Source organism: Notechis scutatus, chromosome 5, assembly GCF_049901735.1.
Source record: "Notechis scutatus isolate UNSWTSFEM ecotype Mainland chromosome 5, rNotScu1.2, whole genome shotgun sequence".
Taxonomy (NCBI): domain Eukaryota; kingdom Metazoa; phylum Chordata; class Lepidosauria; order Squamata; family Elapidae; genus Notechis; species Notechis scutatus.
In genome coordinates, this window is record NC_142013.1 from 35,125,272 (window position 1) to 35,269,450 (window position 144,179).

The window sequence follows — 144,179 nt, forward strand, 5'->3', positions numbered from 1 at the left end:
GCTAAACCATTAATTCATAAGCTAATGATTCATTATCATTGGATTGTCTAATCTATGAGCCATAAATTTACAAAGAAATGTTTTCACTGCAGCTGACCAATAGTTAAGGCTCATAAACTAACCTAGATATTTGAGGTCTAAAAGCCACATAGAGAAAGTAATTGGTAATTTCAGAGAGTAGGATTATGGCAAAGAAAATGAAATAGAGAGAAAAATATGCCGTAATAGATGGAACAATTGAAACAGAATAAAACAGTCTGTTACAAGTGATTATTTCAGGCTCCTAGAAAGAAAGCAGGGGAAAAAAAACCCTATAGATGGATACTTGAAATGATTGGAAGGAAGAAGAGAAATATCCTGTAAGTTATACTTCAACTCTATTATCAACTCAAGGAAGAAACAGCAGGGATGAATAGAGCAACTGGAAATCTTTGTGCCATTAAAGCTCTGATTAGCTAATTCTCTTCTGGTAACCCTGAGCTCTTTGTCATCTTTGCCTCAGTATAATATATACGCTATAGCATTTTCTTCACCAAAAATATGATATATATACTTTGCAATTCCAAAACACCATTGTGGTAAAGCTAGTGTAAAAGTAGAGAGATTGGGTGAAGCATTCAATAGGTCTTATGCTAAAGATTTGTTTCCTTTAAGATAATTTTAAGATGTGGTCTTCATTACACCCTAAATATGCATTTATTATTGGGGAAAGCTTTTAAATAATTGTCATGGATTAAATGTTTCCCTTAATAAGTACATGTCAATTATTTCAGTCAACAACACTAGTCAATCAAGCTTTAAATTAGCTTTACTTATGAGATGTAGTAAATTTTAATAACGTGTCATAACAAACTTTAATTTTCATGCAAAACAGTTATATAATGTCCATGAAGTTATTTCAAAACAATAAAAGTACACAAAATTATTTTAATAATTTCTACAATAATTCCAACAGAATATTCAAAAGACTATAGACTACAGATTACAAATCATTTAATAAATATTTTCTTGCTAAACTACACCCATACACTTTAAAGTAAATGGTCTTCATAGATTGGTTCCAATAATTTCAAAATACAACAGGTAAATCATAAAACACAACTTAGAACTTTAATTAACACTATAACACGGAAGACTTCTGCAGAATAACAGTAGATTATTTTATTTACCACCTGTTACCTGCATCTATATCTGCATCTTATTATACACTATAAAGTGTTATGTACTCTCCCATTTTCTTTATCCAGCAATGTAGATTCACTTATGTCAGAAGTTAGTAGTTACAGGAACCAAAGGATGAGTGATTTCTTGGTTTAAACATTCTTCCAAGATGGTATCGACATGTTCCAGATTATTTATAACAAGATGCTGAAACAACAGACGGCAAACATGCATTGCTATTATAGTAACAGCTCCAGAGAGAATTATCCTAAATAGCCCCTTTGGCTAAAACTGTGTATCATAGGCAACTGTCATATGCAATGGTTTTCTTAGAATGGGAAATTTAAAAAGAAAAAGTCACTGGAAAAAATAACTTCTATTCAAACATTTGGTTATGCATAATGTATGCTTGCTCTATCCCCAACCTGTGATAACTTCTGGGTTCTATCCCAATCTTGTAATGCTAGATATGAACATTCATCTGGGTCTGAATTTTCATTAATAGGGGAAAGGGGATAGCTTCATCAGTTGTTCCAACTATGTAGACAGACCCAACAGAGCGGGACAGCACATTCATTGTTATAATTGATTGCATATTTTATTCACCCTTAAATAAGGCTAATCTCCATCAGAATAATAGCAGCCAGGGGGATTATTTTCATCTTCAACCGCCCTCCTGTTTTGCAAATCATTATTTTCTTTTCTGAATGGCTTTTTAGTCTATTTTAGTCTATATTTTTAGTCTATATTTGGAGACTTGTATATTAAGACCTGTATGTATAGATGTGTTGTATATTATTTATATTGGAAATTATATAATTTTATACCTTATTACTATTATTTTATTTTAAAAAATAATATATTAAAACAATAATTTATTGAACAATATCTGTTATTTCTGTGAAACAACGATGATGCTTTAAAGCAAACGTATCTAAGACTGAATCACCTGTATTAAAAATTCTAATAGAATCAATAGTAATATTCAAATTAAAAGAATTGAATAATCTAGGATTCCATTTTATTTTGTTACGTTGTTATATACAAATTATTTAAGTAAGAATTTTAAGGATCAGGTTGTCTAGTGTTTTAAAAATCACGCTATGTATCAACTAATGCATAAAGATAGACATTAGAAGTATCTGCCAATAATGTAATTTTGGTTAATCATTTAAGTTTTAATTTATATCTCATAAATTAAATTAACGTATCTGGCTGATCAGGGAAAAGACATTCCTTCTTACTTTAATATTTCAATGGAAACAGAATTTGCCAAATAAATGGCATCTTTAATATTTTCTTTTTCCATTGCTTATAATTCTAAAAACATAAATAGCCCATAAATCTTTTAAAAAAACATTTCCTTAGCTTCCTACAAACCTCATTTGGATTGCAGCTCTATTGGAAATATTGAAACAAACCATATTTTCTGTGATGTAGAATGATAATATAACTAACATATAAAGAAATATAACTTTTGCAGAAATAAATGTAGTTTAATTGCATATAATATTGCAATTGAATAATAGCACTTACGGGATTCATTCTTGATAGCAATAGGGCTATTTTTCTCCGAAGATGGTCAAGCTTTTTTTGCGTTGCTTTTATTTGCTCTTTGCGTAGATAAATTTGTCTTTCAATGGCATAGACTTTCTGAAAGCAATGTTCTTCTTGACGCTTGAGTTTTTGGGAAAGTTGTCTTTCATACTGTGAGAAATACTGAAATATATGCTTATATGTTTGCAATTTACTACAAATTTTAAGGAAAATTTTTCATTTTACTGTGCAATGTTCTGCCATCTATTAAGGAAACCATCCTCCTCCTTTTAAACAGTTGCTCAACTTGTCCATAGCATAATACCCAAGAAAGACATTGTAATCCCCCAAAAACAACCGTATACATATTTCAACTATGAAACTGGCCATTGGAAGGAACCACAGATTGCTCATACAGCTAAGAATTCTCAAATAGGAGGATTAGGAAATAAGCCTAAAACTTTGAATAGTGCAGTGAAAATGCTGATTGCAGTTCTACTTTTAAATGAGTATAGGTGTTCATAAACTCTAAGGCTAATGCCCTTACATCAAAAAATCCCCAAATGTCTTGTATGGTTCTTATTAAATTAGTTTTTCATAAAGTGAAGAGGAAAAATTATTAAACATTCTAATTTTCTGAGATTGTGGATTTGGGGTTTTCATGAGCTGTAAGCCATAACCATCACAATTATGACAAATCACGGCTTGAACTATCTTGCTTTACATGTAATGAGTCTATCTCATATATTAGTTTCACCTTTTAAGTTGCATTACTGAAATAAATGAACTTTTGCATGCTATTCTAATTTTTCAAGTTTCACCTGTATAATGAGGGCTATTCTTTTTGTATTAATTAAGCATACTATGAAGCAACGCAATCTCATGAATTGTATTTCACTGTTATTTTTTTCAAGAATATATCTATTACCAATGATGAAAATCAGTTCAGAAAATATTTGTCATATTTTATGTTTTACCTGATCAATGGATAAAATGACAGTCTTATTCTGATCCCAATGTCTTTTTAACTATTTTTATAAAAAACGAACAAAAAGAAAAATGTATATAAGAAATGTTATCACATAGCTTAATCAGACAAAAAAATCAAACTACAGTGACTTTAATCATATATTTTTGTCTTTCAAAAGTAGAAATATTTCAGAAAGAATCAAATTCATATTAGAACCTAATATAGAATGGTTGGTCTAGTGAGTAAGGTATAAGACTAGGAGCTGGGAGACCCAAGTTCTTATCTTGCAATATCCACAAAAGCCAGCTGATTGTTTGGCATACTTAGAGATAATGGTAAATCACTTCTAAAAATATTTTAATCACCAGGAATCAAAACTTACTCGAAGTCACCAAAACAAATACAAACAAAGGAAAGATCTAAAAATGCCTTAAAGGCTCCTTAAGCAAACACGGAATGGAAATAATAAAAATAATAAATGAAACAAAAGTGGGCTTCAAATACTAAAGTTATATACATCTTGGTCCCAATCTGAGATCATATCTCCAACCCTGCAATTTGCATTGTCAAGAAGATCCTAGGTATGGTGGGGTGCTTAAGATAAGCAGAAAGACAGCTGGAGAATGATATTGGATTGGCTATTAAAGTAATACAAAATAAAAGTTAGTATGATAATCTGAATTTAGTTAAGAAGCCTTGTCCATTTTTTTAAATATAAAATCAACATTTGCTTATTGTATCAAAAAGAGAAAGCAGTATTTCTGCAAAAAGCAAGCAACATGGATTTTCAATGGCCATGCAACTAAGATTTACATTTATTTACTGATTTAAATGTAATAAATTGTAATAAATACACAAGGAGACTTAGAAAAATTTGAAAATTTCAATAAAATCAATTATCTTGTTTTACTTACTTGTATTAGATCTTTATACTTTTTAATAGTTTTATATTGTAACCCATACTGAGTATAGTGAATTTGTGACATACACATTTTTACAAACAAAACAGTTTAGCATGGTTAATCGCTCAATTTGAAGAAACAAATACATTATGGAAAATAAATTCTGTATGCAACTATTTATGCTCACTAAGCTACCAGATGCCAATGGAAATTTTCAAGGCAGACTAAGGAAGAATCCATATTTCCCTTCTAAGGTAAGAGTCCATTTTGGAGGGCCTAAGAAGGGAAGAACTATAAGCCTTCCTTATGTTGGTGCCTTTAGAAACAAAAATGAAGACGAAGAAATCTGCAGTTGTGACATGCAATACCTGTAGCAGGTTTGTTTTTCTGCCTAAGAACCTGGCATACATTTGCAGAATCTACAAACTTTGTAGCAGTCCTTGAAGAATATGTGACAGGATGGAGTAGAGGGACTATGCTTTGAGTGTAACCAACCTAATGAGAGAATGATTAGTTCAAAGGAGATATTACAGCATAAACTCATAGTGAAAAAAAGCTGAATAAATAAGGAAGCCCAGAGGATAACAGTAACAATTGGAAGCAAGAGATACAGATGATATTCTGCAGTACTTAGTATTCAGAAACAATTTTCAGATTCTCTTAGGCTCTCAGAAGGAGAAATAGAAGCAAAACAGGACAGCGAATATCTCAGTAAAGGAATTGTGATAGTGAATTTGAAACTGAAACAAGCATGTCTGAAGTATAGTCAATTTGATTAGGGTTAGCAGGACTTTAAGTGAATGACTAGTTACAGAAATGGTAGGCCATAACAGACTTTGAGAGTCTGTTTCTGAGATAAATGTTTGAGTTTCCTGGTAACTTCATGGACTGGAGATGAAAACCCTGAAGTAAGAATTTTAGATAAAGGCTTAAGTGCTAGAGAAAAAAAGTGGAATTGGAAATAGTGACTATTTAAACATTCAATTAAAAATAAGAAAGAAAATTGCGTCATAATGATTAGGGCATTTGTTGGCTATGCATTAACTCTCAGAATACAGAACAAGATTAGTTTGAACTCTTAAGACAAGAAAGTGAATATGATTTTCTAGGTATAATAGAAACTTGGTGCCATATCAGTGAAATACAGCATCTGAAGGACATTTGCTTGAAAGAGGTAGAAGCAATAGGAGAGGAGGTTTTGAACTATATACCGTATTTGCCGGCGTATAAGACGACTTTTTTGCCCTGAAAAACATGCCTCAGAAGTGGGGGTCGTCTTATACGCCGGGAGGACTCCGACTCCACTTGAGCTTGAGTTGCAGCGCGGGAGGGGAGGCTGCTGGGGGAAGCGGTGTGTGTGTGTGTGTGTGTGTGTGTGTGTGTGTGTGTGGCGGGTGTCACTGCGCCACGCGCTGCGCAACCTTTCCCCCTCTTCCTTCCTTAGCGGTGTGGGGAGGGAGGATTGAAGATCTCCGTGCGGCGTACTTTTCTTTTTCTTTTTCTTTTTGCACGCAGGTTTTGCATGCGGGCGGCTGTAGGTTAAGGATGGGGAGCCCCGGGTGGGTTATCAGGTTTTACGGTGCTTCCAACATGTACGAACGGTGGGAGAGCGGAGAAGAGAGCGAGCAAGCGCCCGCTGTGTGAAATCCTGCCGTCAAAGCAACACTGGGGAGGCAGGGTATAAATTTACCAGGTTAATGTAGCAATGGTGATTAATGCCCAGAACATTGTTTGCGGGTATTGGGGTGTGTGTGTGTGTGTGGTGGTGGTGAGGAGAGGTTGTCCTTTAAATGCGGAAAAGTAGGTGTGACCTTGTGTAGGAAAATAAAGAGATCCTTTTTAGCGTGTTTGGCTTCTTTGCCTCCCCTCGTTCGTTTGACGTGGAATAATGGCACCGGGCGGGAGGGAAGAAAAGCATTGGCCCTGGATCATTTCAGAATTTCACTTACTCTCCTGCCTCACTTCAATATGTCTAAGCGCTCCAGATACTGGAAGACTTTTTAGATAAGTGTTACCTCCATTTTTTTTTTTTAAAAGGGCCACTTGGGGAAAAAAAAAGATTCTAAGGAAATTCCTTGTTTTCTTGATTAAGAGAGGCATTGAATATACTGTTCCTTGGCAGCCTTTTCAGTGTCCGGGTTTTGGTGTGTGTGTGTGTGTGTGTGTGTGTGAGAGAGAGAGAGAGAGAGAGAGATCAGCTGTTTGAGCTGGAGTAAGAGCGTTTCCTGTGCTTTATGTATTTTATTCTACCAACATATTTTACGCTTAATGGTAAGCAATGAAAAATATTTTTTAAAACTCATTCTAAACTCCATAGCTATTTGCATATTCTTGGTTCAAAAGTGGTTAGCTCATTTCAAAATTGTCCAAAGCAGAAAAGTGTCAAAAAAAAAAAAGGTGAAAAGAAGGAAGGTGTGTGGAAGAGGGGGAGTGATCTTATACGGCAGAAGTATATAACAAACTCTATATTCTGGTGGAAATGTTGGGGGTCGTCTTATACGCCCAGTCGTCTTATACGCCGGCAAATACGGTATGCTAAAAGTATTTATTGTTAATTCAGAATGAATGAATGAGGCAGTGCTGTAAACAACATTTGGATAAAAATGAGGACAAATAAAACTGTTGCTGATGTCTACTTTTAGCTGCCTAATGAAAGTAAAGGTACATATGATGTGTCTTCCAATAGCAAATTATAAATTTTCAAAGAAAAAAAAGGGAAGTTATAGCTACAATCCAGTCTGCATCAGGTCCCCGAACATTCAGTCTGCACTGTCCAAAACAGTCTTATCCATTACAGCACTGAACTATAACTAATTACATTCAAAACTGAAGTATACTGGTGTTTCCCTCACTGGTCTTGCTGACAAACTTTCTCTTTTGGAAGGTTGAGGAAGGCACAAAATATCAAGTATCTTTCACACGATGCTCATTAGAATGGAAGACTTAACTGAAGAAGTGGAGTAGCAGGAACACCAGTGGAAATGGCCATTTAATGCTAGCAAAAGCAAGTACGAAAATAAAGTCGATAGGTGGAAATGCTTAAAAAAGGAGAAATTAAAAGCATAATTCCAATGAGAAAAAATGAAGGCTAGAAAAAGTCTATATAAAAAGCTCATTGAATATATAAAAATTATGGGTCATGGCTAGAGTTCTTCACTGGCATCTCATCAAACTAGACAGAATATTAAATAGAGTCCAATACTTGGTGACATGTTCTTCAATATTTCTATTAAGGACTTGGATGAAAAGATAGCACATGCCTTACCCAATGAGTAATTGGTTCCAAACTTGTTGGGATATCTTAATACAGATTGTCCTTGCGTTACAATGGCAATTGGGACCAGCATTGTTATCAGTAAGCAATGTTGTTATAAAGCGTGGCATCATATGACCACATGACTTAGTGAAGACAATACTGGCAGTCCCAGTTTTCACTGCAACCCTATGATGTGTGGATCATTAAGCCAAAGTTCTGGGAATGTCAGTTGCTGCCATTGAGTGAATCCCATGTTGTCATCAGGTAAGAACAAACCCAGATCCAAACCATTCTTGTAAAAATGTAAGGGACTGTCTCTACTTCAACTATAACCATCTATTTCCACATCTCTGTCCTTTTGGCCTACTTTTGCATACTGACCAGGTCCTTCTGCTTTCATGCAATATGTGCTTCTAGATGGGGGTTTTCTTTTGTGCCAATAGTCAGGTCTTCTATTTTATATCAGCCAGGTCCTCCTTTCACACATGGAGGCCCTAGCCAACATATAGAGATCCTGGCCAGCTCATCACCGACTGTGCAACTGCAAAAGGCAGTGTGAATGAAGGCCCCGGTTGATACAGTAGTGGGAAGAGCAGCCAGTGGCAGCAAATAGGCGGATGGCAAAAATTGTTTATCAATGCCTGAATTTTGTTCATATGTCTACAGTGATGCTGCAATAGAACTTCAAGGTTGTAAGTCCCTTCATTCAGCACCATCATAACTTTGAATGGTTGCTGAATAAATGACATTGAGTGAGGCTGCCAGTAACTATATGATATTGGTACATATGTGTTGACACATTTATTTTAATGTAATTTAAATGTTCACTCACGTTGAACATAGATAAAACATCTTCCGGGCACATGGATGTAATATGGTCTCTTGATTTATCACATTCAGGTAAAAAATAGAGCAGTATTTCTCTGGAAAAAAAAATAAAGCATTGCAATAAAATAAACAGCCATACATACCAGTCAGTACATGGTTCTAGAAACTCCATGAAGGAGAAAACCTTTTCATGCACTTTTTTAAAGGGAAAATATATACCGTGTTTCTCACAAAATAAAACGGCTAGGCCATCTTTTCGGGGGTGACTTAATTCCCCCCCCCCCCGCATCCTCGGGCAGGCGGGCGGCAACGGCTTAGATGTTGACCTCAGCGTTGGTGGGGAACTTCGTATTGGGAAACCTTCCGCCCGAGGGCAGCCCAACCCCACATGGGGAGGCGAATCTCCCGGGGCCGCAGCACAGGATCAGCCCACCCCTGGAGAAGCGCCCAGCTGCCATCCCTGCCTGGCGCCGGGCAGAGCGTGAAGAGCCTCCCCATGTGGGGTTGGGCTGCCCTCTTGGGCAGGGGAGTCTTGTCTTACCGGTAGTAGGGCGTCGTTTTTAAAAGAATTGACTTTGCCTTCGAAGGCAAAGGGAAGGCAGCGACAGGAGCGCCTGAAGCCAAGTGTCTCCGCCGGGCTCCGGTTGCAGGGCAGAGCCCTGGCTGGCCGCGCATGGCTGCGCCAAATGCTGCGGCATTGCTTTAAACACCGCGGCAGCACGGGGAGAAGGGAAAGCAACAGCGGAAGGCCTCCCGATACGAAGTGCCCCACCAACGCCGAGGTCAATGCAGACAGCACCATATCCAGGTATGCAACAAAAGTACTTCCTAACGGCCAGGCCCCCCCACCATTCCCTCCCATTTCGCATGTTTAATATAAGCCTTAATTTGGGGGAGGGGCTTAATTTGATTTTATGCCTATAAAGCATGTTGGGACTTCCTATTGGGGAGGCCATATTGTTGGAGAAACACGGTAACTACATACTTTCTTCTTTCTAGTGGTAAGAATGGTATTTTGAGGAACTCAGAATCCAGAATTAATACCATTTATTCTAACTTACGAGAGTCTATTTTATGCAACTGATAAAATAAAAACATTCACAAATGATGATACTGTATGTATACTGTAAATGGGGACTGACAACCAATCAGAATACAAGCTCAAATTCAAATCTCAACAGAGGGTATAAAACCAGGCACTCTCAGCATCTCAGCCCTTCCTTCTTCTTGACCTTCTGTCTTTGGAGCTCCAAGTCATGTGGTCCTGTCCACCATTAAACCATCTTTCCAAACAGCCTCCATGTTTCCAGTGTCTTTTTCCCACTTGGAAGTGAACCCAGAGGGATAATTCTTCCAACAATACCATGCAAATCTGTTAGCCTTAAAGAGCCACGGGGTCCTTTATTGAAACCTGGATGATATACAGCCACTATATATTTTACCAGAGTTTAGACATTCCTGTATTTAACTGAAATTATTGCCATTTTTACAACATTCCAATCCTTAAAACTACACTTCCGTGAACTAACACATTAAAGCAACAATGAATTGCTTTTAAAAATCCATTTAACCAAATTGTATTCTTACTGAAAGAGTAAAAAGAAAAAAGGAATTTCTGAGTTTCGATTCCTATCCCAAAGGAGTTCTGTGTGGTAATTAGCACCTCTGGGAGCAATTAGAAGCTCAGGAGTATTTTTCTCCTAGGAGGAAAATGAATAAGCTCTTAATACTTCATTGTGACTGGCTGTATCATAACACAGTGATTCTCCATTTGTATGATAGGTCCAAAATAGAGTGGCTAATGCAACAGAGTTTAACAAAAAAGTACACTTGTAATTGTTTAAAAATGTGTTCAAATTATGTCTGTCTGAAAATGTAATTCTTTTGATTACTTACTCAGTAAAATATAAAGGTACAATACCTCCTCCCACTCCCATTTTAATTGTGGCTCTTACTGAAATAGTCCTTGGAGAATTTTATATAGGGTATTCTTCAATACTGATTCCACAGAATGCAACTATACTTTAAATGGCCATTTCAAGTGGTGTGAAATTCAGCCTGCACGATTTACAAGGACACACACTGAGTAAAGTAAATACACATAAAACATTCATTTTATAAACTTGCGTTTTTATGACCACTCACTTGATACGAGATGTTAATGTTTGAATCATTTTGGCTTTAGTGATGCTCTGGGAATTTTTAGTTAGATGTGAAACTTCAACTGACTTCTCTTCCACAATAAAGACTTGATCTTTGTCTTCTTTTATAGCTTCTGTGGATCTACTAAATAGAAACACCTTAGGCATTCATTACAAATATTACATTATTACATTACATCCAATGTAAGCAGATAACCAGCATATTGAAAACCCAATATTAAATTCTAATTAAAAGGATCAGATGTGCACTTTTAAACCATCTCGATTTAATATTCTAGACAGCTCTTCTTATTCAATGAACACTAAACCAAATTAACAAATAATCTGATTGGGCTTAAGTTGCTATATTTATCTCAGTAGGATACTAGGCCTTAGAACAAGCCCTGCAATATTATTTAAATTTCTGAGAACTCTGTGAAGATTGTTAGGTCACTTGGATTGGCATTGTGTCGCCTGTTCAAGATTTCTCAGTGAGCTTTACAACTGCAATTTACAAATCCAGATCATTTTCTCAATCTGTTTACATTTTAATGATCAATATTTCTTGTCTATTGGATGCCAGGTAAATCACAAAAAAAATTAGCTCTCTATAAAATCAAGTGGGCATAATAGAAGTTTTCAATCTTTTAGGTACTACTATTACTAAAAAAAACAAAGAAAAATCTATATTTTATTGGACCTCTTATATCCAGGATTGAATTTTTCATTACTTTCAGGCAAGCAATAATGAAGATCAGGGGGTCTCAACCTAAAACCTTCAGAGCTTTTCAAAACCGGCTGAAAAATTGTAAGGTAGTGGAAGATAATTTTAAAAATGCCTATATATTAACTATATCCAATAACATGCTATAATTAAAATTCAACTTAAAATAAAACGAAAAGTAGGTTTTTGTTCTGTTTCATCCACTCTTTCTTTTCTTGATCTGACCCATTTTGGGGGGAGTATGGCGTCCAAGCATATAAAAGCTATACTCTATGACTTTTTAAATAAAAAACCCCAAAAATATATCATAAGAGAGGCTAAATCAAATCAAATCAAAATTGGAATTAAAATTATTGGGAGAAAAAAATGACTTCATTTATGGTGATGAAATTACTTTTTTGGCTGGAAGTGAGGAAGACTTAAGGAATCTTTTATTGAAAATACAAGAACATATGCTCCCACATGCAAAACTGGTTCTCAATAATAATAGTAAAAAACAAACAAACCAAAATCCAAGATCACATTTAATGTCAGCCCAGAGCAAGTAAGTAGAGAAGTTTTTATTATTTTATTATATATTTTAATCGCACATTTATTCCTTTTATAAATAACTTGTGATGGCAAATATACCTAGTACCCTTTCTTCCTTCTACTTCCCCCCACATCTATAACCCTGTGATTTGGGCTGAGAAAGAGTGACTAGCCCAAAGTAACTAATTTTATCTTCCTAGACTCAAAAATTCATAGATATTTTGACTGTAGCCATGAAGAGAGATATTTACTGCTTGGGAGAAAGTAAAACTAGACTTCACCAGAAGTATTAATAATGAAGTATTAATAGTGAAGCATTAATTAATGAAGCATTAATTAATGAAGCATTAATTAATGAAGCATTAATATAGCTTAGATGTTTCTGATACATCTTCAGAAAAGATTCTCTCAATTCACATTTATCTTTTTGGAGTTATATATATCTTCTTAAGTTTTCTATAATAAGACTTACTGGAGAAGACAAAGATGCTTGGCCAAAACAAATGCAATAAAAAAAGAAGGTGGATAAATATACTAATGAGAGAACTCCTAAGAATTCAAAGAAATTATTACGATGAATCACTCTAGCAAAATGATATCCACTGGGTAACAAAGATTTGGAAATAATTGAATAACAATGAGTAACTTGTTGCCATAGGTCTCCTGGAAAAGTGGGAGTGCTTATCCTTTCTATTCTATTATCCCTTTTTGTTTTTTTAGGAGGAAGAGATGATCATATGTATATAGCAAATTTATTCTTAGGACGTGGGAGCAGCCATAACATTCATGCATGACTTCCAAAGAAATTGCTTATGAACACGCATGGTTAGTGATGCTTTCAACAAATAAAACTGAAATCTGGCTTTAACTGTACTGAGAATTAACATGCATCAAGACAAAACTTTAACAGTTTTTAAGATAATTTAATATGAATACTAGTTTATTATATGTTTATATCTAATTTTTAAAATTAATCACAATTCTAATTGATAATTATGACTTTTCTTTGCAATAGCATTTGCTTTGTACAAACAGAAATAACAATGGAAAAATCTGCTTGAATCCTTATATTTCAAAGTATGTTTACCTCTGTTCTAGCAGAATATTAATTTGATCGATGCTTTTCTAATATACATATATATGATACTGTATGTATTTACCAATGTTAAGCAAATTAATTATTTTAGCCATGCTTATTATATGCAACTAAAACAATACCTTCACTTTGTTGTCATTAAAAATATTGCAATGTTATATAAAGTATGTATTTCACTTATTCATTACTTTCATATCCTGCCTTTCCTCTAGCATTTTGAAATTACATACATTGCACTACATTCTCCCTTCCCCCCCAAAAAAAACCAATTCCCTCTATTCACTAGATTGGGCTGAGTAACCCAATCAAAGCCATGTAGCGCAGTTCTGTGGCCAAATTGGACTTGATTGATTCTCCTGAATCCTAGGCTAACATTAAACACTGCTAATAGCAGAAATCCAGAATTTGTCTACCAAATGTTCCAGTACACTTACCTTTTTGAGTTTGCTGATAGCTTAAACCTTTTTTTAGATTTTCCATGCTTGTTTAAACCAAGGAAACTGTCAGGTGTTTCTTCACACTGTTCCTGTTTTTCTTCATGTGGTTTAAACATTTAAGACAATAATAAACAAAAGTTATTAATCAATGGATTTAACCAGATGGGTAGGATAAGAAAACTGGAGAACTTCCTGGAAGCTGGGGGTTTGAAAAAAATGAGTGGAAAATATAGTTAATGTGTTAATTGGTTATATTAGCTGATAAATGGTCCAAGAATTTGAACTTGGTCATGGCTTGACTAATATGAGCTCATTATGATTTCCAATTATTTAGAACATGAAAAGACTCATGTGGAAGTTCACATTTTGAAAGAGGTTCCATAATACAATTACAGAATGTGCAAAAAAAAAATTCCATTAAATATTACACTATGAGAATAGTATCTAACTGCCCTTGTCTAACTGCTGCAGGGCAGAGATTAGAGATGTCTTTCATTCCTGATCACTCAGCATTATTGGATAGCAAGAAAAACTTTTCCTTCCTCCTTTAATACCATATAGCAGTACTATTTTAAACAAATGCACATCATATAAGAATATGCCTATAATATCATATATATTATAACTGTGGTTGCCACCCACAATACAGGCATAAAGAGTTCTTTGCAGTTCATTTAGTAAACACATTCTAATGGCCATTTTGATGATTTGATTATACAGTATCCTAGTACATCAATTCTTTTTACCTTTTACTCAGAGAGGATATATTAGCAATTGAACAAAAAAGTGAAAATTCCCAAGTTATGCAATGTTTCATCCAATAATCTCTCTCCCCCCTTTAGTGTATTTGAAATGTAAAACAACATCTGGAGGTAAAGATTGTTAGCTTTAATCCACATGCAAGAAATTCAGAATTCAACATCAACATTACCTTTTTTCATTAAAACACACCCTGCAAACAATTCATCCTTTGGCAGATCTTCAGTTTCACTATCAGATGATGTAATCTGCAGTAAAACACTTTGCTTGAAAGAAAGAAGTAGCATGCAACTCCTAAATAATTAACTTTAACTTAAAATGTATTATTCACACACCTTGATTTTTCTTTTTATTATTTACACACTTTAATTTTTGCATTGGAGGAATAACTATATATTTCCTTATTTATTCTCTTGGAAACTATAGGTTAGAAATAACCATTTGCTCCATTTATAAAAGCAAGTAAGAGGTGAGATATTTGCTATCCTATGTGCTCCCCCTTCCCCCACACAAGGAACTTTTTTGCTTGTAGGCCATCAGTTATTAAGAAGTATTTTAAAAAAATGAATTTTCCTCCTAATTTGATACTAGGCAATAAAGAATTGTAACTCTTTCTTCAAGGTTCCCTGGGTGTACTATATGTAGTACACCCAGGAAAACAACAAAGATTTACTATCACATTTACATTTCAAATGGACTCTGAGAATGCAAACAACATTTATTTTAATCTCTGGCTATTATGCATTTTATGATGCAAATGATTCTTAAGTTATTCTAAAATGTTTGTTTTGCATTATTTTCTGGAAGCCATTAGTTTTCTTTTCCATAATGCTACTTAACATCAGTCTCCAAAGTGACTGTAAAATTGTAGCTTCAAATGCTAATATTCTTTTCCCCCCCAGTTAGACTAGTTAGCGTAAGTGCAGTAATATAATTAACTGACAATGGTTAATTCTTTTAAGCATGTGCTAATTACACCAGTGTAATTGTTTAGGGACTGTCTTTTTCTTCATTAGAGACAGAATATACAGTATTTCTGATAAACATTCAAGATGAGTCATAAGTAATAAAAATAAAGATTTCAAAACAGAATTTTAGTAAGTTGGATGTACCCAACTGAGTAACATTATGCTATATTATCTGTAATGAAAACTTCTTTTGTTGCAAGGATATAATAAAGAAAGACTAGTGAATGAGATGTTTACTTCCCAGTATGTTAAATAAATATTTTAGTAGTAACAATCACAAGAAGAATGTTATAACAATTGGAAGTATCTAGCCAGTTACGGATGATCTCTTGTCTCCTTCCCTAGAAGTGGGGTGGGACCTTGTTGGACCTTGTCAGTTCTCTAGTGAGGAAAGAGGAAATTCAAGGGTTCACTCTCTCAAAACTATATGGGTGAGTCCATAGTTACCAAAATCAGGCTTAATTTGAGTCTTCATTTATTTGTCAGTGTGTCAAAGTTTAATGTGGCTAAATACCAGTATAGAATAAGGTAATCAACAACTATTTAAAAACAAAAGAGGAGGACAAAATATAGAACACAGGCTAAAGGAAAAATACACAATAATATAACACCTGATTAATCATCTCAAATCCAAAAAATGACCTTTTAACTGCTCAAATTATTCACAACAACACAAAGTGGTATATTCCAGTCTTAGCTTTTCTGTTCTCTTTGCTATTTAGTTTTTTGCAACTATTCCACTGCATTCTGGTCTCATGTTATTCAAGCCAGTGGTCTGTCAGAACACTTCTGTTTTTTTTCCAGCACAGCTAGCACACAGACATATATCCCAGTGCTACTTTATATGGATGATAGTCATTCTGTCTGAGACTGGTCTAGGCAAAATTACTCACCACCCAGTGTAATTGTATGGGGTCAGACTGAGGAAAAGCAAAGCAAAACAAACAGGCTCTTACATAAATGATTTCTGGCTTGTTCTCTGTTTCAATTTTCAATTCAGGCTCTTCATAACACCAACTTTCAAAACGTACTGAAGGTAGTATCTGTACGAGAATTATTTAATAATAATTAATGAAAACTGAAAGGCTAAGTATTGGATAACTGCCAATACTGCCTTGTTCAAATTATTCACCAATTTAAATCAATTATAAACACTAAATAAGCAACTTCAACATTTATGAAATCTTCATATGCTAATCTTTTAGGGCATAAATTCCCTAAATTGTAGTCAATTTCTTCCACATTCTTCCTCTGTTTAACTACCTGTCTTGCTTGATTTAAAATTAGTAATTTTGTGATTTATTATGCAAATAATAAGATAATCCAATAAAAGTATTTATTGGATTATGATGAGCTTTGAATTTACCAACACCATTCCTCATCCTAGGCCTCTTATGTCATTACAGCTGTTTACCCATTTTTAAAACTGTAAACAGTACAATGTGGTAGCACAAAAACTATTTGGACATATGATGTTGTCTAATGCAACCTGCCCAACCTAATAATTCCCACATAGGTGGGACAGAATCACGATGGCACAAGATTAGGATCAGCAGGCTACCTATTACCAAAGCTAAGTAGATGCATGTTTGCAACTGTTCAATGCACAGTATGAACAGGCATTCTTTTAATAATTATAATTATTATTTAAATTATATTATAATTATAATTAACTATGAGACCCAGCAAAGGTAGTCTGAGAGTGAGATGGAAAGCAAGGGAGAAGGAAGGAGATATGGAGAGAGAAAGGAAGGAGGAACGTGGAAAGGAAAAACAAGAATAGGATCAACTCAACTCACAGTCTTTGAATCCTGAGAGGAAGGCAAGATGTGCAACATCTGAAATGCCTATACCTCTCCATCTCTCACTTCCCATAAGACACCAGTCTGAAGACTTTACCAGTCTGAAGTTTTAAAAGGTTATTTGAAAATACTGTTTATTGAAATAAGATCAGATAGGTTTATGTTCCATACGAACACCTATTAGACTGGATATAGAATGTGAATTAATTGCACTGAAAAAAGCATTAGATGCATTATTATGTATGTGATTTGTAGCTAACTTGCAAGTAAGTGTATAAAGAAAAAATGTATCTATACATCTGTGCAAGCATCTCAAGATGTGACTTCATTCTAACATTCTCTCTCCCTATTAAATGTCTTATGCCTTGCCCTTCTCTGTGGATAAGTCTGTTTCCCATCTGAAACCTTTGAAATAGTAATTTTATTTAAAAATTACAATGAAAAAAAGATAAAAGTTAGTACAAATTGAACAAATAAAGGAACAAAATGAAAAAAATAGAACATGCAGAAAAGAATAGAAATAAAAATAACACAGGACCATATTGCAGCTTGCCCATTATGGTCATAAAATACGTTGGTCATATGTTTTATGTCTGTAGTCTTTTTTGTGACAGTTGTTAAGCAATGCCAAGGTTGTAAGGCAAATGCTGCAGTCCATAAAAGAATACTATGGTCATTAAACAAACCATTGGTTCCCCATGAGCATGTTTTTTGTAAGCAAAACCACCATAAAATGTGGTCATGTGATTGTGGGATGATGCAACTGTCATAAATGTGGCCATGTTGCCATGTTCCCAAAGAATCTGGGTGTCATCAGTTCCTTTTTTGGGTTAGTTGTAACTTTGAATGACTGGGTATAAATCAAGGACTACCTATGCAGTTAAAAAAAAGGTTACTTTCTCAAATCATTTGATATTACACAAGCAATCTATTTGACAGAATCCCATAATGAAAACAAAACTCACATTGTATTACAACAGAAATGATTAAGCACGTTAACTATTGTCAGGCTTTTCTTTTCAGCATTCTGAAATATATTATACCTTTGGAGTACTGTGATTCTTTCTATCTGCCACGGAGAATTTTTTTTCATCCTGATAAAACTGATGCCTCCTTTGTGAACAAGTTGCTTGCCTTGCCAATGCTTGCTTTTGATAATTTGACTGTTGCATATGTCCTTTACTTGTATTTTCCGTAGACAGGTGTTTGTAAGCTTGAGATGAATCTTTATAAAAAGTCTTCTGGCAGACATTCTTCCAGACATTTTTTTTTGAAAACAAGAAAACAACAATCCAATATCACTTTTAAGCCTGGATATGGTTATTCTCCTCCAAACTCTCAATTCTGTCAGTTTCTTAGCTTGCTTCTTGGGGAAAAAAATATGATCCTAAAATTGTATGGTAGTTCTAGAAATCATCCTAAACACCATATCTTGCTGGGTTACTTAAAGCAGGGGTTCCAGCAATCTACCACTGGGCCTTGAGCCATACGGAACCGGGCAGAGGAATTGGCAGGTGAGCGCACACATGCATACATCCCCCACTTGCTTGAGTAGCGGGCAAGCACATGCAATGTCCCTCTCTCCCCCTAATGGTCCGTAAAGCAGGAAAGGCTGGGGAACTCTGATTTAATGTACTGAATAGTCTGAGATTCTATGTTTCTACTGGTTATATTTGCATAAGATGAATGTAATCATTTCTTTTCTATTAATTGCTTGTCTAAGTAGAAATTAGAATATGGGTGTTCTATTTTTATTTTTTTTGCTTGATTTACAAATTAGAACTGCAAATGGGGTCTACTCTTGGTTTCTAAATCCCAATTTAACTTTGTAGTCCTGAAAAAAATAAGTTTTCTAACATGATTCCCCTTATGTACTTGTGGCTGATGCAGTTTTAGTTAATTAAGGAAATACATTTTCCCATTAAGACAAAGTACAGGACGTCATTATAACATACCTTAAATATGTAGAAGAGGTCTTGCGCTTTCATATATACAGTATATTTGCATACATAAGTGAAGATATCAGTTTTGTTGACTATAGAATATTTGTTGTTCAGGATTGAACTGTGGAATTCTTAGTGTTCTCTGAGCTTAGTTGCTGATAGTTGACAATATTTTTGAATCCCAGTTGATTTTTTTCCATAGCATGTTTTGTAATTATTTCTACTTTTATCAACCATATATTTGACTAAGAAATACTGAAATAGATTTATCAAATGGACTAATATTTTGTACATACTTTTATTTTTGTTTGAATTTTTTTCCTTCTGAGATTAATCTAAATAATGTTTAGATTTTCATTCTCAGCTACAGCTGTTCTGATAATTTTTTTTAAAAAAGCATACAGATGTATTTCCATACAAGATTAAACTATGCATTAGATTCAGTTCTGAAGCTCATCTCTCATTTTCATTGATATTAATGACATATGCCATATCCCAAGAAAGTTATATATAGAATTGCAGTCCAAATTACTCACATCCTTAGCAGGAGTTTTGCTGCCATCTGTATGCTTAGAAAATTTATGTGGTTGAATCAAACGAAATTGCTGTAAAAATGACACAAAAGATATCTATTTTTACTTTTTATTCTTTCAAATAACAACTTTATTATGAATGGGGAAACTCGGGGGGAAAAGTCCTATTATTTGCTACCTTAAACACTTACTATGTACAAACGCAGAATACAAATCAGTCAATCAAACAATGACATCCCTAGATAATATACAAAAACTTTCCATTCCTAATCTCAATGTAGATAGAACTAGAATTTTAATAATATTACAGTCAGAATATTAGTGATTTTCTGACTGCCACTTTCAAGTATCTTTCAAGGTTTATAGAAAGTGTCTGGAAGTTTGGAATATAGGTTTTCTAACCCTACTATATATTTAGAAAGTCATTTATCAGCTGGAGTAGGAATTACTAAGACTTTTGGACCAATATCCTGACTGTAGCATAATATCTCCTATGTGCCCCTTTGGGGCAAATATTGGGGACTGCAGTTCAAGGAAATTTTTGCTTCCTTCCCTTTATTCAAAATTTCAACTTTCTATTTGCCACAGATCTTCCATTCTATAATTGGCTTTCTGAGACATTTTGAAATGTATTGAAAAAAAGTTATAGGTATTTTTTAATAAAACCAGAATTTATATGAGCAAATCCTTCTACTGAACTTATTTCTACCAAATTTATTATATTTAGTTATACAACAGTCCACACAACTTCTTTCCCATTGAAATAAAAGCTACAAAAACAATGGACATTTACAAAAGCATCCACATTACAAGTATACAGTTCAACACTTTCTGCCAACTTTCTCCTCCTTTCATTTTAATGCAAATTGATCCATTTCATCTACCTATATAGTTTTCACTTTATGGAAATTTGAGCAAGGCAGTTCTTAATCTATGAGAGACATACATATATGTATTTACATTTGGTCATGCTGGATCATAGGAAGAGGATATGTAGTCTAGTTTTTCTGATTTATTTTTGGGCCAAAAACATCAGGCTGTGAAGTGGGTTAGATCAGCAATCCCCAACCTTTTCGACTTTCTAGACCAGGTGGCGAGGAGAGGGAATGGGTATGTGACAATGGTGAGCAAGCACAAATGGGACTGCACATGCATGCTCACATGCTCATGCAAGTGGAGCTACGCGCATACATGCGCTCATCTGCCACTTCTGCAGCCCGGTTACGAACTTGCTAAGGCCTAGTAGGAGAGTGCAGTCCAGGAGTTACGGATCCCTGGGTCAGATAATTCTTAGATTATCCTGACAAATAATCCTTTCTAGCAATTTGGTGCATTTGGGATGCCACTTCAATTTTGTGTTCAAAATCATCTACCTCCAAAAATACCAACATTTTAATTATTCAAAGCATGTGTAGGATTCTATATGATTTAATAAAAATGGAATTACTTAATTCTAGCCAGATAAATTCTTGGAACAAAACATATTCATCTCTATGATAATTTATATAATAACTAACCAGGTTTTCCACTTTCCTTTTATTTCTCTGAATGGAATCAATTAATAGCTTTTCTTTGTCATTCACATAATGAGTTGGGTTGAATGTGCCCAAAGGGATTCTGGGCAAATTCTCTGGTATACTGCACCTATCAAATTGCAAGAAAAATACATTATTTATAGAAATAATTATAGTCTCCTCTTTATGTTTCGTCTTGGACCTCCTGGTTTTGCAAATGACTTGGACACTGATAGTCAAAATGGATTTGCACATGGTTTCATGCTACCCATAATAAAAGACTAAACCCTCAGTCACTGAACATGTGCATTCGTGTTTAGTTTTTTTAAATGTGTGTGTGTATATATAGTACTTCATAACAAATAAATGAAATTACAAGGCAAATATATACTTTATACAGTATTGCATGTAAAATATTTGGTATTAATATTTTGTTGTTCTGACCTAGTGCTCCATGAGCTATGTACAATATGGTGCACTTAATATCTTAATGTTGTCCTTCCATGATTTCTAAATGCTCTAGTGTTATTATTGTTTAAGCAAATATTGCTCTATTTTGCTCTTACCTTTTCTATTTAAATATTCAATCAAGAATATTTACTCAATAAAGGTAAATAATATCCTAATTACAAAGAATAGAAGCTTCTCTGAACACTTGCTCTTCAACAATTTCTATAGTCGATGTTTATAATAGTAATATTCTTTTATCAAAATAACTTGAGGACATATTTTAAGTGGTTTGCTCATTAAGCACTGCTGTTGACTTCAGGAACATGTCTATTATAGACTTAAATAGCAGTGTATTATAAACTATTTATAATTACAACAATCTTGAGAGACATAAAATATAGCTGGAACAAATATAAAAATAATTACCAGTCTGAAGTCTGATGTCAAGCACACTTAACGGAACAGTGCAGAGAAAAGGAACTCTGTTGGTAGTGAAAGAGAGCAGACTTACTGTAATATTACTACTTACTTATTTTCTAGAGAGTTGGGACTTCTTCCACAGTTCCAGATGTCATGAACTTCATTATTTATATCACTATTAAGTGACAAGAGTCTCCATTTGAGGCAAACATCTAATGAATTAACAGAATTAATCCAAAATTAATTATTAAGTTGATTTTACATGGAACGTTAAACCTCTACAATTTGTTTTATTAGGAACTTAATACCTATATCACAAATCAGAAAATATTACTTAAAATATGGACTTTTCCTTCAGAATAGTACTATTATTATCTGAAATTAGCTTAGAAACATTTGAGTGTATAAAATAGTTTCCTTCAAGTTGAAATCAACACCTGGTAATCACATCTGTGTAGTTTCCCTGAAGTCAATATGGAAGGAGTTTGCCATTGCCCCTTTTTTATCTAGCTTCAGCCTGGGATTTCCATCCAAATATTAATCAAAACCTAAGCTGACTAAATACTATCTAATATGCAATACTACTCAGAACTGAAATACATATTTAAAGAGCATACTTTCCCAGATCTCTGGATTTCACTTAGTCTTTGAATTACATGCCATTGAATGAGTTACCCTCTAATAAAAGTCAGTGGAGAAAAGATCAAAAGAAGTTAGGGCAACCAGAACAAAAACTGCATTCAATTTAAATTTAGATTTTATTAAAAGAAGATTAAAGGTAGATTAAAGGTAGATTAACTAAATACATTTAATATAATTAAGTACTTCCTCACTTAGTAGTGCAATATTTTCCCAGATCTATGGAATAAGCTTAGAAACAAACTAGTAACCCTAAAGAGAGATACTGTATAACATGTGTTATTCTTGAGACACACATAACTACTTATGCAATTTGTATTTGGCATCATCTGAACTTTCCAAAGTTCAAAACAGCTCCATGTAGAGAACATTAGAATAGTCTAATTGGGAGGTGGCTAGTTAACTTTGAGCCTTCCAATCGAGGAATGGATGCAACTGGTACACAATGTGAGATTGTGTAAAGGCTGTTCTAATCACAACTGCCACTTGCTCTTTGAAAAGGAGACAAGAGTACAGGAGGATCCAGGTTGTGTATAGTGTCCATTTGGAACTGCACAACCCCCATCTATCACCAACAATGACATATTCCTAGAACTGACAAGTCCCCAAATCTAAAGACAATCAGTCTTGCCAGGATTTATTTGAATCCCATTGTTCTTTATCCAGACCCTCATGGCCTCCAGGCTCTGGGATGATGTCTACGATATTTTGCCAATGGAACAAATATGTAATTGGATACCATCAGCAAACTGATGATACCTTATCCCATAATGATGGAAGAGGTCACCCAGTGGCCTAATGTAAACGTGAAATAGGACCAGAGAGAATATCTAACACTATTACACTCTATATACCAATTATCACTGACTGGAATTGACTCCAGAGAAAAGCAGCAAACTAGGACAATATTATGTGCTCACTCCCAACCCCTTGAGTCAATCCAGAAGGATACCATTGTTGATGGTATCAAAAACTGAAGAGAGGTCAAGTAGGGCAACAATGGATTTAAAACCCACATCCCACTGTCTTCAGAGATCATCCTTAAGTATGCCAATGTTGCTTTGTCCCATATCTAGGTATGATTGTCAACTGAAAGAAATTCAGATAATCCACTTCATTCAAGGTTCTCAACCACTTTCTCACTGGCAGCAGCTGACAGGGTCACATCCCATCATTGTTGTGCAATTGGGTTCCTTCAACCCAGAACTGAATCCACCACTGCCATTGGTTACTAGCCAAGCCTAGTAGCCAATAAAGATCACTCCTCTATCTCTCCAACACAAGCCATTGACAAATCCCACCAAACAAAAATCCATAGTGAAAAAATGCCATACAATACATAGAAGGGCTGTCTCCCCAAAGGCTGCAGGTCCACAGAGTGGTGTGCACATTACATTGGCACATGGCCCATCGTATAGCCTGCTCTACCTGGAACATAAGAACAGAGCCCAAACAACCCTAAGAGGTCCAAATCCAGGTCGAAACCAAACCCAGCCTTAGTCCAGACCTAAAAAGCCAGGTCTTTGCTTCCAATTCTGGATGGTTACTTTGTCAGTGCTTTGTAACTTTGAATAGTTGCTAAATGGGATAGTTGTTAAAGAAAAGTCTAGGTGTAATGTTTTGCCTTTCTACAGCCTTAAATATTGTAATCTAGAATTTTTGTTGTAATACTCTGGGAGTTATACCTAAGATATTCAAAAGGGATACATGTAATTCTCAATCACAGTCACATAAATCTCTGTGATACATAGATCATGTTAGGCAACTTCAGATTTCTTTACTCTAGTTTAATGACACAGTGGCCACATCTGTATAGTACCCACCACATGCAAAACAGGGAGGATAATCATCTACAACACAATTTATTGGACTAATTCACAATCCCAGCCAATTAAAATTGCGCTTGTGCCCCCCCACCTTTCCCACACATATAGTCTAGGGATGTTTTTTCCCACAAGGTAAGATGGGATCTAGAGATCAAGATTGCTAAAATATAGGCATATGGTTGCCTAAATAAAAACCAGAAGTTGGGCAGCAAAACAAAAACCTCATGAATTACATAGACTTCAGGTAGGAAAATGGATATTACAAAATCTTAAACTGCACTTTGAAAAAATAGAAGGCTGAACAAGATCCTGTTAAAATAGATCAAACAATTAAAAAAAATCTTTGTGACTTCAGTTTGTTTGTGTATCTCTCTTCCATCTCAACATCCCCAGGAAGGCCACCACATGAAGAGATTAAAAGAAAAAAAATAAATAAGGTTTTTTTTTAATCTGAACAGTTCTCAACCAACAGTATACTTGCCTATAATCCTTTTTATTCTACTGTGAGGCCAACAAAGACATTTGTTCTATGCTGCTAACTTTATAATAAAACATGAAGGAAATATTTTACACCTGCTGCCTGACAGTTTGATTTTAAAGGCAGCAAAAATGAAACAAAAGGAAGTGTTTACAAGAGGATCTTTTCAGTGAAGAAGAAAGTGAAAAACACAGTTGTATGCAGCACCCGTGAAGAGGAGAGCTCAAACTCTCTTCTTTGAAGTAAAAGGAAAAAAGAGGCTTTTTAGAATCATTCACTGAATTCTATTTTTACTCCTTTATTCCTTTCAAACTGCCTAGCTATAGAAACTCACCACACTGCACAATGTAAGGAATTTCTGCTGCTCGTCTTCTTTTATATTGAACTGTCTCAGAAGGTCTTTCACACCATTTATCACTTAGATATCCAAAATCATTCCAGAACTTTTCTCCTTTTTGACCTTAGAAAATAAATAGTTTCAATATTACATTATACATTGCAGTGAAAGAACAATCATAACCTCCATCAGATCAATTTGGGTTGGAAAACTATGAAGATTGCTGGGTTATAGTCCGGAACAAGGACAAGAACAGGTCAAAAAGCAGTTTCTCCAAAAGACAGTAGTGTAATGGCAACCTGGGCACTTAAATAGAGTTCAAGTTCATAATTTTTGTGTTTCTTGAGAACAATGTCATATTTAAACTGAAAAAAAACAACCTTGGAATTGTTTGGTTTAACAATGTTAAAGGGAATCAATATAACTTAATTTTCAAGCATATTTATTCTACAATTTCCAACTTGATCTTACTAATTGTAAACTCTCTTACACAACATACAAAACGACCATAATCCACCTGCATTTTATTTATAAATTTCATAGGTATACCAATTTTCCTCTAGAGGCTTAAGATGAAATAAGTTGAGGTCTTCTATAATTGTGCATTCACAACAATAATCTTGTCACTAAAGTGAGACCTTGTTCAGTAAAAACCTGAATCTATCCAGCTGAATTTACAATACAAGACATAACAAAAAAATGGTAGGGGAGGAGTTTGCCTTCAAGTCAGTTTCGTTTCCTGGAGATGGACAAGATAAGTCTGCACAGTTTTCTTAGCAGCATTTTTGGAAGTGGTTTTCCAGTGCCTTTTTCTAGGGATGAGAGAAAATGACTAGCCCAAGCTCAGCTAGCTGGCTTTATGCCTAAGGCAAAAGTAGTAGTCACCATACTACTGGGGATTCAAATCCTGGCAGAGTTACGTCTCACCTGTCTCACCAGGAAAGAAACAATGTTGCTTGCTTAGCATTATAAGAGCCTCAGTGGCGCGGTGGATAGTGTGTAGTACTGCAGGCCACTTCTGCTGACTATCGACTGCCTGCAATTTGGCAGTTCAAATCCCACCAGGCTCAAGGTTGACTCAACCTTCCATCCTTCTGAGATCAGTAAAATGAGAATCCAGATTGTTGGGGGCAATATGCTGACTCTGTAAACCACTTAGAAAGGGCTGTAAAGCACTATAAAGCAGTATATAAGTCTAAATGCTATTGCTATTATAGGGCCCAGTGCATTGGGTAAGGACCGGAAATGAGGTGGGGAATGTTAAATAAGGCAAGGTGAAGACTCTATCAGTGTCATCCAATAGGGGGATAAACACCAGATCCTTTATTTATGACCCTTCTATCTCAATACTATCTAGCAATCACCAAAAGCAGTTCCTATTTTTATCATAAGCAGTTGTCATATTAACAGTTTAGCTTTATAGAAATAGAGCCACAGCTTACTGGCTATAAAGGAGCCAAAATAAGTGATCTTTTGGAAGAAACAACATTTCTTCTACCCCTGCCCATTTCTCATAACTGAGTAATGTAAGTTCTGAATAATACTAACAAAATAGATATTCCATATAGTAATTTCTTATATTACATTACTGGTATACTATATATCCACATTCAAGGAAACATTATATATGCATATTACTTGAATATGGACATATCATTTCTGCCTTTTCCATTTTCCCACACTGAAGGAGCAAAATCAGAAATGGTTTCTCTTTTCTGCCTTATCATTTTCACCATCCTGTGAAGGCTCCTACTTGCCTTCAAGTGAATTACAAGTAAAAGTGTTATTTGATAAATGTGGAAAAGGAATGTCAAGATGGCATCAGGGCTGGTGTGCATGACTGTGAGTCTCATTCAAGCCCTCAAGTGTCTCACTGAAGCAGAGTGTCTTAACAGAACTAACATGAGGCTATGGTTGTGCAAATCATCTTGAACTGTGACTACTTACTTATCCCCATGTCTTTACAGTATTGAATAAGGTAATTTTCCATTGATTTCAGCAAGTGCCTGTATTCCTTAATGTTGGCAAAAGCCTGCTTGTTGTGTGTCGGTTCCATAATATCTAATGGTACATCTATAATCCCCACAGCTCCAGCACCAAAGCTGCGGAATGAAAATAGGTGTTAAATATGAAATAATGGATCATGACTTTAGTCCTAAATTTAGTCCTATTTATATCGAATTTCAGAAATTCTCTGCTTAGTATTTTTAAAAAGTAACACTTTATAATTTTTATTTATAATCAGAAAATTTGTGTATAAACAATCCAATTAAATCAAATAAAAGTAAATAAAATATTTTTAGCAATACAGAAAAGTGATTCTTACAGGTTAAAGAAGAAAACTTACTATGGTCCTGTGTTTTTCTGTGATCCCAATTTCTCGAACATTCTGATCAAGCGATTATTGCTATAGATAAGCATTCCATCTTGACTTCTGTTTTGAATGTTTATTCCAAATATTATGAATAACCTTTTTGGTCTTTTCAGGTTTCTAAAAAGAAACAAAATAAAGAGGGGGAAAATTCTCTCCTTCTCCTCTTTTTAATATACACCCATACACCTGTACCCACATACATACATACATACATACATACATACATACTATATATATAGTGAAACATCAATGGCAGAGAATCTAGCTTGGCCCAGGAGTCTCTTGCTAAGGTTAGCAGGACTGGAAGTACTGGAATTAAGAGGTATGAAGTCATAGCTTTTTAGATTAACTGGAATACTAATTCTGTACCATTTGGAAAGAATACTCTACCAATGTGTTCACTGTAGGAATTGAGGAAAACTGAGCATGAGGTAATGACATTTAAGGAGCTGAGGATTCTAGTCCACTTTAGGCATGAAAGCCGGCTGCTCATGAAAGTAACTTTGTTCCACTAATCTCAAAGAATTGTAGAAAAAAAAAGGAGGGAAAAGGAGTATTACGTAGGTTCAATGATGAGTTAATTAGTTATATAAATAATAAAGGTTTAATTAAAAAATAATCTGAAAAAAATGCTGAATGGACCAAAAAATATCAAGTTCAGCAAGACTCAAATCTAGACGGTGTTGAACATGTAATGATTGTGCTCCCATCAAACAATTGTGTAAGTTGAAAGATTCTAAACAGGTGTTACAAAGATGCATTATCCATGTGTGAATTGCAAAAACTAAAAGAAATTGAGGTTATTTTTAACACTTAATTTGAATAATGACTGGTCTTAGATGTACGTGATATCTGCAGAATTATGAAAATACGACAAAGCTATGATAACTAGTTTGGCTCTAGAACTAATTTTTATAACTATTTGTGATATAAGGTAAACTATTTTGGTTTTCTTCAGTTGCAATACCTTTTCAAAAAAGTAAATTATTATGTCTTAACTTGCCTTTTTTTCTCTTCATTTTTTTCTCTTACTCTCTTTTCTTCCTCCAGAGCTTCTTGAAACACAACTTGCAAATACTTTTCCCCCACAATATCAGAAAGGAAAAAGAAGTTATTTTATTGTTTATGAATGAATGCATTTATTTTGAAGAACATTTTGAGGAGAAAGAATGGATAGGAAAGCTAAAGCCGTCAGTTGTATATTGATAACAGTTTCTGCCTTTTATGGTTGGGGTATATATGAAAACTAAAATCCAAAACATAAAGTAGACATATTTAGTCCATCAGATTCTATCAGAAAACCACTGTTGCCCCTTTAGTTTCTTGGCTTCAAAAAGGTTATCTGCTTTAGGTTAAACTAAAGACACATAGATAGCATTTCATTTTACTTTAGCTTGTAAATTAAGGAACAAATTGGAGAAGGACAATGTAATATTACATTTCATTCTTAGATGTTACTTTAAATTTGTAGAATGCAACTTATAAATTAAATTAGAACCTCAATCAATTTTGGAAGAAGCAGGCACAATATATAGTCTATGACAGGGGTGTTAAACTCAATTTCATTGAGGGACACATCAGGGTTGTGTTTGACCTCATGGGGCTGGGATGGGCATGGCCAACTCAACATCACTTATGTCAGGGCGCCTGTAGTGGTCCAAATGCTCTGACAATGAAAATGAGCTCCTGAGCTCTGTTTTTGGCTGCGACAGCTTCCCGCAACCTTCTGCCAGCAAAAATGGAGCTTTGGAAGACTGCCCACGGCCATTGTGAATTCTGTTTTCGGCTACAACGGCCTCCTGAAACCTTCTTACATTCTCAGAAGCAGCCACCTCACAAGGAACAGGTTATCCTTTGAGAACCACCCTTTCATCTTTTTCTATTTTCCACAGGTCTTTGGAAGACTGTATTTGGGAGACCACAGAAGACTTTTGAAAATGCTAGGATGCAATGTTTTAAGGCATTATCACTATTATTTTAAGGCTTAGAGTTGCTTGAGCAGGTTATGCACACATAATTGCTACGAATACATAAATACAATATCAACCCATGCTGCACATGTATGGATGTATGTTGTTAGCACTAATAATCAGGCTGAATAATTCTTTTATAAATTCCTTTTAATTGAAGTTGAAAGGGATTGTATTTGGGATTCCCTCATGTAAAACTACCAAAGAGCAATGGAACTTCCACTAGATTAAAATCATATTTTTAGTAAACTGGCCATCAGAAAGGTTCATCAGACTTTTAGTTAATTAACACAAGTATTTCTTTTTCTTGACTTGGAGTATGTAAAGCTATCTATGTATAGCACCAGCATATGGTGGACACTACATATATTTAGCTGGAAGCTTTGAATTATTAGAAGAAGCCATAGCTCTTTAAGCATAAAAATTCAGCACAGGAGGGATTAATAACAGGATTATTCCCCAAGAATATAAATAATGATTTAGAGAGGTATAATTAGGCTTCAATTACCATGATAAAATCCAAAATGAAAACTGCTTTCTAAACATTGTTTAAAAATAAATGAACCGAAAGCTAAGATAGCTTAGTGAAAACTTGGCAGTAGTAAATGGGCAATTAACAAGATGTGAAAAAAATTCCTACTGTTTAAAGCTCATGCCAGGCAAACTTTCAATAATCTGGAATTATCCATGTTAATAGTCTTTATTTTTCAGCAAATAATCTAACTATCTTAACTAACCCAATCAGGAAGCAATAATAAATGTAGTTTATGTTGATGTTTTAGTGTTTTAAAGTTTGGCCACATTTTCTCTTAGAATTTGTTTTACCTAATGTTTTTAATGCAAATAGAAATTGTGTTAGATACTGGGCATCAAACTCGTGACATCATGAGACATATTGCAAATTTCCCCCCTTCATTAAACCAGTGCATGATGCATCCAGCCTGCGGACTGCAAATTTGACACCTCTGTTGTAGGGCATAGATTAAAAACTAATCTAACTCCAGCCATATTTTGAAAGGTAATTGCAACAATAATGATCCAGAGTATCAAGCCCTTTAATTAGATGCATATCATTTTAAAAATAATGCTGTCCCCTCCCCCCACTGTTCCTCCAGCTTTCTATTAAAATTGATGGCCTCAGAGATTGTGTAACAAGCATATTGGAGAAACTAGTTATGTATTACTTCTAAAGAGAAATCTGCTCCAGTGATACACATATAATTCTCCCAAAGTTGAATTACTGCTACATGGTATTTGCGCGCAGACCTTGCACTTGACCTAAACATAGCAGACCTCATGGTGAATAAAACTGCTCAGATATGTCACATCTCACATGTAGAGTACTACTACATTGAATTGATTATTTCCCAAGCCAAATCAAAGTATTTACTTTGACTTCCTTACATGATTTAATTACCTAGAGCCATATAGTCTCTCCATGCCGCAAGTCTTCAAAAGAACACCTCTTATATACCTCATGCACCTAATGTTGATAGTAAATTCTTTTTTATATTTCAGGTTATAGTCTTCTCTAGTAAATATAAAATCTCCTTATCGCTTTACTTTACCTAGGCCTTTTTGAGTTTATAGAAGGTTAGAGTTTATGCATCTTTTTTATTTATTTATTTATTTATGTATTTATGTATTTATGTATTTATTTATTTATTTATGTATGTATGTATGTCATCACCACCCAAAGCCATTTGGGAATTAGCAACATATTGGTAAATAAAAGGTAAATATAAAATAAAAATAGATGGAATCATTTAATTATATACACCTTTGACTGAAACTCAATTAAACCTTTAAATTCACAGTTCTATGAAGTTTGCAATACAGTTTTTCAAATAAACATTGTATGCATTATATATAGCATATATGTATCCAAAGACAAATCAGAATCTTGGTTGCAAAAAATGCAGGTTCCACAGAATAGTATAAATGTGCATTAAAAGAAGCAATATGTACAGGGGAGGGCTTCAAAAATATCAGCAACCAGCTCTCTGCCCAGTCGCTGGGAGGGCGTGGCCATGGTAGGCATGGCCTAGTTGGCCTCCTACATCATGGTGGGGAAGAGGGCATTTTTGCCCTCCCCAGGCTCTGGAGGCTTTCCTTGAGCCTCCGGGAGGGTGAAAATGGCCTTCCCTGGGCTCCAGAGGCCCTCTGGTGGGATTTACCAGTTCGGCAAACCGGCCATAAAACTAGTTACGGGTTCGCCTGAACCGGGATGAACCAGTATCAGCCCACCCTGAATACATACAAGTGCGCTGAAATTTTTTGGCATAGAAAATATTTTTGGGGATATGGCTATCTACAAGCCAATATAATGCTGAGAAGTGTTCATCTCGCTTCTCCAATTCCATATTTATCACTCCAATTCATTTCAGTGAGCCTTATATTGGGGATACCAAAAAGGATACTGATCTCTGAAAGGAAAACTTCAGATAAATATAATATAAATGTTATTCCTGGTTCAATACCTCACTATCTTCAGACAAGGAAGATTGTTCTAGTCTGCTTTTTACTTCTGCCACAGCATTTTCGGCTACAAGCATAAGCAAAAGAATTTGTTAAACTGTTTGGGAGAAATGCTTCTTCAATCTATGTGACATACAAAGCAAAACTATTAAAGTTGACTCCTAAAAGTTGACTCCTTAAAGTTGGCACCTGATTTATGATCATTTCATGAATGGGAATAGCACAAAAACAACCTCCCTATATTGGGATTGATCTCTGAACATGCCTGGATTCAATTCAAAGTTAGCTTTTTAGGGGTGAAGTAAAACAGATGAAACTTTTCCATTTTGCATATTTTGTGACATTTACTTTTCACATGCTATTCTTCCTTATTTGCAACTTATATTTTAAAAGTAACATTTTTGTATTCTATTATTGCAGTGGTATTAGCTACTGATTCCCCAAAAGATGCAGTGATTTCTCTTTAGCCCATACTATTTTTTTCCTAAGGGTGAAAATTAGATAAGTTTCAAACAACTAAGGGATTAAAGAAGTTCCTAAGTTTTTAAGTGCTTAAAAGGTTATCCCAGTAACTGTAAAGGTTCTCCTCAGAATGGGAAAATGTCTGTCAACTATTTTTCTTTATTGCCACAGAAAAAACAATGCTGTGGGGGAAAAAACGTAAACATTAAAAAAAATGTGAATACACGGTCATCCCCATCTTCAAAAAGAGAGACCCCAGCCTAGTTGAAAATTACAGACCAATCTCCTTATGCTGCGTCACCTATAAAGTCATGGAATCAATTATTAACCAATCCATTCTCCTCCACTTAGAGACAAACAACCTACTCTCCAATAAACAATTTGGTTTCAGGAAAAAACTATCCTGTAATCTGCAACTCTTACACTGCAAAAAGATATGGACTACACAACTCGATCAGGGCAAAGCAATAGACGCAATCTACATAGACTTCTGTAAAGCCTTTGATTCAGTGGTACACGACAAACTACTCCTAAAACTAAAATCTTATGGTATCTCTGGACAACTGCATAACTGGATAGAAGCATTTCTGTCAAACAGACAACAAATGGTCAAAATTGGGAGTGTCCTATCAAATGCTGTACCTGTCAATAGTGGTGTTCCCCAAGGCCGTGTTCTAGGACCAACTCTCTTCATACTCTACATAAATGACCTCTGTGATCATATTAAGAGCAACTGCGTTCTTTTCGCTGATGATATAAAGCTGTTCAATACCACAGACAATACTCTACCCTTCAAAAAGATCTTGACTATGTATCAGAATGGTCAAACAAATGGCAACTTCAAATCTCAAGAAATAAATGCTCTGTCTTACATATTGGCAAAAAAAAATCAGAAAATAAAATACAAGCTGAATAGTCAAGATCTTGTTGATGATCCAAGCTCTGTAAAGGACCTTGGAATACTCATCTCTAATGATCTAAGTGCTAGAGCCCACTGTAACCACATAGCCAAAAAGGCATTAAGAGTTGTTAACCTAATCCTACGTAGCTTTTTCTCTGGTAATATCACACTACCGACTAGAGCATACAAAACATTTGCTAGACCAATACTCGAGTACAGCTCATCAGTCTGGAACCCACATTACATATCTGATATTAGCACAATTGAGAAAGTCCAGAAATATTTCACAAGAAGAGTTCTCCATTCCTCTACTCATTGCAGAATACCTTATGCCACCAGACTCGTAATTCTAGACCTAGAAAACCTAGAACTACACCGCCTTCGGTCCGATCTAAGTATAGTATATAAAATCATACATTGCAATGTCCTGCCTGTCAATGAATACTTCAGCTTCAACCATAACAACACAAGAGCACACAATAGATACTCAAGGTTAATCGCACCAAACTTGATTGCAGGAAATACGACTTCAGCAACAGAGTAGTCAATGTCTGGAATACTCTACCTGACTCTGTGGTTTCTTCCCCAAACCCTAAAAATTTTAACCTTAGGCTGTCTACTATTGACCTCACCCCTTTCCTAAGATGTGTGCATAAGCATACCAATGTGCCTACCGTCCCTGTCCTATTGTTTCTTTAATTTTTCTTATATGTACCCATTTCATGTATTCATAACTATGTATATACTTATACCTATTATCTTGTAAGCAATTGACAAATCAAATAAATAAATAAATAAATAAATAATGGAAAGAACTAAAGTATATATCTAGCATATATATATATATATATAAATATGAATATTGGATACTGCATACCAGCCTTTAGTTCCATTTGTGCCTTCTGTAATTCACAAGTAGCAATTTGTTTGAATGAAGATGATGTATATGGATACATCCTATCAATACATAAAACATGAATTTCACAGAATTAGTATGCATACAAGGGCTGGCCTGGTATAATGGCTAAGGCACCTGGCTAGAAACCAGGACTGTGACTGCTTTTCCTACTTTAGGCACAGAGCCAGCTGGATAACTTTGAGTCAATCCCTCTCAGCCCTAGGAGGCAGGAATGTCAACTATTTCCAAAATCTTGTCAAAAAAATTGTAGTGGCAGTTTACAATGTCATCATATTGCCTCCAACAATCTGGATCCTCATTTTACCGACTTTGGAAGGTTGGAAGACTCAGTCAATTTGAGGCCCATCAGGATCGAAAACCAGGCTATGGGCAGAGTTTGCCTGCAATACTGCACTCTAACTACTGCACCACCAGGGCTCCAAATACATGATAATATAAAATTCCCTTTATGCACAAATGAAGATATCTGCAGAACTCTTGTCCATGGATGTGTCATTTACACTATATAATTATTTAGAGGAGAATAAAGACAACTTTCGTACAGTAAGCCCAATTTCCCAGGAGTTTCTAGAGGCCTTCAAAAGCCACCTTCATAATCCGTAACTGAAGCAGAATTTGAAACTAACAAATACTGTGAAGTGGGTTTTAGTTCTTTCTCTCTCTAAAATGGTTATATCTGCAAAACATAGAACTCAACCTGGCCAGGTATCATGGAATTGGTTAAAATATTTAATTTGTTGTTCTCACGTAAGATTAAATGATTATTTTTCAAACAGGCAGATCTGAGAGATCAATGGATAGTTTATCTTCTAGCCTCCAGAACTGTTTTTAGCCTCACCATAACCAGTTCCAGGATATTAATTACTAAACTTCCAAATCCATGCTGCATTTGTAATGGTTAAGTGAGAAAGACTTTGAGAAAGAAGGGGAAGAAAGGCTGCTTAGGGAATAGATAGGGTCACAGCTACTTAATGGGCAGACAAGGAGACTCAGAAAGGAGACACCCTAACTTCTCAGATTTGTAAAGGAGGCAGCCCGAGATTTGTACTTTGAAACTTTCAAGATTCTGTTAATGTAGCCTTAAGTAAAATAAAATTAGTTAATCTGTTCGTGTTTCCTATCTGGTCTACCTAAGCAAGTGACAGTATTAAAATATTACAGGTTCATTAGAAAATAAAACAAAACATGAAATTTGCATTATTTGCATTATTCAGCAGTAATCTTTCAGAAACAACATTTCTAAACCACATTCAATAAAATAGAATTCAAAGCAGTAAGAGTAAACCAAATAAAGCCTATTCCTGTTGCTAAAGTGATTATCTGATTTAAAGTGTTCCAAATTCTAGGTCCCAATTGATTTACTGTTAGAGTGATTTTAGTTTGTCTTAGGTCATAAATTCTTCTAAATCAAAATCAATTTGTCACTGGGACCAAAGAAGTTAATCAACCAATCAGAATAGACTGGGAGGGACCTTAGAGGACCCTATACCATTTCAGATAGGTGGCTGTCCAGGTTCTTCTTAAAAACCTCCAGTAATGAAGCACCCACAATTTCTGAAACCAAGCTGTTCCATTGGTTAATTGTCCTAACTGTTAGGAAGTTTCTCCTAAATTCCAGGTTGCTTTTCTCCTAGATTAGTTTCCATCCATTGTTTCTTGTCTTGCCTTCTGATGCTTTAGACAATAAACTGACCCCTCTTCTTTATGGCAGCCACTCAAATACTGGAATACTGCTATCATGTCAACCCAATTCCTACAACTGTTCTTCATATGTTTTTGTCTCTTTAATCATCTTAGTTGCTCTTCTTTGTACTTTTTCCAAAGTCTCAACACCTTTTTTGTAATGTGGTGACCTAGTGCTTTCACGCACATTGCTTTGAACATTTAAATGTGTGCCTTTATAACTGTAAGCAAAGCTGACTCACCTGGGCCTGTAAAAACAGAAAAGCAAATGCTTGGTTCTGACTTTCTCAGCTTGAATGAATATCCTCATTCGTGGGTTGAGATACAATATAGCTGTATAAGCTCTTAGTGATTTTTCTTCTGGATAGCTGGTGTAGAAAATATTTCAGGCGAAATAAATTTCAATTAGAGAATTGTACTGGATAGAGACAATATAGTATATTACTGATGTGAAAGAAATCATACAAAGCAGTCAAAAAAACTGAGGTGCTGGACAATTCCTTCCCAAAAAGGCATATAGAACATTTTTTTGGATTTTGGAAAGAACATACTGAAGGCAACTAAGAACAAAAATATTCTTCATATGCTTGTCTAAACAGCAAGGTACAACACGGCCAATAATTTGAGATAACGTTTATTTCTCCAAGATAATAACATCCTACTTTCTTTTTCATAATAACTTACTTCTCTGGCATCCTATCAGTCAATATATCCTTCTCATTTGTTAGAATATCAAGTTCTGGCTCCCCATTCAATGCAAGTTTCAGATTGTATATCACCAGCAGGGTTCCTAGGTTTGAATATGTAAATAACAAGTTGTATTGTTTCTCCCCACAAAAAGATCTTATAATGTCAGTGAAGATTCACTATAATGGAATAGAATATCTTTTTCTGAACTATCAATGTATGGATACTTGTGTACTCTACATTAAGATCCCGCTCTTTGGGTGAAAATCAATTTTTAGCAATATATAATAGAAGACACTATTTTTGTTATCACCAGAAAAACAGAATCCTGTTACTCCAGTAATATGTGAAAGAAGAACGCTTAGAGTCCAAAGTGGCTTCTGACAGTAAAAGCAATATCAGCATGATCTTTTTATACAGTCCTTCTTCTATCATCATAAAATAGGATTTATACGTCTTTCTCATAAAATTTGTTCAGCTAGATCTTACATTACTGACTCAAAAGCATGTATATAAATTTATGAATAAACCACTTTGTGCACATTTATAGGGAAAGCACAAAAAGAAGTCATCACATTTAAATATAAAATACATTATACAGAAAATACATTTTCTATTTTAGCTGTAGTAGAAAGCCACATAAATTTCTATTTTACAGAAATTGTATTCAGAATTTTCTTTAAAGGGTAACTGAAACATGGCTTTCCAAGTCAACTATTTAATCTACATAATCTTCAAGACCATTTTTAGTTTTTCTTTAATTTTTCTGTAGGCTGGAAGTTTTCTTTACATTTGTATGTTAGTCAACAACAAATGAGGGCCTTCATACATGCACACAGCAACTGAAAATTGGTTTGCTGTAAAGAGCATTCAGGCTGACTAACGATTCCAATTTCTCAAGATACTGATGGACTCAGGATATGCAGAATGCCTTCTTTTTGATTCTGAAGTCTATATTCTATTCTAAGGAAGTGCAGGCTCTGTTGGATTTCAGGTTCAAGAACAGAAAGCGTAACTTATGGGTAAGAATTCCAGAGAGGCCATGAAGTTCTGAATTCAAGATGCTTAAGGATCAACTTAAAATTCTTTACTGCACTTGCTAATCTTGGAAAAATATCTATCCACTAGTTGCAGCCATTGTCTGTTTCAGTGTTGAAACAATAGTGCCTCAATCTTTAGTCTATTGTTTTTTTTTGGTTTTTTTGCTAATTGCTACAATCTCAATTGACCCATATTAATTATGCTGCTGCATTCCTTGGTTCAGCTCACAGTACTCATGCTACTGCTTAAGGCAAAGATCTGAAAAAGACAGAGCAATATTGGTATATGTGGACTTAATATTTAAATTTAAGTGGTAAACGTACCTGTTTTTCCATAAATGGCATTAAACTGGTTCATCAATTCATCTTCATTATTAAAAGGAGAATATTTGCAAATTATGGACAATTGTGTAGAAAATTTCTCAGGATCATCTATTACTGGAGTCCTTGTGTCACTTGACCATGAAAGGATTGGCACTATGACCTGTAACCAAGAACATTAGAGTACAGGTTGTCCTTGACTTACAACAGTTCATTTAGTGACTATTCAAAGTTAAACGGCACTGGAAAAAATGACTTATAGCCGTTTTTGACAGCTACAACCTTTGCAGCATCCCCATGATTACGTACTGTATCAAAATTCAGATGCTTGACAAGTGTTTCATACTTATATGAGCGTTGCAGTGTTCCGGGGGTCATGTGATCACCTTTTGCAACCTTATGACAAGCAAAGTCAATAGGGAAGCCAGATTCACTTAACAACCAGGTTACTAACTTATCAACTGTAGTGATTCACTTTACAACTGTAGCAAGCAAGGTCATAAAAAGAGGCAAAAGTAAAATAAAAAACTGGGGATCTTATTATTGGTAATGATACATTTATGATTTCTTTGACCTTAAAAGTCTTTTAACTTGTTATAAATGCCTTAAAGGTTTTTATTCAATTAAAACATTATTTTCTCAGAGAAGAACTTCTGTCCGGGTAACCTTGGAAATTCATTTTTAATTAACTTTTAATTATCCAATTAAATAGTTTAGCAAATTTATATGACTATATTTAGAGGCTAAAACTATACAGTATATTAGTCACCTGTAGATGAGATGGGTGGCATACAAGTCAAACAAATAAATAAGTAAACATTAACAATTTTAAAGTTAACATACATACATACATACATACATACAAACAAAATAAATAAATAAATATGTGGTTTATCTATTTAAGTTAAGATTTAAACATGTTAAAATGTAACGACAGATTCTCTTTCAAAGTTACAAAGGACAAAAGAAGTCACTCATGACCTATCCTCAAAGTTAGACTGCCACCTGCACTCCCGCCCACCTTTCCCCAGTCATGAGATTGCATTCTGGTTGTATGGCAACTGGCTTATATTTATAACCAACTGCATTGTCCCATAGTCAAGTGACCCCTATTTGTGACTTTCTGGCAGAACATGGCAAAAAAGCACTCACTGGAGATGTTGAATTAATGACCACACAATTTGCTTAATGATCACACAATTCACTTAACAAACATGGTGAGTTGGTTTACAACCATCCTCAAAACAGTTGTAAAAATTAAGTCAGGTCTTGTGGTGACCTGAGTCGAAATGACCAAATGGTAACAACTGCAATGACATGTAATCAAAATTTCAGGCCCAGTTGTGATCATTAAGTGAGGACTTAAGACTCTGGAAATAAAGAGAGCTTCACTTCAAATAACCAATCACACATGTGGATACTACAGATATTTCCCGTTTTTCTCAAGAGTTTGTTTCAAACCTTTTGCGGCTTACTGTACAGTTTTTGTTTGTAATGCCTCAAAATGTTGATCCACCATGTTATCCACATGCAATAATTAAACTGTCCAAACACAGTAGTAATAAGAGGGGCATGAAAAATATGGTTTAGGAACTGTTTGCAACCTGGGCCATAGATGGCTACTTTCAATACTAGGAACATGACCTGTATTTGTATGTTCAGCCTTCTCTTTCCCACATTTCTTCAATGGTTTAAAATTAGGTCCACAGGCAAAACATTATTACTAAATGGGAACATGAATTTCTGCCCCAGAACCAGATGTATGTTCAAAACATCCCATCAATCAGTGTCACAGCAGAGTGGCCAGACAGAAATAACAGACACACCATCTTCAAAGAAGATTATTATCCACTCTTCTATTGTCATCTGTTTAATGAGAAATGAAGGGGCAGGATTTATGACAGTAGCCATCATTTATAATCATTACAGCAATTTGTTCTAAAACTTTCATACAAGTTTCCTTATATTAAGGAACTGTTTCTTGTGGATAGGATATGGGACATAGATATTCTAGGATGACATTGTCTTCCCAAGCACAGTTGAGAAAATCTTATTGCCAGATTTTCTGCTCTTGTGATGGGTGAAAATGCACACAACAATACTTACAACTACAACTGGATGTTGAGGGTAAAATACTAGTATCATCTTTATCTTTGAACACCTAAGGCATATATAAACCTATAAATATTCTTATAACATAAAAATAAGGGTGGGTGACATAACTTAATCCATCTTATATCCTGGTAAATGCATGTTTTAAGTCAAGCTTCCCCCATAATTACAGCTAATTTATAAATGGGGAATTTCCTAATCAGGTAGTCAGTTCTATAAATATTCATGAAAGTGCTACCCATATTCCAAATTTGCCCATATGCAATAAGTAATTTTTATAAGCTCATTTTAAGTATTATATGGCATTGGAAAAAAGAATCAGCTGACTTGCAATGATCAAAACCCATGAATAAAACATATAGAGTGGTTGCATGCTAGAGAGACTCTCTTTTGGTTATAAGTTAATTCATATATTTTGTTGTGGAGGATTCAGTGGGATTTAAAAATATTTTTCATTTATATAAAAATAACCTGGAAAATAACACAAAGGCGACATGAATAGACACTGTGCATTTTAATGTAAGTAGGAAGGAATGACAAAAATATAAATGCAATATATAATGTTTCTTTGGGTTTGTTATGGTTTTTTTGCACTTCTGTGTTAGTGCTATTTCAGTCTATAAACTTGGTCATGTTTTAATTACATAACAGTTTCTGAACCACCTTGATGTTCTTATCAGGACATAAAAATGGGAAATAAATACTTCAAAATGTAGTTGTGAACAAACTTACCTCACTGAGACCTTCTGTTTCGCAGAATGTCTGAGAGAAAAGAAGACACGTAATTGTATTCTCTTTTTTGGTAAATAATATCAAGTCATTCCCTATTCGCATTGATCCTCTGTAATAAAAATATAGAAAAAAACATTTTTAAAATATGAATTAATGAATCTGAACAACTAATGAATCTGAATAGTTTTTTTCTTTTCCTTACTTTACTGATTTAAAAAACTGATAATACCAGACAGATTCATATAAGATATAAATGCTACAGCCAAAGTTTAATCACATATTTATTTGGCTTCCTTTACTGTCTCCTTTTTCTTACATTTCCTTTTTTCACTGTTTTATTTTCTCTGTTACCATCAGAATCCAGAGTGGAATATTAGGATTATTCTTTTCAAATTTTAGCTTTGAATTGTATCCTACTCTTTTCTGTGCATTTCCTCATTCTCTAACAAATGCTTAATTAGTCATTCAGTCTCCTTCTCATCTCCTATCTACCCACATACGTCATACATAAGGATAAGGGTTGTTTTATGGTGATTTAAGATGGTAGCCACTTGTTACAAAAATATAAGTCCATCCTATCCATACACACAAGGCAAGGTTCTATCTCAGTATTTATGATAAACTGACCTTGGATTTTGTTTCTTTAAAACCAAGCAAGTATATCTATTACAGATCCACCCCCCCAGGTATTTATGGTACAATGAAAATTATATTTTACTTTGTTGATATTGTCAAGGTTATCTTCATATCTTGCAACAATATAACATAATTTTGCTTTCATACTGATTGCAATTTTCTTTTATGTCCATACATTTATTATGTATTTTAAATAATACATTTTTTCAAATACAAGAGCATTGCTTATATATTGCTTCACAAGTTTGCATATGTTTGTGAATAAAGATATTATTAGTGATAGTAGTTACTGTTAGATTTGGTGCAAACTTTTATTTTTATGGCACTTAACCTGCAAGACTTTGGCAGTTTATATATTTCTTCCTGTACTTCATGGCAACCAGAATAAAAACTATATAATAAAATATAAAAAAAAATAAGTCTTACGATTTCAATCCATTGCCATAACGTCCAATCATTGTAGGGTCTTTTCTCTTAGAAGATCTTCCAAAATATACAATATCTGTAGCTTCATCTAAAATAGGTTTATAACATTTCAAATGTTGTTCAAATTTCCTATTGTAACGTATTATAATTAATCGTTGTAACTCTCTAAGTAGAGATTATTATCTATATATGTGTTATATGTCCATACTTAAAAGATTATGTCTTATCTAAAATTACTTACGCAGTCGCTGTAATATGTGACATTCAAACCCAATATATGCCAATCTGAACTTAATAACTCGGTCCTTCATCACTATGATCTTTAGCAACTCATTCTGGTCCAAGAATTGATGTGTCAAAAGCTAGTGGTTTACAAAGTTAGTTTTCTTATATTCAGTATCCCTTCACATAGTAGATTTGCCTCTATTTTTCTATATACCTGAACTTGAAAAAAGCTTAGAAGGACCACATTTGGATATTACCAGAATTCAAGATTTTCAAGAAATCCCAAACCAGTAGACTTTATAGCAAGAAAGGGGAAAAATCCAAGCTATGGCAAACTGTCGAAGTACCATATTTTTGCCATGGGAAACAACATGGAAAATAACTTTGTACTATTCAAAACTGCTATCATATTAACAATATATCCCAAAACACTGGAGCACTCCTTGAACACTGTTACCATTATCAAAATCATCACTGGTCAATTGCAAAAGACAGCTTTACTTTGAACGGCTTACATCCTGTGTGATGAAAGCTTTAACATCATCGAATAGTATCTGCCTATCCCAAGTACTTTATTTTATTTATTTATTTATTTGATTTGTCAATCGCTTACAAGATAATAGGTATAAGTATAAGACCTTGGAATACTCACCTCTAATGATCTAAGTGCTAGAGCCCACTGCAACTACATAGCCAAAAAGGCATTAAGAGTTGTTAACCTAATCCTACGTAGCTTTTTCTCTGGTAATATCACACTACTAACCAGAGCATACAAAACATTTGCTAGACCAATACTAGAATACAGTTCATTAGTCTGGAACCCACACTACGTATCTGATATTAGCACAATTGAGAAAGTCCAGAAATATTTCACAAGAAGAGTTCTCCACTCCTCTACTGTTGTAGAATACCTTATGCCACCAGACTTGAAATTCTAGAACTTGAAAACCTTGAATTACGCCGTCTTCGGTCTGACTTAAGCATGGTATATAAAATCATACATTGCAATGTCCTACCTGTCAATGAATACTTCAGCTTCAACCATAACAACACAAGAGCACACAATAGATACAAACTCAAAGTAACCACACCAAACTTGATTGCAGGAAATACGACTTCAGCAATAGAGTGGTCAATGTCTGGAATACTCTACCCGACTCTGTAGTTTCTTCCCCAAACCCCAAAAACTTTAACCTTAGACTGTCTACTATTGACCTCACCCTTTCCTAAGAGGTCTGTAGGGCGTGCATAAGCGCACCAACGTGCCTACCGTCCCTGTCCTATTGTTTCTCTTATTCTTTTATTTTTCTTATATGTACCCATTTCATGTATTCACAACTATGTATACATTTATACTTATTATCTTGTAAACAATTGGCAAATCAAATAAATAAATAAAATAAATAAATAAATATAAATAGTTATGAAGACATGAAATGGGTACATATAAGAAAAATAAAAGAAACAATAGGACAGGGATGGTAGGCACGTTGGTGTGCTTATGCACGCCCCCTACAGATCTCTTAGAAAAGGGGTGAGGTCAATAGTAGAAAGTCTAAGGTTCAAGTTTTTGGGGTTTGGGGAAGAAACCAGAGTCAGGTAGAGTATTCCAGACATTGACCACTCTGTTGCTGAAGTTGTATTTCCTGCAATCAAGTTTGGTGCAATTAACCTTGAGTTTGTATCTATTGTATGCTCTTGTATTGTTTTGGTTGAAGCTGAAGTATTCATTGACAGGTAGAGGACATTGCAATGTATGATTTTATATACTATACTTAGATTGGACCGAAGGCGGTGTAGTTCTAGGTTTTCTAGGTCTAGAATTACGAGTCTGGTGGCATAAGGTATTCTGCTGCAATGAGTAGAGGAGTGGAGAACTCTTCTTGTGAAATATTTCTGGACTTTCTGAACTGTACTAATATCAGATATGTAATGTGGGTTCCAGAATGAGCTGTACTCGAGTATTGGTCTAGCAAATGTTTTGTATGCTCTAGTTGGTAGTGTGATATTACCAGAGAAAAAGCTACGTAGGATTAGGTTAACAACTCTTAATGCCTTTTTGGCTATGTAGTTACAGTGGGCTCTAGCACTTAGATCATTAGAGATGAGTATTCCAAGGTCCTTTACAGAGCTTGGATCATCAAGGTCTTGACTATTCGGCTTGTATTTTATTTTCTGATTTTTTTTGCCAATATGTAAGACAGAGCATTTATTTCTTGAGATTTGAAGTTGCCATTTGTTTGACCATTCTGATACATAGTCAAGATCTTTTTGAAGGGTAGCAGTATTGTCTATGGTATTGAACAGCTTTACATCATCAGCGAAGAGAACACAGTTGCTCTTAATATGATCACAGAGGTCATTTATGTAGAGTATGAAGAGAGTTGGTCCGAGAACAATGCCCTCGGGGACGCCACTATTGACAGGTACCGAATTTGATAGGACACTCCCAATTTTGACCATTTGTTGTCTGTTTGATAGGAATGCTTCTATCCAGTTGTGCAGTTGTCCAGAGATACCATAAGATTTTAGTTTTAGTAGTTTGTCGTGTACCACTGAATCAAAGGCTTTACAGAAGTCTATGTAGATTGCGTCTATTGCTTTGCCCTGATCGAGTTGTGTAGTCCATATCTTTTTGCAGTGTAAGAGTTGCAGATTGCAGGATAGTTTTTTTCTGAAACCAAATTGTTTATTAGAGAGTAGGTTGTTTGTCTCTAAGTGGAGGAGAATGGATTGGTTAATAATTGATTCCATGACTTTACAGGCCGGATGCATCATGCGCTGGCCACGCCCTTGCCTAGTTTAGCAAAGGGGAAAAAGTCCCAATATGTCACGTAATGCCACTGTGAGTTTGACATCCCTGTTATAGACAATATATATCTACTCTGACTATTGAGTTAGTTTCCTGGTCTTCCTTGTGATTTGAATCCAAATGTCCTTTTTTTTAATAATAATTTTTATTTTTATATTTACAGTAATTTCATCTTTCATTCATACAGTGTGTTGTCTGGGTACATATACCTTGTGCTAACAACTATATTTTTCTTACCAATATAACAATAATCACATTTTCTTTATAATCCATTATTTCTTATGTCTATTACTGTTATAACAATCTTATTTCTCTATACACTCATCTACTCTGTTTTGTTTTATTTTCCAACCATTGATAAAATAGATCCCATATCAGGTAATATTCAATTTCTTCTTTTTCTTTAATTGCCAGTGTTAATTTATTCATCTCTGCACATTCAAATATTTTCTCAATCACTTCTCCCTCTGGCGGTATTTTATCACTTTTCCAATTCTGAGCAAAAACAATCCTAGCTGCTGTTAATACATGAATAAGTAACTATATTTCTTCTTTGCTGTAACATTCAGGTACCATCCCTAATAAAAATAATTCAGGTTTCAAATCATTTTTTCCATCAGGATCCAAATTTCCTTGTGAGAAAATGTTGGTGGAACTCCAGCTCTTGCCCTGATACTAAAAATAACTGCAGGCATCAAGGATACTCTTTTCTGCCTCTTTTCACTCTGCTGGTACTCTGTGCTATGGAATGTAACCGAGTGCACATTTTGTCCCATGGGATAAGATACCATCCAAGTGATATTATAAAGAAATTCTGTTATACTGAAAGGATAATTGGAAGTTGAAATACACTTCATTTTTAAATGAACTAGGATGACTGAAGAATGGTCAACAAGTAAAATTAACACAGTTTAATCTATGCACTCACAGGCCAGTGTTTGGCTCACCTTCCTACAACCACTGTCTACTGGTAGTAAAGTCTATCTCTCCTTTTTTGCAGAAATGGGGCTCAATTTAGCATTGATGCACGTGGAATAGGGATCTTTCTTTTCCCATTCCTCAAGGGTTCACAAACCAAAACTGACTCTGAAACCATGACACCACACTATTGTTCAAGGAAACAGTACTTACAAGGGGACATGCCACATCCATCATCTAGAAAGCACAGGGTAAATCCTCCTCGCAGGTGATCATTATTCACTGAAAGAGAAACCATAGCAAAGAGAAATTTTGTTCTTAGTTCCCTCCTCAGTAGTATCTCTAATGGTATTTTTCAACCTTGGCAACTTCAAGGCATGTACACTTCAACCCCCAGAATTCCCCAGCCAGGTGCTGACTGAGGAATTCTGTAAGTTGAAATTCATATATCTTAAAGTTGCCAAGGTTGAGAAATCCTGTTTTAGAGAAAACCAACCAGGCACAGAAAAGGCAGGTGGTGCTTCCTCTTACCTGCACATTTCTCTGACCCCTTCAGGTGGCAGGGCTTACAAGAAAAAAAAAACCATTGGGGTGGGGGGTGGGGGGTGGAGAATCAGAGTTAAGGGAAGTCCAAGGAAATTATTGACTGATTGATCCAAGGAACTTATAGATCCTCTCCCTATTCTTATAACTATGCTGAAGGTTGCAATAAAGTAGGACAGACTACTCGAAGTTAGTTTCATTTATTCAGCAATGACTAATTTAATTTTAATTTTAAATAACATATGTTTTACACATCTACTTAATCTCAAATAAAGTACGGCACTCTTTGTCTCCCTACAAAGCCTTGGCTATACCACTCTTCCTCTCCCTCCCCCAAACCATCTAAATAAAAGCTGATATCAAATTATAAATTGGAAGAAGAGAAAAACACATGAGGAATATGTCTAATAAATAAATTAATTTGATTATAATGAAGCCAAAGTTAAATAAAATGCAACTTTTTCCTGGCGATGCCCACTTTATGGAATGTTGTCCCTAACACAAAAGGCAACTGAAGGCCTCGGAAAATAAAAGGCTGCATGTTCCACTATCAAATCCTTGGGACAGCATAAACATGTTTATTAATAAATAAAATATATGTTATCAGATTCAGTAATGTTTTCTTTTTTCTTTCCTCCCATCATATATCTGTATTACATTTTAATAAACTACCATACATTAGTCAGTCAGTCTGTCTGTCTGTCTGTCTATCTATGTCAAAGTACATATTTGCCACTAGATCTTTAGGTTAAAGACATAAACATTGTGACTTCTACCCAGGTATAGGATATATCTTTGCCTTGTCAAATAAGAAAGAAATGTTCCAAAGAATTTATTTTCACAAGGGGGGTAATAAGTAAATTTAATGCAGTGTCCAATAAAATAATGCAATCAAGGGAAGAAGTCACTGAAAAGTACATATTTAATATACAAATTAGTAATTATATAGAACTCACCAGTATAAATGTCAAGTCTTGTGGCGCCAGCATCTCTGAAAATATGGTTTATATATTTAAAGTATTAAAAAAAAACCAAACACCAGAGTAATAATAAGTATTACCTTTTTACTAAGAATTTATGTCCTGGAAAAGCAGAATACTCTAGTTTAAATAGCGTCAACTCATATTAATATGATTTGCCACTGAATAGCAAAATAAAAACACAATAAAATTTAATTGAAAAGCTACAATAAAGTATAAGTTTAAGCCCCTCAAATCAATGAATTAAACATATAGAAAATAAAAAAAACTACAATATTGGGACTGCACTAGGCTGAATTCTCTCCTCTGCATCTGGAATTCCAGTTCAAACCCCAGAAAAAGAGGCCAAAAGTTTTTTTCCTCTCAATCCTCCATTTTTCCAATCTAGAGAAAGAAATTAAATAATTGTTTAAAAAAACACTATATTAAGACTGTGAGCAAGCAAACAAACAACAACAAAAGAAGAACCAAAATAACTATCTTTCTTCTCCTTCCATTTATTCTGCCCAACTGTATCTACAAGTTCCCATCTATGTTGAGATACACTGAAAGGGGTACTGGATTGCTCTGTCTAAATTCAAAGGTAGTTTTTGAAGAAATGTCAGTGCACATGGCACATTATGTGAGCAGTTCTATGGTGAAAAAGACCACCCAAAAAAGCACTGGGGAGGTGAATTTTGCAGTTGACACGATCTCCCACTCCTACAATTTATAAGGGCACTGAACAATAAGAATTATGTTTTGTTTACTATCATTCTCATGGCTGCCTGATTATTTTATCTTGTATACTACGCAACTTTTTTTGGTTATATGCAACTTTCTTTGTTATATGCTTCATATTCAAGAATAGTTTCTAACTAGTTTGTACATCACTCAGAAACTGCAGTTAGAAGCGTAATAAATAAGCCTTAAGAAGGTTCATTATGCTAAAGGCCAAATTTCAAAGAGGACCAAAACTTAGCCCAATCAATGGGTGACATTGATTCTTGTCAATTATTCTCCAAGACAGCTGATTTCTTAAATAACAGCATTTAATTAAATGAAGCAAAAGAAACAACTAATTAAGTTTTTGTGTCAGTCCACACCAGCTTGGCCAGAAGCTCCATTGTCAGGGTTGAAAGGATCCGGTCCCTGAACTTATGACTCGTTGAGAAGCCTTCAGGTATAAGTAGCTATTATGGCAGTGGAGCAAGATTCCCCACTACAGGCACGGTGGAATGTTAATTGCTAGAATCCTAACCCATCTCAATGCAAAGTCTTGGAGAAGGCTATACAAGAGATTGGTTTTGTTCAGTTTTCCAGCCATAGCTGTACTGTTGATACAAAACCTGACCAATGAAGCTGGTCTAAGTACCATAACATTATTGTCTAAATTGGTGGGGAAAATAAAATAGGAACAAAACAGAATAAAAGGCCACTGGGAAAGGCACTCAGGTACCAGAATGAAAAGCTTAGCTTATTATAAAACATGGACCTTAAAAGCAACATATTTACCGTGAATTGTCAATCAGTTCAGCTATTGCTCCAAAAACAAAGTCATGTGTTGTGCTAGAAAGAAGCATTAAGGCAATTTTAACACAAAAGAAGCCAGAAAGCACAGGGATAAATTACACATGCAGAAAATGGCAATACAAAAAAGGATTTGGAGTGCATTAGAACCCTGCAGTCTTTGAAATATGAAAAACTCAAAGGGGAAGATGGGGAGATAAATACTGCTTTGAGAGATATTGGTACATACGCGGGAAAGTAAGAGCAATTAATTTTCTGTATGTCACAGAAAAATAGAATTCTTCATTAAAGTGTGATTGGATGCACAAGGAATTTGTCTCCAATGCGTAAGATCTGTGTACATACAAGTATAAATCATGATAATCATAAAATACAATAATAATAAATCGTAAGATACACCCAGCAGATCCTTCACCCCAACTAGCAGACAAGAACAGGGACCAATGCTCAAACACTAGGACAGGTAAAGGGCTTATCTTTTTAATCGAACCTTATTATCTTCAACATTTCTTTTAGTTAATGTTTCTGGGTTTATTCTTAGCCCTCTTACTTCTTTCATTATCAGGCTTACAGTTAGATTTGTTTCTAACAAATCTGATTGATTGCAATACGGATTGACTGGGTTCCCTAGGGTGTCTTATTGCCCAAAATTAAAAACCTGTTCTTACCCGAGAATTGCCACCACTAAATCCAATAGGACTAATACCGTTGACCCGAATCAACATGCAGCTCAATCTAATGTATAAAACATGCAATTCTACTCGGTGTTAAGACGCACTTCTTAAAAGCATTTATCATGAAATACCGTGGACCTTAAAAGATGCAATTCATAGAAATGTATGTGCTAGCAAATGTACCCATCTATAAGATGCCACAATCTCAGGAACTTTTATTCCATCGAAATCATGAGTAGGACTCATTCCCAAGCAAACGTTATGCGGAACGGCACAAAGAGTTCCCCGCCCTCGGTCTGTCTAGTGAAGTGTGTTCAGTATTTGGAGAACTTTTAAGATGGGTGGACTTCAACTCCCTGGATTTCCCAGTTTGTCAAAACACTTGGTCAACCGTTTGATCCGCGGTTTGATAATTTGGTTATTCCTTGGGTTTTGAATGAAAAATTGCCGTCCCGCAAACAGTTATCAGTATTACTTGATATTCAGGAAAACGGACTTTTTTTTTTTACCCCCATTGAGGGCAGAGCCTAATCGACGTATCGATACACAAAAAGTGACTGTCTCTTGTCTCACTCACGAGTTTGCATGCAAAAACTCCAGCGTTAACTCCGCCCTACAAAGAGCTCCATAAAGACCCGGTCCGGCCATGGACGCTGCCAAGGCGAAGCAGCCCCGTCGCCGAGAGCTAACAACCGAGCCAACCCTTCGTTCGCCGCCCACGTGCAACGCAGCGCGACCAGGGCGTGGCTGCGAAAAGGCTACGGAATAGGGAAGGGCGGGAGAGAGAGAGAGAGAGAGAGAGAGAGAGAGACGGACCGAAGGCGCCCTCTTGTGGAGAAAGCGATGGGAACAACCTTGCAGCAGAGTCCGGACGCGAAAGTAGCCCAAATTACTGTAACGGAATGCCTAGTCATTACTATAAGATAGTACAGGTAATTCTCATCAGCTACAGCCAATCACTTTTAGTGGGCGTAAATAATCGTTTATACTCTTATCACCGAGAGCTAGTTTAGTGTAGTGGTTAAGGCACTAGGCTACTATCGAGGAGCCGGGGAATTCTACTACGCCTGATTTAGGCACGAAGCCAGCTTGGTGACTCTCTTTCAACCTTAAGGAGGCAGTAGTAAACCGCTTCCAAAAAAGTTGCCAGGAAAACTGCAGGGATGTATTCAGGCAGGCGGCCACATTCACAAAACCCGCCATCCATCATATCTGTAGTAAGGTGCATAGGAACTTGGGTGGTTTGTAAATAAGACTGGGTGACATTGCATCCAAAACCAGTCATTTGAAATTACAGCTTCAAAGATGATGGCTTGCAGTTAAGTGAATTGCAGCTCTTCTGAAAAAGCACACATTATTAGAATATTTAAGAGTTATGAGTTGTAGTTGCCTTTGCAAAAAGGTCCACTCTGATAGGTCATAAGCACCAGGTTAGCGGCCAAAACCTGTTTCCTCCAATCCGTTTTCTAGATTCAATCACCTACAGGAGAGGCAGTCAGCTCCTCTTTCAAACTGAATGAAAAGCCATCTGTCAATCATTCGTTGATTCAGATTCCTCTGGTGAACAACATGTTGTATTTGATGGCTGAAACGACCCCTTTCAGCTCTAGTATTATGTAATAAAGAAAAATATTATTGTTATTCCCTTGAAAATGAATGAATTTGCAGTGCAAAGCAACACTTAAGGTTTGCTTGTTTACTTTTTTTTATGATGAAAGAAGACTTCACTCTGTATCTTCTTGTCAATGCAAAAGGCTAATGGACTTCCATACTGGTACTATAACAAATCTTTCCAAAGGATTCAGTATTTTTAGGACTATTCCAGACATCAGATTCAGGTTGCAGGATGTGAGATCCTACTCACATATTTTCCATAACTTGTGTGAAACCTCTTTTCAAATATTCAGTGAGAGAAAAAAGACACATAGTATGAATACACATATACTTTGAAAATGATTCAAAAGTCGCTTTTTGAAAAGAACAGAGATATGCCTGAAGCATCTTTTCAAAGCAGATACAAAAACCATGGCTTCTTTGAAGAGGTCATACAGTCCCACGCTGGCAAGGGCCAAGGCCAATTTTCTGTATTATTTCCAAAGCATAATATTTCCACAGCTGTAATATCTATAACAGTTTCCTATATTCTGATCTGTTTAAATGGGCTTAATCAAAGGTGAGGTCAGACACCAAAGTGCATAGAAACATCCTTTTTCCTCTGACTTTGGTCTTGTCTGATTTTACGAAAGGTCTAGATTCGTGTTTCTCAATTGTAGTATGTGTGGACTTCAACTCCCAGAATTCCCTAGCCAGTATAGCTGGTTGTTGAATGGTCTAGATCTGAGCTCAGGAATTCTGGGAATTGTTCCACACGTCATAAAAAGGCCATGGTCTAGATATTAAAGTTCTTGGAAGGGTTGCTTCCTGTCATGCCCTTGGTGGAGTCTGACACTGAGGAAGAGGAGGAACAGCCAACAGGGAGTGGGAGTGTGGCTCCAGAGGTGGTGGAGGAGGCTGGGGAAGGGCAGAGGCCGGCTGAGCAGTCAGAGGAGGATCCAGGCCCATCCCCTATCCATCCTAAGTCACGCAGGGAGGATAGGATCAGGGAAAAGCGAGGTCTACTCAAGAGGAGGTCTACTCATGATCCTCGTGGCTTGCAGCTGGGAGCTATGTATATAAGTTTGCAACTGTGCAGTTAGAATTGCTGAAGTCAATTAGTGTTCACCTTGAAAGAGGCTTAACTTTGTTGGCATTCTTCCCATGGACTTTTCTCAGTTAATTTCCTGGAGTTTATAATTACCCTGTTTCTCCAACAATATGGCCTCCCCCAATAGGAAGTCCCAGCATGTTTTATAGGCATGAAATGAAATTAAGCCCCTCCCCCCAAATTAAGGCCTATATTAAAACATGCAAAATGGGGGGAATGGTGGGGGGGGCTTGCTGTTAGGAAGTACTTTTGTTGCACACCCGGATATGGTGCTGCCTGCGTTGACCCTGATATGAAGTGCCCCACCAACGCCGAGGTCAACATCCAAGCCATCGCCGCCCGCCCGCCCGAAGATGCAAGAGGGGGGAAATTAAGTTACCCCTGAAAAGACGGCCTAGCCATTTTTTCGGGGCTCAAAAAAAATAAGACCCGGCCTTATTATATGAGAAACACGGTAGTTATCTCGGCTTGCTTCGGAACTCTCATCAATGCGGTTTGTTTTGGTTTTCTGTTTATCTCATTATTTACTTTTGTGACTTTAAACTGTGCCTAATAAAACAGTGAAGTTAAGTTGAAGGCTTTACCGGACTTTAATATATGTTTTGGGTTTTGGGTTATTTTGAGAGACTACGGGTCATCACACTTCCCTTTGACAAAGGGTTGCTTGATTCCCTTTTGATCCGTGAATTCGAAGCACCCATTTGATAAAGAACCATAATATATAGCTTCTAAGTAGGACAGTGGAAGTGCAGAAACTGATTGTATTAATGCAAACTGGTTCAAACAAATGGAGTGATTAGTTTTGGCAAAATCTGTTCATGAATCTTGGCGAGGAAGCTAAACTTATACTGAGGATCACAAGATTAGTTTACTTTATTGCCATTGCACCTCATACAACAAAATTAAATGCCATCTTCAGTGTACATTATAATTATAAAAATAAAACACAAACACACATCCTTCACATTCTATACAATTGAACTGATTACCCCTGATACTGCATTAATATTGCACTATACAGTAGAATTGAATGTAGTTACTCTTCTGAGATAGAAACTGTTTTTCAGCCTATTTGTCCTTGTTTTTATTATCCTGTACTGTCTGCCAGATAGTAATAGTTAAAAAAAACAGGTAGTCACCATTTTTGCTGACACTGGGCATGAGTGTCCAGTCAACAAAGGATTTTCCCAGGGACTTCAGGTCCTCAGAGAGGAGGCAGTCCAATACTTCCAAGTTTTTATTTTTTGCTGCTAGGGCCAGGTCATCCTCATACCCAAATTTATGTCCCCTTGTAGCTGGCATATCAGAGATCTAAAGATTGAACATTGTGGGAGCCAGTACAGAACCTCGTGCAAGGCCTTGGTTGAGTCTTCTTAAACTTGCTAACTTTGTCCCCCATAGTGATCTGAAAGGATCTATTGCTGGGCATGTTGTTTATTAGGTGATAGAGGATTTTACAGGGGATGATGTGTCTCAGTTTGTAAAGCAGACCCTTCTTCCACATGGTATCGTATGCTGCAGTAAGGCCGATGAACACAGCTGTAGTTTTTAAGCCTTGCTGGAAACCAGCCTCAATATGTGCAATTAGGCTCAGCACCTGATCAACACAACTGCGATTATGATGAAAGTCAGCTTGTTCCAAGGGCAGAAATGTGGGTCCAATTCTGTTTATGATAAGTTTCTCCAAAAATTTGTAACAAGAACTCAGAAAGGCGATGGGATGGTAGCTTTCTACTCTGTATTGTGGTTTGCCAGGTTTCAGAAGCAATATTACTTTGGCCCTTTTGAATTCTGATGGGAGGTGTCTGCTAGAAAGTATGTTTGAAAAATTTGCTGAGCCAATTCCTTGTTAGTCTCCCAGAATGAATTAGAAATTCAGGGTTGATGCCATCAAAGCCTGGTGCTTTGTCGGACTTCAGACTGTCCACAGAGAAAGGATGGGTGAATTCAGAGTGTGTTAGAGCCGACCGTTGAAAGGGTAAGAGCACTTTCATGATCGTAGTTGACTGGTCCTTCACCATTGGGGCTTTAGAGAGGGAGGCTACTTGATCGGCAGTTACTCTGGGTGTTTGTCGAGCAGTTGTCTGTCAGCTACCAGTTTCATTAGTAGGTTCCAGACTTTCCTGCTGGATTTGCTGAAATTTAATGAGGTTGTGAGTTGTTACTATGTCTTGCGATGAGCTGCATCCAGGCTGTGTAACAGATCATCAGCAATCTCTGGGTCGCCACTCTGTAGAAAAACCTGGTAAAGGTCTTCAGTTTCTTTGTTCCATCCAGGAATATAATCTTTTCTGAATCTTCGAGGGATACATCTTTTAGTTGAAGCAAGTTGGAGTCCTCACCAATCTATAGTAATGTTGACTGGTTGGTGGGATCCGATGAATGATACTGTCGAGGTTTTTGGAAAATTCTGACCATTTAGCTTTATGAAAATTCCATTTGGATCTATGTGTGGAGCAAATTAGGAGAATCTGAATTCCGATTTCAAGCAAAACAGGACAGTGTTAACTATGAGGAAATTTCTCAGGAACTTTCCTTGTTATTGGAAGTGGCTGCATGTTTGGGCCTTCTGAGGCAAAATACAAATCTGGGTTAGTTACACATTTCCAGGCAGCAGATTGGAAAGTGCGCTTATCTTTGGCATCAAAAATCAAGTGGACTTTATTTGCAACAGCCCAGTCATAAAGCTGATCCCCATTTTTGTCAGAAGCGCAATAGTTCCAATTTACATGATGGATGTTAAAATCACCTGCATAAATTTCAGGGTGAGGTTTGACATCCAAAACATGCTGCAGCCAGGATATCTGAGGTGGCTTGTAAATGTTGACTGTTGTGAAATCATCTAATTTTGAAACAACTTCTCATCAAAATCATCTCAACAATATCATTTCAGCAACACCGTCTCAGCAACATACTCGCCAATGTCACCACAAAGGCCTACCTGAATAACAACCTTCTCCCTTATGATCCTCACCCCAAATACCTTGGAGTAACTTTGGATCGGATTCTCTCCTATAAGAAACACCTAGAGAACATGTTTGCTAAAATCAATACCAGGAACAACTTACTCCAGAAACTGAGAGGATCTAGTTGGGGAGCCTCACCCTCTACTCTCAGAATATCAGCACTAGGGTTGGTCTACTCCACAGCTGAATACTGTGCCCCCATTTGGGTTAACAGCTGCCACACGATCAAGGCTAAACTAAATGAAACAATGAGGATCATAAGAGGTTGCATAAAATCTACTCCTACTTGCTGGCTCCCCGTCTTGAGCCACCTAGCACCACTAGCCCTACAGGAAGCCTTAGTGAAGGAGTACAACAAAATTATGAGAAACCCACTTCTTCCTGTGCACACTGATCTTCCTCATCTATCAATTGGCAGGCTTAAATCCAGGAAGCCCTCTCTGGCACTCACTCAACAAGTCTAACAACTTTGACATCAACTCACAGTGGAAAGCCAAATAGGCTGCTGAACACCCAGATACAGGCAGTTATGTAGATGACTCTACATAAAAGGTGCCAGGTTTTGACCTTCCTCGCCAGCATTGGTCAACTCTGAACAGGATAACCAACATGGTGTCTGCCAGGACTCATTGTTTAAGTGGGGTCTTGTCTCTACCCCTCAGTGTGACAAAATATCCATCACATTGTGTCCATCAAGAGCTTACACCAGCCCAATGTCTGATTTTTTCAACATAGACCACCCTGTCCTTGAATGGCTGGGTAGACTGGACATTAACATTTGAACTATTATAAGTCCATGTGTTTGCCATACACTAAATAAATAGTTCAAAAAAAAGGGTGCCCAGGATGAGATGGATCTTCAAGAATGTTTTGAACTTTCTTAAGGCAGCAGGAGCTATAAAGCTCTTCCAAAGAGGGGAGAGGGCAACCAATGATCCTCTGGGCAATGACATTAACCCTCTGGAGCGCTGTCCTATTTGCCACTGTGCAATTGGCAAACCATACACAGGTGCAGTAAGTTAAAATACTCTCTATGGTGCAGCGGTAGAAGGTCACCAGCAGTTACTCATTCAGTTGTTGTTTTATGAGAAGCCTCAGGTAGTATAATCTCTGCTGGGCCCTTTTGACCAGTGCTTCAATGTAAGCACCCCAGGTCAGGTCCCCTTTTATGGTAACACCCAGAAAGATGCCTTAAAGCTGCAAGTTGCCCTCCCAATTTACTGCATGAAAAAAACCCAAAATATTCAAGCCATTATTTGAAAAGAATTTTTCTTTAAAATGGCATGCTCTTAATAGTTTGATTGTAAACTTCTCCACTCCATGCTTACTTCCGCATCTTATCTATATTGGCTTAGTATGTAGCTGCACAATAATAAACGTGGAAGGCAGATGATAGGTAGAAATGCTGACAGAAATCTGCAACAAGTTGGCCTGCACATCCTCAGGTGGTGGAATGATGAGCAGGTAGGATATGGAAAATTATATTGGATTCCTTAAATTAGCCTATCCTAGGTAACTGTAGAAGAGATTCACTAGCACTAAAGGGTGCTGTCTATAGTTTCCTTACAATGGGGAACAGCAAAAAGGGACCATATTGGTCTTTATTTCAAGAAGGAAATTATTTCACCCAGCTCTGCTCACAAGGCAAAAATACTGGAAACGTGTTTGCAATAAAGTTTAAAGTTTAATGGGTCCAGTGTCCATGCATAGAAGGGAAAAACATGTCTGAAGTGAATCAAAACTTCCATGTAGGAAAGTCTAAAGGGCACAGAGAGGTCGATGGAACATGAAAATGCAACAATGGACTCTGCCCTCTTTCTGCACAACTGTTCAGACACAGAGTAAATGATTGATAAAGCAAAGGGAATCAAATGGTCAAAAAGGATACAGTTTTTACTTTTCGAATGACAGAGAAGGCACCATGAGTATTATAATGCTTCATGCGACGACCTGTGTTGTTCTGCTTACAGGTAAGCTTTTAAAACGCATTACGCTTCTTCTTGAAATATGCATATTAATTTTGGTTGAACGAATTGCTGAGATTCACAAAGAACTGCAAGGAAGTGCTCTTACACTATCAAACTCAATTTCACTGGGTATAATTGATTGCAACTGGAAAGTTATGGTGACTCAGATTAGATGTATTTTTTCTTTCAAAATAATATTTGGTTTTGTGGATTATAAAAGTCAGCCTAATCTATTGTTTAGTAATATTAAAAACACAGAAATTTTCTCCCTAGCATAGTACTCTGGAATATAACTAACATAGAGTATAACTACACTTTCCATAGCTGGTGTGACCAAAAGTTATGAGTAGAATCTAGCATCCAGGAAAAGGCCCAATGAGGTAATATGTATTATGACATTATATATGATTGATGGAACATACATAATTCATATCATTTGTGTGATGACCCTCACATGACACATATGTCATTTGCCCCCATGCAGATGCCCATGAGTAGAACATATCTAGAGACCATCAGATTAGAGAAATCTGGCATACAGCAGTATATTTTAGATTTTGTGTATTCTCTGAACCCATGACTGTCAAGCTTGTGGCTTTGTCATTTCAGTGGCTTGGGGACTACCATTTGTCTCTCAAGACGAAGATAATGAATTTTTAGGACTTAAGAGGCTACCTTACCCAGCCAATTGGCATGCAGTTACAGTGTCTGAACAGGTACTGACCTTTTCTAACATCTTTAAAACCTATATTTATTACTCAATTTCCAATTCACCTTTTCCCTGGGGGAACTTATGCTGGCCTAAAACCTTGTGATGAAGATTTGACCAGAGGAAAAATGACTCATCTAAAGTAACGCAGACTGAGTGGGGTTTGAAACACAACACCATATTTCCATTCACAATCAAAGATTTTACTTGAGATAATAACATGATGATTTAAAAAAAGATTCATTATAAGGAGTTTGGATCTACTTGATTTTTCTCTTCAACGAATCATTCAGAAATATCAAAATTATAATCCTTTTAGGAAGAATTGGAAAAACATTTCAGAACTATCAGTCTGAGGATCATGGTTTATAACCATAACTCAACTGGGATGGGCCTGGTACCAAGGAATTTAGTGCTAAATTCTGATGTTTTTGTTTAAATAGTTAATGCTTTTCGTGTGTAAGAGCGACTTCTCCAGTCTTAAGCTGTGCAAATAACAACAACAACAACAACAATAATAATAATTAACAACAACAGTAACAGTAACAACAACTTTCAGTAATTGAGTAGGAAATGACACAAATGGATTTCTAGCTAAGAAATCAGAAATTCAGAATATTGTGCAATCTAATTTTGGGAATGTGAAGTCTAATTGTTTTTGTTTTTGTTTTTTAAATACAATGAAGAGTAATTTGTTATCCTTCTCACCCCTGTAATTTTTTATTTGTTTCTCAATGGCATCTTACATTAAGAAATAGTCCCCCCCCAATACAGCAATTATAGAAATATCTTTCTGGGGATGAAATATTAAGAAGCATGTTACCCAGAACGAAAAGTAGAGTTAGCCTCTCCTGCCCCAGAGAACAGGAGTGGAACAAATGAATTAAAAGTACATGGAAGTAGAATCAGAGTAGAAGTCAGGAGAAAGTTCCTGATTGTATGAGTTGTCAACCAGAAGAAAATATCGTCACATTTGCTTTTCATGGAGACAGACATGTAATGGCCATTGATCAGAAATGCTATATTTATTCATTCAATTCAATATTGTAGGGAATTTTCCTGAGCATGGAGGTCAGAGTAGAAATCTTTAAGTTCCTTTTCTATTCTGATGCTATGAAAATATTGTATTTTAGTTAATTGTTTAAGCCTAGTTGTATGCATTCTCAGTTTGTGTTTTTTTCTCCTATACTTCAATGCAAAATCAGTATTTAATTTGCAATGCTATGTCCTGAGATATTGTGTCTTCCCTTCCCTTCTATATTGGGTTGATGTTAATTCTGTTTTATAATAAAACATAACTAAACTAAACTAAGACATGATAACCATATTCATCCTCTGAAAGAAAGAAAGAAAAATAGAAAGAAAGAAAGAAAAGTCAGGCAGACAGTCAGACAGACAGAAAGAAAGAAAGAAGGAAAAAGAAAGAAAATTGGGGAAAAAGGAAAGGAAAAAATACTGCAAAATGGCAGAAAAATAAATGAAGGACTGCCTGTCACACTGGTTGGGAATTATAGTTACCATACTACGATAGCATTAATTGCAGAAGACAATGTGCTTCTTTGGGGGTGCTGGGAGGTCTGCAAATTGTTATTATTTCAGTTTTTATTCTGCCTTTCGGTTCAGAGCTACAAGTGTGAATTATCATCTTTAGCTTCTCTGAGATTGTCAATGCTAATAAATATCCATAGAACATTTTTTCCTTGTTAAACTAAATCGTATTTTTATTCTAATCAGATGAATGAATACTGGTCATTACTGCAGAGATCATCACAGTATTCCATGGACATGGTCAGGTAATTCATGGAACTGGACATCTTTGAAAGGGTTTCTGTATTTACAGCATTTAATGGGATTGATATTAATGCAGGGATTATATGAAAAAACACACAATGATATTTATTAATTTTTTCAAAGTGTGTAATTTAGACATAATTGCTAGCTGAAGTAATTGTTGCTAAGTAGCCTAATAAATAGCTGTAATACATGGGGAATTTTAAAATACTTACATGAAGAAATGTGGGTGTTACATGATGCCATGCAAGACAAGAATTTGGCACTGCAGGATAAGAATTGACAGAGCATTCCTGAAGGAGGAGAAATCCCCAAAGATTTGTCAATGGAAAGACTTCTTTACTGTTGGCATGAAATCTTGGAAAGAGTTTCATTATGATGTAGAAGGCTATGGATCCACTGACTTTCTTTTAGCCAAATAAGTGTGAAAACACCTCTTTTAGAACACTGAAATTTTTTGGAATTTTTAAAATATTGAATAATAATAATAACAACAACAATAATTACATAATTATTCTGTATGGCATTATTCTGTATGACAGAGTTAAGCTTTCGCCATTTGTTATGATTCCACCACGAGCTAAAGCAAATTGCATATGATGTTAGTCTTGATGCTAGTGGGAAAGGCTTGTTCAAAATTCCCAGTTGTCAAGGCTGGATCATGGTCACAATTAGCTTGTGACCTATTCTTCAGACCAATGGAAGCAAACACCATTTTGGAAAATATTCCATTGTTTAATATGATTTTTAACAAAACATTTTTTTTTACAGGGACTACATTAGTTTTTACAAGAATATGTTATGGCAACAGGAAGAGCATCAGACTTGATCTGTGACTCCCAAATTTATGTATCTATGTCCATGGCATTAATCAACACGATTCTTCCTGGAATATTGGTGCATGAGACAAATGCTATTACGTATAATTGACAAGGATCCAATATAAATGTCTTTATCCTGTTCCTGGAATTGATGAGGGTGTAGCATGTGAAAAAAATGCCCAGGCCTTCAGCTACAATCCTGTACGAAAGAAATTACTTTTAAGTTGTTATGTATAAAATTCAATGTCCAACAGGTCTTGCATGGGAAATATACCTATTGTCATATATAAATCAAAAGTAGTTGTTATAACTTTTGAATATGAAAACTGTCCTAATGAATGTAATATTGATTTTGGAATCTTGTTCATGAACTGGATTATTTTTAGGAATTGTTCACAATTTAGAGTTTAACTTGAAATTGTCCACATGCCAGAAGCAACATGAGAGTGTAAAATTAACAAAGCACTGCTGCTTGCTTCTGCATTATTTAATCCCAGAGAAATTAAAGGAAGTACACAACATAGTCTTTACCTATGATTTTATTTATAATTCCTTCATTTTTATGAACATTTAAAAATAACGTATATATTGTAGCACTTGGCCTGTCCAGATGCCTCAATTTCAAAGCAAGAAGGAATCTATATTCAAAACATATTCATTTGTCACTGGATCTTGACCTTATCTTTCAATGGTTATAACTTTTTAAAGTATCCTTCTTGAATTTCATTCACCTTACTTTAATGCTCTTCCTGACATACCAAATTTTCCACTTCTGTATAATAAAGTGAGCAAAAATATCCTCTTAAATACAGCCATTTTTGCTTCTTTCAAGAACCATTAATTCCATACTACAAACCTGATGTTAACTAGATTCTAGGAAGGGAGCTGTATTAAACTATGGAAGGAAAAAAAAAGAAATGCTACATGTTTTTAAAGACATAAATCTCTGTGGTTTGCAGTTCACAACAACTTTAAAAGAACTTTTTAAAAATATATGTTGGAAAATATGCAACTGTATATTCCTGTTTTTATTGTCTTAATATTTCTTCATATTCTGCCAAGGTATATACATTTATCTACTTTTTCTAGTTTTAACATGCATGTATAACTTTTAATTTCTCATATGTATTTTCTCTGCCAAACATGTTTGTCATTCATAAATTAATTTTTAGATCCTTGCTTGTATAGCTCAATTTAGTGTATATAATGCTTTAGGAGGCTTTGAGTTCGATCCTAGATAGAGGCAAATATTTGGAGTAGACTCCCCTGCTTGAGCAGGGGGTTGGACTAGATGACCTCCAAGGTCCCTCCTAACTCTTATTATTCTATGATACTCTATTCTGCCTTCTGCCTTCTAATGTTAATGCCTTCTGCGTTTCTAACAACAACACATTGTGAGGTGGGTTGGGCTGAGACAGAGTGAGCTGACTGCTTTCTATTTGCAATTGCTACTAATCACATGAGTCAACAATTTGGCAACATTTGCATACAATATACATGTATATTCATGTCCTCAATCAACCAAATTCTAACACCTCCAAAACCATTTTTGTATGTTAATAAGTTTCTTAAATAATCAAGGAGATATACACATTCTTATCTTATTCCCTGGTTAATGTTCCATCATATATAACTCTTAATACACTCAGCAACTAACCCTTGTGCAAATATTGCCTACTCATTCTATCACATGGTTTCTCAAAATTAATCAATGTGCAACCTTTATTTATCTACCTGGGAATATTAATCTTTCATGAAAGTAGAATATATAAAGTTTGAAATAACACTGAGACAGCAGAGAAATCAAACAATCTCTTTGAAAATTCAGATACACACAGTAGGTACTCCACTAAGCAGGTGTTCAGTTTAAAAACATGAATGACAGAATCCTACATTTTCATCAGTGTGTGATGTTTGCATAATCCTCTTGAACAGTTTTGGTAAACTACTTCAAGAGCAAGTTACCTCATTAAACAGAGAGGAAGAATGGAGACAGATGTATTCATTCCCTGCCCTTTTGTCACAGTTTCCATCACTCTCCAAGAACTGAGTAGTCTCCTATATAATTTCCCATGCAATTCACAATTCTAGACAATAATTCCTTAAGATACCTGATGGGCTAGTATCTTCAAATGTACTGTATTTGTGATTCATAAGCACAACATCAAAGAAAACTTATTTTGCTGTGGACTAAGTTTGCGGTTTTAGATCTCCTTTTACCTGGGAACAAGCTAAGTAAGATAATTTAGTAAGACTTCATTTGAACAGTTATGAATACATAATTCTGACAGTTCATGGCACATCCCCTTTATCTGCCAATACACCTTTTTTCTCCTATTATTTTTCTAATATCCCATCAATATCATTCAGTTTTTGTTTCAAAACATGATACTTTTTGCAAATCATAATTTTCTATTAACAATATCTGATTTTTAAAAAGATTTTTAAGGTTGTGAAAATGATTGCTTATGTTTTTATCAACATACCTTAATGCAAATCCAATTTTTATTCCAAGCATTATGCTGGCATACACAGATATAGTATACCCAGAAGCTAAAAAATATATACCAGATGTCCCAATGAGGATAGCAGAGGGAAATGCCACCAATTCTGCTAAGATGAATGCATGAATAGTTGGATCTAAGGAACAGCAATACATTCTGAATGTTCTTACACATTATCCTTTGCAAGACAGACGTGTGTATTATTCTTTTTAGTTATGTAAATAGGACTTTGATTCTCTGGGCTCTTTTCATAAGAAAATATCTGCCTATTTAACATGATTTCTGATTACTAGGAAGTAGAAATAAGAAATAAAAATACTGATAGTGTCATGCTCTTAGTACAGTTGGACTCTGAGGGAGAGGAGGAACAGCCAATAGGGAAGTGGAGGTATGGCTCCGGAGGTTGTGGAGGAGGCTGGGGAAGGGTAATGACTGGCTGGGCAGTCAGAGGAAGAACCAGGCCCATCCCCTCTGCATCCTAGGACACACAAGGGGGAATGGAGAAGGCAACAATTTGGCTTGCGAGAGAGGAGGTGGCCATGATCCTCCTCATTGGTTGCTGCTGGGGAGACTAGTATATAAGAGAGATGATTACAACACAACATTGCCAGAAGCAAAGTGTGTTTTATTTTGGGCTGAAGTTATCTTGGTTGGTGTCCTTCCAACAGACTATGCCTTGTTATCTCCTTGAATTTGGTAATTACTTATCCTGTTCCGTTGTGGAAATGTCATCATTGTAGTTTGTTTGGTTTTTTTTATTTCACCTCTATCTGCTCATTAAGTTCAGACTGTATCACTTTCTTTTGAAGACTATTTTTGAATATGTTTTATCTCCAACTGAGAATTATTGAACACTGGGGCCAAGTTGGAGGCATTAAAAGACAATTATTTACATTTTGGATTTTGTTACATTTATGTTACACTCTGGGTCATCACAGATAGTTTACATCAGCCAGTCTCAACCTTATGACACTTCCTCCTTCCTCTGATGCATGTTGGAGTTCAGTTCCAACATATCTGAACGGCACAAGGATGGCCAACAGGTTTTTAATCAGTCCATTGCAATCAGTCAATTAAAATATTATTTAAAAACATCTAAATGAAAATGGAAGCACACATCTTTTTCATATATGTGGTTTTTTTTTCCTGAAGCCCTCTAGACAAAGGAAAAGATACTATCTTTTAAAAAGATATGCCACCTCCTGCTGCTCAACCCAACAGGCACATGAATCATATAAAAACAAATAAAAAGCTGCTGCCTTCTTCAAAATGATTTATAGTCTAAAGCTCACCTGGAACTTGGCCTAAACAGATGCAGTTGAAAGAAAGATATGCTATTCCCTGCTTAATGCCAGCTTCTCCTCCCTTTCTAATGATCTCTTTTGTAAGCTAATAGGAGGCTGGGATCTGATCTGTCAAGCATGAGGCACTTTGAGGGGATAATGTATGTCTAATCCGTCAAATAAGATTTCTGTAGCTGGATGACACATATTAAACAATAAGTTGTCCTGTTGAAGATAACTTGTCAACTAAATTTGGAGCAAGTAACTTGAAACTTAGAGCTGCCTCTGGACACTTTCTGTTCATAACTGCCGAAAAGATGATTTTTGGGGGGACAGGAAACACAAAACTAATAGTGGAGACCATGTTATAGATTTATTGTTGCACAAAAACAAATACAGAAAAAATGACAAACTCCCTCTAGAGCATCTCGTTCCCTATACCCATAAAAATGTGGTGTCAGATAAATGGTGCCAGATATTTGGCACATGAAACTCCAGCATGAGGTGCGCTGGTTATCCGTGCATTTCCAAGGTGCAAGTCAAGGTGCTGGTGGTTACCGATAAAGCCCTACATGGCTTGGGACCAGAGTACCTGAAGGATCACCATTTTTCAAGAGTCTTGTCCTACTGGGTCAAACAGAATGGGCATGTTGAAGATCTTATCAGCCAAAGAATGTCAGCTGGTGGGGACTAGAAAGCCAGGTTTTTCTGCAGTGGCAGAATTAAAAAAAATCTTTAAATTTTGACTAGTTTTGTTCCTTTTCAGTAATTAAATGTCAATTATTACTATTCATTTTGTAAAAATATATAAGGGGGATGTTAGTTTTGATTCTACTTGCAAACAAAAAGTAATACTCAAAATTGCCTGATCACATGTACAGACACATCCATTCAAATAGTGATTTTAAATAAGCAAAGGCAGCCGCAGAATCTCACGTTTATTAAATGCCCCACATCTCAGGAGATGGCCAAACCTTAAAATAAGTAATAATAACAAACTCATTTCCTTTCAATCGTTGCAAACCAAAATGAGGTTTAGAAATTATGAATAACTGTCCATCTTCACTAGCATTCTGGTCAAAGGGCAGCTTTTTAAAACAAGATGAGATTTATACACCATAATAACTCCTTAATGAGATTTATTCAGGTTTCTGCAAAGTCTAACTACCTTTTTGCTAAAACTTGACAGGACTAATAAACCAGTGATTTGAAATAGTCTATATGGCAGCTGCTTGTCAGTTTTTCCAACATAATTTCCAGATGTTTGGGATTACAATTTCTATAATCATAGCTATACAAGTACTCCTCGACTTATGACCACAATTGAGCCCAAAATTTCTGAGACATTTGTTAAGTGAGTTTTGCTCCATTTTACATCCTTTCTTGCCACAGTTCTTAAGTGAATCATTGCAGTTGATAAGTTAGTAATTTTGTTGTTAAGTGAATCTAGCTTCCCCATTGATTTTGCTTGTCAAAAAGTTGCCAAAGTTTGCCCCATGACCTTGTGACACAGCAATGGTCATACAGGTGAAACTCGAAAAATTAGAATATTGTGCAAAAGTTCATTTATTTCAATAATGCAACTTAAAAGGTGAAACTAATATATGAGATAGACTCACTACATGCAAAGCAAGATAGTTCAAGCCGTGATGTGTCATAATTGAGATGATTATGGCTTACACCTGATGAAAAACCCCAAATCCACAATCTCAGAAAATTAGAATATTACATGCAATCAATAAAACAAGGATTGTACATAGAACAATATCCGACCTCTGAAAAGTATAAGCATGCATATGTACTCAGTACTGGGTTTGGGCCCCTTTTGCAGCAATTACTGCCTCAATGCAGCGTGGCATGGAAGCAGCCTTCTGCTCTTCTGCATTGCTCGGTCTCATGTCTCTCATCTTTCTCTTGGCAATGCCCCATAGATTCTCTATGGGGTTCAGGTCAGGCAAGTTTGCTGGCCAATCAAGCACAGTAATCCCATGGTCATTGAACCAGGTTTTGGTGCTTTTGGCAGTGTGGGCAGGTGCCAAGTCCTGCTGGAAAATGAAGTCAGCATCCCCATAAAGCTCATCTGTGGGAGGAAGCATGAAGTGCTCCAAAATCTCCTGGGAGATGGCTGCATTGACCCTGGACTTAATGAAGCACAGTGGACCAATACCAGCAGATGACATGGTTCCCCAAATCAACACAGACTGGACTTCAAGCATCTTGCAGTGTGTGCCTCTCCATTCTTCCTCCATACTCTGGGTCCTTGGTTTCCAAATGAAATGCAAAAGTTGTTCTCACCAGAAAAGAGGACTTGAGACCACTGAGCAACAGACCTGCTCTGTTTTTCTTTAGCCCAGGCAAGATGCTTCTGACATTGTTTGTTGTTCAGGAGCGGCTTGACCAGAGGAATACAACATTTGAAGCCCATGTCCAGGATCTGTCTGTGTGTGGTGGCTCTTGATGCACTGATTCCAGCCTCAGTCCACTCCTTGTGAAAGTCCCCAACACCTTTGAATGGCCTTTTCCTGACAATCCTCTCCAGGTTGCGGTAATCCCTGCTGCTTGTGCACCTTTTTCTTCCACACTTTTCCCTTCCACATAACTTTCTCTTAATGTGCTTTGATACAGCACTTTGGGAACATCCAACTTCTTTTGCAATTGCCTTTTGAGGCTTTCCCTCCTTATGGAAGCTGTCAATGATGGTTTTCTGCACAACTGTCAGGTCAGCAGTCTTTCCCATGATTGTGATTCCTACTGAACCAGACTGAGAGACCATTTAAAGGCTCAGGAACCCTTTGCAAGTGTTATGGCTTAATTAGCTGATTAGAGTGGGACACTTTGAGCCTAGAATATTGAACCTTTTCACAATATTCTAATTTTCTGAGATTGTGGATTTGGGGTTTTCATGAGCTGTAAGCCATAATCATCTCAATTATGGCAAATCATGGCTTGAACTATCTTGCTTTGCATGTAATGAGTCTATCTCATATATTAATTTCACCTTTTATGTTGCATTACTGAAATAAATGAACTTTTGCACAATATTCTAATTTTTCGAGTTTCACCTGTAAGTATGAACCAGCCGCCAAGCATCTGAATTTTGATCACATGGTCATGGGGATGCTACCAAGGTTGTAACTGTGAAAAATGTTCATAATGTTTCTCAGTGCCATTGTAACGGTAAATGAACTATTGTTAAGTTGAGGACTACCTGTATGATGTTGAGGGATGATGCAGTTTAGTAATGTTAAATCAGCCACAATTTGTTCTTGATTTAAATCAAATTCATGCCAGTTGTGAATACTAGGAGTTTCAGTTCTGAAACACTTGAATGAAGAGGTTGCTTATTTAGTTTTTACATCAGTAAAGACTATTTTTGATTTGTAATAATATTGTTCTGTTTATTAACTTGCCACCCCACTTTTAAAAGAGTAGCCAAACTCAGAGAACAAGATAGTGCAAGATTTGTCAACTGGGCAACTTCCAGTTGTGTGAACCTCAGTTCCCAGAATATCAGCATTTGTTGGCAGAGGAATTCTGAGTCAACACATCTGGAAATTGGCAAGATTGGAGTAGATAGAATGTTGTATGCTTTTATGTCAAAAAACTTATAAATTATAAATAAAACTTAAAACTTATAACTTATTTATAAAACTTATAAATTCTTGAACAAATGGAATGTTAATGTTATCAGAGCATATAGATTTGTAAGAGGAAAGAAATAATTATTTTAGACCAATTTAGTTAAGGCTACCATATGTGAACTACAAAAAGCCAAAGAGCCATGTACAAAGAGCTCATTTTTTGCAGCTCTTTGCTGCCATCTAGCAGTATTCATCCTCATGTTGGCAATTCAGATATGATTTCCTAAATTTGTCTTGCTTCTTTACTGCTAATCATAAATCGAAACTACAACAAAATAGATGATATTAATGATATACCTTTAATAACATGCCTTTCTCTGTTCAATACTTAGTTATAATCCTTTGCATTTAAGATGGAAGTTTCAGAATGGGTACAAAAGCTAATCTGTGCCACTCCCCAAATGGAATGTCGAGCAGTTTGGATACAAATCTAACAGGGAATGGAGTGTTCCAGGTCTAAGTTTCTTCTTAACATTAACTGATGTGTTTTGATATGTTCCTAATTGCTTGCAGTCACATGGAACTGACACAGCTGTTTTCCGCAGCATCAAATAGGGAAAAAAGAGGAATATTTTGCTATATTATATATTTAAAAAAAGAGCAGAAGTTAACATTATGCTAAACATAATTAGACAATTAATTAATGGCAAGTCATGTGTGTCATGCAATGAAGCAAAACATCTGGGCTAAATGTCAATAAGTTTTCAATTGCATATTAATCTTCAAAATCCTCTGAAACAGTATATGCATTTGAATCCAGAATTTTCTAGCCTTTTTACATACCCACCAACATAATAAAATGTTCCTTGTTGTTCACATTTCCAACATAAATTTCAAGAGTAATTAAGAATGCTTTAATATATTAGTTGTTGTTTTGGTTAGTATCATGAAGAAGAAAGTACAAGTGGAAATGGAATTCTTGATACGATATCTGCCCCCCCCCCCCAATTGTTACACATCATTTATTTTATTAATATCTTCAGTTTTATATCAATATTTTTGTATCTATTATGAATATGGAGAGTTAGGAATAAAAGAACAACTATTAAAATTACTGTGGTATTATAAAATATCTCAATCACCATTGTTTAATATACTATTTTGTCTAAGACATATATGTAATTTCAGAAATTACTCTTATAATTATTGATTCTTTAATAAAGAAATTATACACCTACTTTTCTTTGGTGAGGAGTTAAAAAAAAGCAACTAATCAAAGATATTGTGTGTTAATGGCAGACCTTCATGATTATTGGATGAACCACATAATAATTAATATAGAATTAGTCTAGGAGTTAAACAATCTCCATATATTCTCCTCTTTTTTGGATGCAGTATGGCTTAGATTCTATTCAAAACTTTAGGAGCTTTACTGTACATTCTTTCAAAACTTCATATGACTAAGGGAACAGTTGTAAAGACTAGAGTTGATACTACATTGCCTGAACTCCTCAATAAATTAAAAGGAACAGTAAAAAATAGAACACAAACCCTACTATTCTTGGCTAAATCTGAAATCCATATGATCAACAATTTGAAGTCTGTACTTACTTTCTGTACCTACAGCCTCTTTCTCACTGCTGCCCTCATTAAAATGGAGCACAGCTGGAGAAAAGGGGCTTTTATTGAAAAGCTAATTGCTTTCACCTCTAATATAAGTAAATTTGTGCAAAGCAATTGTGTTTTTTTCCCTAGAAAATCGTGGTTGGGGTGAGGGGAAGAACTTGGCTTCTTTTTTTTTCATGTTTGTTTTGATTTTCAGTAAAGCTCTTTTGTGTTGAAACATGTCTGCTCTCCATGCTGACTCACTTGAACTGTAATCAACTCTTCCATTTGCATAATCACTGTCTACACTAAAAATAATGCTCTGGCAGCAAGGAATGTAAATGGTGTTGGTCACTGCCAAGTACCTCCAATCTATACAATTGATAGCATTCATAAGTAATTTACAAACTCAAGTCCTGTGTAGTTTTAGAAATATTCTCAAGAACAGAAAGTGAAGTGAGTCCTTCCACTTCACTTTGCAACCACTTCCCAGTGTCAACTGGCTTGAGAACTATTTAAACATTTGTTTAGAGCAGTGGCTCCCAGCCTCTGGGTCCATGGGCCCTTGGAGGGCCACAATGTTGTCACAGGGCTCTGTGAAGGCTTGAAGAAGTGTTATGATTTAAATCTTAAGCCTTGGTGGTCTGTGGCCATGGTCCCAGCTCACACAAGGTATTTAAAGGGCATCCATGGTGAAAAAAAGGTTGAGAACAGTGGTGGGATTCAAATTTTTTTCCTACCAGTTCTGTGGGTGTGGCTTGGTGGGCATGGCAGGGGAAGGTTACTGCAAAATCCCATTCCCTCCCCATCCCACTAAACTGCTTTTCAGCTCTGTGTGCAGGGCAACACAAGAAGATCCAGCTGGACTTGGGAGGCAGAGAATAGTTGGGGGTGGGGCCAGTCAGAGGTGGTATTTGCCGGTTCTCTGAACTACTCAAAATTTCTGCTACCGGTTCTCCAGAACTGGTCAGAACCTGCTGAATACCACCTCTGGTTGAGAACCACTGGTTTAGAGCTTTTCTGAAGAAATGCTAAATGAGCTCCCAAATGTCTCACAGTTTCTGCAAGATGGTGTGGCAAAGCAAAACCTCTCTCATGTTATTGCACTTCCACTGTGATGCCTGTCAGCTTCTTTTTCAGCTGGCAAGACATGCCAATCAAGGAGACGTGACTTTTTATGTGCCAAGACTTTGCTCTGATATTTGCCAGGTGGTATTTGCCAGTTCTGACAGGTTCTGGAGAACCGGTAGTGAAAATTTTGAGTAGTTCAGAAAACCGGTAAATACCACTTCTGGTTGGCCCTGCCACCATCTATTTACTGTCTCCTGAGTCCCACCTGATCAGAGTCCCAGCTGATCGGCTGGGTCTTCTGTTGCCCTGCACAGGAGAATGGAGCTGGAAAGCAGGTTAGTGAGGTGGGGAGGAGAGGGAATGGGGATTTTACAGTATCTTTCCCCTGGAGTCAGGTGGAAATGGGAGTATTATAGTATCCTTCCTCTGCCCCGCCTACCAAACCACGCCCACCAACCCACACCACACCCACCAAGCCACACCACATCCAGCAAGCCATGCCCATAGAACCAGTAGTAAAAAAAAATAATACCACCACTGCTCTGAACAATCCAAAAACTGAGCCAGCAGTGTGCTACAGTTGCCAAAAAAGCCAACACAGTTCTAGGCTGCATTAACAGAAGGATAGAATCAAGATCATGTGATGTGTTAATACCACTTTATAATGCCTTGATAAGGCCACACTTCGAATCCTGCATCCAGTTTTGGTCACCATGATGTAAAAAAGATGTTGAGACTCTAGAAAGAGTGCAGAGAAGAGCAACAAAGATGATTAGGGGACTGGAGGCTAAAACATATAAAGAACCATTGCTGGAATTGGGTATGTCTAGTTTAATGAAAAGAAGGACCAGGGGTGACATGACAGCAGTGTTCCAATATCTCAGGGGTTTCCACAAAGAAGAGGGAGTCAAGCTATTCTCCAAAGCACCTGAGGGCAGGACAAGAAGCAATGGGTGGAAACTAATCAAGGAGAGAAGCAACCTAGAACTAAGAAGAAATTTCCTGACATAACAATTAACCAGTGGAGAAAACTTGCCTCCAGAAGTTATGAATTCTCCAATACTGGAAGTTTTAAAGAAGAAATTGGACAAACATTTGTCTGAAATGGTATAGCATTTTCTGCTTGAGTAGTGAATTGGACTAAAAGACTTCCAAGGTCCCTTCCAACTATTCTCTTCTCTTCTCTTCTCTTCTCTTCTCTTCTCTTCTCTTCTACTCTACTCTACTCTACTCTACTCTACTCTACTCTACTCACACACAAAAAATCTCCTCCCCCATTGATTTCCTCCCCTGCCAAGACCTGCTAGCCTTGAAGTCAACTGAGATATAATAGTAATTTCCCAAACTGCCAGAACCTGGTGAGCAGAGGTGGTATTCAGCAGGTTCTGACCAGTTCTGGAGAACTGGTAGCGGAAATTTTGAGTAGTTTGGGGAACCAGCAAATACCACCTCTGACTGGAGATTTTACAGTATCTTTCCCCAGCCATGCCCACCAAGCCACGCCCACAGAATGGGTAGTAAAAAAAATTGAATCCCATCACTACTGGAGAGGTAATAAGAAAAGTGAGGTATGGGTGCTCTCTGAACTTGGTTATTTTCTTGCAGATCTTTCACTATCCAACTAAGTAACATCATAAATGCTAGCTTGGTGGAAGTGGACAGAACTAATCCTTGATATGGAGAAGAACCTTGAAAGAACCAGACTTTAGTGCTGCCGACATATGTCCCCATATTTAGAAGAAGTTGAGCATGAACTAGAATAGAATAGAATAGAATAGAATAGAATACCTTTATTGTCATTGCATTCTATAAATACAATGAAATTTGAAAGCTACTCCAGCACAGTGTCCCAAACACCACATCACAATCACACTACAGAGTATTTAAAAATTAAAATAATTAAAATAATAATTAAAAACCTAGTCTAAAACCTATCTGAAATATATAGTAAGTTAGATAGTTTAAAAATGCCACTATATACATAGGGCTAAATCACATATGCATTGTTTGATTCAAGACAATTACTGCCTTGGAAAAGAAACTGTTTCTCAGTCTATTAGTCCTCATTTTAAGACACCTATAACGCCTCCCTGATGGTAACAGTTCAAAATATGAATGTCCAGGATGAAAATGGTCTGTGGAGATTTTTAGTGCTCTAGAGAGGAGTCTGGTCTTCGCAATCTCTTCCAAAGAAGAAAGAGAGCAACCAACTAAGGGAATCGTTACATTTTTATACTGAAGCGTAACTTTGAGATGTTAAGAAGTTTGCCATCCCTTACTTAAACCATCTGATGGTTTGAATAACTCGCCTTTAGTCTTGTAAGTGTTACATATATCTTTTTGCAAATCATCATTTCTGCCCTTGAGAAGTTATTTACGCATTGCAAATATTAAGTCGTATATTTAGTTATTTATTTCTTTATAAATTTATTATAAATTAATGCATTTAAATTATAAATTTACTATGTTATTTATGAAGTTATAAACTATTTATAAATATATTTAATATGTTTAATTATTCTTGCATCCTATTTGAAGAATCACATTTAATGCATAACAGTTATATCTTGTCCTTCATTTGAGCATTCAAGGGAGCTTTTTAAGATAAAATGGGTTCTCAGTTGACAAAATGTATTTGTTAACTATGGCATATGATGTTGTAGAAAGGCAGGTAATCATAGTTTACTCAATAAACCTAGTAAAGCAGTCTCTGACTGATGTATGGTGTGAAAAGAGTGGGAAACTGACAAAATAAGTGCTACCCCAGATGATGAAATTTGTCTTATTATCTGCATTTTAGATTAGCTAAAGAAGAATTCATATGTGAAAACTCAACGAAGTGAAAGATTAAATAAACTGACTACAGATTGATATCTTAGCCATCTATACATTGAAATTGATAGGAATTGGATATTTTCAATAAAATATCATACTGTTTATACTTGGGATTCTGATAGCATTTCATGGATTGTTTGAGTGATTGTGAGTCTTCCTGGATAATGTTTTAAGTTATTTTTGATGTTGTTATTTTTAATTCTGGGCATCTTTACTTCTTTTTACTGTGAGCTACCCAGAGCCTTGTATACAAGATGAGCAGCTGAGACATTTATTAAATAAATAACTCTCCTTTCTTTGATATTGCCATTTATTTAACAGGATGTGTAAAATATCATAGAATCTATAATTTCATGTCAGTAAAATAATGTTTGAGGATCATCCAATGCAGATTAGAGCCCACTGTAGATTATAGAAAGGAAGATGTCAGATATTGAAAAAACAGTTACACATTCTCTCCTTGTTTATTCATCCTATATACAGAATATATGAATTAGAAGATGAGTGCATTGAAAATTAGACAAAAAATTAAACATTTGTATTGTTGATAACACTGCTACCTGCAAGCTCTAATAATGTCAAGGAGCAGAGTGAAAATATGGGATCATGATTAAATATGAATAACACCAAACTAATAATAATAATAATAATAGGTCAAACAATCAGAATTGACAGTGAAGACATCAAACTGGATGGATGCAACTGTCAGGGTTTTGACTGATGCCCTAATTAAATCATGAGCCTTGGGCCAAGCTTCAAAAGAAATCCAGTTATTTTATTAGGAGCTTCATGTCAGTACGGACCAAATGGAGCCAACTCCACTTGGAATGCACTGCTAAGAGACCAAGCTGAGTTCAGATTATCTTGGACAAAATCTATTTATATGATTTCTATAAGTCATCCCTGATCTGATGGCAATCAATCAATATAGGATTTTTTATGAAAATATAATAAAGTCTTCTTGTAGGGTATTATTTATTCTTTTTAACTGCCAGACTTTGTAGTTTGGAATTTAAGAGATTTGAAACTTGATTTTCTTTTTAATGTATGTTATTGGGGGGAAAAGGTTGTATGCTGGCTTGCATAGCAATTTCTTTTACAATGTAGCAGCAGCTTTTTTCCTCTATTCATTTTGCTTGGAAAAGAGGCTGAAAGATTTATCAAAATGGATTTTTGTCAATTTCCATTTTAACTGTTGGATTTGAATGGTCACTTCAAGCTGATCTATAAAAGAATGAGGCCAGAAATCTTTGTCAGAAGTAGAGAAGCAAATCCTGGATTTTAAAAGGCAGAGTAAATCCTGTTAAGCATTGTGGAAAAGCCGATTACTTAATCATTCTTTCTTTCATGAAAGTAAATGTTTTTATTTCCATAAAGTGAATTCAGTTCCTGTTAATGCCACATATATTCAGACAGCAGTCTATTCTGTTAAATTTCAGTTATTAAAACTATTTGGTTTTTCTCTATAATACTACATATATTATAATACTACATATTAAGAAAACACACACACACATACACATGAATTTATGTCTTTATCATTTATTTATTTATTTATTTATTTATTTATTTATTTATTTATTTATTTATCCTATTAAAAATCTACTCGAGTAACTAAAACTTGCAACTATGCAAGTTTTTTAAATTAGACTTGTAACTGGGTATACTAATTTAAACATCCCAATTAAAAATACTTCCTTATTATTAGTATAATTATTCCATATTTTTGTGACAATAAAAAGTGATTTGAAAAAGTGATTATTATTGATTACCTAATTAATATAATGAAAGAAATACAGAATATCAAACCATCTGAAGAAGCTCATGAGATGAGTGTGTATATGTAATAAATAATAAACAAACAAACAAACAAAGATGTAAATAAATTGGGAATGGCTTGGAAATCGAACAGGTTGTGTTAAAACTGTCTAAGAAAGCTTTCCCAGATCTATTGGGACTGCAACTTCCAGAATAACTCAGCCAATGAAGCGTTCATAGTCCTATTGAAAATTGGAGCAAGGTATAGATAATCTTTGACTTACAGCCATTTCTTTTGTGACTGTTCAAAGTTACCAAAAAAGTGACGTATGACCAGTTCTCACGTTACTGATCATTGCAGCATACCTGCAGTCATGTGATCCTGATTCAGGCACTTGGCATCCAGCCTTATTTATGATGACTGCAGTGACTCAGGGTCACATACTCACAAACTGTGATTTCTAGCTTGCTTTTGATAAACCAAATCAATGGTGAAAACTGGATTCATTTAACAACTGACAAAAAACATGGGGAAAAAGGTAGTAAAATCAGACACGGTCACATTGATGACTCATTTCACAATCACATCACTTAACAATGGCAATCGCGGTCCCAATTGTGGTTGTAAGTCAAGGACTATGTCTATAAGGGCAGTTGTATCACACAAATGGGAAGACATTGGCAGTAGTTTGAATATTGTTTTATGAACTACTGAAAACATGCTCTGACATTTTGTCTGGCCCAAAACTAGAATAATACAAGGTGTTTTTTCCAAGCTGAGTTCTTTATTGTTTTCACATTTATAGACAATATCTTGCCAGATTGAGAACTCTACTACCTGCATTTACAATATAAATAGTGGTTGTCTTTACCTCTTCATGCCACACACAATATTCTTGCCTCTTACTGGAATCCAGCCTCTCCTTCCTTCCTCCTCCTTACTACATTCCATCGCAAACTGCCTGCTCAAAAAAACCCTGTGTATAGTTGCTGATCTTTGGAATTTTAGCCTGAAGTGAGCAAATATCCAGTCCAATTTTGAATACACTTTTAACAAATTGAAATCTCTGCTTGCATCCTTAATTTCTCTTCAAAACACCAGAACTAACTTAATAGTTCTTAAAGGAGTTTGAGACTGTTAATTTGATTTATAAACCTGCTTCAAACCAGGAATAATTACAAGGTTCTTGTATTTTTATAATCCACTACTTCAGCAAAAGTAGATGTGCAATGATAATTCATAGCTTGGTATATCAGCACAGTGACGGATAACAAATAAAAAAAATGCAACAAGAATATAGATTTGTAAAATTCTGTAAAAACTTTTTAATTTCTGTTTTGTATCTATACTAGTAGAAATATCATATTAAATTTATGATAACAAAGTTAATTTTTATTTAAATTTAATTAAGGGTTTATGGAACTTGGGAAAAGGATGCGGCATAACTCCCAAGCTGTTTGTTTGTTTGTTTACAAAAACTGATATGCTACGGTTGCGAACATTTCACACAAATATTTTGAACCAGTTTGAAAGGCATTCCAGATCTTCATTCCCCTGATGTTAGTAGTATTGGAAAGCTAAGTTGAATGAATTCCAAACCAATGAAGTATAATCACTGCTAGTTTGTTCCTCTCCTCCTCATTTGGAGACCGTGTGGTTTCATTTACCCATTGAATAGAATTCTTGTCTTCTGACCTGAAGATCTGATAAGAAAAATCCGATCTTGAAAACCTTGCAACTCCCTTCCACAAGAATTTTATCAGCAATGCCAGGCACCGGACTCATTGCTCCCTTTCTTTTCCTTGTTTCTCTTCTATATGGAGTTTTGGTATGCAGTTTAAATTTTCAAATTACGTATTGTATTTGAGATAGAGATTCTGCTTTTATCTTTTGATATATGTACCAAAGCATCAGATGAGGATCGGGATTTAAAATCCACATTCTTTGCAAATAATGAGATAACTAATTAACACAAATGTTTTAGATAAAAGTCTAGAAAATACTACATAATGCAAAAAAATAACTGAAAGATAGCAAGCAAGAAATACAGCTGTGTAGCCTTTATCAGGACTTACTTTACTTATAAATGTTTCTGAAACAAGAATTAGAAATTAAAAAGCAATCACTGATACATTCAGAAAAGGGATCAGTGAAAAGCATTCTTTCATGCATAGTAAAAGGAGTAACATATTAAGAGAAGCTTCAAAGGAAATGAAGATGAGAAAGAAAAAAGAAACGCTACATGTAAGAATGCCTGTATGCCCACAGCCATGTAATGGGAGAAAAACCTTCTAAATAACTGTTTAGAAGTAAGCCAAGCCATCATGTTTCCTTTCTCTCTTAGCTAACTAGTGAACTCCACTAGTGAACTTGTTTTCATACAGGAGTCTTTTGAATCTAAAATATCTCAAAAAGCTTGGGATTCATTTTTTTTTTGTTAAAAAAATGGTTCAATTGGCTGAAGCAAGCTCTTGAGAGTACATCAGCAGTGAAATAAAATAAACCTTTTATCAGTTAGCTTTTTGCTCATTTTTGAATGTACTGCGAAGCTCAGGGGGCTGCTCCCACAAAGGCAGACAGCACTTGAAACTTCATGCTTATTATCTTATTGAATTATATATAGGGCTTGAGAGAGATTGTGTGTAACTGTGGGTGGGTGGGTAAGGGCATAAAGAAATACTGTGTGTGATGCCAAGGCCTTTTTATTTAAAAAGCCTTAATACAATAACTCTATCTCCAAAGAGGTCTAGTCACCTGGCTACAGTTAATCTCTGCCTGGTTGTGGGCTTCTCGCCCAAAATGCAGTCACAAGAAGATACTTGAGCTTGCCAGGCACTGTAGCAGATGAAGCTGTAAGTTGTAAGCACATCATGTCTTAACCAGGAAAACAAAAAAACCCACCTGATAAAACCCAGCAGGAATGAGACTCAGGTTTTCTACTCAACAGGGCTCTCAGTCCTTTCATCTTCAAAGCTCATCCCCCCACCGCCTCTTTTACAAGTATTACCTAATTAATCCTCACTACACCCTGGGGGAAAGGGAAAGAGTTATGTTCAGTGCTATTATTTCACTGCTAGTCCAATTAGGCATAATTGTGTCTCATTTAGGCTGAGCATTTAAAGGGCAAAGCAAACAGAGGCGGCAACAGATTAGAGAGCATTCCACATAATATTAAGAGGGAAAAATCAGTGTGATTGGCATCACAATTTGTATACTTCCCAGAGAATTAAATGTGATCCTCACCGCTTCATATATAGTGAAAGGACTGAATCCGTAAACTGTATGAGACTCATTTTTATACATATTTTCTGATAAAACATATTTTAACAACCTGTATAGCAGGAATGGAGTAGATGATGCCTCATGAAAGTAAGGACAGTAAAAATTTGCAAGTAGATTTAGTTGATAATTGGTACTTAAATTCGGACAAACAATCTGGTGTCTAGATATATAACCAAAGCATTAATAAGTATGATGGGGTGGAGTACTTTTGAGTCAACATTGATTGCTGGTGACTTCAGAAAGTCCCTGCCATTTTATTGGCAAGATTTCAGAAGTGATTTGGTATTGCTTGCTTCTGAGAGCTGAAAGACAATGACTGGTCCAAACGGCTATATAGTTTGTACCTGAACCTCCACATTAAACTGTATCAAGTGTATTTAGGAAAACCAAATTTTGAAAAGTGTATTAGAACCATCATTTATGTATAACTTTAAGGCTGATTCCAGCTTCTGATGTCTTTTTTACGTTCATAGAATTATAATTCTGTTACTTTTACATAAAAATGTTATATATTTTCAGATTTCATATAACCTTTATAAAGCACAGCATACATTATGAAATATTTATTTTCTTTAAGAAAAAATGCTCTAGATTAAAATAACATTTAAGAAGCAGCATATGTAAACCAAGGTATTCTTGAGCAATCACTGAAATCTGTAAATCTGAGGCTTTACCAATAATCGCTATTCAGAGAAATAGGAATAAACAAGAAAGCAGACTAGTACTAATTTATTTTTTGTATATAACCTCTTTCTGGAAGAGAATAAATGTATTCCAGACTGTATTTAAAATAATTTGATTTATTAACTGACCACACTTTTTCAAAAATATGCAGCTGTTGGACTTGAACATGGAACCAATATTTCATTGGAGAACAAATTCTTCAACAATGTGTTGTACTGTAGATGGACTTCATGATCACTAGGATCAACATCACAGATTGTCCCAAAGGTGCTTTTTCAAGAGGCAACTGGACTTCCTTGCTTTTCTTTTCTTTTTCATCTATCTCCAGTCCACAACACAGGCCTTTCAGAAGTCCCAAGAAGGGGCCACATCCATTTGCACTACTGAGGACACAAATAAACCTCCAAGTGGCCTCAACGGCTCTCTAAAACAATGCAAATGACCAGCTGTCTGCAAGGAATATAAATCCTTCCATTCCCTACCATCCAGTCAGAGCTGAAGAAGCTTCTTGTATAAGAAGCGAAATGTCTTCAAAGAAAAATAAGAAAGTCCAGTTGCCTTCTTGAGAAACCACCTTTGGGACAAGGTCAACTAGATGACTAAGAATCTACACAGACATTTAACATCACAGATTCTTTTTTCGTTTCAGTAATCATGTTTGCCCCTGTTTTGCAACTGTGACAATAATCCAGATGCTGTATGGTTCCAATGATACAGATGGTGGGAATAGCAGCTATATTGCCAAATTGAACAAAATTTAGAATGACTATAAAATACAAAAGTATGAATTCAAATCTGTAGAAAGATATCATATTTAACTTAGCATCTAGTATCAGTTTGTGCTGACTTAGGGATTCACTGAAAAATACAATTTGTAGTTTAAACCATAATTTTCTACATGGTAAACTTTTGTGTGAAACTATATCTGAATCAAATAATTAAATACCAGCCTCTCAAAATTCTTTTCGATTGTTTAGGGATATATCCTAATGGCATTTTTAGACAACTATAAAAATGTTGACTGCTTACAGAAAGTCATTATTTATAGTGAAAAATCACTCTGAATGATTGAACAGATCAGTGGTGGGATTCAAAGTTTTTTACTACCGGTTCTGTGGGCGTGGCTTGGTGGGCATGGTTAAGTGGCCATGGCCCCATGACTAGGTGGGTATGCCTTTTTTTTTGCTTTTTTGCAGCCAGTCCCCCACCCATTTTTTGGGCCTTCTAGGCCCCAGGGAAGCCTCTTGAGGGGGTTGCTCCCAGAAGGTTCCCCTGGGGCTCAGGAAGAAAAAAAAAACAGAGCATGGGAGTGGCACACAGCATCCCTCCATGCCCCGTTTTGGGACCTTCCTGGCCTCAGAGGAGCCTCTGGGGGAACGTTTTTGCTCCCAGAAGGCTCCTCTGAGACTCAGGAAGGCAAAAAATGGAAGAGGGGGCTGAGCCCCTCCCTCCATTTTTTGCCTTCCTGGGCCTCAGCAAGGGGAATACTGGCACAGTTGATTGTATGAACAGCTGATTGTCAGGAGGCGAAAAAAAGAGAAATACCTTAAGGGGTGAGTGTCAGGAGGGCGGGGAAGCGAGCCAGTGGCGACTGGGTCAGGGGTATGGCCAGCCAGAACTTAATACCGGTTCAGTGACCCATGCTAAATCCTTGCTACCAGTTCATCCAATCCAGTGCAAACCGGCTGAGTACCACCACTGGAACAGATCTTTATGCCTTGAATTTTTTTTCTTTTGAAAGTTCACAGGAATTCCCATTTGATTTAAAAATGGAACCAGAGACAAAACAAGAATGATGAATATTGTCTTTTGAAAGTGTACACAAATACCTTGAATAATTTTATTTATTTTATTTTTTATTTTATTTGGTTTGTCAATTGCTTACAAGATAATAGGTATAAGTAAAAACATAGTTATGAATACATGGATACATATAAGAAAAATAAAAGAAACAATAGGACAGGGACGGTAGGCACATTGGTGCGCTTATGCATGCCCCCTACAGACCCCTTAGGGGTGAGGTCAATAGGAGAAAGTCTAAGGTTAAATTTTTGGGGGTTTGGGGAAGAAACCACAGAATCAGGTAGAGTATTCCAGACATTGACCACTCTGTTGCTGAAGTCGTATTTCCTGCAATCAAGTTTGGTGCGATTAACCTTGAGTTTGTATCTATTGTGTGCTCTTATATTGTTATGGTTGAAGATGAAGTATTCATTGACAGGTAGGACATTGCAATGTATGATTTTATATACTATACTTAGATCAGCATTTGCTGGACTCATTTTTGCAAACAACTCTACAAAATTTTGGGCCACCGAGCCATCGTTGTGTTTGGACTCAGGGCCATCTCTGGTTACTTCAATGATATCTTCAGGAGAGACGTTTGTTGTATTTGAGTTGCCTATGATATTATGAACTTTGGTGATATCATCTGATTTTTTGGTGTCTTCAAGACCAAATAAGATGCCATTTGGACATTTCTGATCACGTTCAATGGTGTCTCTGATGAGTGAAGAGATATTATTTGTGGAATTATTTGATGGGATAGTAATTATTTGTGATTGTGGTTTGGTGGTTATTTTTGGTTGTAGTTGCGATTGTAGTTGAGGTAGTAGTTGTGGTAGTGGTTGGGTTGGGATTTGATTTTGAGCTGATAGGTAGTTGCTTATCAGTGCTGTATTTTTTTTCCCAAGAGAAATTAGGCTTTCTTGTATAATTGTTTCAAAACGTGTTGCTAAGCATTTTTCTCTTGAGTGCATGAGTGATTCTATGCTATCAACTCTGTCAGGCAGAGTACTTGGTTCGTTTAGCTTAGGAAAACATGATGGACATAGACAAGGGAATGTATCTGATGCTTTTAGGAGATCAGCTAGGTCTTTTTTAAGTTTAAGCAAGCAAAGTGGGCTTGATTGTCACATAGGTAACATTTGATTTATTTTCGCTTTCGTTGATGGTTTTAAGACATCTGAAGCATGTACAGGAATCTGGGAGGTCATTGGTAGAGATATTTTTTTGTTGTTGTTGTTTGGTAGTGGAGGATTTGGAGTTTCTGGCTGGCATGGTCAATGACAATAGTACACTAAACAATTACAATAGCTAATTAATGTGATAGACAGTTACTTAATGAATGTTGGTAATTAATAAATGTTAATTGATAAGTTAGAGAACAAATCAAAAGTAAGGTTACTTATTACTAAAAAGCAATCAATCAACCTTTTACTAAGATTCAATCAATCAATCAATAAACTAGATAATCAATGATACAGTATTAAATCTCTATCAGTTCAATGAATCAGTAAATTAGTGGTTATTTAACAATTAATTATTGTACTATTATATGATAAATCAATGATTATAGACAAAGCATTATCTATAAACATTTGGTCTTGAGGTACTGAAATAGTGGAGGTAGTATAGTATTGGAGGTTTGTGGTGTAAAGTGTTTTTCCTCAAAGCCAAGTTTTTTGGTTTTTGTTTTGTTTGTTTTTGTTTTAAAGAGGAACCGTTGCTGTTTGATAGATTTGAATGGAGAAGATTTGAATGAGCTCACCAATCATCTACTTTGGAGTTTGGAAAGGATGAGATTTGGGTGGGGGTTTAGTGGAGGTTGTCCAATCAGCTGAGTGGGAATTTAAATTCAGGCTGACTAATCAGCTGGGTTGTTTAAATGGAGCTGATTTATATTGGGACTATCAATTCTCCATGAGTCTCCTTTGTTCTCCCCAATTGGTGGCCATTTAGAATTATTTTTGGTGATTTGATTTAAATGGAGACTGTAGACATCATTCCAGTTCTTCCATGATCGGAATTCACAATCAATCTCAGTTTCAAAAGGCAGTTTTCCTGAATAAAAACCTTCTTCACACCTCTTCTTCTTGTCTAGTCCCCCTTTTTTCTCTTTTTTTCTCCTTTAATCACTCTTTTCTCAAGCTGCCATTTAACTTCCAGAGTTAGAGGGTAAAAACAAAAATAAAGCCGCTGCCGCTTAATCTCCACACTCACCCCTTCGACTCTGGAGTCTTCGCTTTTTAAGTTGTTTCAGACTCGGGTCCACAGTAAATCTTCAAGCTGTTTACCCGCTCCTTCCTCCCACTGAAAAATGCACCGCTGATCTATAAGAAGCCAGAGGGAGACACTCACCCGCAGTTGGGTAGCTTCTAAGCTTGCAGTTGGCAGTTGCCACAAACCCACAGCTCGTTCGTTACCCGTGTCAGCTTCCCTCTCCCGAGATCAGGTAGATTCTTTAGACCAGGTAGCTTCTTTTCACTAGGCAGCTTTTTCATCTCCAGGTAGCTGAAAGAGAAGCTGCTCAAGACCATCACCAGATCTGTCATAAGAACATAAAAAATTATTCTGGGAAATATTTGTTTTCCAGGAGTAAATCCATGCTGCAGATTTATATACAAAGACTGAATGCTATGCAAATCAATTTACTACTAAGCAGGCCCAGATATGATTCAGTGTTGGATGGATGCCTACCAGGGAATATCATGGCTTTATGATAGAACTAAACAAAAAGTAAAAACAACTTCTCAGAAAAGGTGAACTGCAAATCACTTCTGTACTCTTATCAGAAAAACTTCAGGGACTGTTCATGAAGTCAGCAGAAGTTAATCTTTACTTTAAAAAAAAAAATCTACATAGAAATGTATACCTGTGAGTCAGAGGTGATATTCAGCAGTTTCTGACCAGTTCTGGAGAACCGGTAGCGGAAATTTTGAGTAGTTTGGAGAACCGGTAAATATCACCTCTGACTGGAGATTTTACAGTATCCTTCCCTGCCACACTCACCAAGCTATGCCCACAGAACTGGTAATAAACAAAGTTTGAATCCCACCACTGCTGTGAGTATATTTGTGGTATACATATGGCCACTAGTAGTAAGAATACAGGTGCCAGGGGAAAAGGATTGTAGAGATTATGTTTTCTTGTTTTGGCAATCCCTAAACCAAAGAAGAATTGTTCTAATGCTGTTGACACTGCTATAGTGATCAGCTAATAACATTTGGGGATGGAGGATGGGCAAAATAGAGATTCATGGGACTGTTAAATGTGGGATGTAATCCCTGCATCATGCATCAGGATTTTACAAAAACTCACCTGGGCAGATTGGATTGTTTTTGTACTTAGTAGATGCAGTTGGCCTATCACTCCTTTGTTTCATAAGTTTGCAGCGTTCTCATGTTCAATCTTTTATTATTGTTATGGGTCCTTCATATTACTTTTGGTAATGAAAACATTTCGTACTTAAATGATGTATGTGAACTTGAAAACTTGTTCTGAGAAGCTTGAAAACATGTTGTTGCATTTTTGCACATGAGTATGTTCACAATACTAGAAAACTCTAGTATTAGATTAAATTCTTTAATTTAATCTTGTGATCTTTAACAGCAGGAAGATGGACTACCTTCTAGAGATGCAGTTCACTAGAGGGAACCTAATGTTATTTCCTTTGCAAAAGGACTTTTTTTTTAACTTTTGAAATATATTTGTACTATAGGTTGATACATTTTTCATTCCTAAAATCCAAATGACAATCATAAATAGGCTGAAGATAATCATAATAAAATCTAAGGAAGTTGTGTGGGTTTTTTAAAAAGAAAGTATAAGCAATCTAATAAAAGCATATCCATTAATTAGACACTGTAATATTTTCCAGATGACCAATTTTTACTAAGGTGATTGGTTGATATTTGCTCTCCTGGTTAATTAGGGACAAGGTCAGAGAATGCTAATGTTCTTTGATGAAAGTTTAGTTCAAATACAAATCAACTCAGAGAGTTGTCTCATCTTTCCATCAACCCCTGTTAAATCAGTTTGATTCTTATTATAACTTTATAATTAAATGCTCTTCCATCATTAATTTAAATCATATATAGCAATAGCACTTAGACTTATATACTGCTTTATAGTGCTTTACAGCCCTCTCAAAGCAGTTTACAGAGTCAGCATATTGCCCCCAACAATTTGGGTCCACATTTTACCCACTCCGGAAGGATGGAAGGCTGAGTCAACCTTAAGCCTGGTGGGATTCGATCTGCCACATTGCAGTAGGAGTCGCTTGCAGTAGTGCACTCTAACCACTGTGCTACTGAGGCTCCTAAAGATATATGATATCCTAAGGCCAATGTGATAGAACCAACAGCAAATTCTGTGTAAACAGAACAAGAATCAGAACCTATTAAACCACAGGTTCTTTTTTTTTTAAAAAAAGTTTTATTTTCAAGACAAACAATACATAGATACACATAAAACAAAACATAAAAGCATAAAAAATCTCTTATCTGAAAGTTGATTAGTTCCGGGTTAAAACTCTTGGTACAGGCACAAATTCAAATTCATATTCATTTTACATACCATTTCATATCTTATTAACATTTTCAGTTTTCTATATGTCTTCTCCTCTCCTTTAAATTTTCTCAATTTTATTTTATTTTATTTATCTCCTCTCAATTCATATCATAATATTTATTATTCTTTGTCTGTTCTATTCCAGCCAGCCCTTTATTTTCCTTCTTTAAAAAAAAGAAAAAACTTCTCCTGCACACTATATGGAGTATGATGCCTTTATCTCTTTCCCCTACATTTATAATACTTAATATAAAACACATGACATATATTGGGATTCTGTCTGGTACATTCTAAAATTATACTATATTATCAAAAATAATACAAATCTATTCATTAGTATTAATATTCATTCATATCTTAAACATTTAAATCATTACTTTTCAATTAAATCACATACTTTTATGGGAGCCCTATTTTCCATAGTTATATATTATATCCCTCATCATATATTATAACTCATTATTTCATTAAAAAGTACCTCCTTCTTCTACTTCAATTCTCATTTCACAAAAAATTTCGCTAGTATACCATATTCTAATCATTAATATTAACAATCATTTATATCTTAAACATTTTATCCATTTCAATTAAATATCATGCCTTTGTGGGAACACTTATGCTTTTCAAAGATTATTACCCCCCACATCACAATCTTGAATTATGTTTTGTTACAGTACTCCCTTTTCTTAACCAAAAATTTCACTAATTTATGTTAAATATTTTATCACATTTTAGGTTACATATTGTTTCTAATTTTCTATGTTTACTTCTAAATACAAGTATAAAAAATGCAGTCTTATGTACCTTTCTAGAATCCCTTTAACAATAAGATTTATCCATTATCTCTAAAAAAAATTTGCTTCTTAACATCTTGCTCCCCACCATTAGGACTTCTCATCCATTCCTTTCTTTCTTGTTCCTTCTTCTCCTTATCCTCTTTAACCCCTTGTCTCTCCACCTCCCTTTTATTCTGCTTTCTCCCTTTCTGTTGTTTCTTAACATAATATCCCCTTTTCACCTTATTCTTCTCTTTTTGGGCTATTTTTCCAGATCTTAAAGACCTTTCCCCCTTTTTCTCTTGCTTTTTCTCTTCTCCAGTCAAAGTAATTTGTTCATCAAAGATGGCTTCTCCTTCTTCTTTGTCCCCATCATCCTCATTCTGCTTCACATAAATATAAACCACCATTTCCAAGTATTGAAAAATAGTGTCAAGACCATCTTCCCCTCCTTGTTTTTCTCTTTCAAATTTTTGATATATAAGTTCCAATTCATCCATAGATGATGCCATTGTGTAGAGAAAAAGGTTTTCCAAACAACCACCCAGATGATTTAATCAGAAGTAATTTCCAAAGGTTCCAAAGTCACCAAACAATCCAAACAGACTATTTCTTTTAGATACCTTCTTCTTCTTCACTTTCTCTTTCTGGGGTTAAAGTAATCACAAATCCTTTTCAAATATATTTTTGGAAGTTTTTAAACTCTTTGTAATTCTAGGCAATCTTCTCCTTATTTTCAAATTTTGCTCTAATTCTTTTTTTCACTCTCCCTTCCCACTCACAGCCAAAAAGGTTTTTTTTTTCCGCTGTCACTTTAGGAAGGAGAGTAGAACAAAGAAAAAACTTTCCCCTTTAGAATATTCGCAGCTTAAAACTCTCACAGGGAACAATATATACTTAGCAGCCTTCAAGATTCCAGGTCATTTTCTCCCGTCTTGTCCCGGTTAGAATCAACTTTCACTTTTCTTTCAGCTTCCTCCCTCCTGCACCTGCTTGTCCGGCTGCAGCTTTCTTCGTGGCGGACATTGCTGACCGCCGTTCCTCCGCCTTGGGAAAAGGGGGTTTAGCCGGCTGGGGAGGGGGTTTGCGACACCCCCAAACCCCTTGCCGGATCCCCCCTGTCTTCAGCTGCCTCTGCGGGGCAGCTATATCCCCCAGATCCAAATGGATCGGGGGAACCTTGACGGTGAACGCAGCAGGGATCGCGCGGTCGCGAATCCCTGCTGCCGCCGAAAGATTGCAAACCGGAAGTCTTCAAGTGGTTTAATAGGTTCTGATTCCTTGTCACATGAATAATGGTTAAAATTTTGCTGTAATGAAATCTTTGATTTTATGCAATTAGAGATATCCTTCATACCAGTAGATGTACCATTTCAATATTCAGCAAAACCAACCAGTTATTAATGCAGATGGTAAGGTTTTCTATGTGACTTTTCTCTTTATAGTCAACATTTTTAAACATGTGCGTGCATTAATATTTCTTTCAAAACAAGTAATGTTTCATAAAACACTATCTGTGTGGGAGGGAGACAAAACAATCTTTAAAAAAACTCTTTGGAAGATTTGGCATTTCTATTTGATCATTAGCTTTGTTTAATAGAAGCCCTGGTGGCACAGTAGTTATGACTGTCCCATACACACCACAGGTGTTAGGAGTCTTTATTAAGGCTTCCAAGCCTGAATTAGTATTCCCCTGCAATTCCCTTTGCCAATGTCAGCACCACCCCCAATATGTTAAACAGGCTTCTCAAGAAAAGACAACATCACAGCACAAAGGTAAGGTAAGTCCATAAGGCAAAAGCAAGTCCAGAATTTAAAAGGCACCATCTGAAGTTCAAGGTACAGAATCCAGACTGAGTGTCAAGGCAAGAATCATCCAGGCTAAGAAACAGCAAGGAAACAGACACATTATTTCCAGTGTTGTTTCATTCCACTCACTGAGCTAAAGAACCTCACAGGTAGTCCGCCTCACAGGTAGTCCAGTTGACTTTCATTGTACCTTCCTTCTCTCAGCCCTATGTGATCTCGGTTTGAGAGAAAGATGCAGTCATTGTCCATCTCTGCTGCTCAGCTGCAGCTGATGCCCTTTCCACCTGAAGCCTCTGAGCTTCCCAGCTACAGCAAAGCTTCATCTCTCTTGCTGTGTCTTGCGGCCCTTATTGGTGCTGAGCGACTGGGAAACATGCTACTTCCACTCTACCTGAGACACCGGCTGGCCCAGCTGAGAGAGATGAGAGAGAGAAAGAGATGAGAAAGAGAGATGAGGGAGAGAAATACACACAGAGAGACATACAGAGAGAGATAGGAGAGAGAGATACAGAAAGAGATGAGAGAGAGAGCGGGGAGGAAGAGAGAGAGGAAGAGGGAGAGAGAGATACTGAGAGAAAGAGAGAGATGAGAGATCCTGGTGTTTTATTTTCTGTGGAAAATGGGTCCAAATGGCTCTTTGAGTGTTTAAGGTTTCAGAAACAGGCGGCCAAGTTAAGTGGCTGAAGGACCCCATCCTGTCACTGGGAGTCCAGGCGCTTCAGCGAGCAGCATGCTGGATTCATTAGTGGTGCACGGGATTTAAAATTATGAATTTAGTGGTCCCTGAGGTCTGTAAGGTTGGGGACCCTTGTTATAAACCACTATGAGATGCTAATAGCACAGTATATACTAAGAAACAGATAAAAATAGATAAATCAATGAACCTTACCTATTTCATAAAAAGAATGGCTAAGTGACACAGTAGCATACCTTCCCATGTAGGAAAGTAGTTAGAAATGCTATGTAGGAGGCAACATGTTGACCAACTAGTCTGTGGAAGGAATTTTGATATCTACTTTTTAGAAGTAATTGGAGGCAATGGGAAAATAGGTGTGGAAACCATAGGCAGTTTTTCAAGGTATAATCTCACTTCTGAAACCACTGAAGCAGCAAATCAGTGCTAGATTTTCAAAAGGCTGTACTTTTGTGAGCATTTTTTTATATAAAAATTGAATATCTCCTGGTCAATGGCTTATAACAACGGACAGTGCAATTTTCTCAGTTATGAAGATGTCATAAAGTCTGATTGTCTTGTCAGAAATCATGATGCTATATGTATCAGAAGGGGCTTCAAACAACACATGTATCATTTCTGTGTGTGCCCATCCTATCAGTGTTTAAATTACTAAAAGCCAAAGGTTACATCTTCCTTATTTTTGTGATAATTTTAGATGTTCCTCAAATGAGGAACATGACTTATAGGTCTTATGAAGGTCAGCTCACATTACTTCCCAAATCAAAGCAACAATTATTAGGGGTAGATCATTGCCCTGAACATGGTTTATGAATAAGAGAATTACTTTAATTTTGTTTTCTTCAAATTTAATAGATTTTTCTCTTTTTAAAACACTTATACTCAGAAAAATCTAAAAAATCTGTTTTTAGTTTTTATTTATTTTTTATTAAATTTATATGCTGAAACTTTCACCAGTAATGCAACATTTTTGTTGATGGATTGACACCCAATCAAGTAACTCTTCTATAAGCTGTATGCTTGCATCTAGTAAAATAAGTCAACTTGATATAGTATAAATACAGGAAGTAGGAAAAAGTACACAAATAAAGATAAACAAAGTACACAACTAATAAATCTTTCAAAAATACAGAACACATGCATATTATGTAATCTATATATATTTCCTTCTCTGAGACTCCTCTACCAGATCAAGGAATTTTTGTGAAATTTTCCGCACATATAATGTTGAGATGCAATTAGGGGTAATTTTAGTTGTATATAGGAAAGGGAGGCAACAATTTTCTATAGGAAGACAAGGTATTTTAAAACGTCCCCAATTGCAGCAGGCAGCATAAAAGCATATCATAAATTTAGATCCTTATTTGTTTTGTATTTTGGAATATTTTCCCAATAAAATACCATAATTAAGCCTAGCAGAAACTACATGATATACTGCATATTTGTTTAAACTTTACAAAATTTATACTGGTAGTTTGCTGCTGGTAGGTCCTCAAAACTTATTGGATTTTAATCTTATACCAGTACTAATATTTGATTGTTGTGGTGGTTTAGTGGTGAAGGAGCTCACCTCCCACTGGAAAGGTTGAGAGTTCAATCCTAGGTAGTAGCAGATGTCTCTCTCACCTATGGCCAAAGAAAAGAAATGTCTGCTGTGAACTTAGTATGGCATCACAAAGGGAATCTGGCTAGTAAATGCTCAGCTCCTTTCAGTTGCCCTGACTCTACCCCACATTAAGTGATTACAGGGACATAAAAAGTTTTAGTAACATAGCATACATGCATACTCTATATAGTAATTATATGTTATGTTTTGTCATTAAATGTTTATTGTGTAGTATGGATATTTAAATGCAAGAAATCTAAAGATCACTTTTTGGCACTGTTAAGTAAAACAATTGAGATATAAGGTTACTAAGAGTACTGGGAATTACCTGTGTAGAATCCTAATACATTTTATGCAACTAGAGTGCTCTAGGTTCCCCAGGGAAGAAGGATGAGTATTCAATTAATCTTCAGTGTGTATGTGACCTAACTGAAGGAAGACCACCTTCAATGACCCCGTGTCTCTTGTTCCATTCTCTGAGTGACAAACAAGTGGTAGTAGTGCTTTGATTCCACAAAGAGGCATAAGAACAAAAGAAGGCCTATTCACCAACAAAGATTATATAACTCTGAATTCTCATGCATGAATGGCTTAGCAGAAAACAGACACAGGTTTTTCATTAGCATTTGCTTTGTTTCTCACATTCCTGAAATAAAGCCCAACAGATGTGACTGTATTTGTAGAATAGGCAGCACACACATTAGAAAGAAAAGTCAAGGCTATTTAATTGAAACATATGGGATAACAGCAGTGACACTTGACAGGTATCTGGCACAGTTTTGATGGTTTTCTTTTGGCTTTCAGGATGCTTATCAGAGTAATTTTCCAGTATGAACAGTATAGCAAGCCAACACAATAGGGCTAATTGATTAAGTCTCCTTGATTTGAAAGCTGATGTTCTTGAATATTTTAAATTCTTCCATATGATACTTGATATTAGAAGACCATGAAAATAATAACTATCATTCCACTGTACAAATAATAAATATGGTGGTCCAGACAATAGAAATATTTAATACCTTAAAGAATAGCACAGACTGCTAAGATTTCCAATAAAATGAGGACAACAAAATTATATGGGGAATGTAAATAATTTCTTTGCAAACATCACCTATCCTATTCATATATTAAAGTAGAATAAAGAATATATGATAGAACTTCACTTTTTTAAGGAATTCCTTCAGGGGAATGATGTAATTTTTTTCTACATCAAAACTTATTAAACTGAACTAATTCTGCAAAGTCTACAGGAAGGTGCCTTATTTCAGATTGCTTTTTTTATCCAACTAGGATGCATCTTTGTATTGGAAGTCCAGGCTCTTCTTTTAGTCATGTTTGGGCTAAAAACTTAATCTGGATGTTTTTGCATACAAAACATCTGCTTTGATATCACATAATGATTCTGCTGAACCCAACTCATTTTCTAAATGAATTTCTAAAAACAAACCCTAGGAAAATAGAATTCTAAGCTAAATATACATTTGGTCTCCAATGTGTTCTTAGGATACTTTTCATCTTCTGGTCTGATCTAATGATTTAAATGACCTTGGGGTCTAGTAAACGACAAGTGAAATTAATACTAAACTTTTCCTTCCTTAGAGAAACTTATTTTATGGAAATGTTGACATAGAAATGTTTGCAAGTTTATATATTGTGAGAAAAAGCAATCGTATTAAGAACCAAAGCAAATGAAAATAGTTGAAATAAAGTATTTGTTTTGCATATACAAATGAATTGATTGTTGGGTTCCTCAACAAAATAAAACCAGGTTACAGGCTATATACATTTTGTTTGCTAATAGAAAAGACCAAGAAAACATTGTAAATCATACTATGACCTTTATTGCTGGAATGCTTGTGATAATACCATTTGGGGTGACCTTACCAGGGCACCTGTGCTTATATTAAATAGGATACTATTTTGTTTGTAGATACCATCATTATCAACAATGCCATTTATTGTGCTCATGTACTCCCTTCTTTCACATCATTAGGAAAGACAACAATCTGCTTTTCATTATCTGTGTCCTTGCTAAGGTCACATTTCTAGCTGCTTGTCTTTGCTTACAAATGCACATGTTTACCCATTCCTTTCTTCATGTCCCCATTATTAAATTTCCACACTTTGTAAATGCCCCACTCTTCAAAACAGCTGGGACAAAAAGGTGGCGATTCAGTTGAAATAAAACATAATTAAGTATAGCAAATATATTTGTTAAGAAACAGCTTTTCTAAGCAAGATGTTCTCAATAGCTTAGCATCTCACATGTTTGGTTTGATTCAGTTCCACTGCTTTAGGAAGGTTACTCTGTCTTCATCTTATCATATTAATATAATCAACCTCAACTTCAGTTGCTGGTACATTAAGATTGATCACACACTATTTTTAACCCACCTCTAGCAATATCATATAAAATTGATTTTGTTACAAGAAAAAAGAATATACAAGAAAAAAGAAAAATATAAAGGTGAAAATATATTTAATCTTGCAATAAGATCCAACCCAGAAAGCCTGTCACTACCATACCTTAAACATAACTCTGCTCTCCAGCCAATCTTTATTTTTCTTTTTTTTAAATGATTTTCACTTATATTTTATTTCATTAAACACAGGGTTTGCCCCCTGTCTTTTATTAACTTTTCAAAAACAAAAAAAAAAGATTTAAATGTTTGATTTTCAGAACTTGAGCTACGAGTATTTTATTTCTAAATATAGAAACATCTAGGGTTTAGAAGTGTGCCCTACCCAGCTCTGTCTGTTCTTATTAAAGCATTTTTCAAAAACAAAAAAATTAAAAGATTTATGTGTTTTGGTTTTGTTTTAGTGCAACTCTTGAGATGTTTGAACTTCAACTCCCACAGTTCTTAGCAATGATAACCTTAGATAAGGAATCCTGGATGAAGTTCACACAGCACAAATTTATTCAGGAATAATTGGAAAAATTGATCTAGTGCATGAAATCTTTAAAAAAAAATTTTTTTTAGAGAAGTTATGTTTATAGAATTGTTATACAGGTTGCTCAGTGGTATTCTCTTGACTTTAATGCTTGAAGCTTTACACGTTTATATACTAGTTCTCCAAGGTATTGCCTGCTTTATCACAAGTTTGTTTAATTCTTGCAAAATGCAAAGATTATTTTAAAGATGACTTTAATGCACAAATTTATTCAGGAATAATTGGAAAAATTGATCTAGTGCATGAAATCTTTAAAAAAAAATTTTTTTTAGAGAAGTTATGTTTATAGAATTGTTATACAGGTTGCTCAGTGGTATTCTCTTGACTTTAATGCTTGAAGCTTTACACGTTTATATACTAGTTCTCCAAGGTATTGCCTGCTTTATCACAAGTTTGTTTAATTCTTGCAAAATGCAAAGATTATTTTGGCACATTCCAGTTAGAAAAGGGTTCTGTTCTAACTCCTGGGCACTGAAGTACTCATCTTGTGATTATCTGCACTAATTGTTCAAATAAACATTAACAGGAGAAAAATGTTTTGGCACACAGTATATAAATCAGGGAATATTCTAGCTTTCACAGAAGCCAATACACATACCATCACACATGTAAAGATTTCTTTCTGGCTTTCCTTGCCAACTGAGAAAGAAGTTCAATGTGGTGAGATCTTAATGAGGCTGCTATGTGGAATGTAATCCTGTGTGACTGAACCTTATTTCTCAGTTTATAGAAAAAGTGAACTTTTTATACATGGCTGTAATATTATTTTAAATGTTTAAAAAAATATTGTAATGATTTTGGATTTTTATGGTTAATATTTTACATCTGGTAAGTAATAAATGATTCACTCATAATTAATATTGCTGCTTCAGTTTTTGATCTGACTAAGCTTAGAGTCTTCTTAGTAGTGTACAAAGTTAGCATCCACCCCCCTCTCCTAGAAGAATAAAATATTTTGGAAAATGTTAAAAAAGGCAGAATATTAAAGGAAAAACATGCTCTTAGAAAGCAGCCCCCACCTTTCTTAATAGCTCCACCAGGACTGGACCAGCCTATCTACAAGGCAAAAGACCTTCAGCTCCAGGATTATGGGATGAGCCCTCACTCAAGATCCAACCAGGACAAAGCCATTAAGACACAATAGAAATTGACACATCGCCCTTTCAGAACACAAGCCTCTTCATTACATCATCACCTTCCAAGCTTCAACCAAACCTGGGAGTCTGACTACAGCCAATAGAATGCATTTCTTGCCTCCCAAAGAATTATCCTAAGGGAATAGTCATGGAAACAATTGTCCTTCCCTGGTATACTGACTAGAGCAAAAGCTGTATAAAGTAAGCCAATAAATAAAATGGGCTGGATTATTTTGCTTCATGAATAGTCTATTCTTTATGGTATCAGGCAAAAGAAGTTAAAGGATTAGGATTCTGCTACATGCAATAATTCAAAGTTACATTTATATTCATATGATCTTTCAAAGCAAATACCAAGGCAACTACTTATTTAACTTTTAGCACTATTACCCTAGATGAAACCACTTATAGCAAATAGCTTGATTCACCTTCTCACATTTGTATCCCTCTTAAAATCTTGTCATGCCGGGTCCCTTATTCCAGGTAAATTAAAAAGTCTTTTTCTCTGTTCCATTTTTAACTGACTTCAAGTATATTTATTGCTTGGGGGTGACCATTAATTTTGCACTGAGGAGCTGGGTGTTTCATTACTTTTATACCATTTAGTTTTGCTGTAGTCTGCAGCCCCAAGATTAATAAACATATATTCTGTTCTATCTTCAGTCTGATTTTTCCTTCTAAAGCAATGACCTTGATGTATTAGTCAAAGCTCCAGTTTAAATACCTTTCTCAAAATGGAGATCAGAGCATCCCTCTATGTATTTGTGGTATATAATTTGTCCCTTGTGCAATATAGACCATGCATGTGGAAGGAGAGTACACAACATTCACTACTATCCAATATAGAGAACCAATTGGAAATGGGAGACAAGGCAAATGTTAATCATGGCACAATTTCTTCTTGAAGATTTGAAAGGTAGTAACTTTAGATGAAGGTCAACAGTTGTTCCTGTTCTACAGCATGGTGCACATAAACACAGATTTAGGTTACAAGAAGACATATTCTGAATGCCAGGGAAAGAAATTTCTAAAGTAAAAGTACTTTCAGAGTGGAATTACTTAGAGAAGTTGTTGTTCTCCCTTTTACTGGATATGCTGAAATAAAATTTAGATTGCATCCCTCTAGGATGCTTTAATTTAGAACCTTGCAGTGGTAGCAACTTGGGCTTGATGTCTAAACTGAAAAGCTATTAAGAGCTTTGTTTTCCAAGGGTAAAAAAAATGAGAGGGGATGCTCAGAAGTTGATAACAGTTATTTGAATATACTCCACATTTTCCAATATTTTTGCCCCTGAGCCTGGTTTTCTTCTTGCAAATGTTTCATTATCAAACTAGATAAAGTTAATATGATTTGCTGACTTTTTTTAATGTGTCAGTTGTCCTACTTGTTTTAAATATGATTGTTGTAAATTGTAGTCCTTTTTCTGATAGGCCTACCTGGCTTGGTTGGCTGCATTGTTTCATCTTAGATTGTTCTTCTCCATTATATTGGTCATTTATGTATTGATTGTTGGATGTATGATAAGGGAAGATGTTCTCAGATATGTTTGTGCTTCCTTCTTAGTCCTGTCTTTGCTTTTGTAGACTAGATTTGTCTCTGTCTTTGTTAATGAGTAATGTCTCAGAATGTTAGGCTTCTAGAAATGCTGTAATGTTTTGGGATTTCATTTGATCTAATGTCAATTGAATCTGTGGGGAAATTTATCTTGGCTTCTGATAGCCAACTGATGTTCTTAATCTTTTGTGTGTTTATCTTCCATAGTGGCTTTTCCAACCCTTGTTTTGTATGCTGTAAATAATTTCTGCTCTGTCTTCTTTTGTTGTGAAATCTTTGGGTTTGCTTATGAAGGTTTGGAAGTTTTTGTTACTTTGTGGGATATTGTATTGGCTAATAGTTAAAGTAATCTGTTGATGGTTTCTGAGATATTATCCTTTCATGAGCTATATTGATTTTGTTCTAATTGGTAGCATGGAAAGGCATTTTATATGAAATTATCTGCATATTCATTAAAGAATGTCGTAAAGATAGTTGGATATTTTGTTTATAGTACTGAGTCCTATGATGTGCTTTTTTAGAGAGATAAGAATATAACCTATATCAGGGCTGTCAAACTCATGGCCCACAGGCCTGATGTGTCATGTGCTGGCCACACCCATGCCTAGTTTAGCGAAGGGGAAAATTGTGATACATCATGTGATGATACTGTGATGACACGAGTTTGATACCCCTGACCTAGATGGAAACATGTAAGAACTGTTATTTAAGCAAAAGGGCTAAAATATTTTTGTAAATCCAGAGAAAAGATATAACATTTGTAAGTAGCTATTTTAACTCCATTCAAATTGCTGAAAGGAATTATAGTATGAAGGAAATTACAGGTGGTAGTTCTTAACTGGACAAATGATTTCCATCATTCTGAATGATATTCAATAGTCCCATTGAAACAGAAGGGACTGAAATTACTTTTGACTAAGCTGATTCCCGATTATAATAAGTTAGATCAATGATGGCACACCATGTGGAGTCAGCATATCAAAAATTCAGAAAATGTCTAATTTGACTTTGCTATATATCAACTCATAACAAAGACTTGCTTTGGATAGTGAGATGGAAAGCAAATAAATTTGATAAATAAATACTTACATAATTGTAAATATTTTTTCAATTTGTTTTTGTCTCTAACAAAAAAATGTCTATCCAAGGCAGCTCCAAGTTGTACAAGGCCTGTAAACCTCAGGGAATGCTCTTGCATAGCCTTACAGTCTATGAAAAAGTCAGGTAACCACACACCATTCTCAGAAGCTTTTTGTGGGTTCCAGATGCTGTGTGAGAGCAGAACCTTCCTATACAATTTCCAGAGGGTCCAGAGGCCATATGAGGGCACATCATATTCTTGAGAAAACTCTGAATTCCCTGTAGAGGCTGAATATAGTGTGTTCTTATATGGCTTTTGAATTGTTTGGCAGTCTCATGAGAGGGCCCTAATCTTGTGTGGCCTCTGAAGTCTTTGAAAATTGTCTGACAACTTGTGTAGTCTCTGAGGTCTCAGAAGATCATGCAAGAACATTTTTCAGCCTATACAGAGTAAGCAAAAACAGGGTCATCTTGCACAACTTCCAAAGGGTACAGGTTCACATGAGAGTACACCACATTTTAGTGTGGCCTCTAGGCATGTCACCAAAAATGGCATAGAATGTCATGGATTGGCTATCATTGGGTTAGAGCATGATTAACTTAATCAGGTTTATGTTCTTCATTTCTTTACCTCTTAATTGCTGAAATATTATTCTTATAAGACAGATAGAAACTTATAATAGGCCAAAATATACTTCCAGAATAAATAAGAATAGTTGTAATAATAAGTTGTTCTTATTAATGTGATTGTATCAAGAATAGATAAAGTTACACAATATGCATTTTCATTCTTTCTAAGGAAAGTGCTACATGCAGTCATATAGGATTATAAAAGAAAGTTTGATTCTTTGAAAGACACAAAGATTGCTCCACTTTATCAGCCAAGAATGAGAGGGTGCAAAGAACAATACAGGTGAACAAATACATTTTATCTATTCTTTTTGGTTTTAGCACATACCCACAATCTGATTTCTAAACTCTGGAAATGGTCCTCACCAACATAAAAAGTATTGTAAAGAGAGTAATCTCTAACTTAATTTAAAATGAATGGCAATGAACCTTTGGCATTTTTAGGACAAAGATCTCCAGTAGCCCAGAATGATTTGATTCTCCAAGGATGATGCCCAGTGTCGGATAGATAAATGTGATGTATTAACTGTCTGTATGATAGTGTCTGTTCCAGAGTGGTTAATGTTTTCTCTTTGGAAGACATCTCCTTTTTCCAAAGGTTAGGACAAGTTTTTATTTATTTTTATCTCTTTTTGTGACTGCCTGGAATGCAGTCATGCTGTGAATGTTTCAGATTTGTTTGATGCTCCCATTGTGTCAAATAGATATACATTACTCTTCTTTATCTTCTGCCAGGCAAGACTATCTGTATCCGTATTGGAAAGCATTTCCCCCTACCCCCCCCTCCCCAATCAACAGCTGTCTTACATATTGGCAAAAAAAATAAAATCAGAAAATAAAATACAGGCTGAATAGTCAAGACCTTGTTGATGATCCAAACTCTGTCAAGGATCTTGGAGTATTCATCTCTAATGATCTAAGTGCTAGAGTCCACTGTAACTACATAGCCAAAAAGGCATTAAGCGTTGTTAACATAATCTTATGTAGCTTTTTCTCTGGTAATATTACACTACTAACTAGAGCATACAAAACATTTGCTAGACCAATACTTGAATACAGCTCATCAGTCTGAAACCCACATTACGTATCTGATATTAACACAGTTGAGAAAGTCAAGAAATATTTCACAAGAAGAGTTCTCCACTCCTCTGCTCGTTGCAGAATACCTTAGGCCACCAGACTTGAAATTCTAGACCTAGAAAACCTAGAACTATGCTGCCTTCTGTCCTATTTAAGTATAGTATATAAAATCATACATTGCAATGTCCTACCTGTCAATGAATACTTCAGCTTCAACCATAACAATACAATAGCACACAATAGATACAAACTCAAGGTTAATTGCACCAAACTTGATTGCAGGAAATACGACTTCAGCAACAGAGTGGTCAATGTCTGGAATACTCTACCTGACTCTGTGGTTTCTTCCCCAAACCCCCAAAATTTTAACCTTAGACTTTCTACTACTGACCTCACCCCTTTCCTAAGAGGTCTGTAGGGGGCATGCATAAGCGCACCAATGTGCCTACCGTCCCTGTCCTATTGTTTCTTTTATTTTTCTTATATGTATCTATGTATTCATAACTATGTTTTTACTTATACCTATTATCTTGTAAGCAATTGACAAACCAAATAAAATAAAAATAAATAAATGAATCATGTCCGTCAAAAAACTCCCTTTTGGTGACTTGTTATTATCACTGTCAAAACAGTCATTACAATCATACAAACATGTATAATTGAGGCATTTTAGTGAAGCCTGAACTGAAAGGTTTTGTAGCCATTTTTTGTTCTTTAAAGTGTCCCCTAAAAGCACGTACGATTACTTTCATTGACATGTTTCTAACTTATGTTCATTAGATGGCAAGATTGTTCCTGTCGAAGGAAAGGCAATGTAATAGGAAATATAAGACAAACTTTGTAGATGATGTGTATTTGTGTCTGTGTGTATACATAGAGAAACATATATAGTTCAGCAGGTTTGCCAAGTGTATCTTCAAAGATTGAGTGGCAGTGACTGGCAGTGGTGAATTAAGGCTCATTGGTGCCCTAAGCACTGACAAATCTTGGTGCTCCTCTCCTTTGTACATATTATACAAATGAAGCCTTTATATCAAATGGTAATACAAAATGAAGCTTATAACTAATTTACAAAGTTTTTTTTGAGATAGGATGGTATTCACTCATGTTTTTAAAGAATTACAGCTGTATTGAACTATTAACTAGTTAAGCTACAATAAACAAATGTCTACATGTGTAGCATTTTACATTTTTGTCAGAGATTAAACTTTGCAAAACTTGTGTAGGGAGTCTAATAAGAGCTGGAAAAGGTATTCTAAACGTGACTTTTACTGAATAATAAAGTCTCCAAATACCTGTCAGTTTACTGAACACCTGCTTTACATTTAAGCAGGTAGTATTCAAGTAAATTTGACTGCAGTAATTGATGCTGAGCATTTTCTTCTAGTTGCCATTTTTCAGCAAGTGCCATGTTTTACCTGTCAGTTATTTAGAATCACACACTTCAAACTATTATTAGTTAAATATGTTGTTTGCCAGTCAAACTTTGAAAATAATATTAAAGATAGTACCCAAAGCCATATACTACCTCAGTCACCATAACTGACAGCAGAAAAGTGGTTTGGAGATCAAGGTAGTTGAAATTATAATGGATTTCTAATTCCCCACCCCACCCCATGCCTATTTGTGAAAAAAAAAGTTATACTGTAGACATGTAGTCTCAGGGTGGATCAGTGTTAGATGCAGGACTTACATGTGTTGTGTAAGAACAAAATTGGGAAAAAGAAGTCGCCTGTCACGAAAGTAACTTTTTACACATTGAAAAGCATAAGAGTGCATTGTGCCTCAGACAGCTATTCAGTTCTATTCAATTTATTTTATTTTGATTATTTTCCAGGTACAAAATGACAAGAATCACATTACCTGTCAGAATATACATACATTTAAACACATATCTATCAGAAAGACTCCAAAATCCCATAGTTGCAAGAAGATTCAGAAGATTCTATTGAATTTTAAGACAACAAAGGCTTTTCTCTAGAACTATAATGACCTAGAACCACAAAAAAAATTTCTTTATAAAAGGTGTGAATATCCGTGGTAGGGAAAGGAACAAATGATGACATATGCACAATGACATCATTCTATAAATGCGATATATTATATCCTTATATAGTCTGATGTAATTACATAATAGCAATATTTGTATGATAATATCATTTAAATGTCATTTGGCATCTGATTGGTATCATGATGCATGAAATCTCCTTGCTTGTATTCACAGATTTCAGAAGAAAAATGTTTATAAGATTTATTAATATGTAATAATATATTAAAATTTGTTCCATATTGTAATCAAAATATGTGTCATATTTAGATATGTATAATATCTAAATATGGGTGCAACAGACACCAAATGCTGCTTTTGCAAAGAAGCTTAAGAAACAATGGACTAACCAGTTAGCTGCTGCAAGAAGATTGCACAAACTGATGACAAACAATGGCATGACAAAGGAGCAATGATGGTGTATTGGAATATCTGCAAGAAGTACCATTTCTCTACAGCTAAGAACAGGTGGGACCAAAAAATACTCAAAATAATAGAAAATTAAGAAGCTAAAATATTCTGAATGACTGGGCAACCAATCGAAATAATAATACATGTTTACATAATAATAATGATAAACCATAAAATAGAGAAAGAAATAGAAAATGAAAAAGCTAAATTGCTCTGGAACTTTAGAATTCAAACAGACTGGCAACTGTCACCATTCCAGACTTAACAATTGTTGCTGACCTGCTTGGCCAATAGTCTTGAGTCCTGTAGCCCATTTGTCACCAGATATCTAAGAACTGCAACTCAAGCATGGACCTTGTTGACTTGGGTGATGACTGATCTGATAACCCCATATCTATGTCAAGGTAGTGCCTTACTAAGTGTTTTACAATTTATTTCTAGATATAAACATAAATTGGTGGGCTTCATAATGGCAATATATATATGTAGCTAAACTACTTATTTCCATTTTCTTTTTTTTTTAAACAAACTTTATTGATTACAAAACCAAAATATCAAACAAACACAACACACAGAAGAAGAAGAAAAAGAAATAGAAAACAGAAAATGATTAAAAACCTAACAATTCAATCGACAGTCTATGGTTCCTTGTTTGTTATCAATATTGGTGATACATTTACAAATACATCTGATTGTGAATATATAATTATGATTTACATTTCACGTTATTTACTAATATATTTTCCTTTTTTGTTCTATCCAGTCATACCAGCATTCCCAGCTTCTATAATATTCTGATATTTCTTTTTCCTTAAGTGCTAAGGTTAACTTGTCCATCTCTGCACAGGCTGTTATCTTCTGTATAACCATCTCCTCTGTTGTAATATCTGCTTGTTTCCAACACTGTGCAAAGGTTATTCTGGCTGCAGTAAGAATATACAGTATTATATATTTGACATTTTTAGGAATTTGTCTATTAAATATCCCCAATAGGAAGAATTCTGGTTTTAATTCAATTTGTTCCGCCGTTATTTCCTCTAACCATTTTTTTTATTCTATGCCAGTATCTTTGGGCTTCAGTGCAGGACCACCACATCTGAAAAAATGTTCCCTGTTTCTTTTTACATTTCCAGCAATTCGGATTCATGTTAGGAGACATTTTCGCTATTCTCAAGGGTGAGAGATGCCATCTATAAAACATTTTATAGGCATTTTCTTTATATGCTGCTGATCTTGTAATTTTATTATTCCTTGTCCAAACCTTTTCCCATTCTAATAATGTAATGCTACATCCTATGTTTCTGCTCTAAGCTATCATGTTGCCTTTGACTACTTCCTCTTCTAATTCCGTCTCTAGTAAATAATTATAAAATTTAGTTATATTTTTTTTATCTGGACCTAATAAAATGTTATCTATTTGTTGTGCCTTAGTATAAATTCCAAAAATTTTCTTGTCCTGCCTATATCTATTTTGAATTTGCAAGTAAGCCCACCGGTCTACTTGTAGCCCCTGTTCTTGGAGATCTTGCCATGATTTTAAAGTTCCTTGCGCGTCAAGAAGGTCTTTGTATTTTATCATTTTATTAAGATCTAGATTATTTGGATGTATCATCGCCTCCATCGTTGAGATCCAAATTGGGATTTTTAAACAAAGTTTTTTTTGTTCCAATTAGCCAATAAGGAATCTCTAATTATATGTCTGTGGAAATACTTCTGCTTAATTTTCCCAATGTCCCATAAAAATCCATGCCATCCCCTCTGTAAATCATGGCCTTCTAAAAATAAGATCCTTTTATTCGACAGATTTACCCACTCTTTCAACCAGAGGAAGGAGGCTGCACTATAGTATAATTCCCAATTTGGGAGTGCCATACCTCCCCTCCTCTTCATATCTTGCATTGCCTTTAGGTTTATCCTCGGTTTTTTCCCTTGCCAGATAAATTTGGTGATTATCTTGTTAAGTACCACGAAGTAATTTTTATGTATTTTTATTGGTATTGTTTGGAATAAATAAATAAATTTGGGCAGAATATTCATTTTTATAGTGGCAATCCTCCCTAATAAGGAGATTTGCAATTTAACCCATATCTCTAAATCTTTTTTAACTTGCTCTAATAATTTATTATAATTATTTTCCATTAGAGTTTTGCATTGAGCCATCAACCAAATTCCTAGGTATTTAACTTTTTTTACTATTTGTAATCCCATTATCCTTTCCAATTTTAGTTTTTGTTTTTCTGTTAAATTTTTAGTTATTAATTTCATTTTTTCCTATTAATTTTAAGTCCTGCAACTTCCCCAAATTGATCTAACTCTTTCAGTAATTCTTGACCTATTTCAATTGGTTCCTCTATGAAAAATACCATATCATCCGCAAATGACTGGAGTTTATATTCTTCTTTTTTAATTTTTAGTCCTTTTATTCCTGGGTTCTGTCTCATTTGTGTAAGCAATGTTTCCAAAGATAATATGAAGAGCAGGGGGGATAATGGACATCCCTGCCTGACTCCTTTCTCTATTTTTATTGAGCGTGTGTACTCTCCATTAATTATGATATTAGCCTTTTGTGAATCACAAATTGTAGTCACAATGTTTTCAAACTTAGTGCCTAGATTCATATTGTAAATTTGTTGAATTAGGAATTGCCAATTTAAATTGTCAAAAGCCTTCTGTGCATCCAAGAATACAAGGGCTATTTGTTTTTCTGGGTGGGCTTCGGAGTATTCCAAAACATTTAATACTATCCTTAAATTATTCCTGATTTGTCTATTAGGAAGAAATCCATTTTGATCTTTATGTATATATTCATTCAATATTTTTTTCAATCTATTTGCTATAATTGTAGTAAATATTTTATAATCAGTATTTAACAGGGAAATTGGTCTATAGTTTTGTATATGTCGTGAATCTGAATCTTCTTTCGGAATCAACGATATCAATGTCTCCTTCCATGAATCCGGCATTCTTGCTGCTAGTAGGACCTCATTATATACTTCCACCATAAGATGTCTTATTTGTTCTCCTATTTTTTTATAAAGTTCCCCTGGTATCCTGTCAGGTCCTGGGGTTTTATTGTTCTTTTGGTTTTCTATTGCTGCTTTTAACTCGGGCCACGTAATATCTCTAATTAACATTTCCTTCATCTCCTCCTTAATTATTTTATCTTTAGTAATACCCAAATAGTTTCTTATCATATCCTCATTTACCTCCTTTTTATAAAGATCTTCAAAAAATTTACATGCAATTTCTTTTTTCTGTTCTATCCCTTGTTGGGCATCCCCATTCTCATCTATTAATTGGTAGATCAATCCTTTTTGTTTTTCTTTTTTAAGTTTATAGGCCAACAACCTTCCTGGTTTATTGGCCTGTTCAAAAAATATCTGTCTGGCTGTATTTAACTTTTAGACCATTCCTTCTTTTTCGATTAAATTAAATTTATGTTTAGTTATTATCATCTGTTTTTTCAATTTGCAATCTTTGGGGGTGTTTTGCAGCTGAATTTCTAATTCTTTGATTCTTTGTTCTAATTTATTTTGTTGGGCATATTTTCCTTTATTTCTTTTAGCAGTGTATGATATCGTTATGCCTCTTATTATTGCCTTCATTGTATCCCAAATATTCTGTTTCATAGTTGCCTCATTATTATTTTCTTTTAAAAAATAGTCTAATTCCTCATCAAGTTTATTCATAAATTATTTCTCTTTCATTAACTGTATATATAAGGTCCATCTTTTCCTTGGTTTCTTCCTGCCTTTCCACACTATCTGAATCGGGTTGTGATCCGCCCATTCGTTTGGTAAGATTTCAATCTCTTTTAATTCATTTACTAATTCACCATTCATCCACACCATATCAATTCGTGTCCATGATTGGTGAGGGTTGGAGTAAAATGTAAATGGCTTTTTCTCAGGGTTTAATTTCCTCCACATGTCTATCAAATTTAGTCCAATCATCATTTCTTCACATGTTTTTGGTAATTCTCTTTTTCTCCCCCCCCCCACTATGATCTTTCTGGTGGTCCACAATAGCATTGAAATCTCCCAAGATACAAATATTCGTTTTATCTAATTCCACTAATTTCTCATGTAATTGTTTAAAAAATTCCTTTTGGTTATCGTTAGGGGCATAGATTACCACTAGTAGAATTAGAATTGATTTAATCCAAATTTGTAACATCAGAATTCTTCCATTGTGGTCTATCCAAATTGGCTCTACTTTCATATTGTCTTTCACATATACTGCTATCCCTTTCTTTTTCCTAAAATCTGCTGGCGACATATACAAATTCCCTAGCTTGGGGCATTCTAAATATTTTTCTTCTTCCTTCCTTATATGAGTTTCCTGTAAACATATTATATTTGCATTTTGTTTAATTAATTTGATTAATATTCTTTTCTTTTTTATCCTAGAGTTTAGGCCATTTATGTTAATTGATAGTATTTTTTTTCTTCATCCATCACCTAATTGACTCTTGCTCTTTGTCTTGTAGTTACTCCTGTCTCTCTTTGTGGCTGATTGTGCATCTTCGGTTCTTCTCTGTCTTGATGTTGTTTATTTTTGAATTCCTACAATTCCCATCTCTATTTTTGGTAGTCTTGGTCGTCTTGCGAATTCATTTCTAACTCGTCTCTACTACTCGATTCTTCATGGCCTATCAATCGTTCATAGAATTCTTGGGCTTTTTCCACGGAGTCTACTTTAATTTTTCTTTCTTCCCGAGTGATTAGCATTCCCTCTGGGATTAGCCATCTAAAAATGATACCTTTTTGGTTTAATTGGTTCACCATGAATTTATAATCTTGCCTCTGCTCTCTCACTCTTCTTGGGATTTGTTTAAGCACCAAGATTTCTTTCCCTTTGTATGTAATTGTTTCTTCTCTAGAAATTTTGTATATAATATCTCGAACTTTCCTTCTGGCAAATCTCACATGGACCTCTTTTGGATGTTTATGTCATCTTGCATAATTTGTGCTCACTCTGTATACTTCGTCTAACTCTTTCAGAATATCGTCCTTATCTTTTTCCAATAGGTCTGCTAATATTCCTGCCATCACTTGTTCTAAGTCCTCTTCTTTAGATTCCATTATATTTTGGAATCTTAGATATGCTGCGGCCTTATACATTTCCAAATATACCAAGGAGTCGTCCATTTCTTTACTCACATTTCTTAATTGCTGACCAACCATTTCCAGCTTCTTTTCCGTTTTTTCCGTTCTTTTCTCAACCTCCTTTATTGTTGATTCATTCCTTTCTAGTGCTTGCTGTATTGTTTCGATTTTTTGATCCAGCTTTAGGATGTCTAGTTTCATTTCTGCCTTTAAGTTTCCCATCTCTTCTTTTAGTTCATTTGTGTCAGCTCTTGATTCGATATGATTTTTTTACCACTATTTCCTGAAGCTTCAGCAAGGACTCTTGTAAAGTAAGAAGGGTCGATTGAATATTGGCATTCGTGATGATAGGTTGCTTTTCTCCAGATAAAGTTTCTTCAGTTGTCTTTTGTGCCATCACTGGGGTTGATGGCATTGAAGTTGTTTGTATTGAACGGAGGTGCTGAAGCTCCCTCTGGGTTTCCTGCTATCTCCTCTTGCTGTTGGAGTGACCCTTAGGGGTGCACGCATCTTGTAGAGAAGTGTGTCAGTGTGGGGAGACTCAAGTTGTGGTGTGGAAAAGGCGATTCTCATCATGACTTAGAGAAACCCTGTGGAGACCCTGTGGAGGCCGACAACAAGAGACTGTCAGCAATGGTGGTCCTAAAGCCTTGATCGTTGCATACATGAGGAAGCAAGTGAGTGACAGACTGTGGTGAACGAAGAGTGCGAGTGAAAGAATTTGCGATCCTGATTGAGCATTGAATATTGGAGTATCTTAGTCAGAGTGAAGCCCAAAAACAGCGGCCAAAGCAGATACAAGTGGCGGCGAAAGGGCTCGTGAGACGGAAGAGGGTAAGGACGCAAGCGATCGGACAGAGAAGATAAGAGAATGGGAGGGATCTGAGAGACTGATAATAATTGGGGGAGAGAAAAAAGAAGAAGAAAGAAAGAACAATAATTTAATTTAAGGGAACTTTGAAGGATTTGAATTGTGGACTTTGGGGAAAATTGGAAGGACAAACTTGAGATGGGGGGAGACTTGAAGTAAGGAATTAAATTACAACTTTAAATATTCCACGAACAAAACTGAATAATTTACTAGTCTCCTTTTGGATTATTGGACTGGAGCTGTAGTAAGTGGAGAAGATTTATTAAAGAAAGAGACTATTTGAATCTAAAAATTGACTTGTTAAACTTTCAAACAAAAGGAGAAACGACTACAGCACAAAGTGTGGTGAGATAGTGAAATCAGAGACATTACTCAGCAACTCTGTACTTCCGGTGCGCTCGGTGAAAGAATCTTGAAGAACTGAACAATTATATTAAGACACTTTAAGCTTTTAAATTTGCGGATTGCAACAATTATTTCTTGACACCAACTTAACTGATTTTTGAATGTGGTAAATGTAATTTATATATACTTAATTGATACATTAGTAATATTGTAGTTTATATTTGGTTATAACACACATAAAAAGGGAGGTGATAATTAATTATTTAGGTATAGATATTTGATTATAGTTGATTAGATTGAATTAAATAATTAATTGTGATTAATTGTGATTATTATAGATTAACTAATTAATTATTGTATAGTAAGGTTGGTATATCTATATTTAGATTTGTAAGTATTTGAAATATTATTTTATAACACTATTTTGAGATTTGGGATTCTATAGCATTTATAGGTATATAGGTTAATATTATTTAAATTTAAATAGAGGAATTTGATATATTATTAAGAATTACAAATCCAGATATTTGATTTAGAAATTAGCTGTAAAAGTGTTCTGGAAAATATATATATATATATATATATATTATATATTATATATATATATATATATTGATAAGAGAGGTTAATCCTGTAACATATCATATTATTTAGCGTAGTGGCCATTTATAGTTGATATTTCTTAATAGTGAATGTTAATTTGGGACAACATATTTAATATAATACAAAAACAAAAACAAATTTTACAAGAAATGACGTCCGTCACTAGTACAACACTTAAAACTGGAAAGAAGACTTCTTCAATACAAACAACTTATTTCCATTTTCAGCAGACTGGTGCACAGCCTTTAAATAAAAAAGGAGCAAGATTATCTCAATAGAGTCACTTCTTCTTGAAATAGAGGTCGCATATAAATATTCAAATGAATAAATAAATAAATATATTTCCCAATAGGTTTGTCATGCATATTCAAGCGTCTTCAAGATAAATTAGTGAATTGGATGTTAGAAGAAAGTAATCTAATGGAAGAGCAAAACAAATTCAAAGAAAGATGTTAATATTGAAGTGAAGTACATTTTGGGTGGGCAATTTTAATGTTGCCTTTATTGATTTAAAGGGAACTTCACGTGCGATCCCTGCAAACAGACTCAAGGGAAAACAGCACACTTTCCTCTAATAATTGACATATCCTTGTTTTGATTATAGAAGTTAATAATTCATGAAAATAATTCAATGGAGGTTCACTGCAGCACTCAGAATGTCCTTCTCTCCCTACAATTCTTATTGAAGGGACTGGAGCAAGGATGCATTTGACACTTACGTTTTTCAGTTTCTATATTAATTTCTTGTGCCAGCTTTGTTAGAATTGGAATTTCATCCCCTTATGCTTTCCAAAAGACCAGTCTCATTCCTTTAGTATGAGAATGATATAGTTATTTTCTGTGTATCTTAAATGGACTTGAGACAGTATCTATGGGAATGCTTTCTCTACCATAGAGAGAGAAAGTCTAGTCAGTAGTCATGACAAAACAAAAGATGACACATTTTCCAGAAGACATTTGATTTACTGCCACTTCTAGAAAAGTAATGGTAGCTACATTGATTAGTTCAAAGTATTCAAAAATGAGGATGTGTTCTGCAAGATTTGGCTAATTGGAATAAGCATTTAAGGGTTATCTGCACTCAGGCTCATGGCGACACAATACAATATTTGTTATGCAAATCAAAATGGTAATAATCACATTTGAGCTGCAACAAATCTTTATGAAGGAAAGATAATGAGCTTTCTTGTTTATTATGCCCAGATCGGTAATTACCCTAATTTGAGTCATCTCAAAACTATACACCCTACATTTTAAAGGACTTTGAGGATTTAAAATATTCCTGTGTTTTCCCCATTTCCTTGCTAAGATTAGAATCAGTTTTATTTGCATGTGGCCTTAGAATTTTGGCTTAAATGAATTTTTTTGCAAGCTCTCTAACTTCCTTGATCTTCAGTTAACTTCAAGATAGCTTCAGTTGAGCTAAAATTTTATTTACATCTACAGAAAGACTTAAGTGTCCTGTTTTTACTAAAAGCCCTTTTCAACTATAGTACTTCTCCCTTGCTAATATGTCCAGTTTATAGGAAAGCCATTACTTTCAATGGATTTCATGTTTTGTCATCATCACTGCTGGAAGGGTCTTTTAATATTATTTACTGGTAAGAGTTCTTTTTCAGATGCTTCTTCACTATCCCTTTTATGCAACCTCGCAAAATAGCCATAAACACTTTGTTATTTAACTTACATGGAATTTCAGAAGAGGAAATGGTTGTTATTGATTTCTAGATTTCAGCAGATATTTGGTTTAATCTGAAATGTAGTAAGACTCCTAAAGAAGTGTGTCATTTCAGAGATATGACCTATGTTTTCAGTCTGTGTTTAATTTTCTAATATCTACATTAGCTAAATCTCTGAAAACACAATTTAACTTTCTATGTTTTTTTTTTCATGGATAGATGAAGAAACAGTGATCCTGAAACAGAAAGTGATCACATAGAATAGACATATCCAAAGAAAAGATGGCAGAAAAATAAAATAAAAAAGTTACAGTCCTACCCAACTGCAATCCATATATTTTTCCTATGGACAAGAGATTTGCTGAAATTTGCTATACAGAGTAATGAATACATGTTAATAAAACATTGGACAAATTGCTGAAAGATAGTCACCGATGGTGAGTTATTCCTAGAACATTACTTATTGTTTTAGCATGCATCCAAACTTATATTTAATTTAATCTAAAAAAAGGAACACAGCTCTGCTTTCACTTCATCGTCTGGATAGCTCTACCGACTCGTCTTCCACAAAAACTTTTAGCTGTCTACTAGTACCCTGGCCTTTCTAAGAAGAATAATGCTACTTATTTTCTGGTTTCTAAAAGAAGAATGTGAAAGATGCTTCAGATGGTAGTTTCTTATTCGTCAACCACAACAAGAATATTTTACACAAATAAGCAGTCCGTGTGTGTATTTTAGATAACTACATTTTTTAAATATTGAAGGTAAACATATTTCCCAAATCAAATTATATTTGCTTAATCTTTCTTTGGAATAGATGTTAAAGAAGCCACTGAAGCAAGATAAGCTGTTTGGCAAAAGGTCACATATCTTTGGAATAGTCTCACTGCTATGCTTCTGGGCAAAGTACAGCCTCATTTATCTGAATGACCTGAAACTTGTCAGAAGGATAAATGGGGATACTATTTCTATGAGTTTCATTTAGTCAGTCTGAATGTCTGTAACAAAGAGATTTTGAATAATCGAGCTGTGATAAGGGGAGACTACATAACGTACGACTTGTCACACTTCACAGGTTTCTAATTTTTGGACTTCCTGTTTTGTTACTTTAACCTGTGCATAGTGAGGTTAAAAATAAGAAAAAATGCCACTATGGTCCTTCAAATAATTGAAGGAAAAGCTCTTCGGAGCTAAGAGTTTCAACTTGGGTTCATACAGCCTGCTAAACCATGTGCACTGCAACATTACAACACTGCAACACAAACTGCTCTGTACTAGTAAGAGACATCATGATCTGAATTCAAAAATGGGTGGGCTTTGCATTGTGATTATCATTTATACATGTTTTATAATTTTGGTGCCCTTATCCCTTATGTATTGAAAGATAGATGGAACAAGTAATGTTCTTGTTGATAAATATTAAATATATCATGATGCTTATAGCAATTATTATAACTTAATGTATTGACCCTAGTTTAAGCCTGGTTTAATAATAGTTTTTTACCCCATTCTACTTTTGAACTTCTTCTGCATACCTTACTTTTAGGTAACATCTTGATCTGATTAAATATTCTGTGAAACTTAATAGTGTCCACATGTTTTGAGTGATAACTAAATTATCTTTTGCTTCTTAAAAATATAATATTTAGAATTGGCCAAATTCAAAATACAGTACAAATATTAGAAATAAAGAAAAAATGGATTTCAGATAAGTTTTGACTCTTGGTGTCTATTTCTTGGCAACATTTTTGGAATTAGTATGCCATTCCCTCCTTCCTAGGAATGAGAGTGAGGTCCCTCGGCCGAGTTTGGTGCCCAAGACAGAATTAAAATTAACATCTTCCAGTTTTTAATCCAGTGTCTTCAACCAATACATTAAACTGGATCTTTAGAAATATTGTAATTAACAAGTTGTATGCAGGGGTGAGATTCAATTTTTTTAACAACTGGTTATGTGGGCGTGGCTTAGTTGGTGGGTGTGTCTCGATGGTCATGTGACTGGGACGTCTCTCACATTGAGGGGTGCTTCTCCTCATCAGGCCTCTTATGACAGTGGGGATGCTGCAATGGTCGTAAGTGTGAATAATGGTCATAAGTCACTTTTTTCAGTGCCATTGTAACTTTAAATCAGTGGTTTCCTGGGAGGTGGTGGGATGTTTTAGGGGGGTGCTAAGAGGCAAGGGGGCCGACGGGGATGCTAAGAGGCAGCAGGGGGGCGCTGGAGGCAGGCCCCTCATAGGGCACAATTTGGGAAAGAAAAAATCCCACTGCCGCTGCGTTCAAGGCGAGGCCCCACAGGACCACCCCATTGACTTGCACACTCCGGTGCAAGGGGCTCAATGGGGTAAGGCTGCAGGGCCTCACCCCAAATGCAGCATTGGGAAAGGAGAGCAAACCAGAGTGGTTTTGTTCTCCTTTTCAAACATCCTACCATCGCTGCGTTTGGGGTGAGGCCCCGCAGGATCACCCCATTGAGCCCCTTGCACTGGAGGGACCTGCCCAAGCAAATCCGAATGGAGCGGTGCACCAAATCAGTGGGGTGAGCCTGAGAGAGGGAAAGAGAGAGAGAGAGAGAGAGAGAGAGAGAGAGAGAGAGAGAGAGAAAGTGACAGAAAGAAAATGGGACAGATAAAGAAAGGGGAGGGAAGGAAGAGACAGAAAGAAAAACAAATAGAGGGAGGGAGGGAGGAAAAATATAATGAGATATCTATTCTACTCCAATCACCTGCTCTAGCAGGGTTAGAAGCGAGTATGTATGTGTGTGTGTGTGCGCGTATGTTCTTCTTGTAATTTACCAATACATTTTGGTTTTGCCTTCTTCAGAATTGGCACTGTAATACATTGGGGAAAAGTAATTTTTTAGGGTGGAGGTCTGGTCCAATAGATCCCGTTTAAAGCCTCAACAAAATGTGAGAGCTTCCCGATAATCTTGGCCATGTTTCGTCCACAAAACTTTTAATTAATAGAAGCCAAAGATGTTTCAATGTGCTGGCAAAGATGCTGGCAAAGATGTTTCAATGTGGAAAAGGGCCTCTAAATTAGGCCTCATTTCAATCTGATGCATCAGGTCTCCGTCCCTCCCTCTCTCTCTCTCTCTCTCTCTCCCCCTCTCCCCCTCCCCCCTCCATCCCCCCTCTTTCTTTGTCCCCTTTTCTAAATTAAATTAAATAATTAAATCATAACAGTAGTTGTTGCTTGTTAAACCAATTACCAGAACAAATAGACACAGGAACTAGCCAGATTTCTTAACACAGTTTCTTTTCAGGAACAGAGATTAACTGTTTTCCTTCCAAACAAAGTTGAATAGGGAAAATATCCCATCAATAAACATAGGACATTAAACATCACCAAGCACAGAATTAAACTTTACAAAAACCAGCAGAAAGGGTATGTAAACTCACTTTTGAATGTCAATCTTTTCACACTTACGACTGTTGCAGCATTCCCACTGTCATGAGAGGTGAGGCAAGGAGAAATGCCCCTTGACATGAGTGATGTCGAGTTGGCCACACCCACCCAGTCACATGACCATCAAGCCACACTCTCCAACTAAGCCATGCCCACAGAACCGATTGCTAAAAAGTTTGAATCCTACCCCTGTGTGGATGTGAGCAAATAGATAGAGGGATGCTACCTTCGGGTAGCTCCTTAGGAGAAAAAAGATGGAAGAAATAATTTAAAGAAACAACTCGAAACCTTCCCTAATTGTTTCCCCATACCTTGTGTTAAACTGGCAGGAAATGTCACAAATCATGATCCTGTGACCATTAAATGCTGCAACATTTAAGTGCAAACCAATTGCCAATCATGATCATGTGACTGCAGGGATCAAAAAGATAGCTGAAATTTTGAAGACTTATCATAACTATCACACTTTCAGCACTGTCATAATTTTGAAAATTCACGGAACATATGGTCATAACTCAAGGGCTAGCTGTCCATATATGCGAGCAAATAAACATTGATGACTGAATGAGACAGAAGATATTTGAAAAAACATTTGTTTTAGTTCTAAATAATTTATGTTTATTATGGAAACAAGTCAGATTATTAAAAATACTGATTTGCATAACCATCAATAAAATGTGTAACATATGGTCAATAGAACAATTCATACTGTATTCAATGTATTCATAACATTTTAGCATTTATATATTGTTAAACAATAGATGAGACTTTTTGCAGTTATATTTTTGTTCTATAAAGGTATGGAAATTAATTTCATACTATGAATACCATAAAAAGTGCAATGTTTAAAAATTAATCCATATAAAAGCTATATATAATCCAGATAATGAAAATAAGAACATTTTTTCTTCTATTCTAACAAATGCCTTATACTGTATATTGTTAAGGAATGCTTACATAATTTAAAGTGATATGTATATAGATAACAATATTAAAATTCATTTTACAACAGTATATTGTATAAATGGGAATATATGCAGCACATGTCTGCCAGTTATCAGCTAGTTCTGTCAAGTTTAAGCTTTGATTTATAATAATAAGGGATCATTCAAACAACCAAATAATAAACAACTTTTACTAATATTCATATATTAGAACCCTCTTTGGGTATTTAGAGAATAGTAATATATTATCTTAATATACTATCAAAGTTATTGCCTTTTGAGGTAAGCAAGCTTATGCAAAGTTGAGAAATAAGTGCTAAGCCAAAAAAAAATAAAAAAAAATAGACGTCTGACAGACTAGCTTAAATTATAATAAACTGATTTTCCATTTATGCATAGAGTGAAATCATTTCTTCCATTTTCCCAAATGTAATACCTTGAACTTTGATTTCGGAAACCTATTTTTCATTGGATTATTCAGTCTGTTTAATATTTCCGGAATTGGGTTTTCTGTCATAGTGTGGAATAATGCTAGGAAGAAGAAGACCTGGGTTTTCGGTCAACAACAGGACATCATCTGTACCTACATTCCTAATCCATGTACCTCTAATGTGTCTACAAGGATTTCTTACACATTTATCCATAAATACACCATTAAACAACAAAAGGGCACCATACCTTCTTACATTACATCTTCTTCAGTGTTGAACCATTTTCCATATATCTTCTGTATTCTTACATATGATTTACTTTTTAAAAGGTTTTACAACAATCATTCTCTAATATGCTTTTTTCCCCATTCCTAATTTTCTCATTTTGACAAGCATTCTCCTTCATACTTCCCAGAAGTATTCATTGTGCTGGGAGACTAATGCCTTCTGCATAATCAGGCTTGTACTTTCTCTTTCTATGTTCATTCTATTGTCAGTCTTTTTTTTCTTCTTACTCTGCCCTTTAGAATATTCCAGTACCATTTTATCAATTACAGCATCTTTCAGTCTTAAATCAAAGTCTATTAGCTCAATTTTGCATTTGAATTTATATTCATTTCTTTACTACGAATGGATTTATGCTTCAACCAGATATTCAAGACCTTTTCCCACACCTTTTCTAAACAAATATTTATTACAGAATCCCCAACAAACAATGCTACAAAAAGAAGCAATACAAGAAAGTAACAAGATTATCTACTAAACTCAAGGCCTACAGGCTGGACCTGGCCCGCGGGTGCTTAGATCTGCCCGCAGGGCCACCTTGGAAACAGTGAAGCTCCAGCCTGCACTGCTTCTGCCAGCAAAAATGGAGCTTGCATGCAGCCCTTGCGAGCTCTGTTTTTGACTGCGACAGCCTCCTGCAGTGATCTGTCAGCAAAAATGGAGCTTGGGGGACCCTTACATTTTTAGCAGAAGGTAGCAGGAGGGTGTCACGGCTGAAAACAGAGCTTGTGAGGACCATGTATGGTCCTCTCAAACTCCATTTTTGCTGGCAAATGATTGCAGAAGGCCATCCCAGCCAAAAATGGAGCTTGGAAGCCTATTTTTGCTGGCAGAGCATTCGGGCCACAGGCACCCCCAACATGAGTGACATCCAGCTGGTCACACCCACTGTGGCACACCCACCCCTGTCCCCGAGGTCAAACACAACTCTGATGCGGTTCTCAATGAAATCGAGTTTGACACCCCTGTACTAAATCAAGGAAATTTAATATACTTAAAGATGGAAATAGCTACAAATGCCAATTAAGTTGATGAGTTAATTATTCCAATATCAGAAACCACTGAGCATGGTGAGCACTGAAAATCATTGTATTTGTACGAAACCATTTATGATGATATGTCTGCAAGTAAAGGCAAGAGTTTGTTGTCTAAGCTGCTTTGACACACATCCAGCTGTCATTCTGTTGTTTATTGTTATTATTAATTCAAGTATCACTGAAATTCATAGAGACAGGGCAACAGTAATCCTTTGAATCTTCTCAATAAAAGTTGGGAACTTTTATTATGGTCACAGAAGCAGCCATTAAAAAAACAGTATAGTGCCTGTGTACAGAAATGAGCCATTTCATATTTTGTTACTGCTTTTCCAGATTTTGTTGCTTCCAAATTCCAATATAACATTCACATACTCTGTTATTGTTAAATATTTTTTGAAAGTAATCCAACTATATTTTATTGAAGTAAATCATTGAAAATGGTTACATGATACGTTCAGTATCAGAAAATCTTTTTCTAAATATTAGCTACTTTCTGTCAAAAAGAATATCTACTGTTTATATGCCCTCTTGTAGAGCTGTCTGTCAGAAATAAATGCTGGACTGAATAAAGAATTAGTTTGATGCTTAGAAAGTATCTGCTCTTACCCATTGATCAGTGGAATAACCTTGATTTCTTTAGGACTGTCTTTCAAACAAAACCACTACTGGTTGGATTCATATATCAACAGAAACCTCTTACTTGGAATGAATTGGTCTCAAAGCTATTAATAAAGTACTGAATGGCTGATTAACCTAGCACTTGATCAACACAGAACAATATAGTTAAATCACTAGAGCTAGGGCTGAGCAAATCTTTTGAGGAGACTTCACTCCACTGGATTTTGAGCACAAATCACTTTCTGTCACTAATGTAGCTTCTATGAATGCATAGAAACTGTTCTTCGTAATAAGATGTAATGTCCTAGTCTCAACATTATGCAATGGTAGAGCAAAAGGTCTTTTACCACACTGAGGCAGAGCAATGTACTTCTGCGAGAGGAAGTGCCTCATTGTGGTACATTGCTCAAGATCCACATATGCTAGAAATTACATCAATTATATAATGCTTCATTAGATAAAGCATTCTGACACTGAAAAAAATATCTTCTCTTTCTTAAACTGTCAATGTGCCATTTGAGCTCAAGTTGCCATACCCAGAAATGGACTTTGATAGATACAAAAAAATATATGCAATGCAAAAAATTATATGCAGAACAAATCTATTATAGGTACCTCTGCCTATGAACATACATTTAACAACTGAGGGTGCTGAAAAAAGGAGACTTACAACCCAGTCCTTACTCTGATGACTGTCTCTTTGATCATGTGATCAAAGTTTGGTTGCTTAGTTACTAGTATGTATTTACGATGGTTGGAGCATCCTGGGGTCATGTAACTGCCAACTGAGAATCTTCTAGGGGTCTTCCAACAAGCAAACTCAATAGAGGAAGCTGGATTTGCTTAAGGATCATGGTCTGTAGAGATTCTCAGTCATCCAGGCCATGGTTATCTCAAAGGTGCTTTTTCAGGAGGCAACAGAACTTTTTTGTTTTTTCTTTGAAGGCATTTTGTTTCTCATCCAAGAAGCTTCTTCAGCTCTGACAGATTAGTGGGGAATGTAGATTCCTTGCAGACAGCTGGTCACTTGCATTCTTTTAGAGGGTCATTGAAGCACTTGGAAGTTTATCTGTGTCCTCAGGGTCACCTGAGTAGTGCTCCTGGTTCCTGTAGTCTGCAATTTTTTCTCTGGAAATCCATTTCTACTCCCACACCATTCAAAGGGTGTTCATCCAAAATTGTATAGCTAAAAGTCTGTAGACATTCTCATTTTTCCAGGTCATGGTTGTCCGAAAGGTGCTTTTTCAGGACACAACTGGACTTTTTTGTTTTTTCTTTGAGGGTGTTTTGTTTTTCATCCTAGAAGCTTCTTCAGCTCTGAAGGATAGTGGGGAATGGAAGGATTTCTATTATATATTTATATTACATATAAATCCTTCCATTCCCCACTATCCTGTCAGAGCTGAAGAAGCTTCTTGAATAAGAAGAGAAACTTCTTCTTTTTTTGCCCATAAAAGACATTTATGTGTTTGAAGACATACATCTATTAGATTTATTATTTACTGTTAATGTTTCTCCATCTTGGTAAATTCTAAAAAAAAATTAAATTTAAATTTTATTTTACAACATATCATTTTTTCAATTCAACAGTGTGTCATCTGGATACATACAACTTGTGTGCATATTCATATTTAGTATACATCTCTTACTATAATGTCAATTCATAAGAAAAACTACTCATCCTTATTTATCTTATCATTATAGTAACCTTACTGCATTTTACCTTATATTCATTTAACTTCTTTCTCTATTTTCCAACCATTTATAAAATAAATTCCATATCATATAATATTCCATTTCTTCTTGTTCTTTAATTGTCAATGTTAATCTGTTCATTTCTGCACATTCAAATATTTTCATAAACATCTCTTCCTCTGTTGGAATCTTATCATTTTTCCAATTTTGAGCAAATACAATTCTAGCTGCTGTTAATATATGTATAATTAAATATGTTTTTTCTTTACTATAGTTTTCAGGTAAAATCCTTAACAAAAATATCTCAGGTTTTAAGTCTATATGTTGTTTTATCATCTTTCCCAACCATGTATATATTTTTGTCCAATATCTTTTAGCATCTATACATGTCTACCACATAGGGTAATAGGTTCCAGGTGTCTGTTAGCATTTCCAGCATTTAGGTGATTTATCTTTGAACATCCTTGCCAGCTTTTCCAGCGCAAAATGCCATCTATAAAACAACTTATACAGATTTTCTTTATACACTGTTGACATTGTTAATTTATAATTTCTATCCCATAGCTTCTGCCATTTGTCTAATTCTATCCCATAACCAAAGGTTTTTCCCCAAGCTATCATCATCTCCTTCACTTGTTAGAAACGAAACATCTTCAAAGAAAAAATAAGGAAGTCCAATGCCTCTTGAAAAAAGCAGGAGTATTTAAGGATCAGGGCAAAAATGGGTGTAAAACCAACCTTACTGACCTCATCGCTCTGATCCCAACAGTGGTCATAAGTAAAGCACTACCTGTATAACATTTCTTATCTAAAATACAGGACTAAATCTGAGCATGGTTGGATCTAGCACAGCTCATTACTGAAGATTGCTTTATGGGTGAGCTTTTGTTTTATTATTATAAAATGAGCATAATATCATAAATCTAGAAAACAGATACTTTGCTTTGTTGAACAGTATCCTCCTTCTAGCCAATGTAGCAATAGCTCATTTATATAACATTGGACTTTTCTTTCTCCAATTGTGGAATAAATATAACTAAACTGTCACTAAAATTATATAAAAGTAATAAAATGTCACAATTGGTAATGAAATACCATTGTTGTTCTTTTGTTATTTCTTCCTATAATCTCAGTATGACAGATAATTTTTTTACAACTTTGAAATGTATTTCAAAAAGTACATTTTGTCTAACTTGGTATTGATTTCTTTTAAAAAGTATTAATGTTACTGCTACCTTGTTCTGCATTTAGAAAACCTGAAAAGAAAGTAGCCGTCCAATTTGTTATCTAGAAATATTCAATCCCCTATATGTATGTCTAAAAACTGAAAGCTGACCTTTGGTATTTATTGCAATTATTTGCACTCCATCATAGTACAATGAGTTTTTTAGGAGCAATTTACAATAAAAGCCAATAAGTATTATTCAAAACCACCCAGAAAGCAAACTTATTGGGCCCTTAGAACAGTCATATTGTAGCAATAGGCATGGAGATAATCTATCTGCGCTAGTAAGACTCAACTATGATTTGATATCATATAATCATTCAATACAGCAATGGCCCTGGGAAGAGCTAATATGATGGTTTTAATTGCTTTCCTCTCTTTTTCTTCAATGATTGGTTAGTAAAAACTTTATGAACAGAGAAGGAAGAATCTAGCGATTCTCATAGACTCTCTTTGTCCTTAAATTTTCAGGAAATGTAGATAACTTAGTCTAATGCATTCTTTTCAGTACTCCAGTTTATTCAATCTGAAGTATTGCCTATTCTCTAGTCTCATATCCAGTTTTTTTTAAGGAACATTGATGTCAAAGATGAGCATGATATATTTATGTCAAATGTTGCTGTCAGTCCTGTCCCTACAATGATATTCATATCAAATGAAAACAAAAAACAAGCAAAAGTCAAACCCTCTTAGAAAATAAAAAAAATGGAAAAGTCACCTGAAAGTCATTTGCTTGCTAGGGAAATAAATTGAAAGTCAAGGACCTAAATTGGATAGTTCATTTTTCCCTCTTTTTAAAGATGCCATTAAAGTCTCTGTGTATATATTTCATCTTTGCAAAGATTTACTAAGCAATAATATTGCTTCATCAATTTTGCAATTAATATAATCATCTTGCTCTCCTTTGACCTGTGAGAATATTGATATGACTAGCGGAAAGGGAATCAAATGAAAGCAATTTAGATTATTATCTAAGTAAGGTAGTCTAATCACTTCCCATCCTCCATAAATACTGATTACTTCATTGTCGATTAACAAAATAATATGTATCTCTTACTCCTGTAATTTTATTCCATATAAGTATATGGTAGTATGGTGGTATATAAAGTACCATGATGCATATTTTGGGGTAATTTAAATGTCCACTATTATTAAATAAATGTAGGCTATACTCTATATTGTTTACAGAGAGGAACATGCTGACTTTAAGACTGAAGAAGAATGGGGTTGGTGGTTTTCTTAGGTTTTTGAATCCTGCTGGTTCTTAAGCTTTTTGGGTTTGTGTGAAGATTAGGAGTTAAAGAGGAAAAATGTGTACATTAAACTTTACAAAACACAAATTTATTTCATTGGATTCTGCAGCATAGCCTTCAGTCCAGATGAACTACTTGTGGACTCTAGATCTCCTTTTCAAGGGGATGAGGTGTGACCCCAGAATCTAGTCATGTCAATTATCAATAAGCAGAAACCCCACCTTCTAGCTTATTTTTCCCTATCCTTTTCCACATAAATTTTTCGGCTAAGACTTCCTGTCATTCCTGGCCTGATCCTGAGGTGGCAATAAACAACTGATCAACCTATTGATAGAACTTCACTTGAAACTGACAGGTGACTTCCCTGTTAATGTCACATAATGTTAAATAAAAATATAAATCTAAAAGTAAGTGATTATGTTAACATTCTCTCCTTTCTTCTTTCCTGTAATACACACAAATATACACACAAATTCCCTAGTGTTTGACAGAAAGAAGCATAAATTGATGCTTTCTTTTTCCCAATCTGATATGAATCTGATATGAAGTACACATCCTTGTGGTACTTTCTTTTTATAATTATAACAGCTGTAACTATAAAGATCTGTAAAGTTTATAAATAATAATTTACTGGAGGATTATGTATTTATTTAGCCTAATCTGTAGGTGAAATTCTCACATCTATATTTGAGCATAATAAATTTCATAATAATACAGAAAACGGAGATATGAATACTGCTTCAATTTTTTTAAATTTGAAGAAAAAGAAAGAAAGAAAGAAAGAAAGAAAGAAAGAAAGAAAGAAAGAAAGAAAGAAAGAAAGAAAGAAAGAAAGAGAAAAAGAAAGAGATCAAATTATCTAGCAAGTTGGGTGAAAATTTGAGAAATTTTAGTCCAACACAATATATTGCAATTCTGTTACATAATGAAAAAGGCAAGTAGCCTAATTTAATTTTTTCTTGACATGCTATTTTTTTGAATGTAGGAATATATTTCTTAGAGGAATATTTGTTTAAAACATGGTTTAAATGAGCCTTATTTTTACTGAGACATGGTATTTTTTCTCAGACATAGATTTTTCATTCCCATCATTTTTTGTGAGAAGAAACCCAAGTTTTCTTTAAAAGGCTTATTTTACATTCTTTGGTGTTTTTTCACTGTGTTCAGCTTTGATATACCCCACTTCTGTAAGATGCTATAAAAAGAAGACAATCCACCAAATATCTCTCACAAAATATTCCCTCTATAGGATATTAAGAATATATATTAATGCTGATTCTTATAATCCCAGTTTATTAAAAAAATATGCATTTCACAACATAATGGCAGCAATATTGCATTCAGCCACCAAACATTGTGAATCTATGGCAGCAACTATTAAACTGAATATCAGAAGCAAAGTGAGTGACAATAGAATCTATTAGACTAGAAGCAGGACTCCCGGGGGAAGGGATGGAATCACTTTTTTCAAAGAATATTTACAGCTCAGGAAGACAAAAGATATAAGAAGAGAAAGCTTTATTGTAGAATACCCACAGGGCATCTTGAGGTGCAAAGAAGCCTTTTAAATGACTAATTTCTATGATTTTTTGAACTCTTTCACTATAGAATTTCTCAGTTCTTAATGCTACTGCCTAATATGAGTGCTAAGAGAAGGCCTTGCAAATTCTGCCTCCTAAGCCACTATTTGATTTTAAAGAAATGGTTTTAAAGGTATGCATCATTGCATAGAAAAAGTAAGACAGTATTATTTTAAGCTGAAAAAATCCCGAGATTCTCTTTATAGAGAGTTTTAAAACATTCCAAATCATTGCACAGAATATCAATTTATCCCTGCCTGCACAGAGCCACAGTGGCTTAAAAGTCACCCGAGAAGGTTTGTGATCCAGCAGTTTGAATACTAACACAGCATGATGGAGTGAGTTCCTGTCACTTGATTCAGCTCCTGCCAACTTAGCAGATGGAAAGCATGTAAACGCAAGTAGATAAATAGGTACCACTTCCATGGGAAGGTAACAACACTCCATGTTTCACCACATGTTCTGTGCTGCGGCATAATATCATGCTGGCCACATGGCCATAGAAACTTTGTCAGACAGTGATCTCTTCCGGTTTGTCGGCTTCGCGAGCGGCAGGGATTTGCAACTCTGCGCGATCCCTGCCGCGCTAGCCGTTTTTGGTGCTCCGATCCGGACGGGTTCGGAGCTAGGCTACCCTGTAGGGGTAGCTGAAGATAGGGGGGATCCGGGAAGGGGTTTGGGGGTGTTGCAGACCCCCTCCCCGGCCGGCAGAACCCCCTTCTCCCAAGACGGTGCAGCGGCGGTCTGCAATGGCCGCCACAAAGAAGCTGGCAGCCGGGTAAGAATGCGCAGGAGGAAGTGGAGAAAGCTTTTGAAAAGAGAAAGTTTTTCTTGGTCCCCGGGACTCTAAGATATATTTAACAAAACTCCTGGAAATTATGGCTTTCTGAATGATACCTTCTAGAAGAGAAAATAAGCGGCAGCTTGGTGGTGCTGAAAGGAAAGTTTACTCTCCTTCTCTACGGATTTAACAAGTGGATATTAAGAAACCTATTTTTTTTAGGTAAAAATTGGCTTTAAGTGATAAGTGAGAAGCGAGAGGACTAAAAAAAATATTTGTGTGCTAAGACTGTTGGAGGAGGAGATGCCTTAAGGATTTGAAGACTGAAATATATTGCAATAAGACTTTAAGAAACAGATTTGTACTTTCTTTTCTTCTGATTGATACTACCCCAGGAAGAGAAAGTGAGAACTTTGCCTTGGCTTGGACTGATTGATAACTTTGGGACTGTTTTTTTTTTTTTTGAAATATCTTGGTTGTTGTAGGAAGAAAGAAGGGGAAAAGAAAAGAGAAGAAAAGATTTATAATGGCTTTTTCTGTTGAGGAACTGAGAAAAGAATATGAGCAAACAAAAAAAAATGGTGGAGATGCTGTGAGGGAAGCCTTCCTTTTCTTAGAAATGGCGCTTGCTAACTATCAACAAACATTGCAGCAGATGAAGACAGCAGAAGAAGAAGAAGGAGAGGAAGAAGCCATCTTTAATGAATTTCAGAATTTAACCAAGAAAGAAGGAAGAGGGAAAGGAAGAGAAATGAAGGACTTAAGATCTAAAAAAACATTTAAGAAGGGGAAAAATAAGGTGCAAAATCAACATAATGATAGTAAACAAAAGGGAAAAGGAACACAACAGAGAAGGGAAGCCAGTAAGGCAGAGGCTAGAAGAAGGGGGGGTAGAAAGGTTTGGTGGGGGAAGAAAGGAAGGAAAATGGTGGAGAAAAGCTACAAAGTTTTGAAATTAGATGGGAAAAAAGGAATCTTTTTTAGGGATAAAGGGTAAAGTATAAATTCTTTAAAAAAGGTTTTGCAAGGTACATAAGATGATATTGTAGCATTGTATTAGAAATAGAAAATTAAAATGGTTTAAGAGTTGATAAGAGATTAAAATGTTGAAATGTTTAGTAATGATTGATTTTAAATTTAATAATATTAAAGGGAAGGTTTAGAATATTGAGTTTTAATTAAAGAGTTTAATAAGATTATTATATTGATGTTATTATAAAATTTTTATTATAGCATTTGTTTTTGGAAAAGACAATGGGAATGTTATAAGATTCAACATTTAGATTTACTGTTTAACTATGTATTTAATTATTTTGGATTTACTATTTAGATAGAATGTACCAAGCAGAATCGGATTGGGTACTGGGTGTTATTTTAAATGTTAATTTGATTAATTTAGAGGGGAGACAGAAAGGCATCATACTCTGATTAGTGATTTCAGGAGAAATTCTCTTTTTTTTATTTATTATAAGGGACAATAAAGAATGGACAAAAGATACAAATGTAATGATTCAAATTAAGATGGATTAATTAAGATAGAATTAAGAAGAGTGAAATGTGTGGAGAAGTTAATATAGAAGACTTAGAATGGTAGATAAAATAAGTAATGATATGCAAGATGAGCATGAATATAATTGAAGTTCATGAAGAGAGAGATATCTGGGGCCAAGTTACTTTCCTAAAAGATTTTTTTTGTTTTTCTTTTATGTTATATGTGTTGTGTGTTTATGTTTTTGGGAGAATTAGTGGAACCTTGCAGAAGTATAGAATGGGAATGATGGTGGTCAAGTCAGAAAGAAATAGATGAAATAATAATAATGAAACTGAATAAGAGTAAAGAGAAGTAAAGAGAAACTGGATAAGAGGTTTTTGTATGCTTTATGGAAATGGTTTAAAATAGAATTAAGGTTTTATCTGACTTGTTAAATTTATAATGGAAAAAGGTTTAAGTATGTAATGGCTAATGATGATTTGTTTGTTTTGAAAAAATTAATAAAACTTGTTTTTTTTTTTTAAAAAAAGAAACTTTGTCAGACAGTGCTGGCGCAATGACATAGAAACAAATACACACACAAATTCATACTTATAATCTTTTGAAAGCATCAACTCATAATATTTTGTAGTCTTGTGCATGATTTACAAAAATGAGATCATAGCAATTTTGATAGATGTATTAGTCTTTCAATACTGCATCATTATTATCATCTAGTATATCTAGATATGTAAGCCACAAGGCTGTGCCCTGGAGAGATATGCAAGCTGTGGGCCTGCACCCTAAAGATGCAGCTGATCGTGCAAGGTGGTGTTCAATGATCTGAAAAGCAGACCCTGCACTTGCAATGATATACCAGGAAGAAGAAGAAGATTATCGTCTAGTGTATTCATCATTGTGCAAGATTATATGATTGCATGCCCTTATATTTTCAGTTATTGTTTTTTCTCTCCATCCCCAAGTCTTTGGTTGCTTGATTAAATTCAGAAGTCAGGCCACCTAGCTATAAAAAAGCAGGACCCTAGTCAATCCTTGCTCTGTTGCCTATAATCTGTGTAACAGACCACTTGCCTATGAAAATGCCAGCCAAAGTTGCCAGAGAAACTTGCCTCTGAAATATGTGGTCCTCAGGGATCACCAAACTCATAATTTTAAATCCTGGGGACCACTAATATGAATTCTGACTGACGGTGGCTTGCTGACATTGGTGGGGGAGAGAAAGAGAGAGAGAGAGATCTGATCTAACCGATCTCTCTCCCTCCCTCTGTCCTCCCTCCCTCTCTCTCTCTCTCTCTCTCTCACACACACACACACACACACATAGGCAGGGGTGGGATTCAAATTTCTTAACAACTGGTTCTCTGGGTGTGGCCTAATGTGTGGGTGTGACTTAGTGGTCATGTGACTGGCTGGGCATGGCTTGTATGTAAATATTATAAATATTTATATAAACATTGAATTTTTTTTTAATAAAAAAGAGCAACTTTTACCCAAAACCAGGCAGAGCAGGCAGGCAAATTGAGTTGCTCACAGAATCACAGATTCATTCAGAGATCTATCTATCTGCCATTGGCTAGCTGAGTCTGTCACATAAAATTTGCTTGCAAGCAAACTAAAAAAAATTGCTAGTATGCAAACTCACAAAATTAACTCACTACACACCATATAAGTAAATATTATTATTTTTTATAAAAAAGAGCAACTTTTACCAAAAATCAGGCAAAGCAGGCAGGCAGATTGAGTTGCTCACAGAATCACAGATTCACTTAGAGATCTGTGTTTCTGTCATTGGCTAGCTGAGTCTGCACTGCTTCAGTCCTAAAGAAGGTTCGGCTCTGCTTAAAAGCAGAGCCAAAGATCTCAAGATTAGCTAGAAAGCAAGAAATTCAATGATTTCCTGCTTTCTAGCTAATCTAAATCTCCCGGCACAGCAGAACAGCTGATGGTCAGAAAAAGGAAAAATAGCAATTTAGCAGGCAAGTTTGCCAGATAAGGAGTGAGTGGACGGGGAGAGTTCCCATGGGCCATGTGGGCAGCGCAGCCTTGTGTTCCTGCGCAGCCTGGATTAATTCCTTTGGGGGAGTGTGCTCTGGGGGTGACATTTCTCTGCGGACCACTAAAATTTTCTCACGGACCACCAGTGGGCCACAGACCACTGGTTGGCGACCACTGCTCTAGACCACTAAAACCTGAAGCTCAATTCTACGCAATAGGCACCAGCCATTAAAGCTTTCATCAGTATAAATTGCTGCAGACATATGTACAAATAATCCAATAACCAAAATGAGACCTAAGTAAATAGAAATAAAGAAATGTATGTGTAGATCTACTTTTGAGAATGCTGTTCAAAAATATGAGTATGAAAAATACTATCAAATGTATTGATAGTGAAAGGGCATATTGACATGAATCAATCTAACCTTTGCTCTTTGCTTCTGTTAAAGAAGTTGCTTGTATTATTTTGCTAAGGATGGGAATCATTTGTTAGGAATTCATTCCATAAGAGAATTGTATCCTTTTCTATCTGGTTTCTCACCTCTGCAATTTACTTCAGAGCTAGACACATCCTTGAAGACAGTTCCCAGGAACATCCTGCTCCATAGTTAGCGGGGGCTGTCTAGGAGCACGAACATACAAGGACAAGGGATACTGTGTAAAATAACAAAGTATGGACAGAACAGAAAGAACGCTCCATGGATAAGGAAGGGCAGAGCATGGGCAAGACATTGCCCACATTAATAACGAACCTTTGTCTCTGATTGGATAAACTTTGTTTCTATCAGTGTAAAATGTATATAATACTCTGAGCCATTTTTGCAGAGTGTGGCTATTCTTTACATGCATTTTGTTTATATGTTTTGGACATAGTATTCACCCAGACCTTTTGCTTTGGCCAAAGAATAGAAAAGCTGTTTTGTTTTTTGTTTTTTGCAAACCTCATCTCGAGTCTCACTCTTTGTCATCTCAGTGGCTTGGGGAAACTTCAGGGACCTTACATTGGCAAAGAATAATATGCTGAAAACACAATATTCTGTATATGCACAGAAAACTAGGAACAACCATTTGTGTAACAGATGAATGAGATGAATAGTAGATTTGATTTTTTTCAATGGCTTGCTGAATGAGGTTTGGCTGTTTAAAAGAGAATATTGTCAAATGTGAAAGCATAGAACAGTCTATATTTTCATCTATTTTTAAATAAAATAAACATTCTCTCTTCCTTGGCGGGGGGGGCTTGTCTGAGTAGTTTTCCCGCCTCGTCGCCACATTTCGGGTCGCCTCGCGATCTCTAGTCGGCCTGATCGTGCATCCAGCGTTGTTAGGTCACCGCGGTCCGTCGACGTCACCTTCTGCGGTGATGGATTCTTCCTAGCGCGACTCACTGGCCAACCATCGTGGCCGGCGCCTCTGACCGTGGGGATGGGCCGGTGAACCGCCGCCTGCCTGGCGTCGGTAGGGAATAAACATCTGATATGAAAACTATGCATGCCTGCTGAGATGTTTGTATTTAAAAAACCTTTACAAATAGAAAATGAGCACCATTGCCCATTGAATTAAAATTGTATTTTATTCACTGATCATGGAATTTTCACCTTAAGGAAAGCTATGAGAACATGATCCTCTTTTTAGTTATTGAAATCAGTGCAAAAAGAACATTGGTAACTAACTCAGTGTTTATAGACTACACAGTTCCAATCCCAGTTTGGCAACTCTTCTCAAAAAACAAATGTTAGGAGAGAAACTCCCCAACTCTGACTAGAAAATTTCTCATGGCTTTGGTCATGAAAAAGGATTCTCAATTTAGGGTAAATGTCCTCACACTCATATTGAGGAAACTCTGGATGTGTTTTATTCCCATATGTAGTAGTGCATTCATCATCAACACAACCTTTTTTGAAAAGACAAGAAAAGACAAAAAAATGAACTATGAATCTCAGGTGTTCATAGTGGATTAGCTCATTCACATTCCCAGAGTTAGTCTTTGGGGGAGTTGATGTTATAATAATGTTTCTCAACATTAGCAACTTTAAGAAATGTGGACCTCAACTCTTAGAATTCCCCAGCCAGCATGATGGCTGTAAAATTTTGAGAACTAAATTCCACATATTTTACATTTGGTAAGGTTAAGACATTATAACGTTCTAATTATTTGCCATTAATTGATTTCTAAATCTTCAAGTCTTCAAGTTCAGAAGGCATATATTAAAATGCAGCCCCATTACTATAAGATTATTCAGAATGATAATGGGTGAACTCTGAAAATAATTCACAAGAGCAATCCCATTTTTATATAGGGAATGGAAGAGATTTCAGAAGAAACTTGAGAACTAGGGCGAACATCTGTTCTGCTAATGTACATGTAAGTTCTTTTCCATGTTAGGACCTTTTAGCACAGTTGCCCTGTCAGCTGAAAACAAGTACTATTTTTGGACACATTATTTTATTTATTACCAGGAATAAGAGCTTTTCTAAGGGATGGAACTCAATAAAGTATTATTTAATATTTTCAAAAAGAATTAAAGAGGCTGTTAATTTTTATTCATGGCATGGAATAAGTGTGATGGGTTTATATTCTGAAATATTTTTAAAATTTAGACGATTAAAGTATGTGGCTAAAATACAATTATCAAGAATATTTATGGATAACTTCAAGGGATTCACACACACAATATAAAATAATATTTGTGCTGGGTAAGGAACCTTAGATGAGCATTTTGGACCTCTCAGGGTGGCATTATAATACATTTTTCATTGCTTTCCCTACAACTCTATGGCAAGTCATGAAATCTAAAATAGAGGACAATATAGAAAATTAAGTTGCTGGGTTCTCTGCTTAAATGAATAGATGACTTGGTTCTGGAGAAAGGAGAAATGTATAAATTCACATATAGATTTTCAACTTCACTCCCAAGGTAGGAAATAACAATAACAATAGCAATAACACTTAGACTTATATGCTACTTTACAGCTCTCTCTAAGTGGTTTACAGAGTCAGCATCTTGCTCCCAACAATCTGGATCCTCATTTTACTGACCTTGGAAGGATGGAAGGCTGAGTCAACCATGAGCCTTTCAGAATCGAACTCCTGGAGTAAGCAATGAGCAGTGAGTTAGCCTGCAGTACTGCATTCTAAGCACTGTGCCACTACAACTCATAGTGAAAGGTAGTGAAGGAAACATATTGCTTTCACTACCTTACATTAATCAGATATCTGTTGTGAAATAATATACTTTAAGATGTATATATCCAAGTCAGGAAATCTAGGGCCAAGGGTGTTCTATTAGGAAGTATTTTCTAATATTCAGTCAGAGTGTGTTCCTCTAGATCAAAACCATTGTTCTGTTATCTTGCCCATATAAATAAAGAAGTCCTGACCTCCTTCTGTGTCACATGAGGTATTTGAAAAATGTTCTTATCGCCCCATCAACCATCTTTTCTCAATTTCTTCAATTGCTGTCCATAGGACTTAGTTTAGTCCCTGATCATCCTCATTATGCTTTTTAAAACCTATTCTAATTGTGTTGAATCCTTCTTAGTATGATAAGAGCTGGAAATTGAAGAAGGGATCACACCAAGCAGATAACAGATAGCAGATAATCAGAGTTGGAAGGGACCTTATAGGTCATCTAGTCCAGTAGTCGCCAACCAGTGGGCCGGAGACTACTGGTGGTCCGTGAGAAAATTTTGGTGGTCCGCAGAGAAATGTCTTCCCCAATGCAATTAATCCAGGCTGCACGGGAACATAAGGCTTACATTGCTTGCATTGCGAACAACACGAGGTAGTGAGGGGAGGGGGGAAAGGGCAGAGGGGGGACTTGCCCCATTCGCCCCATGCACCTGGCCACCAGGCTGCTTCTTTCCACTGCTTTCTTCTTCTGTTTTTGGCTGCACGCATGGAAAGTAGCAAAAGTCTTTCTTTCTCTCCCCCAAACTCCACCAGAAATGAGTCTTTGTGACCTTGCAAGGCATCCTGCTCCAAGAGGCTGCTTTGTCATGACAAGTCTCACAAAGACTCATTTCTGGTGGAGTTTGGGGGAGAGAAAGAAAGACTTCTGCTGCTTTCCTTGCATGAAACCAAAAGTCTCTCTCTCTCTCTCTCTCTCCTCCCCCCTGAGAATGGAGCTGGAGATGGTAAAGGATGATCGTTTGGTAGGAAAATGGGGTGGGGAATTTTCCTGCAGACTTTTTGGGAGATTTTCCACGGTCTCTGGTCCACGGGATTTAAAATTATGAGTTTGGTGGTCCCTGAGGTCCAAAAGGTTGGCGACCCCTGATCTAGTCCAGCCTCCCACCCAAGCCGGAGACCCTACACCATTTATGACAAATGGCAGTCCAATCTCTTCTTGAAGGTCTCAAGTGATGGCGCTTCCACAAGCAGGATAAAGAACAATTATTTTCTACAATAAAGAAATTATATTTTTGTTGAGGCATCCTACAGGTTAAACATTAGGGTGAGGGTTCACAAATAAATGAGGGATGAAAGTTCAGATTATAATTTCCAAGATTTTGTATTTTAGCCCTAATCCTTGCATTAAAAACATCTTATGAGTCTTGTGTAATTCTGTTTCTTCTTTGTGCCCTACAGTGAGGAGATTGAAATTTTATTATGTGTGTGTGTGTGTGTATGTGTGTGAGTGTCTCTCTCACACACACACACACCTCTGTCTCTCCATCTATCTATACTCTCTCTCTTTCTCTTCCTATATATAGCATCTCTGTCTATATTTCAATTTAAATATGAATATAAATTAAAAGGATCTCTGAAAGTTAGATGTCTTTGCTTGCCCACATAATATAAAGTCCAATATAATTAGGTGCAATAGATTTAATTACTAAACTATCCTTATGCATGCCACAGCTACTTGTGATATATATGTCCAAATTTTAATCTTTGTAACATCAATGAATGGCTTTTGATTCCCAGATGATATGTCTCAATAAATAACAACACTCTCAAAGATACTAATAATAGAGATGCAGCATCAAACTATTAGAATAACCATCAACATATTTATATTTACATTTTTCATAGGCTAAATAACCTGAATTACAAAGTATACATATACATTATTATAGACAAGGAATTGTTTACAACTGATATGAGGTATTGATAAGGTACAGAGGAATTTTTGTGCTTCTTCCAGATTCCTCTGCACCCTATCAATATCCCATATCAATTGTAAACAATTTTACAATTTTACTTTTATTAATTTATTGTTTTTAATTGATTAGTGTGATTAGAGTGTTTAGTGCAAACAGTGTGATTACTGACTAGATTAAAATATCAAAATTCATGTAATTTAATTGAATAGCAAAATCATTGATTTAGTGAATTTAAATGAACAATGTGATTAATAATTAGTGTAATTAATTGATTAGTGATTAGAGTAATTAATTGATCAGGCTGATTGTTGCTCAGGAATATTATCTGACTTGAGAGATTACTACAATTGATTGTTTGATATTGTTTGATGTAATATTGGCTATATAGATTACCCAAAATTGTTCCTTTAATTAATTCAATCAACGTACTATTTTACCAATCCTACCATGCCAAAAAAGTAAATCCTACGTCAAACCACAACCTAAAGAGAAGATAATCCCCACCAATGAACCACAAGACTCCTGCACATGCCTTAAATGCTACAAAAATCTAAAGGATAATAAATACTCCATCATATGTTCTCTGTGTAAAAATACACTCATCATGACTGCTTGGGATTACCTGAGCAAATGATTAAATACCTAGAATCATCCAATGAGTATCCATATTTCTGCAAATCATGCATACCCAAACTGGATCTGTCTGAAAGAGATGATACCATCGAAACCATTGAAACATCCCCAATCATCGAAACCATTAAAACATCCCTCAACACCATAGTAGCATCCTGGACGCCGTAAAAGAAAGAATAACCAACCTTGAAAAAAAAAAGACACAACGCAAAAACCTGAACATCAAATAGCTACAAACCACATCTCCACCCATCAACCACAATCCAATCCAAAACCCAATCCACAAATAAACACAACCCAGACAAATATTGATATCCCAATCCTCATCAGAGAAGCTGTTGAGCGTGAACGGAAACGTCCAAACGCCATCTTATTTGGACTAGAAGACATCAATGTCAATGATGACATCACAACTGTCCGAAACATCATCAGAGATTATCAAGCATCAACCATCTCCGCTGATGAAATACTTGACATTTCCGCATCGACCGAGCTCAAAAATAGAGACGGCTCTGTGGCCCCACGCTTGTGCAGGGTCATTTGCAAAAAGCGAATCAAGCAAACGTAAATTCATTTATACTATAAACTCACTCGCCAAAACCAACACCAACCACAAGAACCTCCGTTGCCGCCTGACCTAACCATACAGCAACGTGCCCGCTCCCGTGTACTCCGCATCGAACTCAAAAACCGTCTAGACAATGGAGAGAAGGACCTGTACATTGACTACCATGCTGACTGTATCAAAAGTAAGCCACGCAACCCAATTCTCAACTTTTACCCTCAACCACAACCCTACCTCAACCCATCCACCATCACCCAAGACTAGGCACGCGTGCCCCAACTACCTCAATTCTAACTACTGCCGGACTTAAATGCAAACTACTCAATACAAGAAGCCTCGTGAATAAAATACCTGAATTTCTCATCCTCCTTAATACGGCTAACTCGACATTATATTTGTCTGTGAAACATGGCTCAATGCATCTCTCCCCGACTCCATTACCACAGTAAGAGACTATCATGTTTACCGATCAGATTGTGAAAATCGTCGAGGAGGTGGTGTTGCTATATTCTATAAAAATCCTTACATCTAAAAATATCCAAGTTACCCAGGAGCTTGCCCTTCCTGAAACCATCATCTGTGAACTATCCTTAAATATCACAATTCGATTCTTACTATGTTACAGAGCACCTGATTATGACATCGAACATGTAAACAAGCTAAATACATTACTAACATGGGCTACATCCTGCCCATACCCTTTTATCTTTCTTGGAGATTTCAATCTACCTCATATCGACTGGACCCTAAATAATTGTACAACTGAAATCATACACACAACCTTTTACAATGCTATTACAAATCTGGGACTGGAACAACTAGTAACCAACAACACTAGACTAAACAACTGCCTCGATCTCATCTTCTGCAATAGTTTGAATTTAATTTACGGAATACAAACTAAAGAACCCTTTTCCAGCAGTGACCACAATATGATTGACTTTTGTCTCAACATACGTCCACACAAAAATCACCTCAATGATGTAATCCCCAATTATAACTTCAAAAAGGCAACTATGATCTTATAGACAACGACCTCTCATCCCTTGATTGGCAATCTCTATTCTCTGGATGCAATACCGTTGAAGACCATTACAACATATTCTTACTTGAAATCAAAAGAGTCATCATACTATATGTTCCAACAACAACTCCCAAAACAAAACAAAAAGAAGATTACCCATATCAATAAGGAAACTTCAATCCAAAAGAGGTCACTCTGGCGGAAAAACAAATCTGGTCACGTTGCCAATTTCAAAACCGATACAAAAACTTATGCCACCAGATAAAGACCGAATGCACCAATTCTCACATTAAACAAGAAGAAAACCTTCTAAACACCAATTCCACCGTGCTTTTTACAATTTTGTAAACAACAAACTAAAAGACTCAAGGTCCATCCCTCCCTTGATAGGACCTGATGGTAAAGACTGCAACGATGACACCATTAAAGCCAACATCTTTAACACATTCTTCGGCTCAGTATTTGTAAACAGCAATGGATCTTGCCCAGTATTTCCTAACCGTACCACAGATAACAACAATGACCTAATACATATCGATTTCACAGAAGACAATGTTGAAAAATCACTACGCAATCTAAAACCATCCCTATCTATTGGACCAGATGGAATATGTGCCTACTTCTTAAGAAAGCTATCCACTGCCATAGCCAAACCTCTAAGCATAATATTTGAAAATCTTTCAGGACCAGCTCCTTGCCTAACCTATGGTCACAAGCCACAGTCATCCCCATCTTCAAAAAGGGAGACCCAAGCCTAGTTGAAAATTACAGACCAATCTCCTTATGCTGCGTCACCTGCAAAGTCATGGAATCAATTATTAACCAATCCATCATCCTCCACTTAGAGACAAACAACCTACTCTCCAATAAACAATTTGGTTTCAGAAAAAAACTATCCTGTAATCTGCAACTCTTACACTGCAAAAACATATGGACGACACAACTCGACCAGGGCAAAGCAATAGACGCAATCTACATAGACTTCTGTAAAGCCTTTGATTCAGTGGTACACGACAAACTACTTCTAAAAATAAAATCCTATGGTATATCTGGACAACTGAATAACTGGATAGAAGCATTCCTATCAAACAGACAACAAATGGTCAAAATCAGGAGAGTCCTATCAAATCCAGTACCTGTCAATAGTGGTGTCCCTCAGGGCAGTGTTCTAGGACCAACTCTCTTCATACTCTACATAAACGACCTCTGTGATCATATTAAGAGCAATTGCGTTCTCTTCGCTGATGATGTAAAGCTGTTCAATACTACAGACAATACTGCTACCCTACAAAAAGATCTTGACTATGTATCCGAATGGTCAAACAAATGGCAACTTCAAATCTCAACAAATAAATGCTCTGTCTTACATATTGGCAAAAAAATCAGAAAATAAAATACAAGCTGAATAGTCAAGACCTTGTTGATGACTCAAGCTCTGTAAAGGACCTTGGAATACTCACCTCTAATGATCTGAGTGCTAGAGCCCACTCCAACTACATAGCCAAAAAGGCATTAAGAGTTGTTAACCTAATCCTATGTAGCTTTTTTTCTGGCAATATCATACTACTAACCAGAGCATACAAAACATTTGCTAGACCAATACTCGAATACAGTTCATCAGTCTGGAACCCTCATTACGTATCTGATATTAGCACAATTGAGAAAGTCCAGAAATATTTCACAAGAAGAATTCTCCACTCTTCTACTCGTTGTAGAATACCTTATGCCACCAGACTTGAAATTCTAGAACTAGAAAACCTTGAATTACGCCGTCTTCGGTCTGACTTAAGCATGGTATATAAAATCATACATTGCAATGTCCTACCTGTCAATGAATACTTCAGCTTCAACCATAACAACACAAGAGCACACAATAGATACAAACTCAAAGTAAACCGCACCAAACTTGATTGCAGGAAATACGACTTCAGCAATAGAGTAGTCAATGTCTGGAATACTCTACCCGACTCTGTAGTCTCTTCCCCAAACCCCAAAAACTTTAACCTTAGACTGTCTACCATTGACCTCACCCCTTTCCTAAGAGGTCTGTAGGGGGCGTGCATAAGCGCACCAACGTGCCTACCGTCCCTGTCCTATTGTTTCTCTATTCTTTTATTTTTCTTATATGTACCCATGTCATGTATTCACAACTATGTATACACTTATACTTATTATCTTGTAAACAATTGACAAATCAAATAAATAAATAAATAAAACAATTCCTGGTCTATAATAATGTATATTTATATTTAATTTTTAATCCTACAAAAGAACTCTGTTGCCTAGTCTTTGTCTGTTATTTGATCTTGATAGCAAGAAAACAGTAATGCACTGTAAACTGCCAGATTTAGTAAAATTATGGTTAGTGTTTTTAGGTGAGTTTTTCTACCACAGTACAAAGGCAAGTTTTGAATAATTTTGCATTTTATTTTGTTGCAATCATCCCATCTCCCACAGATATTGGGAGCCAGGTAAGTGGCTCCTTTTGGTGGTTATGTTATGATATTTGGTGCTATTTTATATTTTGGATTTTATATTTATTTATTTATTTATTATATATTATTAATATTATATGGTTTAGATTTGTTGGTTTGGTTTTGGTTTACTGTTTGCTTTTGCACTGTACAATACCCAGAGTCATATTATTTGAGCTGGGTGGTCTTATAAATCTATTTAATAAATTTTTATGGCAAGATGATTTTGAATTTTATTTCGAACTTCTACAATATTAGCTATCTCATCCAATTTTGTTTTACTTGTAAATATGAAAAGCATCAAATTGATCTGTTTGTCATTAGTGAACACATTGAAGAGAACAATCAACCAATGGAATAGTTTGCCCTCGGAAATTGTGGGAGCGTCATCAGTTGAGACTTTCCAGAAGAGATTGGACTGCCATTTGTCAGAAATGGTGTAGGGTCTCCCGCTTGGGCAGGGGGGGGGTTGGACTAGATGACCTACAAGGTCCCTTCCAACTCTGATTATCTGTTATCTGAAGAATAATGGATCTAGGAACAAACTTTATTACATGTACTTGAATATCTCTTGGCCAAATAGTTGAGAAACCACCGTTAACATATTTGGTGTATGGTTTTGGAGCCAGTTGTATATATACTTCATTGTACTTAAGACAATGATTGCTTTATGTTCAGATAGATTTGTCTAAATATCTTCTTAAGCAATATAAGCTACTGGCAATTACCACATCTTAAAGTAATGAAAGTATGTGAAGGCACTATAAATTTCTTTTCATCTTTCCTGAATCTGTCATTTTTCAGTTTCATGGGATTGTCTAGTGTCTTTTGTAGTTCCTCTGCAGTATTTGATAGTCAGCACTAGAAATGATTGATGGTTTTTCTCATGATTGTAGGTTTTATTTCCATTGCTAATGTATTGGGAGTAAAGAAAATCCTTCAACTTGAATACTGTAAAGATACATTGAGAAATAGGATGAAAGCTTGTCACTGAAGCAGACAGGCAAATAAACTTTTTTTAAATTAGATTTTGTAGTTTTCAATATAAGTAAGGATTTTTCATTACAATCTTTTAAAATATCAGTTTTAAGCATTTTTTATTCAATTGTGTATGCTGTTTAATATTCATTTGTGGTCACCACCATTAACATTTGCAGTGATAAAGACAGATAGTGCCTTATGATATATAATTATAGATCATGTTAGTGGCAATAGATTCTTTCAAGAAGTTTTTTTTGGGGAAAGGGAAAATTCAATTGAGTGCTGCTAAAAATACATTAAAAGAATGATACATCTTCTAAATTGTAAAATAAGTTTTAAAATTGTCAATAGAGATCACATTTGCTTTGTTTTTAAAGATGTAATGAGCAAATGGTATGATATATTTGCCCGGGCAAAGGCAAAATAAATCAGCTGCCCACCTGTATGTTTTACTCATGATTAAATACCAATGGCTATGGTTATATATATTTTTAACATAAAAATGTATTGTTTATATGGATGCAAATATATCTTGAGCAAAGCACTTAAAAATAGGAGTATGTTTCATTGAGTGAGAATATCACTTTCCTCATTTTGCATTTTAACATCATTTTATATCTCTTACCAGAGGCAGATGTCACCATAACTTAAATCATCATTCACAGTGTGTAGTATAATAAATCTGTAGCTGCATATTTCTTGCACATGGTTCAGACCTTTCCTTCAAAGAGGGATATGATTTGCCAAATAAGAGTAGCCAGTTACTTGGAAATTTGTTCTTATTTTCTTCATTGTGAAAAGCAAATGTGGCGAGAGAAGTATGAGAGGGACATCTTAGTAGCAGGTCACTGTTTTTTCATCTGTCCACAATGCCCTACTGGAGGGAGCAGGAGCTGGAGTTATGGAAAAATGGAGTACAGTAAGGATAATAATAAGAACACATAACCATGCCCAAATGTTATACAGTTTATGAGATATGAAGTAGCTATAGAAGTGATGTAATCTTTCTTATGGTGTGAATCGAATAGCTTACTGGTGATGTGGCACCTGTTATAGCCCAGGTCTCAGATTCTAATGCTGTACCATGATGCCCATGTTTGATAGCATCCTTAGGTAATTCCTGGTTTAGAGTTTCCTTAGGCTGACATTCCATTGGTTCAGTTGAAGTAGTTTCTTCAGAGTTAGTCCTGAGCCATGACAGTATCCAAGCAAATACTGTTCCATAAATTTCTTTTAATTTATTCTTGCTCTGTCATGCATTTGACAAAAAATATTTTGCAAGATTCTTACAATTATAATGCACAAAACTGAAATTTTGAGTAGATTCTTTATAAACATCTTTACATAATATTGTCATTACTAAAAAAAAACTTTTGCAAAACTAGAGGTAAATATAATTTATTCATAGGTTATACAAGAATTAGATAATACACAATACCTAATGATTTTCTGTACATATAGATGTGCAAAGTGTGTGTGTGTAAAACTTTATTTCCCAACAGAAGATAATGCATTTGCAACACATATTTTCCTTATGTGATGTTCTTTGCAACCATTTTCTTAGAGAACAGAAAAAAAAGATGGGTGTCCAGAGCCCTTTCTGTCTGAAATGATAAATTATTTTTTGTTTTTCATGAACAAAATTCCAAACCGCACCATTCCTGAGTTTCAAACCCAATATTGGCATCAGGACCAAATAAAAGATCTAAAATAGCAAATGATATTCTGGGTTCTCTATACTCTAGAGAACTTCAGAGCTTCTTCACCTCCATCCTTGTTTACATGTTTGCTTTATTTAAACTGGCATTGCCCAAATGATTTTTTTTTAACCATTTTTAATCGAGACCATTTTTTATATATCTACTTAATCTATAGCCAATAAATAGTTCAAAAGCCGAGAGAATTCCCAAATGAAATGAATGAGAAAAATGCAATGAAGGAACTAAAATAAGGATGTTCCCTTTGATAAAATAAAGCTTCAGCTGCTCTTTTTCTTAGCTCTTGCCATTGCTGGCCAAAAAGAGATAGAGCATCATATAAAGCTTAGCACAGCTGAGCCTAAAAACCGTCTGTTCCCACAGGAAAATATTAATAGGGTGATATTCAAAGCAGTACAAGTTGAGTGTTTTGAAAGGATTTAGTTGACAAAAGGAACAAAAGAAAAAAAAATTCTGCACACTTGTTGCTCATTGACCTGCTGCTTCCTGTCTTTGATTTCTGGCTCCTTTGAAGCCAGTCACATCTTGCTAGCTCACCTTGCCTGGTGAACAAATAAGTAGTTTTGCAAACATATAGCAAGGCAACAATTTAGAAGGGGAAAAATGAATTTCAAACCACGTAACTGTAAGGAAAGGAAATATACAATGGGTAAATGATGAAGTAAGTTGCTGGGCTATGAATAATGTCAATAATTTATATGTACAAGTTTTTATAACAAAGTCATATTATTTTTTATTTAAGAACCACCCATTTTTCTCACAGATGGATTCTGGCATAGAAAACAATATGTATACTTTTAAAGAGCCACCGAATGTTAAAAATTGATTAAAAGTCAGGGGAAGACTTCAGAACTTACCAGACCCAAGACTGCATACTCCTTTGAGCACTCCAAGCAAGGATGCACATCCCTGTTTTTATGCCTTTATGGAAAACCAATAGAATGGGACCTCACCCATAAGCTCCATACTTAAGACCTTGGTCAATTGTCTGAATGCAAAACTTAAGCTCCAAGTTGGACTTTTCTTGCTTAGTCATCTGCTGTTAGTTGATGAAATCTGGCTGCCTTTTATTGCTAATTGAGCATTATGTCAGTTTATGATACATATATTGAGTGACGTTCTGTCTTACAGAACCAAAGTTAATTGGCCTATTGTTCTATGGAGACGATGTCACATGGTTAAAATGATTAATGACAACAGATGCTCCGGTCAATAAGTGATGAACTTACATATATGAGCTGGCCTTATGATGTGATGCTGCTTTGAGTGGATTTTTTTCCCTGTCTAACTGTATTAATTTATAAAGAGTGTGTAATTTTCCTTGCCATGCAGTGAGAGGTGTTTGGCAATAAAGTCTTATGAAATTAGAGATTGTACTTACCTAATAAATTTGCATGCAGAAATGCCAAATGGTTTCCTTTCAGGTATTTATGGACTTTGACAAGGAAATCAGGATGCTAATACTGAAGTCAGCAGTAGCTGGGATTTGCACTGGTAACTCCAATGAAATGTGGCTCTTTTTTTTAATTAGATATCAAGGATGTGAGTATTATTACACTCTTAGAGAAAAGAAGCTTTTTGTGTTGTCTTTTTTCTTTGCAAATCCAAAATAACAGACCTCAAAACAGTTGAGGATTCCATTTGGTTAACAGGCTAGGAATGGAAAATGTTGCAGGAGAACTGAGTGAACAAATGGCTCCCTGAATGAAACATTGAAAAAACATTACACTGGCACATGTGAGAAAAGGAGGGGTATTAAATGAACAACTTGCTTCATACATCTTTTCAGAATCTTAAAAAAGGCCTTTGTTAGCATTGAAGTTAGCATTTACTAAACAGGGAGTAAGAAGAAGCTCTAAGAGAATAGAAAAATAGTAGAAAGATAAAATTGTTGAATAAAATTTGAGTGTAGAAAAATAGAGCAGAAATTCATACAACATTCCAAAACTGAAAGTGAGAAGCTCGAAGATGTTCTTATAGATTGGTTAGCAATGAGGTAAATTAAGATTTTAAAATTAAAATTAATTCCAACAGCTCAGTCCCATGTTGCTTAAACACTAACTACATTTATTGTAGGATAAAATTCTCCTCTCTCCTTCCTTCCCCACCCCATCTGCATGATAATCATAAGGAAGAAATTTTTGCACATGGAACAACACTATTAACACACTGGCAACCCTCTGGGAAATGCAAGTCGTTTGAGAGATTTGTACAAGGCTGCCACATAGTCATAAATGCCATATTTTGGCATTTAACAAATAGAACCATAGCTGTATATATGCATATGCCTTTATAACCGGAGATGACACACTGAAACTATCTTCCTTGACTTTTAAAATTCATTATTCAGATGAGTCCAGATGTTAAGTTAAATCCCTAGCATCTTTGTAAATACAAATCACTTCAGCGTTCCTGAGCAGAAAGAAAAAGAAGACTTTATTTTTATGAAGGTCATCTTGTTTTGTTTTTTTCATGGGTTTCTGTCTTATTACATAGTCTGTCCCATGTGTCCAACTCTGTAGAATGGAAAGCAATATTCTCTGCACATATTTACAGTTTCACTTGGGGCTCATCCACATCTGAAGAAAAAGAAAGCCTTCTGTCATCACTCTTGTCCCCTTTGCCAAAGTTGATCCTTTTGAATGTCAATTAAACAGTCATAACGACATTTAAGACTTCAGGCTTAACAACAATATTGGCCAGTGGTATCTCGCACAAAATGTTCAGCAGACTTGTTTTTGTAAACAAGGGCAGATGTGTTTGTTTTAATAAACTTTTGTGCAGAAAAAGAGTCCATTAAGGAAACAAAACTTTTCCCAAAGTTCACCAAAGTCCTGCCTAGCTCAAGAAGATGAGTTTGATAACCTCAAGCCTAGAGCAAACACTGATTTATTTAGAAGATATACACTCCACTTTAAATAAAAATAATAAAGATGCCCCATATAGACTCCTAACTTGAAGGATAGGTCTTGCATGTCTCTTCCTCTACCACTTTATATGTAGCTCTCAGTTTTGGGATCAGATAATATTTTTTAAAAAATACATTAAAATTAAAGTAAGTTATTTTAAATACAGATAAAGTGGTAAGCAATAGGAAAATAAAGAGTGTTTATCAATAAAGCTTTCCTTTGGGATAAATGGAACTCTTTAAAAAGAAAAAAAAGTATTTGGGTTTTTTGAAAAAAAGGGGGGCGGGGACCAAGGTGAATAATGGGGTTTCACAAGTCTACAGCTACACAGGCTAACGTTGATCATGTCCTTGTAGATTATGGAACTTTAGGATTTTAGCTGGATTTCTCATTTGCAACCTTGCCTCTCTTGTTGATACCTTTGTAATATTATAATATAAGCCATAAAGTCACAAAATGAATTAAAGCCTAAAAACAACAATGACATCTCGTATTCATTTTATGTGGAATAAGATCAAGGGTGGTCAAATGTTTTACAGAAAAGGAATGGTCTTTTTTGCATGAGCACAATGGGATAAGAGGAAAGGGCCCAGCAATTTTGTAGCATAGCAATGTTGACTCAGCTGACTAGAGATAGCATGTAGACTTAAGCATATTCAATTAAAAAAATTGCTGAGAACCTATTTTTCAGGGCTCAATCTGCCAACTTTTTGAATCAATACTTTTATTCAGAATAATTACAAGGTGACTGCAGTCTGTCAAATGGAGCAGACAGCAAGGTCTCCAAAACATATCTTTAAAAAGATAATATGCTTACATTCTTACCACAAAATTTGAAGAGTAAAAAAAAAGCCATCATGAGAGCTTCATACAACCACAAATATCCATATTTTCAAAGCCAGACCACATTGAAATCTATTTATGGCAACCTAATTGTCATAAGCATACTCAAAGGCTACATAAAGACTACACAAAATGCATCTCACTTATTTAAGAGGAAAGTACATTTAATAATAACGAAGGCATTTATATTTTACAGAAAGAAAGCCCAATAACAAATCCTGTTTGTAAATCTGACATTTTCCCACTACTTCTTACATTCCTGAACTTAAGGGGTTGGTAATGGTGGAGGAACTCTTTAGGACAAAAGATGGAATAGATGCTCTTCCTGAGACCATCATCTGTGAACTATCCTTAAATATCACATTTCGATTCTTACTCTGTTACAGAGCACCTGATTATGACATCCAACATGTAAACAAGCTAAATTCACGACTAACATGGGCAACATCCTGCCCACACACTTTTATCTTTCTTGGTGACTTCAATCTACCTCATAGTAACTGGACCCTAAACAAATGTACAACTGAACCCATACATGCAACCTTCTATAATGCTGTTACAAATCTGGGACTGGAACAACTAGTAACCAACAATACTAGACTTAACAACTACCTCGATCTCATCTTCTGCAATAGTTTGAATTTAATTTACGGAGTACAAACTAAAGAACCCTTTTCCAACAGTGACCACAATATGATTGACTTTTGTCTCAACATACACCAAACAAAAATCATCACAATGACGTAATGCCCAATTATAGCTTCAAAAAAGGCAACTATGATCTTATAAACAACGATTTCTCATCCCTTGATTGGCAATCTCTATTCACTGGGTGCAATACTGTTGAAGACCATTCCAACATATTTTTACTTGAAGTCAAAAGAGTCATCAAACTATATGTACCAATAACAACTCCCAAAACAAACAAACAAACAAAAAACACATTACCCATAACAATAAGGAAACTTCAATCCAAAAAGAGATCACTCTGGCGGAAAAACAAATCTGGTCACGTTGCCAACTTCAAAAGCTGATACAAAAATTTATGCCACCAGATAAAGACTGAATGCACCAATTATCACATTAAACATATGCACCAATTCCACCTGCACTTTTTACAATTTTGTAAACAACAAACTAAAAGACTCAAGGTCCATCCCACCCCTGATAGGACCTAATGGTAAAGACTGCAACGGCGACACCATTAAAGCCAACATCTTTAATACAT

General features: G+C 35.6%; 2 protein-coding genes across 2 annotated transcripts; one reads left to right on the top strand and one right to left on the bottom strand.

Moving 5' to 3' along the window:
• Positions 1 to 847: 847 nt before the first annotated feature.
• On the bottom strand, positions 848 to 50,459 carry MORC1 (MORC family CW-type zinc finger 1). The gene is made up of 27 exons (XM_087966539.1): positions 50,231 to 50,459; positions 48,965 to 49,018; positions 47,447 to 47,481; positions 46,161 to 46,229; positions 41,993 to 42,080; positions 40,931 to 41,039; positions 38,090 to 38,249; positions 36,723 to 36,828; positions 36,281 to 36,406; positions 34,314 to 34,393; positions 32,076 to 32,140; positions 28,629 to 28,702; positions 27,599 to 27,742; positions 27,199 to 27,353; positions 25,249 to 25,374; positions 22,081 to 22,183; positions 21,105 to 21,231; positions 19,591 to 19,659; positions 18,155 to 18,364; positions 16,266 to 16,352; positions 14,514 to 14,589; positions 13,580 to 13,679; positions 10,799 to 10,939; positions 8,658 to 8,748; positions 3,675 to 3,725; positions 2,698 to 2,880; positions 848 to 1,368 (listed from the first exon to the last, which is right to left on the bottom strand). Exons 1-27 carry the CDS (start codon positions 50,299 to 50,301, stop codon positions 1,267 to 1,269), a joined length of 2,802 nt encoding a protein of 933 aa, XP_087822665.1. The 5' UTR covers positions 50,302 to 50,459; the 3' UTR covers positions 848 to 1,266.
• Positions 50,460 to 57,218: 6,759 nt separating this feature from the next.
• On the top strand, positions 57,219 to 61,628 carry C5H3orf85 (chromosome 5 C3orf85 homolog). The gene is made up of 4 exons (XM_026663983.2): positions 57,219 to 57,293; positions 57,900 to 58,006; positions 59,734 to 59,792; positions 60,562 to 61,628. The coding sequence occupies exons 1-4, from the start codon at positions 57,245 to 57,247 to the stop codon at positions 60,617 to 60,619; spliced, it is 273 nt and encodes a 90-aa protein (XP_026519768.1). The 5' UTR covers positions 57,219 to 57,244; the 3' UTR covers positions 60,620 to 61,628.
• Positions 61,629 to 144,179: the final 82,551 nt, after the last annotated feature.

Coding starts and splice junctions, on each gene's coding strand:
- MORC1 (XM_087966539.1), bottom strand. CDS start 50,301: ATGGCCGGACCGGGTCTTTATGGAGCTCTTTGTAGGGCGGAGTTAACG. Junction 14,590..16,265: donor ACAAGCCAGAAATCATTTAT/GTAAGAGCCTGT, acceptor GTTTTACTGCAG/ATTACATCATCTGATAGTGA. Junction 3,726..8,657: donor ATGTTTTATCTATGTTCAAC/GTGAGTGAACAT, acceptor TTATAAAAATAG/TTAAAAAGACATTGGGATCA.
- C5H3orf85 (XM_026663983.2), top strand. CDS start 57,245: ATGAGTATTATAATGCTTCATGCGACGACCTGTGTTGTTCTGCTTACA. Junction 57,294..57,899: donor CTGTGTTGTTCTGCTTACAG/GTAAGCTTTTAA, acceptor TTGTCATTTCAG/TGGCTTGGGGACTACCATTT. Junction 58,007..59,733: donor CAGTTACAGTGTCTGAACAG/GTACTGACCTTT, acceptor TATTCTAATCAG/ATGAATGAATACTGGTCATT.